This window comes from Xenopus laevis, chromosome 8L (assembly GCF_017654675.1).
Source record: "Xenopus laevis strain J_2021 chromosome 8L, Xenopus_laevis_v10.1, whole genome shotgun sequence".
NCBI classification, from domain to species: Eukaryota; Metazoa; Chordata; class Amphibia; order Anura; family Pipidae; genus Xenopus; species Xenopus laevis.
The window spans coordinates 69,523,293-69,665,377 of NC_054385.1; the positions used below are offsets into that span (position 1 = coordinate 69,523,293).

The following is a 142,085-nucleotide window of genomic DNA, read 5'->3' on the forward strand; positions in this document are numbered from 1 at the left end:
TTCTGAAATGTCACCTTTTTGCACAACGCTTCTGCTTTAACATATTTGCTAATTACACTTGTGGTATGTTTATACTAGTGCTTGCTATTATAGTATATGCTACGCTATTGGTGTATATACATTTTAAAACAATTACAACACTTTTGCGTGTACCATACTATGGTGCGCATGGGGCTATTTTACAAGTTGTATTATGTTCCCTTTTGGTCATAATTGACCTAAAGAAATGGCCTGTACCTTTGCACCCATTACAATATATGTATATGTTTCTAATATAGAGTATGAAAAAGTAATTTTTGGAATAAAAGTGCCTTCCTTAATGTACTTGTCATGCACATTATGATCACCAATTTTGCAAACTGTGTGCTGGGAAAAACTACTCTGTAAATGCATTTGTATTTTCTGTTATAATAATACAAATGTATGGCCCAGAGCCATGGTTTTCTCGTAGCCGTTAGTGCAGATAGCAAGCACGGTCACTACCAAATAAGGTCTTGTCGACGATCAGGGTTCTTTTGTTTCTTACAGGGAAATGAGTGCAGGGCCAGCAACATCTAAATAATGTTATATTGGAGTTTGAAATCAAATGCATTCCTACAGCTCCCTCTGCTGCTCAAAAGAATTATGTCTGGTGCAATAGACAAATATGTCCATGTATATTTTACCTGGAAACAGCAGTGGAAGAGCCGGAGTCTGTCCTTTTACACAGACAGTGAACAAAAGCTGGTTCTGAAAGATCCATGTTAAATCCGTAGCCTTCTTCGAAATGAATGGAAAGGTAGTTTGAAAACAAATCTAACATTTTACATTATGAAAGCAAATTTCTTTCCAGTATATATTTATTACAAATTCAAAGTGATTTTAAATTTATTTGTAAGTGTAATTGCTGCAGAGAGCAATATTTGCCAGTAGTCTTCTATTTTTTATATTAGTGTTTCATTAAAAGGGCTGAAAATAAAGAGTCTTAGGGGAGTTTGGAAGGATTTATGGCAAATGGAGCAACTTGACTACTACTGAAAACAGAGTCAGCTTTCATTCAATCACATCTGCAATTAAAGGAGAAAAACAGGTGAAATGACTGCTTCTACGTTCTTCAGTGGCCCCCAGCTGACACATGCAATTATGTATGGGACCGGTTATCCAGAATGCTCAGGACCTGGGGTTTTCCAGATAACAGATATTTCAGTGTTTTTTATCTTCATACCTTTATTATTTAAACATAAACCCAATACATTTGTTTTGCCTCCAAAAAGGATTAATTATGTTAGTTTGGATCAAGTACGAGGTACTGTTTTATTATTACAGAGAAAAAGGAAAAGGCTTCTAAACATTCAGATTATTTGATTATAATGGAGTCTATGGGATCCAGCCTACCTGTAATCTGGAGCTTTTTTGATAACGTATCAGGGAAAACAGATCCCACACCTGTACTGCTCATGCGAGCTCTGCGGGGCAATATATGCCCCATGAGTATTTACTGAACTTTCATATCATCACTACTTTTCTGGTAGCACAGAAGCAATTTGTTGTAATTTGCTTGTGATCAGGATCATTCACTCCTGGAGATGGATGCATACACGGCTTTTAGGAAGTGGAGAAGTGGAGTCTGTTTGGACTTATTCTCCGCGCCTCATTTAAACAAGAAACCGCGTAGCAGTAATATAGCGAAATGATCTGCCACTTGGTCTATACTGCTGCCTGCTGAAGGTGTTAGCGTACACGTATACGTCTTTAGTTTACGGTACTGGCACGTCAGTGTGTCTATTGCATCTTCAGCCCTAGTATGCAAGAGTGGCGCGTCACTCTGTGCCATTACGTGTGGATTGCTAACACCTTCAGCACACAGGCAGCAGTAAAGACCAAGTGGCAGATCATTTCACTAATGTGCCCAAATATTACTGCTATGGGATTCCTGGGGGGCCTCATTATTATTAATTTCATGATGGAGGCTGAGGGCCGGTGTCAATTTGAAAAGGGCCTGACTTTGGTCATGCTTGGGTTAAAACCTCTCAAATTGTTTAGGGCTTTTTGTGTTTCAGTGTAGTGTATATCAGGACAAAATATGACTCCCACTTGGCCAATGGACAACAGCAGGAGGAAAAAGGCTTTTATATTTCTATTGAGATGAGAGCTTAAACTTCCCCTTGGACAAAGGAAAGCGATGATCTAGAAAAAGGTTGGTCATACTCTCTAACATCGCATCACATGAAAGCATGTATGTCGTGCATGTTTCAGCTGTATCCCAGGGAGGTCATTATAGCCCATTGTGCCAGTGCCTGCAATCCACAGACAATCTCTTGCTAATAACTGTACATAGAAGCCATAGTTTGTTAAATTTATTAGTCTTTATTAAAGTTTATAGAAAATTTCAAAATCAACCAATAACTGGTTAAAAGGTGGAGCTTATCTCAGTTGCAGGAGGATGGAACTGCTTAAAATCAAGTGTAAGAAGGGATTACAGGCAGGTTAGTATAACGGATAGGGTAGCCAGAACACCATCTTACATGTATTGTACTAAGTTGTAGAGCTGAGCTAAGAGAAGTTAAGACTCAGAATAATAATATCTGTAGTAGTATACAAGAGTGAGCCTCTGGGTATACTTTGGGTGCATGTGACTACCCTAAACAAAAGTGTTATACTCCACAGTATCCACATTTTAGATTAAACTCCAGTTTGTTAAGCATTGACTGGCTTGGTGATTCCTCGTGTCGATAGCGAACCATATGGTGAAGAACACGTCACTTCTCTTTTCCTATTAGCCAAATAAAACGGAGTGGCCCTTATAAAGGCTGCATTGAGTCCATACATACATGTAAAGTGCAGTGCAGTATAAGTCTGAACATTTTGTACATTTGAGCTATTGTTTGGCTGTGCCAAATTATTTCTGGCCTTCAGCTTTGATCAACATTTTACCCCACTGAAAAGGCCCTTTACCAATTTTCTGTATTGAAAAGGACTATAACCCTGTTGTCCCCCCTCAGGTAGTATTTTCAAATCCTTTACCACACATTCCCTCCCACCAGAAAATTGCAGAGGTTACCCCTGCTTTCTAGCATCACAAGATACACTTTTTACCGCAGACCTAAAAGATACACTTTTCCTTCCATGAACTTAAAGTGTTAAATGTCAGGCTGTAATTTGAATTCCAGTCTCTTTCAAACACAGTTTGTAGTTGCATTTGGATAGTGTCTGAAGTGCCAGCAGACTGTGTCTGGTTCACTATCAATGCTGAGCCGGCTGTATTTATGAAATAGTCCCCAGACCAGTTAGATGTACCTAAAACACAAAAAACAAAACAAAATACAATTTACTGAGATAGTGGCAATCTCCCACAATTGGCAACACTAGCCAGAGCAGAGCATGGCAAGGCAAACAGTTTGCTTGTGGAACATTCCGTCACTAAATTTCTCCTCACATACACTAGCTTCTGTGTATCTGAGTGGAGACAAGATCACCAGCAGCACGTTCCATCAATGGAAGGCTTGACATGATCTGCTATGGCAAATATTAGAAGGCAATTTTAGGCATTTTGACCCAAGCACAGTTAACTCATATTCCATTGGACTAAGAGCAGTTAGCAGGTTTTACATAATTTCTCTCTTTTTTTTATAATTTACCAATATAAGCCACTCTGTCTGTCACCATGTACTTATTGTGATTCACTCTGGCATATGGGATCTTCTTTTGTGCCTCAGTTGCTGGGACCACAAATATTTTCTGGAGAAAAAAAGGTGAATGTTTAATCAAACAACTGTCCATAAGCTATACACAAGTATTGTAAACACACTAGATTTGTAAAGCTTATCTGGACCTCTCAACAATACTTATATCTTACCACTTCAATGTTGTAATGGCTTGTGTTACTATGCAAAGCAGCCAGGGATCTAAGGAAGGTGAACATGGAAGGTCGAGAGTTTTTCCAGCAGCTGATCAACAAGCGGACATTAACATTCCTTTCATAGACGGCTTTCCTCAAATGGTTGTCAATTTCAGGCCAGTATCTATACAAAAAGAAAAAAAGGGTTTCTGGTGATACAGAATAACCACGGGACAAAAAAAAAAGAAAAAAAAAAAACCTCCTGTATAATGTCATTTGTACATGAATACTTCTCCATTTCAGTACCACAATCCAATACCACTAACTTCATTTTCAATAAGGAACATAGATCTGCTGATCTGCACATGACAGGAAATTATTTTAGTTCCCATCCAGCTAATGCTCAGATTTTACAATTTCTTTATCTGCCACTGACATGGCATCCTCTTGAAGCTGGTAAACTTTCTGGTAACTGACAGCAAGCTAACATAGTAGCATACAATCTAAATGTTTTAATTCAAATTCTTTAATCATATATTGCCATGTTACATAGAAATTTACATACTGATTAACATCAGTCACTTTCCCAGAGGGAGCTTACAATCTAAAGTCCCTACCGGCCACACTAGCACTATGGTGAATTCTTATCAGCTGTCAGTTATCAAGTCGGTATCATTTTGGGGGTGTGGGAGGGTAACAGAGACCCTGTAGAAAAGCCACACAGACAAGGGTAGAACATACAAACTCCTGCAGATATCAACTGAGTGAGAATCTCAGGACCCAGTCCCCACATAACAGAAAATATCTTTAAAAACTGTAAACAAGATTTTTCAGTGTTTGAAGATACACAGTCATTTGAAAACAAAGGTTTAATATGTTAAAAAAAACAAAAGGTTTAAAGGAAATAGATTTTACTTGGCCCTTGACTTTATCCTAAGCTTGGGGTTGAAAAGAAATGGAAAAAATGGGTGGAATTGCATGAAATGCTAAATCTAATAGTTGGCAAAGATAAGAAATATGCTAGCATTATCTAAACATGAATTCCCCGAGCAATGAACACAGAAACCTCAATTTATATTCTGAACGTGGCACAATATTAGTATGCAACCCTTCCTCATATGCAGACCACATTACCTCCTGGGATGGGAGAATTCCTCTGTGGGTGAGTAATCCATGACAGAAATATATACAAATTTCTTGGCATCGTCTATAATGTTCATAATGGACTGGAGATCATCAGTTCTCCCAGTTGCTGAAAGAGGGGGTGGTGAGCTCTGGAAAGACAAACATTATGTTTGTTTGTGTTACATTATGTTATACTTTTACTGCACAACTGATGTGCATGGTCAGGCTTGCCACTTACTGAAAGATAAACCTGAGATGCTGTGCTGTTCAGCATTACTTGCATTGGTGTATCTTTATTGTATGGTGTTGAATAATTAGCCGGCCATGGGGATGGCAAAGTTGCATTGGGTAACCCAAGGATCCAATACGCTTCAAAGATTTTCTTCAAATCTTGGGCTAGGCAGCTGCAGTTATATATGGTGGCACCAAGTTCTTTCACCTGTTATTGATATCTGTAGTTAGTGTGAATGCATTATAGGCCACAGAAATGTTATCATAATTAGGTCAGCTTTTGAAACGTATCCGCATCAAGTAAGTTATGACCATTTTTCAAACTTTGATTTTTAGTAGCCCAAATAAGCTCAAAATGCCCTCCACACAGGCCACTATGTTAGTTATTTAAAAGTGCTTACTGGAGCACTCCTCAGGCAACAATCACCTGAAAATGTGCTTAAATTGAGCTTTCAAAGATTTTTGTGTATTTTGGCCCTGCAATTTTGGGCTGCAAAAACAAAGTGGACAAAATTAACCCTTGTGCTTAAGGGAATAATATGTTAATATGTTTGTTAAAGCAATGTTGGACATCATTTACAAAAAAAAAAAAAAACGTAGATGCAATTACAATTTGAACAGGCGTGCATTATGTGCTTCTCAGATAATGGTCTCATATTAGAGTATTTGCCTATTCTCCTGCCTTAGTTACAATAATCAGATACAAGTCAGCACACATGTTCATTATGGGGCTGTATATGGGCTGATTGGCTACACCATTTGGACAAAAAAGGCTGAATTAGCCCCTGAAGGCTCCCTTCGTAACCCTCATTCTTACTGCAGAATACATACAATGACCTCGTTTTAAAGGATTTCTCATGTACAGTGGTTCTCTTCTATGAAGACTTCTATTACAGACCTGATGACCAAAGATGTCATATCAGGACTGATTTAACACTACGACGCATTTCCTTCATGCTTTTTCTTATGGGAACACAAAAAGGGCAAAAGCAGATGATAAGAAAGGAGCTGTAGAATTGTATTTGGATATCTGTAAGCTTGTTATGAGCAGTGGGGAGCCCGACTAGATTCCAAATTATAAAGGGGATGAACCCCATTAGCTCAAACCTGGAAATGATTCAAAGTAAAAGGTGTCCAAAGTAGCAGTCTGTGACCATTATTGTCACACAAGTCACAGTGACAAAATATCTATAAGTGGTCTACTAGCAAAATTTGTGAAAAACTAGTTGACAAAACAGATAAATATATTGCAGTCAGTTGTAATCTGCTTTGAAGGGGTATGAGGAATTTCCAGCAACTATGAAAAAACATGGCCCCTGAATTAATTTCTCCCCTGTTGACTCCTCATGTAAAGGTTAAATTAGGTTTCTATGACTAAAGACACTTTTACCAGCTTTACCTCATTGATGCTAAACAATCCGTTCCTCTTCCTTCCATTTCCTATTGCATTACTGCATAGACAAACCTACCTGTGTTAGAGATCTCCAGTCCATATTAGCACTACCAATGTAGAAATGTTCATTGTCAACAACCCAAAATTTAGTATGCAGAATGCCATCTGTCAGCTTTGGCATGTCTACCACACGTACATCTGCTCCTAAAAGAAAACAGAAACACAGAAAATTTTTTAAAACAGATGAGACTATAGAACAGTATTGACCGTTCCGTTTTCAAAAAACCAAAAAGACATTAAAAAGGCAGTCATAGGTCAGAGACAAACATCAAATGCAGCTTACAGGAAGGTAATTGTTTTTTCTCTGTAAAAGCATTGTAGAGTATTTCAGCATGATATAAAGAAGGGTAATATTAATAACAACAACAATGTAAGGAACTTCAGGCTTGTCATGGAAATATTATATAGTTCATTAAGCAACTCTGGGGTAGCCCCATGCCAACTTAGATTTTTTCAGAGGTATAAGCTGGAAACCTAGCAACATATGGAAGTTGTATAACTAGGAGCAAGGAGTCTGACCAACATATACAGTTTGCAACTGCAACAGTGTAAAAATAGGAATTATTGCTACACTTGAACGGTTTTATTGCCTATGCCTAATATGCTTTTATTACCACTTTACGCAATTTGAGTGTTTTAGCGTCAATCACTTAAAAATGCAAATTGCGTAATGCCTTCATGTGCATTTTCGAGTGATTACTGAAAATTGTCTCTGCTAAAACAATCAAATTGTGTATTTGTGTATGGCAGGGTATTTTCTGAAGTTCAGTTGCTGAGTGATGACATGTATCACTATATACCACTGCCCTTACTTATCTTCTTGCTGGGCTTTCAGGTGTATCTAGAAGAGCAAGTGTTCATACTTCCCAATTCTAAACCTAACTGGCCTTCACACTGAGCCCTCCTTCCTCCTTGCTACACGTGTGTGTGGGGGGGCACTTTGGTGTGGAATAATAATCCACAAGTAAACAAAGGATTTGAGTGGCGAGGTCAGAGACAGTGGATGCAGAGTAGATAACCTACCATTGCACCCAATGAGTATATTAAATTGCAAAAACAATAATACCGACGGCATTAAGAATTGAAAAAGAAAGTTAAAAACTGCTTAGAATAGGTCCATTAACAACACAGAGGTTAATGTAAAGTTCAAATTTACTTTAAATATGAAGTTTACTTTTAGTATGTTACAGAATCGAGGTAATTTTGCAACTGCCCTTTTTTATGGTTTGGAAATGATTTGCCTTTTGACTCTTTCCAGCTTTTTAAATGGGAGTCGCTAACCCCTTCTAAAAACAAATGCTCTGTAAGCCGACACATTTATTGCTATTGCTACTTTTTATTAATCATATTTCTATTCAAGTCCCCTACTATTCCAGTCTTTTATTCAAATCAATGTATAGTAAATAGGGTGATTTGGAACCTAGCAACCAGATTGCTGAACTTGCAAACCAGAGAGCTGCTGAATAAAAAGTTAAATAACTCAAATGATAAAAATTAAAATTGAAGTGCAGATTGTCTCAGAATATCAGTCTTTACATCATACTAAAAGTTAATTTAAAGGTGAACAACCCCTTTAATAAAAGTCACAAATAAAATAACCGTTACTAGTTCAAGAATCATGTCTTATTTTCTGCAGCTTGTAGAAACAGACCAATATGAAAGGTTAGATGTGTTGTTTTTTTCTTACCCCTGTCTTTTAGAGCAGAAATGTCTTTGGACCTTATGGGGGAGTCTGGAGGGTTGACAGCAACTCTTAATGACACTCCCCTCTGCTTTAGATTCAGAAGCTCTTGAAGGATCAATTCTCCCTAATTGGAATATTACAGTTAATTCATATTTTATTCATTAAGGCAAAAAAACTATCCATACAGTACCAATCTTGCAGGAAAAAAAATAAAGCAACAAATCACAGGCAGTGCAAACAGCTTTTTGACAGCAGCCCATTTTTAGGCTGACATTGCCGACTTTGGAAGAAAAAAAAAAAACAAAAAAAAACCCATCTTTTTTAAGGGACAATGCTTACTATGGAATACACATTTAGGACTACATTGTGGACATTGAATTAACCATTTGCAGGAGGCAATATTAGTTTTGAACAATGAAATACACTGTTTGGTTTGTCTATGTTGTAACTTTCTAAAAAGTATACTATGGCTGGCTATAATAAAAAGGAGACACTAGTGAACAGAAATTACATAGCACCTATAAAAACTCCACATTTCTTGCCCTGCTCTGTTAAAGAAATAAAGTTATAATCACTGCAGGGTGCCAAATGTTAGGCAACCTCCAGTGATCATGATACCCTGCTGGGCAGGTAATCCTATTAACATAAAACTGCACCAACCATGGGGATGCGAGCACCACAGAGAGATCATCTTCTCTTCTTAGAGCCATGTGCACATGCACAGTAGAATGAAAATCTGAACTTTAAGCAAAAACCCAAGGGCCTTGATGAATGAACAAGCAGAGGAAAAGGATCGTTCTGTGCTGCTCATACAGAAGTACTCCAGGCAAGTGCAGGTTTCTGCTAATGGGAGCACTGGCCTGGGGTATCAAATAAATATTATAATCACTGAGATCAGTGACATTCAAGCAATACCAAAGCAGAATTTGGTATTTGTTCAATAACATTATGATAAATGAGAGAAACCCAACGCCTCCTAGGCTTCTCATTACCTGATGTGCTGAGGGCTCCTTAGTTTGTGTGTCCTCGTTGGTCAGAGACCAGTAAAAGGACGCAATGTCAATGCTGCTTTTAGCATTAGTAATAATGTTCATCCAGGACTGGAAAATTGACGGATTTATCGTAGAGTTGGCGTCATACACCAATCCCTCAGGGATGCTCTCTACCAGAACAAACCTATATGCAGATAGATGAGGAGATGAAAAGAACGCTAAACTCTAAAATATAATATTGCTTTCTACATAAGAGCAAGTTCATGAGTAAAGTTTCAATGACTTTCAATATCAAAAAATGAGTTTATTAGTGAACAGGGTATTTTCTGGCTCAAGTCATATCAGCTTGACCACCATGTGTGAGGTACATAACACTTCATGTTGTGGGCCTGATGCTATAAATATTTGTTTAGGAACCAGGAGTGTTGCAGCGTGTTTGGGCATTCTCAAATATTTCAGTCAATCAATATAAATGTATATGATATATAATGTAATATATTAAAAGGGTTGTTCACCTCCCAAACACTTTTTACAGTTCAGTTGTTTTCAGATTGGTCGCCTTAAACAAAGACTTTTTTCAAATACTTTCCATCTTTTATTTTTAACATGTTCGTGTCTCTGGTGTTTCAGTCTGGCAGCTCAGTGATCCAGGAGGATCTGAATTGTTGCAATTTGCTACATTTAGTTAATACAATTAGTTGATACATTTCTCAGCAGTATCTTTGGAATATGAGCAACTATTGTATCAATCCTAACAGCTGCCTTTAATGAAACTCAGAGTTTCTACTCAGTAGGGACAAAAATAAGAAATGCATCATCTAAATGTATCAATTTAGAACAGTTAAAGAGTACAGACCCCCTCTCCAAGAGCAGCTGTAGAAGGTGAAAAATTAGACTTACACTTCACTATTAGAAAAACGTTCACAAATAGATAATAGAAAGTAATTGGAAAAATACATTTTTTCTGGTGAACCAACTGAACTGAAAAAAAGTGTTTGAAGGTAAACAACCCCTTTAAAAAGTGGCTCCACCAACACAGACCCTAATTACAATGAATAAATAAGTATATAAATAGTTTAAGTATAAAAAAAAAAAAAAGATGTATATAGTCTATTTATAAAGTTGCATGGTATCATTAGAACAGCCCAATACGGGTATAAGATTAAACAGAAGATAATTCTGGAGGTACTATTCATGGGATGTCCCTCTATGCCATACAATAAGCACCCCTTACTAATAAATATTGCCCTCCACAAGGAACTGGTATGATTTATCTTGTAGACTCTCACAAACTTACTCCAATTTACTTAATAGAAAATTACCTGCATTGATCATCACATCGGATGTCCTTGTTCAGCACTGTCTCAGTTGTTTGAGAAGTAATGGACAAAAAGGGAAAGAGAAGGAGCTGAGAAGCCAAGATACAGAACACGAGGGTGATAATAATTGCGACGACAAGTGCGCATCGGTAGTACTGTAATGAGAGAAACAACAGATAACATTTAAAAATAGTCATTTTATTTTCCTGAATAATTTTGTAGTTTGGGATGTATGGCACTATGGGGCTGATCTATAAAGTTGGACAATATGGTCAAAATCAACCAAATTGTCCAAAAAATCTGGATATATATGGACATTGTATCTAAAATTGAGAATTGTGCATTCTGCTATATTGTGTCAGCAGAGTTGCCCTACAATGCTTAAAACAAATGTATTCTTCAGGTAAATAGAGGATATATAGTGAATAAAGTACCCCCTCTTGTAAAATATAAGGATATTATTAGTTACCGAGGAGTTTCATGACCATATAAAAACACGAGGCCGAAGGCCGAGTGTTTTTATACAGGTCATGGAACTCCGAGGTAACTTCTAATATCCTCATATTTTACAACTGGGGGTACTTTATTTATTATAATACACAAATTTTATTGAGTCATGTGACAGAAATGACATCACTACTCACCGTTTATAACTGATGACATCACTACTCACCGTTTATAAGGATATAATTTACAGGATATTCATGGCTTTTGTGTATTATATACTAATATGTGTGGAACATTAAAGATTAAGAAGATGTATTTTCTGTAGAGAAAAGTGAAAAATAAACTTGTAGGAGCAGTTTTATGTCAATTAAGCTTTAGAAGGACACGCACCTTGCGAGCTTTTACTTTGTGAAGTTCATGCTGGAGAAAATGATTTTCTGCTTCTTCATGAGGCTGTATCTGCAGGAACCAAACAAATGAGAACTAGAAAGAGCATTCATCATTTCTCACAACATTTCATTATGTGCATTCACTTCTCCAGACTGACCCAAAGGCAAAGGATTTCGCTTGGATAAGGGATCCCATACCAGGATATGTTTGTCTAGATCAGGGGTCCCCAACCTTTTTTACCCGTGAGCCACATTCAAATGTAAAAGAGTTGGAGAGCAACACAAGCATGAAAAAGTCACTTGGGGTGCCAAATAATGGCTGTGATTGGCCGTTTGGTAACCCCTATGTCGACTGGCAGCCTACAAGAGGCTCTACTTAACACTATACTTAATTTTTATGCAATTAAAACTTGCTTCCAAGCCTGTAATTCAGAAATAAGCACCTGCTTTGAGGACACAGAGAGCAACATCCAAGGGGTTGGAGAGCAACATGTTGCTCACGAGCTACTGGTTGGGGATCACTGGTCTAGATAAAAATGAAAACATCCCTAAAAAGGGTTGTTCACCTTTACATTAACTTTTAGTATGATGTAGAGAGTGATATTCTGAGACAATTTGCAACTGGTTTTCGTTATTTGTAGCTCTCTGGTTTTCAGGTTAAGCAATCTGGTTGCTAGGGTCCAAATTATCCAAGTAATTATGCATTGATTTGAATAGAGACTGTAATATGAATAGGAGAGGCGTGAATAGAAAGAGGAGTAATAAAAAGTAGCAATAACAATAAATTATTAGCCTTTTAGAGAATTTGTTTTTACATGGGGTCAGTGGCCTGCTTTTGAAAACTGGAAAGAGTCAGAAGAAGGAGGCAAATCATTTCAAAACTCTAAAAAATCAGCTGAAAAGTTCCTTAGAATTAGCTGTTCTATAACATACTAAAAATTTATGTAAAGGTGAACCAGCCCTTTAGGGCTATTCCACACGGGGAGATAGCGACGCGTTTGCGGTCGCGGCGACAAAGCGCCGCGACAGTCGCCGCGACCGGCGCAGGCGACAGTTTTGTATGGGCGCCTATGTAAAAACGCCTGTGCTAACCACACGAGGCGATGCGCTTTTCAACAGTCGCCTGAAAATGCCTCGCCAGGCTTTTTCAGGCGACTGTTGAAAAGCGCATCGCCTCGTGTGGTTAGCACAGGCGTTTTTACATAGGCGCCCATACAAAACTGTCGCCTGCGCCGGTCGCGGCGACTGTCGCGGCGCTTTGACGCCGCGACCGCAAACGCGTCGCTATCTCCCCGTGTGGACTAGCCCTTAAACAAGCCTGAAACACTTTAAAATGCATATTTTTCCAGTTAATTGACTATTATGGGATGACTGTATGGGATCTTCTGCATATATTCAATATTAATATCTGCATATTCATATTACTTTGTGGCTTTAGTGCTTCTATAACCAAATATTCTGCCAGAGTTCAAAGAAACATTTCCACAGCATTAAATATAAAGTTGTTTCTCTCTTGCATTACTTAAATAGGCACTATATCAGGAATATTACTACTTGCTCTGCTTTTACCAGATACTGGCATATGTTTCTGTACATGTAAAAGTGACACTAGATAATGTATAGCATCTTAATTGTTCTACTAGCAGATGAAGCGCTATCTGGTATAGTATGGATATATAAGAGACAGAAAGTGACATGTGAAGCAATTGGTGCAGTCTCTTTTTCTGCCTGTCTTGCAGCAGCTGTATCACTGCCTAGAGCGATTATCCATATACTTCTTTGCAAACTGGCAACTATTGGTGTTTTGCAACCCATCCACAGCACACAACAAAGAGAAATCCTCCCTAATTTACCTCCTCAAATTTGCCTATGTATGGGGCCACAACAGTGCCTGCTTCAACTGAAAACTGACTGGGTATCTGATAGGAATTAAAGGAATAGTTCAGCGTGAAAATAAAAACTGTGTAAATAGATAGGCTGTGCAAAATAAAATTATTGGTTATTTATAATTGTATTATTTGGTTAGTTAACCAAAAATGTGATGTATAAATGCTCGAGTGACTGGATGCCTAACATAATAACCAGAACACTACTTCCTGCTTTTCAGCTCTATAACTGAGCTAGTCAGCAACTTGAAGGGGGGCCAAATGGTACATATCTGTTCAGTGTGTTTGCAATTGATCCTCAGCATTCAGCTCATATTCAAAAGCAACAGTTATGACCCATGTGCCCCCCCCCCTTCAAGTCAGTGGAAACCAAGACAGTTGAAAAGCAGGAAGTTGGGCTATGTTCTGTTAAAGAAAGGATTAGAAGTCAGCACTCACCCTTAGGGTATAATGGACGGTGTGCAAGTCTTTGGTGGCCACTTCCACCTGTTCCGTATTCTTTGGACAGAAATACAATAGCGACATTTCAGGCTCACAATCGCCGCTATTGTATTTCTGTCCAAAGAATAAGCCCTTTTGCAATAAAGGCCTTTTAAGATACTACTAACGTGTGGTGCGGTATGCTTGCTGATTATATCTATGTTCTGTTATCTTAGACATCCAGTCACTCCAGCCTTTATACATTACATTTTTGGCTAACTAACTATATTAGAAACATTTTTTATTTTGCACAGCCTATCTATTTACCCAGTTTTTATTTTTACACAGAACAATTCCTTTAACCTAGAAGGCTGGAAAATACAGTAAAACGCGGACTGATTTGGTAAGTGGTTGTGGCCCTGTCCTGACATGTCTCCATAGGGCCTACTGTGATACAATTATTTCTACTGTTTACCCAGGAGCCAAAGCATTGGATCAGCTGGAGTTGGACCACATTTTTTCAGCTAACCACCTAAAGATTTTTTACATTTTTTTTTTTAGAACCAAATATCTGCAAATAACTAGAGATCCATCAACTTATGTTTTGTACTCCAGCACCAAAAAGCCGACACAGACCTTTACCAGTAACATATGTGCCTCTGATGGTGCCCCAGTTGCTGCCCACCTTTCTCCAGATTCACAATATACAGTTGATATACAATATAACATTTATAATACAATGCTAACAAAATTCATATTACATGCCAGAACAGAGAACTATGAATTCTGCATAGAACTAAATTGCGCATCTGTAACTTTTATGACAAAAGTAACATCACATTCTGCTAGGTTAATGATTTCCCACAAGTGCAGCAACAGCAGCCCAGAGCATGGACAGTGTCAGTGACATGCAGAAGATGGCATAACAAGTAGGGACAAACCAAATGGATTAATGTTGGATTCGTACACATACAGAATCCTTTACAAAAAATTTGGAGGAACGTTAAACTGCAAATTTTAATTTTTTTTAAAAAAAATCACTTCTGTGAACAAAAAGGGTCATGTTCTGTCCTGAGCTATTCAGTAACATGACTTTAAGGCTAAGGATTCACTTCTGGATCCTGGATTCAGTGCACCCATACACAAAAAGATCAAAAGACTGAACAAAACACTGTTTGGGCAAACGACTGGGGTACAAATGCAATCAAAGCTAAAATTTGGGATTAAAAAAAAAAAAAAAGCAGTACTTTAACAATCCAGATTTATCATGATAAAAACATAAAATACTTACTGGTTTGTACTCCACTTTGGAACTCATTGCAACTCCAGATATCTTGATTCGCACCTCAGCTTAACTCTGCAAATGGAAAGATTAAAGCTAAAAAAACAGTGTGTGTGCAGTGGTATGTCCTCTTGCCAGAAAGACTGTGTAATCAGTTTCAGTGTACAAATTAAGCTTGCATGACCAAACTAGAGGCTATCAGGTGACTAGTCAAGGATCAGCTGATTCATTTTGGTTATATGCTAGAAACAAAAAAAAGTGAACCAAGAAACTTGCTAAATCTAGTTGCTAAAGACCGGTTTAGCAACAGAAGCAGCAAAACACATTTTTTATTTTTTGCAAGACCAGACACACCATTATTGGAAATTTTTATCAAAGGATATAATACTGAAAATTAAATTGCTGGCTAATCCATATTCTAGTGCAGCAATTCCCATAGGAATGAATGAATGAATGAAGGGTGACACCAAGCATTTGATGGAACCATTTACCATTGTTCTTAGAAGTCATGAAGTTGGTAGCCAATTTCTTAAATAAGAACTTAAAGGGATACTGTCATGGGAAAACATGGAAAACGCATCAGTTAATAGTGCTGTTCCAGCAGACTTCTTCACTGAATCCATTTTTCAATAGAGCAAACAGATTTCTTTAGATTTAATTTTGAAATCTGACATGGGGTAGACATATTGTCTGTTTCCAAGGAGCCCCCAGTCATGTGACTTGTGCTCTTATAAACTTCAGTTACTCTTTCTGGGAGGGAGGTGATATCACCCCCCCCCCCCCACAGCAGCCTAAGAACAGAACAATGGGAAGGCAACAGATAACAGCTCCCTGGTAGATCTAGGAACAGCACCTAGTAGTAAAAATACAGGTCCCACTGCAACACCTTTAGTTACATTGAGTAGGAGAAACAATAGCCTGCCAGAACGCAGTTCCATGGTGCAGCACTGGCTCTTTCTGAAAGCACATGACCAGGCAAAATGACCTGAGATGGCTGCCTACACACCAATATCACAACTAAAAAAAAAAATATACTTGCTGTTCAGGAGTTACATTTTATATGGTAGATTGAATTATTTGCAATGTAAACAGTGTAATTTAAAAATAAAAACTACACCATACATTTAAAAAAAACACTGAACCTTCTTCTTTGATTCCAGTTAGGAGGGTGGAATACCACTAAATGGAATATATTTTGTTGTGTTTAAACCACTGGCCACCAGTTTTTTATTTTTAACTTTTATGGGGGATCCTGATCATCAATTTTTTTTGAATCTTATAGTGGGGCTGGCCTTTTATCCCCCATAAAAGGTAAACATTTAACTTGTGGGGGACCCCTAACCACCAATTTTCTTTTTTAACGTATGGGGGCACTGGTCACCAATGTTTTTTCTTTCTTTTTTTAACTTTTAGTGGGAACCCAATTTTTTTTAACTTTGTTTTTATTTTTGTTTTCCAGTTACACAATAGAATATAATATAGATATCAAATTATGCAGTCTGTTTTAACACCAGTAATGTGCTACAGTGCATACAAAAGTTTCATAGTGCATAAAACAGACAATAGCCCCCAAACCCCATGAATAAATTAGCATATCTAGGTGCCACTTTACTTCCCATGGCAGTGCCCTTCTGTTGGAGAAAGTAGGAATCCTCACAATTATTTAATAATATAAATGCCATGCTTTCCTTTATAAAGTGATTCTGGGCTTCTGGTATTCCTATATCTTTAAGAAAGTGGGAAACTGCCTCCAAACCTCTATTATGTTGTATAATAGTGTAAAGTCAACAACATCCACTGTCACTAAGTAATAGTGTGACTGCCAAGTCACCATTTCCAAAAACACATAGTATTCACTGTATCCTTTAAAAAAGAAGGTAGATCGTTATTCAGGGGCGGCAGTATGAGCTCTACATAATTTGCAATGTTGCTACCAATAGAGCCTACCCCTGATATGATCAGACTCCCTGGGGGATTATCTAGGCTCTTGTGAATTTGTGGGAGACTATTTAGCACAGGAATCTCAGGATATTTTATATTAATAAAATCCCTTTCTAATAATACATCAATCTACTTTAAAAAGTTTGTCGCTGTGGAGCGAGATCCACCACACAAAAGAGCATCAGATTTACATCAGTAACTACACACAATTTAAAGCTGTGACTGTAACTACTACATTGAGCATTTTTCCTTTTATTCCGGCAGACCCAGAGCACTTGTATACATTTCTCTGCAGCTTCCTTTACACATGCCCTGTCTATGGCAACCATTTTAAACTCCCAAGATACTATTGCTCTAAAGACTCTGTCTTGAGCCACTTCCCGGATAGCAAACCGTGCCATACCAGTAGAAATGTCAGTAGTCACTTCTATGAACTCAAAGATCTCTTTTTCCCTATTAAAGGAACAGCAACAGCAAAAAAGAAAATATAATGTACTGTTGCGCTGCACTGGTAAAACTGTTTGCTTCACAAACTCCACTGTAGTTTATAGAATAAAACTGCTGTGTAGCCAGGGAAACAGTCATTCAGGCTGAAAAAAGGAGAAAATGTACAGGGTACATAGCAGATAACAGATAAGCTCTGTAGTATACAAAGGAATTCTTCAGAACTTATCTTTTATCTACCGTGTATCCTGTGCTTTGAATGGCTGTCCCCATGGCAGTTTGTTTATATAAACTATAGTTGTGAAAAGAGACTAGGAGAATAGAGGTTGAGTGAGAAGAGGAAAAAATAGTATTGAGGATGGGCCCCTGGTCTAAGGTTTTTTGGTGGGCCCCTGGTGTCCCAGTCCAACACTGGGCACAGGAAAGGGAAGCCCAAGGTGCCAGTGCTAGGTGTTGGTTGGAGAGGAGGAGGTGGTCCACACCAGAACACAAGTTACAATTTAAAAAACAGTAAAATAAAATATCTACAATACTCATTTGAATTCACATATTTAAATCTTGCACAAGAACGAGAAGTTCTCGTTTGTTAGCAGCTCAAATGTGTGGAGTCGCCTTGTATATGTTATCAAAACAATGTCCCACCCCATTTATTCAGTTCTATAGAGCGTTAGCTAATACATATTCATGACTTTACCAAAAGCACTAAAAACACTAGATTTTTGTATTGTAGTGTATTATTTACATAGCACCAACAATGTACATAGTGTTGACGTTTTTCCCACCTGCTGACAAAAGCTCACTGCGTGTGATAACAGCCTAAAGGGATTTCTCTTGTCTGGGCATTATAAGTGTGATCTAAGGCGGAAACATCCTGAATTCATTATTAGGGTGTCTCACTGTCCTATAAATAATAGTTTGTAACATACCGCCGCCTTTTCCTACCACAACCCGCAGTCCTGGATCGCTGTTTAAATGTCCCGCAGCACCATAAACGTCTAGCTTCTTTATTAAAGCCGGACAGCGAATCTAGACCTCTTAAATCTCCTCTCGCGGGAATATGACGTCACGCTGTACGTACCCGCCCCTACGGAGTTGACTGACAGCCGTTCCGAACAGCTTATTGGCCAAGAAACCTGCTTCTTTGATCCACAGCTCCCAACACACTGTGCTGAGAATATGGTAGCATTACACTTTGTCTCACAAGGGGAAGGTGCTGCGGTTCATGGTAGTTGCAAGGTGCCGGCTGGGTGTAGGGGGAGGACAGATTGATCATGGAAGTCAGCTGTTCCTGTTTTTTTGTGAAATGCACCAATTACTGTTCATAGGGGGCTTCTGCCTGGTTGCAGTTTGGTTGGATATGATCCTGTCTGATCCAGCCTGATCTCCTTTGCTTGTACTACAATAACCAAAATGGGGGGCCAACCTGTACCCGTTTTGCCAGGAAAAAAACACCCATAGGCTCTTAATTTGTAGTAAAATAAGTTGCGAAATTTGAAAAATGTCACGCGAAAAAACGTTTATTTTTGACAGAGTGAAATAGGTCAGATTCACAGCCCATCACTACTGCAGGGCAGGGCAGGATGCAACACTGGATCCCCTTATATTTATTTACAGAGTGCACTGCAACTGTGCCATTGCTTGTACAGTACTGATCACCTACATGTTGCTCACCAACCCTTGGATGTTACTCTCAGTAGTCAGAAAGCAGGTTCTGACTTGAAGGCAAGCAGAAACGTAACTAGAGGGGGGCAGGCCCTGGCACAGGACACGCAGCCGGGCCCCCCGCCCCCCTCCGTACACCTGGAACTGGCCAGGAATTAGCGGCGCGTGAACTGTCGGGCGGGCCCTGAGGTGGTGCGGACCCTGGTCCGCTCGCACCCCCTGCTCCCCCGGTAGTTCCGCCACTGAAGGAAAGTATTAATTGCATAAAAACCAGGTGTATTGCCAAACAGAACCTTCTGTAGACTGCCAGTCCACATAGGTGCTACCAAATAGCCAATCCTAGCCATTATTTGGCACCCCAGGGACTTTTTGTCATGCTTGTGTTGCTCCCCAACTCTTTTAACATTTGAAAATGGCTCATGGGTAAAAATGGTTGGGTATCCCTGGTGGTGTATAGCAAGGTAAGATGGTGTCAGGAATGAGACTGTAGCTATGGAGTAGTAAGATTAGGCAAATAATGTCAGGTCTGTGTGAATTGTGATATCCTGCTGTTTTGGATCTGAAATTCCCAATTTCTGCCAAAATCAAACTGTTATTACAGGCCACTGGGGATAGTAGGAGCTGGAGAGCTGCAGGCGGTATTATAGATTCTATAACCCCTGGGGTCATGTCTCGGCTTAATGTTATATAGTACCCTGATTTTACACCCTGGATTTTAAGTTTTCCTGGAATTTTGTGTGGTTTCATGCAGGCTCGCTGTTTTAGTTCTTGGTTTTTACATCTTTCTGGAATTTATGTCCTTTCTACACTGTCTTTTGGGATACGTAAAATTAGGGTTCTACTGTATTCTGAATCCATTTCTGCTGCAATATACCTCCCTATTGCCCCGCTTTCTATGGGAAAGCCCTGATTCTTGTCACCCAGCCCACGATTCCTATTTAATGTCAATTTGAAGTCTTGCAAGATGACATTGTGATGTCATTCCTCCCATGTTATATAAAGCACTGCCACCTAGAAACTGAGAGAACAGGGTGTGCGTTTGGGGACTGGAAGTGGGGCTGCAACTTTGTCTGCACTCCACTAACCTTGAGAAAGTCTGAAAACCAAAGAAACACGTTGGGAATGCTTTGAATGGACTTCTCTCTCTCTGAATCCATTTTCTTGCATATGCGGATGTTTGATTATGTTACTGTAAGCTTGAGTCGGCAGCATCTGTAGAAGTAAACTTGCAGTAACCTACATGCATGGGCACAGAGGGCAGGCAACATCAGTCATCCTATCCAAAAGGAATTCCAGCAGAGATTACTGCAAACAAACTTTTTTGTCACTGCACATATTTTATGGGGGGGGGGGGACTACTTTTAAAAATGGCATTTTGTTGGGTTTGGACTTGTTTTGTGACTGACTTTGGCTGGATTTGAAAATTAGGCTTGGCAACCTTGGTGTCATGCAAAGTTATTATTTAGTTGTTTGGGCTGGGCACGGTGAGCTGTGCCCATCTGCTCACAATTATTTTTTGCTCTGCTTTCAGCTCCTACTTTTGCTAGGGGCAAAAAAAGGCACTAGTATTTTTGTGGTTGTTGCCAGCTGTGCTAATTCATTGTTTTCTCTGCTCACTAGAACTCTTACTTGTGCCAGGGAACCAAAAAACCCACTTTGTATTCTTACTGGAAGGTGCGGGCAAAAGCAACTCATGGATTTCCTCTATTTTTTTTCTTTTTAAAGTCTTCTACTTGTGCAAGGTAAAAAGAGAAAAAAACACTTTATTTCCCTGGTGGTTACCTGCAACATCCTCCCCCATAACAGATTCTGCTCCCAGTTATCTAACCAAAATGCATTAATTTGGTCTCTTGTCAGAGTTTCTGCCAGGAAATAAAATACACCATTTTTTTTCTGGTTCCCAAAAATACAGTACCTGCTGCCAATCAAGCACCAGAATTTTTACAATTTGAAAATAAAACAATGGCTAATTTACGAGAAGACAATGAGTGAAACTGACCAAAAGTAAACTTTAAGACTTTTTTACGGTGTGTCAAAGGGTCCTAATGTTTATCATCCAAACAAGGGTCAGATTTTTCACATTTAATAGGCTAGGTAAATATATATGGTTGCACCGAATCCAGGATTTGATTCAGGATTCAGACTTTTTCAGTGCCTGGCTGAACTGAATCTGAATCCAAAAAATCACATGACTTTTCAGCACTCAAGAAAGTCAAAACATTTTTAGGCACACTATGCAAACGCGGTTCTCTTTCCCCCTTGTTTCCCTAATTTACATATGCACATTAGGGTTCGGATTCGGTATTCGGTTGAACCTCTCACAAAGGATTTGGGATTGGGCTGAATCCTAACATAGTGGATTCAGGGCATCCCCACTAATTTAGAAGACTGAGTAAAATTAACCAAAAGTAGTTAAATTTAATCTGGTCCTAATAGTGCATGTTCCTTGTCAGTTACGCAGCAGAAATTTCCTGGGGTCCCAAAAGGTCATCTGTGAAGACTCATGCTGGCAGGGGTTTCCCATGTTTCTCAGATGAGTTAGACCACATCAGCTGTTACCCACGGTTAAACAGACTTACAATTATTTTGAGTTCTGGTCCAGTGTTTTTTGTGAAGACTCGGCCATGTTTTGCACTCATTTTCGGGCAGACTTCTACTCCACCACAGTAGATTACTTAGGGCAGGGCTGTCCAATTGGCGGCCCTGCTATCTTATCTAAAACTGTTACAAAAGTATCTTGAGTATATATTCTGGGCACTCTGCCAAAAGCCAATTAAAATAGAAACTTTGTATCTTTTTCTGGCTGTTCAGTGCAGCAGATCAAAGAGAAACTCTGGACATTTCAGTATAAATCTGGGACTGCAGGTTGAGCTGTCAAAAGCGGGACTGTCCCGCTCAAAACAGGAAAGTTGGGAGGTATGTAAATAATTTTTGTTCCTCACAACGCAACAACTTACCTCTTTGTCTACCATTAGAGTTGATTTTCTGCAGTTCCTAATCATTATTTCCTTCTCTTTAGTTATATCAATTTTCACATCCAAGTAGCACTGTCTGCGTTTCTATACATATACCCATACAGATCTTTCTGCTCTCATGCACTTCCAATTGCATAACTCTAGCCTTCACTGTGCAACGGATTGTATAGTGTATGGCTACCTTAAGGCTGAAATGTTTGACCGGTTGTAGCTTTTTTTTTTTCTTTTTTTTTTTTAAGCTGTAGGCAAACAATTCATAGGTCAGCAGCTCTCTGCCTAGTAGTGCTTTCTACATACTGGTTTTAGTAGACAAACATGTATGCATATTTAAAAGGGTGGTTCACCTTTAAGTTAACTTTTAGTATGTTATAAAGCAGCCAATTCTAAGCAACTTTTCAAATGGTCTTTATTATTTTTTATAGTTTTAGAATTATTTACCTTTTTCTTCTGACTTTTTATAGCTTTCAGAAGGGAGTCACTGACCCCATCTAAAAAACAAATGCTCTTGTAACAAAATTATTGTTATTGCTACTTTTTATTACTCATCTTTCTATTCAGACCCTCCCCTATTTATGTATTGTTTTTGTATTTCTGGGCTTTAATAACAATGTATAGATAAACCACCACCATTTTCTCGAAGCTATATTCAGTAATTGCAGAGGAAGTTCAACAAATACAACGGCCCAAAGCCCCTTCACCTTATTGAATACAGGGGGCATTGCAAATTGAAATCATGTTCATTTATAGCAGAAATGTATTTAATGATAAATTCACAATATTTTGTTATTAATGCCACCCTATGCCAAATTATTTTTTAATGTCAAAACATTGGATTACAGCTATATCACTATTTTAACTTAAATTTAACGCTATTACCGCCAGCAAACTGTAAATAATGATGCAAAAAAAAATCAGCTGTTCTTTAGTGAATTCTCCCCTACATTTCGGGTGAGTCAAACCTGAAATCCTAGTTCATTCTGTCTTGTCATGGTTGTTCTTAACTGGAGGTTTCATCAATGTTTATTTGTTAAATTTACTAAGTACTGTAACTGGGAAGGGTATGAGTATGTACTGGAGTGATAACAAATGTGCAAGTGATAAGCAACATAAATTGCAGGGTGTGTTCCCTAAACAGCAAATGCAAATTGGAAGTGAGCATTAACCCTTTGCTATATGATGTATCAGAAGCTGCCTGAATTATAAAACACACATGAATGCAAACTGCTACAGTAGAAAGTGGAGATTAAAATAATATTATCAGGTTGCCACCTCAAAGCAGAATAATACCAATACAGGGTTGAAAAATATGCATAGCATATAGATACTTTATTGTGCACAGTATATATGTGGAAGTAAAGCTACATGGCCATGAACAGTATTTACACACCAAAAGCTAAAAATTGTTATTAAGGTCATAAACCTTACTCTCTCAGTAAAAGACCAGAGGACAATTTTAAAGTCATCCTTCAGAATACTGGGCCAACAGAATTGTACAGATGCCTCAGCTCTGTGTCATTGCCCTTGTCAAGGGCACTCTAAGTAATCTACATTTTTAAGTAGCCCAAAAATTGCCAGTCAGGTGACTGCAATGTATGTCTATGAGGGGCTGTTTTCAGATACTTAAAGTGTCCCCAAAACAGCACTGTGTGCGATTACACTCACAGAAGGGGTGGCAATTTATAGTTGCTCTGCATACTATTCTAGTAAGCAGTGTGTGGCCATCTTGCTTTCTGTTCTGGTGTTCCAGTGACTGCCCTAGGTTGTGTGCATGTGCACTAAAATGTTCAGTTTCCAGTTTCACTGCACATGAACACAGGCCAGGGTATCCACAAAAGGATCACTGGAACAGGATGGCAGTGCCACTGTTTTTTTTCAGCAAAGAGAAGCTTTAGGTTAGTGCATAACAAATTGGCATCCACACAATTAACCATTTTATCCTTTTGTAAAGTCTATAGAGCTAAAGTGAATGATGTATAATCTCTGTAGCAATGTGGGGCTTTGGCTGTGCTATATAAATACTAGGAAAATCAAAAATGAGCTGACAAGGAGCAACGGAAAGGTGCAAGCAGTCCTATTGCTTCAGTCTCTTAACCCTCACGCAAACAGCCAGCACTGCTCTTGAAAATATTAGCAATGTAAAACTGTGGCATGGAACTAAAGGTGGCCATAAACAGGGCGATAAAAGCTGCCGACAGAGCGAGTCGGCAGCTTATCCGCCCGTGTGTGGGGCCCTCCAACAGGCTTCCCCAAACGATATCTGTCCGAAAGTCGGGCAGATGTCATTCAGGCAGGGTTAAAAATCCAGTGGGATCGCGGCCACATCTGTTCATTGATGCAGTCCCGAGATCTGACCTCCCGTTTTGCCTACATTATGATCCAAACGTTGGGCCCTAGGGCCCACGATCAGATTAGCCCGATATCTCCCACCTCAATGTGGGTATATCGGGGAGAGATCCGATCGTGTTATGGCAAAATCACCAAACAAGCAGATCTCTACATGTATGGCCACCTTGAGGAGAAGGAAAATAATAGTTACTTGCAGAAGTGTTTCATTTTTTAATACACATCAATATAATGTGGACAGAAATGTATCACACAGAGAGCTTTAGTATATGCGCAGGGATGTTTAGCAAACATACCATTGAAATAAAGAGAATATTGCACAATCAGTCGACAGTGCAAATATGTGGGTGTGAGAGAGTTAAACTGATGAGCTCAGTTAGAACTGCCTTCCTATTGAGGAGGAGCCTGATGAGGGTTTCGTATGTCACAGAGCCTGGGTGCATGTAGTGACAAGCATTTCAGGTTTAACAGACACAATGGCACCTAAAAATATTGCCATTTTCGGGGCTACCGGAATGACTGGTTCTGTGACATTGGCACAAGCTTTGAATACAGGTAATGGCAAACTGATTCTGGGTATATTTATGATGTGAGTTCCTGCTTTGCTGCTACCCCAATTGAAGCAGATGTGCGTAAATAGGAGACCTCTAGAGAAAACGCAACTGTGCATTTTCCATGTGCCACACAAAAAAGAGGCATAGTTAGAATGAAAGACACCAGCATAAACCGTGTAGAGCTGATTGAAGCTGAAACATGTTAACATAAGGAACTGTGTGCAGACTGGCAGCATAGTGCTGATAATATACTCTGTAACTAACATTGTGCATAACTTGAAGCACTGGAAGCCTAGAGTCGTCACCCTTTCCTTGCAGAGCTTATAGTTGATAGTATATTAGGGCCAGAGTAATAAGACGATACTGAGACCCACAGGAAAATCATTTAGTACACATCCGAATCTTTGGGAATAAGATTTATTTAACTGTGTAATAATAATATCTATGTGGCAGCTCTCAAGCACATGTATATAGAGAAAGGAAGATCAATGCAAATGGCTAGAACTTTACAAGACTCTTTTGCGTGCATGTAATAGTTTGATGAAAATTATTTCTACTGAATTGTTGCTGCTCCTATCCCCTGCATGGAAGAAACTGCATTAACCAATAATAGGCAAAGCTATCTCCTTTGAATTCAAAAACACAGATAGGGTGGCAGACAGGTCAGTATTTATTATAAAGAACATTTTATTTTTTGTTAATATAAATAGGAGTATGGAAGAGTTTGTGCCACAGGTAAGATCTCTTACTGGGCTCAAAATGATTTTATTTACAGAATACAGTAATAAAACATGTTTTTTACGGTTACAGGATACAATGTAAGTGTCCTGGTGAGGGACCCAGCCCGCCTCCCATCTGGACAAAAACCAACCAACGTCATAGTTGGAGATGTACTAAATAAAAATGATGTTCTGAAGACACTTGAGGGGAAGGAAGCTGTAGTGATTGTTTTGGGAACAAGGAACGACCTAGGTAATATTTATATTACTACTACAGTACTATATTCAGTCCTCATATAAGTCAGTGTACTTACATAGGAAAGGAGGTTGATACTGGTTACAGAATTTTGTAGCACTAAGCATTTTTTATTAAAAGGGCAGAATACTGTATGTGCACAACATTTCAGAGCGTAGCCTTCCTTCGTTATAAAACATGCTGACTTGTGTTTTTTTTTGTAGTTATAGAGGTTGAACACAAGGATAAAATAGAAAAAGTGTATTTTGTGGTGATCAGCTAGAGTCAGTAGACAAAAGACTACAAAGTACATAAATATACAAAATATTATTTGAATAATGTGGTAGCAGATAATAACACTCATTTTGCAGCATTTGTTTCAAGAAGTCACCACATGGTGCCATGCTCAGTCCTTGTATAATGCATATACAGTTACAGTTAATAATTACTCTATATGTATATCCTGCTATATTGTATTTGTATTTACACACTGCATCACAGGGAGGTATAATTTATCAGGCCCCCATTTCTAAAATATGCTGATTTAAATATGTTATTTCCTTTCCACTAAGGGCCTACCACCATGATGTCAGAGGGGACTCGGAATATTGTGGAGACAATGAAGTTGCATGGAATTCGCAAAGTGGTGGCTTGCATGTCATGTGAGTACTTAGTTGCACTTGTATGTTCTTCAGTACAAAACTGAATTTAATATTTTATGAACAAACACGCTAAAACACAGTTCACACACCTCTCATGTACCTGTTATGGCCAGTTTTATCTCCCTTTTATCTAATCTCCCAGAAGGAATCTACAAACTGGTACCTAACATCACCTCAACACATCCTGCATAATTTGTTAAAGCTACCTTATACCACTAAGGGCAATTTAAAGTGGGGGGTTTAGGGCAGAGATGCCACTGGTGTGGCCAATAGCAAAACTTTTACCCTATTAATACACCTACACTAATACAGCTGTATACATTGGGCATGTCTGCTAGAAAATCCATGTGTGGATGAGCTGACTAAATGGAACTAGTTACTTTCAGAATCAGCACTATATTTTATATCTTCATAATCATTAATTATTGTAATTTAGTCCCTCCCAACCATCATGCTTGTGGTGCAGATAAGATTAAAACAAATATTTTATTTTTTCTCCACCCAAATATTGTGTGCTTTTTTCATTGTTTTCTATAAGCTGTACTTCAAGGGGCATATTTATCAAAGAGTGACGTTAGACATCGCAACAGTCCTCTAGAGTGAAATTCCGCCACTGTCCATTCATTTCTATGGGATTTATCAAAGGATGAACTTTCACTTTCAACCATTGATAAATACTCTTTTAAAAAATACCATAGAAATGAATAAAGAGTGGCAGAATGAATTTCACTCTAGAGGACTGTGGTAATGTCTAAATTCACTCTATGACAAATATAACCCCAAGGGTCTTTATTTCTTCTGTTTTCAGTATCTCCATTCTATCAGAGTGCCAGCAGAGGGAGAGAGAGCGCCTCTGTCTCCAATGTGTCACCTTACTGTGCTAATGGCAGTCTCCATGCTCCACAGTTCTGTACAAGGGTGGGGCAGATAATGAATGCATGTTTCATAGCTCCAGTCTCTCTGTTACCCAGCTATAGTAGATACAGATGTTTCATACTTGTTCCTTTTTCTTTTAACCCATTACACCTAATGACCTTGATGAAGAAATGCATAGATACTACAGGCCTTATACAGAAACCCATTATACAGAAAGTTCAGATTATGGCAAGCCCATCTCTCATAGAGCAAATAATTTTAATTTTGTAAAAACTATTTCTTTTTTCTCTGTAAAAGTAAAACAATACCCTGTAATGGAGACTAACTAAGCTGCATACGTCCACCTTAGTAGCAAAGCAATCCTATTGAGTTTATGTGTAAATGTTTTTTGTAGTTTTAATGAAATTCAAATTTTCTTCAGGTTCAAAAATGCAAAAATCTTGAATGTGCTTTTATGATAAACAAATGAAAACCATGATTGCTTAAAACCTTGAAAAATACTCAAAATAAATTCTACCCTTTATTTTCAAGCTAAATTTCAAATTAATCTTGAAAATCTGAATTGAAAAATAGCTTGAATTTTGAAAATACAACTCTTGCTAATTTTTCAAGGTGTTTTGCACTTAATAAATCTCAATTAGAAGTGCGGAAACTGTAATGCATGATTACCGTCTGCAAACTTTCTCTTTCCCTTCAGTGGCAGACCTAGCTTTTATTTCTTTGTTTTATCACCAGCTTTTCTGCTGTGGGACATAGCCAAAGTTCCACCTACTTTGTTGCCAGTAACAGAGGATCACATACGAATGCACCAAGTTCTAAAGGACTCCGGCCTGGATTATGTGGCTGTGCTGCCTCCACACATTGCAGGTGACTACAAGCAAAGTGTTCCTGTTTGTTGATATAAATATGAAAGTAATGCTTATAGATAGTAAATCCAAGAAAACATATTGGCTGTATAGTAGGAGAAATGGACTTTAAAGGAGAAGGAAAGGCTTGCAGCAAGTGATTGTAGTTACTTACCTGAAACCCTGGGGTTATACCAGTGAGAACCACGGAGCAATCCACTTCCATCTTCTTTTGTCTTCAAATTTCCTGAGGCAAATGCATGCACAGTTGAACGAAATAGCCCGACTTTTCTTTCTACTGCGCATGCGCTGCCTTGCTAAGAAGGAGGAAGACGGAAGAAGATCGCTCCGTGGTGTAATCCTGGGCCGTGCAATTTTCTGCTGATAGGTGCACCGGCCCAGGGTTTCAGGTAAGTAATACTAACTACAAAGGGTGCCTAACATTTGGCACCCCCAAGTGCTGCAAGCCTTTTCTTATTCTTTAAGCCATGGATCAATCTCTGACTGTGCAAGGCAACTCTTAGGGCAGAAACACACACAAAGATTCTGGGACTAAATTTCCCGGAAAAGCCTTCTGCCGGCTAAATTCTAAATCGCCTGTTGGATGGCACTCGGATCAATTTGTTTTCAGAAGTCGCCCGAAGTTTCCTGGTAAGGCAAAATCTCCCAGAATCTTAGCGTGTGCCCTTACCCTTAAGAGACTGTATTAGTAAAAAAAGGTAGGAAACCTTAAAGGGACAGTAACACCAAAAAATAAAGTGTTTTTAAGTAATTAAAATATATGTACCTTCACTGGTTAAACTGGTGTGTTTGCTTCAGAAACACTGCTATAGTTTATATAAACAAACGTTTGGCTTTTACATGGCCATTCCACAACCCTCCATTTCTTTTTTTAGCCATTTCAAGGTGAACTTACTGTTTAGAGTCACTTTTTGTTGATCTTGAATCCCCTGACAGATGGTCTTAAATTATTCCTAAAGGACCAGTAACAGTTTTTTTTAAGTATAAAAAAAAAATCATTGTATCCCCCTTCAGTAATACCTCCATCCTGCACAATGTCAACTCTGTAATTGTTTATTAAAAAATACCATAATAAATATCTGCTTCCAGTTGTGCAGTGTCTTCTGAAATAGGGTGATAGTGAAGGCAGCAACCAGGTCAGTTATAAATCTTGGAAGAATCATAGAACACCCCTATCATTGTGCACATGCTTTTACTGCTCTCAGCACAATATATCACAAAGGCAAGGAGATAAGTGCCTACACACCCCCTCTTTTTGAACTTATATGCAACAAACTTAAACATATAGGGAGAACAATTTCAAAGCAGGCTAAACTCCCTTCTAGCGGTGTAGCAAGTGATTGTAGGAGAAGTTGGGTTAAGAGATTTGGAGCAGGCACCTAGTATGTAGCTGAGGGCATGTCGCCATATCTCCCTATTTCAGAAGACACTGCACAACCGGAAGCAGATATTTATCATGGTATTTTGAAAAATGTATTTAAAACAGTTAACTTTGGGCAGTATAGATGTATTATTGAAGTGGGCTACAAGGGATTTTTTATGTAAATTTTTTGTGTTACTGGTCCTTTAAGTAAATTAGAAAATAGTAAAGGGCTGGCACATACCAGACCACACTCCATGAATTGATGTAGTAAAAAAGATTTTTATTGTGGCAAAAGCCTTACGCATTTCATGCCTTGGGGGCACATAGTCATAGGCTAAACAAACACTGAAACATACAGTCATATTTAAATGAAAAAGGACCAATCAAATGCATAAATTACATTGCTGCTGTTTAACTGCTTTAATTATAACTTTTTGGCACAAATATTTCTATATATTTTTCAATTTTTGTACTTGAAAGTTTATGGGTAAACTACTTGATGGATATATCTAATCTGTAACCATGTTGTGGATTGGCCTTTCTAATAATGTTCTTGATTGGTCATTTTCCTACTACTGCCCTCATTCTTTATTGGCAGTTAAACGCATGCGTTTGATTGGTCCTTTTTCATTTAATTATGACTGTATGTTTATTTAGCCTATGACTAAGTGCCCCCAAGGTATGAAATGCTTAAGGCTTTTGCTGTGATGTTTTTGCCACAATAAAAATCTTTTTTACTGCATCAATTAGTGGAGTATGGTCTGGTATGTGCCAGCCCTTTACTATTTTCTAATTTGCAATAAATTGCCTCCCCGAGCTGAAGGTCTGGGGCTTGAGCACCTGGAACCCCCTTTTTTCTGGGTAAGTTAACCCTAATTATTACTGTATTCAACACTGAACTTTTTTCAAGTTTATTGGTCCTTTAAGTACTCTCTGGTACAATTTAGAATTTAGAATATATGTGTGTGTTGAAATTGCTCATTACTAAGGGCCTCCATACCTCCTAGCCCCCCCCCCCCCGCAGCCGCAGGGTCTGCTTCCTCTGTAGGTACGCCTCAGTTTGTATGATATAATACATAATGTGAAAATTCGAAAATTGCCTTATCCCTTGACTTCTGAACACTTTCCCTATCTATGCAGCTGACAAGCCATTCACTGGAGACTACACGGTGACAGTGGGAGCCCGTGGCGGTAACGTGATATCCACACATGACCTCAGTCACTTCTTCCTTCGTTGTCTGACAACAAATGAATATGATGGAAAAAGTGTCACTTTATCCCGGGACTATTCTAACCTATAATACATTTTCTGCATGTGAAGTGATAACATGCCAATTTTATACTAGCTAATAATTAAATACATTTCAAGTGCATTTATGTAATTTCTTTTGCAGAAAGACAACAAAAGCAAAACCGGTAAAGCTGAAACAGTTCTATTTCCTTGTGAATTAAATTGTAATATCATGATCATAACCTTTTCATCCATAGTTTTATGAATAATCTGTTGCCTGTTAACATATTAATTGGTTTCTCTTAATATATTAAGAGAAAATGCATATTTTTCATTTAAATAAACATGGCTAAAAAGATGATTTGGAGAATAGTCTGTTGTCACGTACCACATATCTGTGAAAGTACCATGCTACTTGCATTACAAAGATCCCATAGCAGATTAGTTAATCTCCTACTCTCTGTTACCCCTACCAGGCTTAATCCAAGAGAATACTGCATTAAGTTATTCACAGGAATTGGGTGCACAAGCACATAAAATCTACTCTATATTTTTCTCTTTTAAGGCTTATGGCACACAGTATATTCTTGAGAAGGAGAAGCATTTTCTGCGTAAGAAACCAAAACACCAGAGCTGTCAAACATTCCTATTTAAGTGAATGGGAGACGGCATTGATGGTTTTGGATGCTGACTTGCTGGCTGAAGTAACCAACAGAGAATATGACCTGTGTGCCAAAGTTGTAACTGTCAATCACCTCATTACTATGTACTGGTTTGTCGAGGAAGGCAGTGCATAATATTTTGTGTCCACTATCAACATTTTCATGCATTTGTCATGTATTGCCCACAGTGGTGTTACTCATATATCAATATATCGTTTGGATTTAAAATAAAGGTTCATCTCGTATCAACAATTTTTGATCAATGGCAAGTGCACAAGCAGTCATCTTCCTTAGGGGCCTGGCATTACAAACAAGCATCCAAGTCTAACCATCCAACTTTTTTCCTTAATTCAGGAGAAAAATAGCCCTTACATAATATTTTGAAAAACATTTAGTGAAATTGATTTAAATTGCATTAATACGTGAGCATGCACAAGTACCTTTGTGAATTGTGTCCATCTGCGCTCTGAACTATTTGCTCTGAGCTCTGTTTTGGACCAATGTTTGCCGTCTGAATGCAGCAGTCTATTCAAGAGGGTCAAACAGATATTTTTTTGCCTTTACATCCCCTTTAAGAATGGCCAGGGGGTGTTATCTGCCTATGGGCCCTGTACATACTGGAAACAGGGCTGCCTTGCCTGCCAATACTGGGCTCTGCACCTTGTGCCAGATTTTATATCCAGTGCAAGGTCCAACTTAAGGTACACGATGCAGCATCATGGAATGCAGGGATGCCTGGCACCTCCCAACCCTTATGGATACTTTGCTCACGAACAGAGCACAGACCTGCGGAAATTCCGGAACAGAGGAAGGCAGTGTGCAAAGTGCAAAAAGTTGTCCGATTGCAGGTATATTTTGTACTTAGCACACTGCCTTTCCAAAAGTAAATTACCCCTTTAATGTCTATTGATAGCATTCTCACTTCACTAGCAACACAATCCTAGCCTGTGATAGTATTGTCTCACTCAAGTTTTGGAATCCGGCATTTTATTTTGTAGAATGGAAAAAAACTTCACCAAAGTAAGGAAAGTCACCCAAATTCATAGTGGATTATTGCTAAGGTACAGAGCATAGGGATTTTGATATTCACATACTTCCCAACATTTGAAAAGTGCCAAGACAAAATGACCTAACATATAATGCAGCAGCAAAATTTTGGACCATACCCACCACGTCATCCTCATTTAAAGGAAAACTATACCCCCCAAACAATGTAGGTCTCTATTAAAAGATACTGAGTAAAACAGCTCATGTGTAAAACCCTGCTTCATGTAAATGAACCATTATCATAATAATATACTTTTTTAGTAGTAGGTGCCATTGGGTAATCATGAATAGAAAATTGCCATTTTAAAAAATAAGGGCCGCCCCCTGAGATCGTAAGATTCACTGTGCACACATACGAACCACATGTAAGGTCACATGAGCCAATTAACAGACAGAGTTCTGCCTTTTGCTTCCTCACTTCTTCCTGATACAGTTAATGTTGTAGTATTTCTGGTCAGGTGATCTCTGAGGCAGCACAGATAGAGTCACGAAATGGTGGTTCAAGGCAAGAGATGTAAAAGGGCAATATTTATGTAAATATATATTCCATTTTGGTAAGATTCTTTAATATGTCATTCAATTTGATATAAACTATCTGTTGCTTAAGTATTCATTTTGGGGGTATAGTTTTCCTTTAACAAACATCTGTTTCTACATAGTTACAGTGCCTGCTTCCCCTAATGTTACACACATTGTTTTCCCCCTTCACCTCTTGATTTTCTCACTCCATTTTATTCTACCTCCTTTAATGTTTGCTTTCTTGATATTCTGCAATGTATTCTCATTTAGTTCACTTTTTCCTTCCTTACCCAACTCATCACCCATGGTGAAGTTATCATTGGCAGGCAGATTAGGAAAACCCCAGTGACAATGGCAAGGCTGGAACATATGGATATAAGTGCGCCAGTGTACTCCAATGTAAGTCGTCATGGAACTGAGGAGCCAGCTCCGGATAACTTTTTCTGCAAAAGAAAAGGACCCTCTGAAGCCATAGGAGGAAAAAAAGTCTAAAAACTCATGATTACTTTTGGTCAATTCATCCACTGACCTCCTAAATCGGCCAGTATGTTGTTGCTAGATTGTGATACACATGACCCCAGTCTTCACTAAACATAACTGAAACATTCTGTTTATGGGTAACTGTGGGTGATACCAAAGTGATGTAACCCCTAACCGAAACCCCTGCCAGCACCTTCACAGACACCCTTTTGGGGCCCAGAACTTTCTGCTGTAGAACTGACAAGGAACCTGCAGTAAACTGTTACTTTTGGTCATTTTTACCCAGTCTTCTAAAATGGCCCTTGTTCTGTTCCTTAATTGTGAGTAATCTGGCTCCTTTGCACACAAAAACACTGGCAGCCTTTGAAAAGCCTAACAACACAAAATTACTTTTGGTCAGTTACCCCCATTGTCTTCTCCTTCATTTGCATTATGAAAAATCTTGCCCATTTGTGCACAAAAAAACACTGACACTCTCCTATGGGGAAAGTGGGAATTTAAAAATGGGCACGATCTTACATTTGGTAAATTATACCCATTGCCTTCTTTAAATTATCTCACATTCGTCCCCAAATTGTGAAACAATCTGGTCATAACATAAAATAGTAGGATCTACCTGTGCTACAGTAGGAAAAAAAATGGTATTCTCACTCCAGCGTCACCGCACTTATATGTGTTTGTGTGACGTCACAGTCTCGCGACATTAGACTTGTGATGCGTGGTTTCGGTGTCCGGCAGGAGTCAAGCAGCTGGGTATTATCGGCGCTGCGGAACTTTACACAGCGATCCGACACTGCGGGGAGTGTTAAGAAAATCGGAAGTGTCCCGGAAAAAGCCGGACTCCTGGGCGGTATGTTTTGAAAGGGTACAGGGGGGCTCATTTCTGAAATGAACATGTTCGGTGTTGTTGAGCCTTCACTTATTGTATTGTACAGCGTGTTGCTGCTGTATGAATGAAACTATCTTTTTAACTATCCCATCTGAGTGGCAGTACTACACACCGCAGCATGGTATAATCGCGCTTATGGTTATAGAGGCCCGAGGGAATCATATCGGTAGTGCGAGCACTGCTTCCGGTTCCACAGGGCACTACATCTCCCTTCCATTATGCGAATAGATCCTATTCTATCCCATCACTGTCAATTCAGAAATCAGATCCTTCTCCCATTCTCTCATTAACCCTTAATCTCTGTCAGACTCCTTCCCTTTGGCCGTTTTGTCTGTGGTTTGTATTTTGTTAGAATTATTACCTTCTTACACATCAGGTGCCCACTCTTAGTACTATTTTCTGTTTTATCCTCCTAGTCTCCTTTCTTTACATACTATAAACTATTTTTTCCCCTATTTAGCCTCTTTGCCCTATTTCATGGTCATTTCCTATTTCTATGAGAACAAATATTTAGCAGCAGGAGGGTCCACTGACACCTGGTTCCCCCCGGGAGTTTTCCTGGTATCCCGGTGGGCCAGTCCAACACTGTTCTTATATCACTCACGAATGACATGCAGCACTTTACAGATATTATACATCGTTTGCATCAGTGCCTGTCCCAGTGGAGCTTACAATCTAAAGTCCATGTCACATTCTAGTGGTTTAATTTAATTCAGCCGGGCAATGACCAGTATTCCTCCTAAACAGATGCTTCCCTAGGCAAATGATGTAAGCCTGTTATTGCCACCTTCTTTGGAGAAAAATACTTAGGTTTTTTGTTTTCTGCCCAGTTAGAACATTGGAATCAATCATCATTTCTGCTTGCTGGATATTAATCCTAGCACAGATGTTTGTTACAGGGAAGTTGATTGCTAAGTGTATGGGTTGCATGTGGGGCTCTGTACAGTAGCGAATTACTAAGCAGTTTTACAACATAGAGCTCATTTTCTAGCATTGGTCCTTAACTACTACAGTTACCAGTAGCAACCAATCAGCAGTTCGTTTTCTACAAATTTGAAAATTAAACCAAAGATTTGTTTGGTTGTTACCGGAAACTGTACTGGTGCAAATTAGCATTTTTATCAGTAAATTAGCACATAAGCTAATTACTTAACCCTTAACTAAAGTCCTTTTGCATAACAACACAAAATAACTGTTAAACCATTAGGGAAATGCCATAAGGTATCAAACGTTTATGTGTTGTAAATCTCTGCTCATCATATTTTCCGTATTTTCAACTATCTGTTACACTTCCCAGAGAAGTTATCTATAACTTTGTTATGAGTTAATGGGGGCCTCGAAAAAAAGTTAGATCCCAAACCAAAAATGTCTAAAATCTTTGATATATATATATAGTTCCCCAGATCCACTTTGCTTTGCACATTGTGGGAATTATTGTTTGTACTTTAAAAAGTCATAAGATACTGCCTCAAATGAAAGTAAATGCTAAAGGATGTTTTGATCTCGCTCATGAAACCTCTCTATAGCGCCTCTGATCACAAAACCAGATTAATTTCTACATTGATTGCTACTGCACCCAGGTGAATTACTGCAGATGTTAAGTGATTATATATTTATCCTTTCAAAATGGTGGCACACACCTCCAGGGTTACAGTGTTTCACTTGGGTGCATGATAAAATCTTGGAAAGATATAGAGTGCTGGTCCTTATTGCAAATATAAAGATATTTATTTACCTATACGGTATGGTTATTTAGATAAACACACAAGCAAAAAACATCCCTTGCCCATAAAGCTAACACATAAATCCCAATCTAATTGCAATTTTAAGTATAAATGTAACTGAACTGTTCAGTTGTGTTGTTCAGTCTATTAATGTATTATTTTATTGCACAGCACTGCATATAAAGATATAAAGACAACACAACAAGAAATATATACACATGCATGCAGGGAGTGAGGGATGCCAAACTTTTTAAAAAATGGCAGTAAATGGAGTGTGAATAGGATAAATACTTCTCCAAAAAATGTATTTTAGAAGTAAAGGCAAGTTATCTAGCAATGGGTAATTTAGGGAGTGTCCATTTGTAAGGGGTTATGCCCTATCACAAGCTCATTTGTAGTTTGCTGCTGTATATCCCACATAGGAATGTGCACTTGTGCCCATAAATAGACTCCTGCACTGGGGCTCAGTTCAGTCATGGTCTATTTATGATCTCCAGCTGCCACCCTTTTCAGACTACATTCGTTGACAGATATATTTCATTTTCCTACTATCAGCCTGATGTAAACGTAGGTTTTTTCCACCCTAAATAAACATTGGAAATCTTAATCTTTCCAGAAAATGATGTGTGATTTTATTTCAGCTTTCTGTCCTGTGGAAACAACATGACATCTGTGACTTTAGGTAAGTAGTGCAAAGAGGCATGTGTCCCTTTCTTTCTTTCTTTCTTTCTTTCTTTCTTTCTTTCTTTCTTTCTTTCTTTCTTTCTTTCTTTCTTTCTTTTTCTTTATACACATATTAACTGGTAAAGTTTAGAGAACATTTGCATTTTTTGAAGACAAATATTCTTAAGTTTGTTTAAAGAACTGGTTGTTTTACATCCTTGTTATTTTCTTGCTCAGTTGTATTCTTTTTATTTTTAACATGCTATGCTCTTAAGTGTTTTATGTGTTTTTGTCCACCAGCCACATCTGAGTGGATCAGTTTCTTTAAGGAGGCTGGAATCCCTGCCGGGCCAGCTGTTAACTATGCTGTTACATTTGTGGATAACAGGTGAGAACACTTTTGTTAGTGAGAAACTCTGAGGGAACAGGATGTTTTGCTTTTTCCCCAGGGGATTGATTGTACAGCTGTTTATCGTTCTTAATTAAGTTATTGATTTTGATATATACGCTCTTTGAACATTAGTGTAGTTTTACAGCTGCTTCTTTATTTAAGATTACCAATTATAAAGTCCTGTGTGTCCAAGTTAATTGTTTGCTGTTTTCTTGCTTAATTTAGTAACACAACACTTACATTGTGCTATTTCATGATCTACTTCATTGAGAAGTGGAGTTAGCAAATAATATGTAACTTTTGTGTGCTCTGCTACATCAAAATGCTGTACACAGTGCTGATTCTCAGAGCATGTGTGTCATTGTGAAATATATGTCTTGCTACCATAAAACTTCAGTTTACTGCAGTATAGTTAATCTTTATCAAATATTTATTTTTTACTTTTAAAATTGTATCTGAAGCACCTATAAATAACTTATTTCTTGGCAATGCATTTGCTATTTTACAAGGGACATTTTCATTCTGTAGAGACACATGAATAACATTTGACCCCTTCATGTGTAAGCGCTAAACTCATATTCTGCACGTCGCAGGGGGTCTACTTCCTCTACAGCCAACAAGAACTCTTCCTCGAACTCTTCAGCCGCTGTCTTACCTGCGGCGGGGAAGCAGACGTTGGCGCAGGGAATGGGTGGAGTCAGGGGGAAGTGGGTGGGTGGATGATGATCGGAGTAAGCTGGGCCCCTCTGAAGATTTATTTGCACTCTAGTTACACCACTTTCTGCATGGCTTATCTGCTGTGTACAAATGCACCTTTTTGTCTTACTTAGCCTTGATTGGCTACCCCACTTTCTATTATAATCATTCTCATATTTTAGTAACAGTCACATTAAAGGCTGAGCCAATTGTAAAAATAAATGACTTTAAAGGTAGTCACATGTAGTGTTTTAGGGACGTTAGATTGATGAAATATGGTGGTAAATCTGTGGCAGTCACGAATACCTGTTGTGTGAAATGTGATGCATTCCTAATCTTTGCAGGATTCAAAAAAGCATGCTGATGGATCTGAACAAGGAGATTATGCATGAATTGGGTATATCGGCTGTGGGAGATGTTATTGCAATCTTGAAACATGCAAAGGTAGTCCATAGACAGGTATGTATAGTCAGATTATTATTGTAGATTAACAGCATATACCATTCCTTATAGTTGGTATTCCATATGCTATCTTGTCCTTCACTGATCTTTTAATGACTAACCTGAAATTCTCCAACTTCTCATGAATTACATTTGCCAGCATAGTATGTTCCTTTTTACTTTGCCAAACTACCCCAGCATCTGTAGATGGTACAGGATGCAACTGCTCACACTCTTTGCTGAAGAACTTGTTTAGGTTGCTTGTTCACTGACTTGGCAAAGAAAGCTGGACTGTTGAAACCTTTCTAGTGACTGGTGCTGGAAATTTCCATGAAGCTAGGTTCACAAATTAATTTGCAAATATTGATTCACATGTATAATCTATAGGGGACTACTGGGTTGTTTTCGTATGGAAACAAGAATCCCATAAAGCAAGGCAGGGCTGCTGTAAGTTTTTTGTCAGGGAGCCAAAAACAGTTTACTACAAAAAAAACTTTGCATCATGAATTAAACATTACATAATAACAGTAAATAGTAACTGACACTACTCTACATAATATCACACCTTGTTTTTAGGCATAAATGAATATTTTTTTAATTTGAGAACAGTTTCAGAAAACTGTTCTAAATATAACCATGTTGGTTTTGGTAGCGTGGTAAACAGAGGTTTATCTGTATATGATGTTTGTGTCTCATCCAGGACTTGTGTAAATCTCTGACAGAACAGCCAAGCCGAAATAGTACCCAGACAGAGCTGCGAAAGACTGCAAACAGTCGTAAGTTTTTTTTTTTTTTTTAATCTAAACTTTATATAGATTATACAGATTTTCTGTGAACAAGTTAATCTCCCGAATGGAATAGGAAATCTGGCACTGCATGATTCTACTGATACTTTCTGTGACATGTTATTTAGCCATATGTGTAGAGGACCAAATTGTGTTGATCATATTGGCTGGCTTTTCAAGACTAATGTGGTAAATATTGTTCTAACAATTCCCAATAACATTTTGTATTTTGTCAGCTACTGGATACTTGCAAACACACTATGGTTTTGGTCTGAATTTTTTTTTATGAGCACAAATACAGTTGCTATCTGCTCCTTTACAACAGCTAATTTATGTTATTGCTGTACCTCCATCTTCTGGATGGTTGAGAGAAAGGATTCTTTTAGTTTACAAGACATATCAACCTGCAGTGCTGCATCTGGTGCTGCAGCTGTTGTTAAACAAACAATTCCCAGCATCACACGTAGAGCATACGTCTGTAATAGTTGCTGCAATTTGTAGGGCAACATCTGGGGTACTTCACAGCTCGAGGTTCACACTGTGCCCTTTTCTGTACGGCCTCTTTCTTTCAGCGGCTACAAGGATGATTGCCAACAGTCTGAGCAGAGACTCTCCGCCAGCCACTCCTGTACACAGGCCTGACACAAGTACCTCCAAAATTTCTGTTACTGTCTCTAACAAAGTAGCACTAAAGAATTCACAAGCAGGTAAACCATATGTATTTATGGTATATAATTTACATAGATGCATATTAGTTTAAAATAGGTTAAAAAGAGACACCATTCATTTCCATAAATACGTGCACAATTGAGATTTTTCAGCTGACACAAGGTCACCCATTCCGATTAGAAGAAAAGAGGTTCCGCCTAAATATTCGGAAGGGGTTTTTTACAGTGAGAGCTGTGAAGATGTGGAATTCTCTCCCTGAATCAGTTGTACAGGCTGATACATTAGATAGCTTTAAGAAGGGGTTGGATAGCTTTTTAGCAAGTAAGGGAATACAGGGTTATGGGAAATAGCTCATAGTCCAAGTTGATCCAGGGACTAGTCCGATTGCCATTTTGGAGTCAGGAAGGAATTTTTCCCCCTCTGAGGCAAATTGGAGAGGCTTCAGATGGTTTTTTTGCCTTCCTCTGGATCAACTGGCAGATAGGTAGTTAATAAAAAAAAAAAAAAAAAGGTTGAACTCGATGGACATGTCTTTTTTCAACCTTACTTACTATGTTACTATTTTCAAATTCAGAAAAACGAAGAAATTACATTTTAGATCTGCCTCTGAGTTTTAATACTAATGGCCTTACTTCCTAAGAAACACATGCTTTCCTTTTTTTTTTTCTTTCTTTTTTAGTACAACAGGGAGAGTCATATGCTACTGTAGTTCGTTGTGTGATCACTGAATGGGTGAAAGGGGGTGTGCGTGAATTGTATCCAGTTGTTTGTAGCTGCCCTTGTTTCTTCCAAGGCCCACTTTTCCCCCTTCTGCCTGCACTCAGATGATAGTTTTATGATATCACCTCTGGGGTTTATAGTTTTTATTTTTATAAATCTCTTACTTCTGACATTTTTTGATTAAAGCTTTGTCCACTCCCCCTGAAGACAGCGCTGATGTGCCAGTTAAACGGCGCAGAGTAACTGCAGAGATGGAAGGAAAATACATAATTAACATGCCTAAAGGGACTACTCCAAGAACTAAGAAAATCTTGGAGGAGCAGGCAGCAAAAGGTTTGTTTGCATCTTTAACCCTTAGTTTTTCTTATGACCGTAACCTGGTTTTTCCTCCTCCTGCCAAAATGAAAAAAGTTTCATGTACTGGTCAATCTCTCTTAGGGGAGAATTTTACTAGTAATGACTTATTTATGCTTTATCCATTGTTAATGCCAAACATTTGTAACACCACTAAATGTTTAAAGATGAGAAGTATCGAGTAGTAATTAGTTTAAAGCAGCTGTACTTGATAAGTAGTCTTGAAAAAGTTTCAGCACTCCTCTAAGCAGCGTCTTCAATCTATTAATTTTAAACTGTAGAGGTTGTTCACTTTTGGATTAACCTTTAGTATGACAAAGAGAGTGGTAGTCTGATACAGTTTGCAATGGGTCTTAAATTTTTTTATAATGTGCTTTTTAAATTATTGAGCTTTTTGTTCAGCAGCTCTCCACTTTTTTTTTCATCAGCTATCTGGTTGCTAGGGTCCAGTTACGCCAGAAACCAAGTAGTGGTGAGAGTGAGCGCTTAGAATATGAATAAGAGGCCTAAATAGAAGGATGAGTACAAAAAAAAAAATAGTAACACATTTTAGCCTCACAGAGTCGTAGTTTTTTGATTTCCAGGGTCAGTGACCTCCATTTAAAAGCTGGAAGAAGTCAGAAGGAAAAGGCAAATATTTCAAAAACAATTTAAAAAAAAAAATGGACCAACTGAAAAGTTGCAAAGAACTGCTCATTCTATAACATACTAAAATTGAACTACATAGGGTAATACAATCACCAACATCCACTTGCAACTGTTCCTTCGAATTTATTCAGGTATAAATGATCTAGTATAATCCAGTCATATTGGGTACCATGAATCCTGAAAACTTTTCACCACTCATCTGAGCAGCTTACTTATAACCATTTTCTGTATTTAAGATTATTTTGTAATTGAAACATATAAACTATAATGTAATGAAGGCCAAAGTGTTGCTTTAAATCATCAAGTGTTTTGCTTTACAGTGTCAAAGTATATGCTTCCATTGCTGTTAATTTATCAAGGCAATTAATTTTATTATGGTAATGCATATGATTTTCTTGTTGGTAAAACATTGTAGGTGTGGCAAGAACGTCTGTCTTTGACAGACTGGGAGCAGAAAGCAAAGTAGACACTACAACAGGAAGTAAGGTGAGTGCTACGCAAAGTTAATTAGGAGACTTTTCTTGATAAATCAGAAATCATTTAGGGAAGAGTTTTTGGTATGCTGCAGATCCATGACCAAGTATTTTGTATTATATTTTTTTCATAGCCCACTGGAGTTTTCAGTCGGTTAGGAAATTCATGTGCTGAAGACAGGGTACCTGAGAGTGATGACGAGGGCTCTGTATTACAGTATGCAGGTGTCTTAAAGAAGAAAAGGATTCCTGTGGTCAGGGAGAGGCTAGGAGCTGGAGTAACCATTAAAGCTAAAGCTACCAGCTCAGAGCAGAAACCTGCCATCACCACACTCCGAAGACTTGCTGGCAAACCACCTGCTAGTGCTCCGCCGAAACTCTCCACCTCCAAGATCAGTATGGCACAGAGGTTGGGTAAAATTCAGCAAAGTGACCCAGAGGAAATTGTCAAAAGGAAAACACCTTCAGCAAAGTTAATACAGCGATTGGGTAAGCCTAGGGCAGCTCCTCAGGACAGCAAGGTTAGTAGCTCAAAACCACCACCATTCAGAGTCACCATCAAGAGGACTTTGGGGAACACCAAAGTGAGCAGCACAAGTGATAACGGCAATGCCCAGATGGATAATACAAGGATCGTCAGTGTCTTCAATAGGCTTGGCAGGAAATCTGTGTGAAGCTCAATAAAATTGTGCATTTGAATTTAGCTTCCTTCTCCAATGGGCAAAATAAAAATTACTAAAGTTTGGATGGAACGTCTACTTCCTATGAAGCTTTGCCATATCTCATGTTTGGCTTTCTGTGCCTTGATACAGCATATCCATGCACAGAGGGAAGTCTTTTATATGCTTGATAGTGAGACTCCAAAACCCTGCATTGTCAGCCTTCAGTTGAATTATGCAGCAGGTACAATCTGAACTCATAAATTAAGTGGATTTGCTCTGTTGATTATTTATTCCATTTAGGAAATAGAATGTTGACAGATTTGAACATTTTTTAATTAAATATTTTGCTAATGCACAGTTTGTGTGTGTGTTTGTAGCAGTTACAAAATAAGTGCAGTAGGATCTTCCAGTGAACACTGTGCTGCAGAAAAGCTGTACTTCTTGCCTATGGTCTCTATAGCATTTTGTAGCAGGTACCATGCTAAATAATTAATTTTTATCACATTTATTGCTGTGTAACCAATATTGAATACTGATTTGACCTTTTTAATTGTTACTTGAGTGGGACTTAGTGGGATGGAATAACTTTAAGTTTTGGCAAGGATGTTCCATTGTGTCAGGTTTGCATGAACCCCTTATGTAATTCAGTTTGTGAGCGCATGTGGTTGGTGGCTGTGGGTCTTCCTGTAGCCTCTACTAATACGGCTGAGAAGTCTGATACAGAAATGCAAGTAAGAGAACAAGATAGTAAGAGACTAGTGTCCAGGGAAGGGTATATTACAAAAAAATTTTGCCCTGTCTACCTTTTCTGCCCCTTTAAGGTGTAGCTGACTGAAATAAGAGTTTCTAAGCAATGAATCATTAAAGTTATTTCATTGCAAACAGAACTTGTTTTATCAGTAGTACAAACTGGAATGGAAAAATTAGATGAGGCAAAATAATTCACTTGGAAATTTGGCTGACTGGCATTCTTGATTTCTTTAGTTAAACAAAAACCCTTAATAAAAAAAAAACGCTACTGTACTTAGACTCTACATAGCCTTGTTCATATACAAATTGTCACTCCAGGTAGACAGATTTATGTGAAACTGTGACCCTAATCTTTAGATTATAAGATCTTGCAAGCCAACTTTGTCTTTCAGTCTGCAACCCGTGTTATATTAAAGCAAGCCTGCAGTTTTCTGATAATAGTATTATATAGCATTGCATAACTGACTGTAACTAAATACTTGGTTATAAATAGTTAGGTTTGTCTTAACTGGAGAATAGGGGCTTGCAAAGGGACATAAGACACTATAGACAGATAGCGGGGGATCTTTTTTTCACATAGACCAGGGCAATCAGGAAACTCTTTAGACTTAAGGAACAAAGTTTCACCTGAATTAATGCAATTGTTTTTTCGCCATGAGGGAAGTGCAGCTCTGGAATGCCTGCCTAGGCAATGTAGTGATGGCATAGGCAAACCATATGGATTGTGTAATCCTGCAAAATTGCAATTTACTTGCGGTGATTGTCATAGTTCTCATGGTGTTTATTGGACAGGCCTTCCTTCTCAAAAGCAGTCCTGTCTTTGTCTGAAGTGCACCAACAACATGTTTGTGGATCAGTGCCTACTTCAGCTAAAGCATTCTAATGTTAGTGAAGTGTTTGTTGGTCAGTCTCACCTGGAGCTAAAGCTAATGGCAATGAGATGTTTATGGGTCAATCCCTCAAAGGAATTATGTGCACTAATGATAGTGGTCAGTTGTTAATAGAAGCATTGTACATTAAAGGGAGAGACCTGCTGCAGTAAGACTTGGTGAGGAAGGCAGCCTGTATCCTTCTAACCTAATGTAAACCTGCATGATCCGTTACATCCTGTTAAACTTATCCAGCAATAATCTGCACTGATCCACCTCTGCCCCCTCTGTGCTCTGCATCTTTTGACATACTTAAAATACATAGAAATAACTTGTTTAGGATGGGAGTTTTTCATTACTGACTGACAGCATCTTTCTCAAATCAATATTTTGCATTGGTTTACAGTATGTGTGGGCATCAGATTCTAAAAGGATAATCTGCGCTCGAAATAGAGTTTGGTATAGTAACAAAGCATTGTCACGCTGTTTTTATAAATTACTATAGCCATATATTACATTATAAAATACGCCACATATTCAGGAACAGATATGCCTGAAAAAATAATTGTAAAAATAAATGCTCACACACCAGCATATGCTACCTTGTGCTACATGCATATTTATAGGATCCTTGATGCCACTGTTTAATGCTCTTTATTTATGTGCACATTACATTAATAGTGTTATTGCATACAGTGTACCTTTCCTTTGCACTTTCTTATTCTTTTTTTCATCCCTTAGCTTAGTATTTTTAAATGCCAAAGGAATTCAATGCCATAGATCTGCAACTGAAGGCTATCCAATTGTTGCTGAACTACATCTTGCAGCACCGCAGGACAGCCATGGCTAAAAACCACAGGCGATGTCGCTAAATGAGTGGATCTCTCTTCAATATGCCCACCTTGAGGTGGGCGATATTGGGCTGGTCCGATCGTGTGCCCTAGGGCCCAACGATCAGATCATAATGAAGGGTATACAGACAGTTGGATTGCTGGACTGCATCAATGAACAGATTCGATCTGTGATCCAACTGGATTTTTAGCCCTGTCCGTTCATCATCTGGATGACTTTTGGCCAGATATCGATCGGGGGAAGCCCATCGGAGGGCCCCATACATGGGCCAATAAGCTGCCAACTCGGTCGGCAGCTTTTATGGGCATGTATGGCTGTCTTTAGAGCAAGACTAGCCTAATTTGGGGCATGGCTACTCCCTGAAACAACAGTTTAGGAGGGAGCAGTAGATGGGCAGCCTTAGCTGCTTCAGGTGGCATTAAATCATGTCTGAACATTTGGGATTTTTTTGGAAGCAGAGAATATTTTAACACAATAATAATCACAAACTTAGAACATTAATATTAGCAGTATTTGGGTAGTTATGATTGGTCAGCAGCAACAGCCTAAGTATAATATATTAAGAGTTAAAGGGGATGTAAAGGCAAAAGAAAATAATCCATCTACTGCTTTTTCACCTAAAAAGAAGCATCTTTTCAATATTCTTTAGTTAGCAAATCTGCACCCTTTAGGTAAAATACTCTATATTCTGCAGCTCATTTACAGTTCCTCTCCCTCTTGAAGCTGCACTATGATCCTTTCATGGCTGGCTGGCCCGAGTAGTGAGAAGTAATCAACCATGCTCTGCATTCCGAAGGTAAGGAAGCAGCATAGGGCCTGTTTCTCATCAAGATTAGCCTCAGTCATAAATAAACACATAAATAAATAAACAGCCCCTGTACTTTGAATGAAGTGCAACTCTGGCCGGCTGCCGACTGTCAAAGTTTCTCATGAGCAGCAGAAGATTGATTATTTCACAGAAAAGATACTAATTTGTTAACTGGACTAAATTGATAATATGCTTCTTTTTAGGTGAAAAGGCAGTTTATTGAATATTTCTTTTGCCTTTACATCCCCTTTAAAGCTTAAATGTATAAAGCTTTTCTTTCCACATGCTTACAAATATAGGCCAGTAGGCCAGGCATGCCCCTTTTATCCATGGGAGGGAGTAAATGGCACTGCACCACATGACCATCACACAGGTACATCCTTTAACAAGATTGAGCAGGTTTTGAATATGCCAGATGTCCCTGTGCAAACAAGATGGTAATCTACCTGCTGGAGCCCCGCCAGTGCACAGGGAATATGGGGTGATTCTTTTCTGCAACCAAACGAACCTTCTATACTCTGCCTAATGGTCTGATAAAACTTTCCCATAATATCTATTCGTTTTGCTTTCAGTGAATGCGGCATACTGGCTGGCTCATAGGAGCTGCAATATACGATATGATATTTTTGGAGTTTTTTCTCCATGCAAAGCTGTATAATTGAGTGCCCAGAAGCCCATATTGTCCAAATCTCCTAAACCCTGGGAAACAGATACTTGCACTTATTATCCTGAGCATATTAAACTTGTTTCATCTTTCAGTATGTCATGGAATAGATACAGGTATGGTATCTGTTACCCGGGAACCCATTATCCAGAAAGCTCTGTATAATGGAAATCAAATGATTTCCTTTATAATTAAATAAAGCAGTACCTTGTACTTGATCCCAATTAAAGTGGTGATTCACCTTTACGTTAACCTTTAGTATGTCTGATGGCTAATTCTAAGCAACTTTTCAATTGGCTTTCATTTTTTTTCTTTTTTGATAGATTTTTAATTATTTGCCACCTTTTGTCTTTTTCCAGCTTTCAAACGTGGGGGTCACTGACCCCATCTAAAAAACAAATGCTCTGTAAGGCTACACATTTATTGGTATTATTATTGGTACTTTTTTTATTACTCATCTTTCTATTGAGGCCCTCTCCTATACGTCTCTTAAGGTGGCCATACACAGGCCGATAAGTCGGCAGCTTATTGGCCCATCGATCAGGGCTTCCCCCAATCGATATCTGGCAGGGTTAAAAATCCTGATGAATCGCGGCCACATCTGTTCATTGATGCAGTCCCACGATCCGATCCGACCACCCGTATTGCCTGAATTATGAATATCGGGCACCACAATGTGGGATATCGGGGAGAGATCTGCTCGTTTGTCGACATCAGAACAATGCATAGTAATTTGGACCCTAGCAACCAAATTGCTGTAAGTGCAACATTTAGAACTGCTGAATAAAAAGCTAAATAACAAAAACATAAATTAATAAAAAAACAAAAAGCTATTGCAAATTATCTCAGAATCTCACTCTACATCATACAGGTATAGGATCCCTTATCCGGAAACCCGATATCCAGAAAGCTCCAAAATACAGAATGGCTGTCTCCCATAGACTCCATTTTATCCAAATTTTTAAAAATTATTTCCCTTTTCTCTGTAATAATAAAACAGTAGCTTGTACTTGATCCCAACTAAGATATAATTAATCCTTATTGGAAGAAACCCCAGCTTATTGGGTTTATTTAATGTTTAAATGAATTTCTAGTAGACATAAGGTATGAAGACCCAAATTACGGAAAGATCTATTATCTGGAAAACCCCAGGTCCTGAGCATTCTGGATAACAGGTCCCATACCTGTACTAAAAAAGTTAATAGTAAAAGGTAAACAACCCCTTTAATATCTGAATCATCCTTATTGGGTTTAATTAATGCTTAAATATTTTTTTAGTACATTTAGTATTTTTAGAACATTTAAGGTATGTGATCCAAATTATGGAAAGTCCTCTTATTTGCAAAACCCCCGGTCCTGGGTATTCTGGATAGCAGGTCCCATACCTGTATGGACTCTGTGCATGTATTATGTCTTCTTGTGTACAGGTATAATTTTTTGCTGTGTTTTCCAACACAGCAAATTTTTATTTGCTGCAAAATTTTCACTTAAAGGGATCCTGTCATCAGAAAACATGTTTTTTTTCAAAACGCATCAGTTAATAGTGCTACTCAAGCAGACTTCTGCACTGAAATCCATTTCTCAAAAGAGCAAACAGATTTTTTTATATTCAATTTTGAAATCTGACATGGGGCTAGACATTTTGTCAATTTCCCAGCTGTCCCAGTCATGTGACTTGTGCCTGCACTTTAGGAGAGAAATGCTTTCTGGCAGGCTGCTGTTTTTCCTTCTCAATGTAACTGAATGTGTCTCAGTGGGACATGGGTTTTTACTATTGAGTGTTGTTCTTAGATCTACCAGGCAGCTGTTATCTTGTGTTAGGGAGCCGTTATCTGGTTAACTTCCCATTGTTCTTTTGTTTGGCTGCTGGGGGGGATAGGGAGGGGGGTGATATCACACCAACTTGCAGTACAGCAGTAGAGAGTGATTGAAGTTTATCAGAGCACAAGTCACATGACTTGGGGCAGCTGGGAAATTGACAATATGTCTAGCCCCATGTCAGATTTCAAAATTGAATATAAAAAAAATCTGTTTGCTCTTTTGAGAAATGGGTTTCAGTGCAGAATTCTGCTGCAGCAGCAATATTAACTGATTCATTTTGAACAAAATGTTTTTCCCATGACAGTATCCCTTTAATGATCATTCTACTTTTAGGTTTGTTTTTACTTACTAATATCAAGACTGTTCTTTTCATAAATGTATCTGTTGTTGCAGTATCACATGCAATGCAAAATGGCACATCACAGTAAGACTTCTGAAACCTTAGATTCTATCAGCTGGGAATGCTCCTCCACTGTGGCCATGGCTGCTAAGCCTGACGTAGTTACTTGACTGGAAGCCCCAGAGGGGTTGGGCACAGTTCAGCTGGCTCAGCAGAAATCCCAAGCGGCCTGTTTTTTTTTCCCAAAGGTATACTAATCCCAAAGGTATACTAATCCAATAGGATTATCTCTTCTCAAATTAATACCTCACCCCACTGACCTGCTCCAGAGATATACAGCAGAAACTTTCACTAAGAGCTGACACAAATCCACTGATCGACCAAAAAGTAAATGGGCCGATTATTCACACAAACAGATTAAGGGCTGTTACATATGGATATTTTCTTCATGTGCTCTCCTGCGGGGGCTCTTATATATGAATTCCACCTACATTATGTGCCTCCATGTGGCCCTTTGACTACAGTCACTATTGGAAACATTAAGTCATACATTCCCTTCCAGTGGAAAATTTATAAAAGTCAAGGGAATGCATGAAAAAATGCTGAGACCTAAATAAATCCCTATAATACACAAAAGCCATGAATATCCTGTAAATTATATCCTTATAAACGGTGAGTTCTGATGTCATCAGTTATAAACGGTGAGTTCTGATGTCATTTCTGTCACATGACTCACCGAAACTTGTGTATTATAATAAATAAAGTACCCCCTGTTGCAAAATATGAGGATATTAGAAGTTACCTCGGAGTTTCCTGACCTTTATAAAAACACTCGGCCTTCGGCCTCGTGTTTTTATATGGTCATGAAACTCCTCGGTAACTTATAATATCCTTATATTTTACAAAAGGGGGTACTTTATTCACTATATAATACACATTTGTTTCCAGAGCACTGCAGAATATAAATGTAACACTTGAAGTGCCCTTCATTGCATGGGGTTTTTTTAACAGCCTTTCATTATTCCCATTGTTAAAGGGCTATATAAAAACATAGAAGATGGCAAGTTGAAAAAACAAAATGTTATTCTAAGGATCTTGCCAATATACATTCATTATTATAGGTTTAAGGTATAAATGACTGATTTATTTGTATGCTACTTTCTGCACACCTGGTTTTGAAACTTTTGATAGATAGCTGTCGTCCATCCAAAATCCCCCCCCCCCGACCACAATGGCTTCTTCACAGGTCTGGTAATCAGCTGCTGCATTGTTCAGTCAAAACCACCAGTGCATGGAACAGAAAGGAACAGGTAGACACTGACATTTATTTTAAAATATTATAAATACATATAAATATGTTGATTAGAATTACATTTTCTTTTATTAGGATAAATGTTACATTTTGACCCTATACATATATTTTATGTTTTTCCCGTGTGTGTCACTCTGCTGTTGTAGGTACACCAGTTGTGTGTGGCTACTTATAATGATGTTGCTTCAACTTCCGCTTCAACTGGTAGTGAAAAACTTGTTGAATCAGAGCAAAAGAATGTTCACAGCACAAATCCTCATGGGGAAAAGCACTTCCTATCTGTGGCTTGCTGCCACCACTATACTTTGTGGTAAATATGGGTCAACCTTATCTTTCTTTTAAAATTCTTTTTATTAAATTTTCAATAAAATACAATGACTTAACAAGATAAAATACATGTTTCCAAAAGAGGGTCAACCTTATCAAAAGTTCTTCATAACATTGCCCTGTAAAGCAAAGTGGCACAAGAGAAGCCATACCAAAACAAATCACGTCAAAGCATGGCTGTAGTTTTTTAATAAAAGTCTAATGCAATCTGTGTGGCATAAATCTACCATTGCCAACACCTCAAAAACCACATTCCTACGGTGAAATATGGTGGTGGTAGCATGATGGCATTGGGCTGCTTTTTATCATCACAGGTGGGCTATCTTGTTTTGGTGCAAAATACAGGGAAATATTGGAAGAGAATGTGTCATGTTTTAAATAAAAAAAGTTATATCAGCAGGATAATAATGGCCAACACAAGGCAAAGTAATATTTGAGTTGCTCAAGAACAAAAAGGTGAATGCTGCAGTCATATAATCTGAGTACAATGGACTATACTATACAAGATGTAGAACTGTCACCTGCTATAATAACCTGAATAATTTAGAGCTAATCGCATCCAAACCTTGTGCATCGTTGGTTTGTACTTAATTGCTGGCACCCCCCCACCCCAGTGATTCTAAGGGCAATGGCACATGGAGTGTTGGCTCTGCTGCTCTCAGCCTGCATTTTTTTTGCAGATGGAGAGCAGTGGATCCACTCTCTTTCACATCTCTGTTTATCCTCGGCTTTTGCCTGAATGCAGGTACATAGAGCAGAGGTCAGCTCTAAAATGCCTTCTTAAGGTGCGGAACAGAGCTGAGAGAAAAAACGAATGCTGAGAGCAGCGGAGCTCTGTGTGCCCTTGTCCTAACTGCTAACCAAGATCATGGGCTGTCCTCTCGTCTCCAGTCGCAGGGATCCCTTGTGGCTGCCCTGGGCCTTGCACATGTGTAGTAGAGTTAAATTGGAACATAGATACTAAAAGCCAGAAGGGATCCCTGGTCTACGGTGCATGCGCACCTCCCAGGGAAACAGCAAGGATCCTGGGGTTAGGAAACATGTTGGCAGTGCAGCACTGTAGGCCAGTGTGATTATTAGCGAAGAGGAGCACCAGCCCAGTCTGAGGTTAGAAATCATAATTATCGGAAGGTGTGATTGTCTTTCCTTCTCCTTTAAAGCAGTTTTATTGCTATAAAAGACAGCTTGAAAAATATAAAAATGGGGACTGAAATCTGTGTTTTTGTGTTTTAAAATAAAAATATCACAGAGATTTGAGCCCTGCTTTATAATACATTGATGATGAATTGATACATTTAAATAGAAGGGGATGTTACATTGTGCATATACACAGAGTGCAGAGCACCTGAATTATAACTGCTGTTAATGCCTAATTGGATTATCTCTGTCCTGCTGCCCATCTTGTCAACCTGGAAAGTGCTGTGGGTGTTTGTGTGGAGGAGTAACATGAGCAAACACTCTGCATCTGCGGGCTTGGCCACAACACTGTGAACATGTAAGTGCATATCATATCTACTCATCCATATTTTAACATTTATAGCATGAATATTTTCTTGGCAAGAGCAATGATTTACAGAAGACCAGGAATATGTCCTGAGTGGAGAAGTGAGTGCTTGCTGTGGATATTGTATTCTTTATACTATGACTTAATTACACCATGCTGCAAAAGGCTTGATTCTCCGGGCCTGATGTTTCTGCTGTAGTCCTAACCAGTATTATCTGTTTGATTCTTAAACCTATCCTACAAAAGTATTGCTAGTAACTAGATAACAGTAGACTGAATCAATTTTAATGCATGTTTTATTTTAAAAGTATAAAAATTGGCTTAGTTATTTTACTTAATTACTCATTTCTATTCATATACAATGGAAAAGAATGCAAGAAAAATGTGAGGTTAGAACTCTGCTTTTGTGCTTATCTTGCAGTTTTGTTAGTAGTTACGCATTCTGCATCAACAAGTGTCCCTAATCTTTAGAGGGTTCTTGCTTGAAGCAGTTTGTTAGTTGTTGGGAACCAGATACTTTGCATTTTAGAATATATAGAGACACAAAAAAAAAAAGAATGAACTTGAAACGTTGCTGGTAATAGGCTAAATATGCTTATTTACAAGTGCATGCCTTGTGCTGGTTCAGCCTACTCTGATTCATTGCGAGCAAGGAACAGTGTACTTGGAAACAAAGTAGCACTGAAATGAATAAATACCTCGAGGAGCTATTACTTCAAGGGTTCTCTTAGTATGTGGTGCCAACATTGGCTTGTGTTTATTGAATCACACACTATTTACATCATTGATGATGCCACATGCAGTAAAGCATTCCATTCCCACTAGTAAAAACTTGTATCATAATTTGAGGAAAAACATGTTAATAATTTATTGAAGTTCGTGGTGATTTATCTTTGCATTTTCAGGTTTAACCCTCTGTGCCAAAGCCTTGGGCAGCTGCCTCTACTCCTACTGAACTCCAGCATATTCCACTATGCTTTTTTAATCTATTCACTACTTTTCTTTGCTCTGTAGCACGATTTTTCTGACTTTGCACATTTCTTGCAATGCATTAAAAAGGGAAACTACCCCCCGACAATGCAGAGGTCTATAAGGACATATTCCATAATATAAGCAATACCAAATACATTGATAGAAAAATAGCTTTTTCATAAAAAGGTTTTATTTATAATAGTCTGTGCCATTGTATAATACTATATTGAAACACTGCCATCTTGTGCAGCTTTAGCTCCGCTTCACTGCACTCTCCCTTTCAAAACATGCATTTGAAGACTCAATGGTGGAGGCGTGGAGCTAGGACTCTGAGGACCAGGGCCTGTTTTGAATCCCACTCTGGGTCCTACAGACCCAATACATGTAACAAATAACCAAAGGCACACATACATGCTAGATTTTACCAGCCAATATAACTGCTACAGTTAGAGACTTTGGGGTTTTCTTTGCTGTCAAGTGATCAGTGAACATGACAATGGAGGCTCAGTATCTAGAATATGTAACATGACAATATCTACAGATATGTATATGTTAAAGCTATGTACAGTTCTTGATAATGTTCAGAATTCATAGTTACATCACAACCGGGGAGAGAATTCTACAACTCTCATAGAGAAAGTCCAAAGAAGTGCAACGATTCTCTGTATCCATTATGGCCCTATAGAGCAGTGCCGAATCCTGAACAGAACCCTAATTTGCATATGTAACTAGGGGAAAGAGGGAGAAATAGAAGCAATCACAAGGTTAAAAAAAATTTTGACTTCCTTATTTGTGTGGATTCAGTTCGATCAGGCACTTGGATGTGGCTGAATCCTCGATTCGATGCATCTCTAATTTGTTTATCCAGCACCTACAAATAAAGCAATTGATTGTAATAAATGATCCTATTATACATTACAAAAGTTTGCCTTTTTCAAAAGGCATTTGACTTCTATTTAACCTGTGTAAATACTAGGAATGCACCAAATCTACTATTTTGGTTTGGGAATTGTGCACAGAAATATATATAAACTATAGTAGTGCAAATACACCATTTTTTTTACCAGTGCAAGTATAACATTATATGCATATTACACCTTTTTATTTTCTGGTGTTACTTGCCCTTTAATTGACCTCCCTAGAGATTAATATCAAGACTCTGGTGTTTCAACCATTCACCGATAGTTACAGAAATATTTTGGTCAACATTTGTTGCCATAGCAAACTGTTATGCTGGGCTTGCTAAGAATCTTGCTAAGCAACGAGCCATTCCTACCAGTCTCACCCTAAATGGCCTACAAACTGGGCCCCCTAAGAGATGCAACCCTGTGATTTTGGAATGACTGCTATAGAGCACTGGAGACCAAAGCAGCACATGTTCAGGATGGGGCTTTACCAGTGTTTTGTAAAGACATAGAATTACCCCTTCCTCCCTACTCCTTTTAATACTACCCCATCCTCCCTACTCCTATTGATACAGGACAATATCTTGATTGCAATTACTTGCTAAAGCTAAGTTATCCACCCCTACCATTATGTCCTCCTCCTTTAATGATTTGCCCAATTTACAGGCAAGGGTGTAAAATGGAGTATCGGCTGCAGTTTGCTAGTTGACCTCAAGATGGAACCATAGTTTCAATGTAATGTATTGTTAGCTGCATCTGCATGATACGCTTTTATCTAATATATATCCAGAAGTGCTTTCTAGCAAATAAGGGGAACCTTTTTTTCACACAATCCACCTCAAGTTATCCTTCTATCTGCACCTTACATTTTTTTCTGGAGGCTTTTTCAGCTAAAACATTCGCCAGTTTTAATCTTATTATATCCAATGTCTAGTTTTCCATGATTTTTTTTTTACAATTCTTCTTCTATTGAAAGACAGGTTTGAAAAATGTTTACAGAAGAACTGTATGCCTTCTACAAATGATTAGCTTTTAATGGACCTCAATTGGTTGAGTTACATTCAGGAGTGAAAAAAAATATTTGTGTAGTCTAATGAAATGAAACTGGGGCAGTGGTTATAAGTGGTTACATAAGTCCTGAGTTCCCTGTATCCAGGAAGGCCATCTCCCATAGACTTCATTTTAATCAAATAATTTAAACTTTTTAAAATGATTTCCTTTTACTTTGTAATAATAAAACAGTACCTTGTACTTGATCCAAACTAATCCTTATTGGGGCAAAACAATACTATTTAGTTTATTTAATGTTTTATTGTTTAGCATACTTAAAGAATAGAGTTCCAATAGATAGGGTTTTCTTTTACAAAGGCATTTATTCCGACTAGGCTTCTGGACCTTTTATTTGTTGGAACTGGAGTATGTAATATACCATATTATGTGTTTTTTATAGGGCTAGTTGAAGATTCTTGGGCCCTTGTGAAAAATATTTGTGCAGCATCCCTTCTTTACAAAACCCATACAACCATGAAATCATATCCCAACTATACCCCACTGTACCAACTATATACCTCTGCCAGGGTTGCCATATGACCAGTATCGGCCTGGTCAGTAGAAATTATGCTTGAGGCCAACATTATTAATAGGCTAGAAACAAAAAAATATAGGATGCTGGTATTTTTATTCCAGGAAAGGTAGCAAACCTAACTCTACCACCACAGATAACATTATGAACATCCATTTCTTATTACAGTAAGTTTTATGGTGAAAGGTCTTCATTTCGAGCCAAGGCGTGCCCTGGTGGGCAACCAGCAAGATACAGCTCATGATGGTGACAGGTCTATGAGTTCTATTTTACCTTCCATTACAGCTGAGTTCATATTTATTATTTTATTAAATTAGATTTTTTTTTAATAGAAAAAAAACCAATAATTTTTATTATATATTTCCCAAGTGGATTTAATAGGAGGCCAGACAGGGAATTAAACAAGACAAAAAAGCCCTTTGGGGCAATTACCCAAGAGCATTTCCTTGTGTTGTTGCTATGAGCTGCTTTTCAATACATTCCACCTCACAGCACTGCATGTGTTAATTTGGCTAACTCATTGCTGTGGGTCTGTACCCACAGGGAAGAGACCAATGCTCAGTGCATAAAAATAAGTCTTGATCTATTTATTTCTGCATTTAGGGTTGCTCTCCACCCCTGTGAGTAGGGAAGTATTGAACTAATTAACGCATGCATGGACGTATGTCCTAAATGCTCAAATGCACTACAGTGAATGGGTAACAGGGTCACCAGCAACCTATGGGGCTTATATGAATTGTACCAAATGCAGGAGCAACATACATGTCTCTATATCAGTGTGGGAAGCACAGGTTTACTTCACAGCACTTTCCACTTAACCATAATAATGTGAAGTCAGTCTTACAGATTTTACAAGTAGTGCTGTGCTCCTCTATTTACTTCAGATGTACAAGTCAGGGAGCACCAGCAGCTGGTAAGAACAGGTCTTCCAGTGCCAAACACTACACTTAGTGCAGTGAAGCCATATTCTGAATCCAAGTGCCTTTAGAAAGAGCAGCATTTGAGATTTTAGTAAAGGACCCCTTCTGTGTTCTACATAAGTTAGATACCTTAGTTAACCAATTGTTGCAGCACTACAACTCCCAGCCCCCTTAGAAACAGTGATTGGCTTCCACTTGTGTTAAAGGGGTTTGACAATTGATGTTCATGATTTGTAGGAGCACAAATGCAATATCAGAGTATTTTGAAGTCCAGTTTCAAACATATTCTTAATTTTTAGCTGTGATAATATAAACCTTTTAGCATCAGAGGGTGAATGGACTGTAGAGGCAGCTGGGTACTGTAGTTCATATGGCAGTCTTTATATTAGGCCTGTATAGTATCCAAAGAATAACATGAGCAAAGGGGACATACACAGTATAATATAGAATCATTTAGCACTTCCCAGACCCCCAAAGCACAATGCTCTTAAATGTGACTGGTGAAGAGAAAAGCAGATCCTTTTTTTTTCTTTTTAAATAAAGTACAGTTAAAAAGACATTTTATTTGATCAATCTATCTGTTTTTCTGCAGGAGTATTTTTTAGAATTAAGGTCTATCGCTAAAGCTTTTCTCTACTGGTATCTCTAATGATGTTAAAGGAATTTCACAACCCCTTTGTAGTTAAAAAGAGGGACAGGACAATCGTGCTGAAGGGAGTGGGTCCATTCTGACATGTTCTTAAATGGGCACTAAATTCTGTAACTCCTTTAATGAGTAGATTTTTTTTTTAAAAAAAGGAGTCAAACAGATCTACTTATTTATATAAACAATAGTAGTGTTTCTGAAGCAAACACACCAGTTTTACCAGTGCAGGGCAGCACTGCATTATATATTTATTACATTAAAACAATTAATTTTTTGAGGTTACTGGTCCTTTAGGGCAGAGGCACACGCATAGATTCAGGAAGATTTAGTCGCCCGGCGACAAATCGCCTCTTCTTCAGGTGGCTTATCTCCCAGAATCTAGGGGCTAGAATCTAAATCGCCAACGGGATGGCACTCGGAGTTCTTTGTTTTCCGAAGTTTCCTCTTGAGGCGACTTCGGGAAAATGAAGCGCTCCAAGTGCCATCCTGTCTGATGTTTAGATTCTAGCGAGCGGGAAGACTTTTCTGGGAGATTAGCCACCCGAAGAAGAGGCGATTTGTCGCCGGGCGACGAAATTTCCCTGAATCTTTGTGTGTGTCTCTGCCCTTAAAACTGTCCCTGTGTTGGTAAATGAGCAAACAGATTCCCACCACCCAGCTCTGTGTAAAAACACTAAAATAACATCTTCTCTACTAAAGCTGGCATCTTGTATATAAAACATTCATTTAGAATATTTTAAGTAAAAAGGATAAAAGTGCAATAAAAAGGATAAAAGTACAATAAGGCTATGCTGAAGAGCTCTTCTAGCTCAATAAATAAGGGACCACAATCTGCCCTTTCTGGAGGGAAGTTATTGCAGATGAGGGTAGGTACTTTGTAAATTTCCCTTTTACCCACCTAAGGACCACCTTTATTGTCCCATGTAACAATTGCACTGCTGTTGGCATGCTGAATTCAGGTTGTGAGGAAGCTCTCCTGCCATTTGCTGCTAGCAGTTTATTTGTGTAACTTGGAATTTATCCATTTCTGAAGTATATAAGAAACCCATGCAACTCCTATTAGTTGTTAGGTAGCTTGTGAGGTAAATTTAGGTAGAGAACAAAACTGTGGTTAAACTACTGTCTAACTACACTACACTAAAACATCAATACCCTGTGTGAAGATAACTGCAGATTTGGGTTCTGCTTTCCCACAGAGCTATGCCTGCAAATAGCTAGCAGCCTGCTGTGTCCCCTCTATCCCCCAGCACATCCTATGCAAATCCATGAGGGAGGGGTGGAGGGAAGGATGGAGGAAGAGCGGTGCAGTGACACCAGGCACAGTGTGTTGGACATTGGATGAGCAGAGCATTTCCCTGTCTGGAGTCTCACAAGTCAGTCAGGGTTAGAGCACCTGCCCCATCTATGGACTACCTAGAACTTTCTTGGCTAGATATTCCTATGAACCAGCAGGACAAGGACTGTCCAACAACGTAAGTAGCTTATATAGTAACTTATTTACAGAAACTTATAGTGGCTGAACGTAACCATACAGGCTTTATAATTTCCCATTTAAAATCAGACAACTTTGTCCATTTCAAGCACTGTATTCTGAGACAGAATTAAGTTTGCTTGGCATTAGTTGCCTACATTCTGTTCTGGTGGAAAATGTCATCTGAGTGATGAAAAAGTTTATTATTTCATAAACAGGAGTATCAATGTATGTTTTTTTTACAGTCAATTTAACACTAAAATAACTAAATAATTAGTAGCATCTGCACTGCCACAACTGATAAACTGCCTTCTGTATAAATGATTTGTATAAATATTAGTTCTAGTATTGTTTATTCATAAGAGTCAACTTTTTACACAGAGTTCAAGCTTTTGTGTTTAAACATTGCTTTTGATGCCATTAGGTCAGTCACACTGTTGGCTTTGTAAATGAGAATTGTAGATATTTTCACTGATTTGTTAATTACTGGATTGCCTCTGTAACAAGCTGAACCCAATCAGACATGTGTAGGAAATGCCAGTTTGTTCCCTCTATCCGTAGCCAGATCTGGAGCTATAGTGGTTTCACAGACACCATCTGTCAGAGTTTGAGGAATATGAAATCTGCAATTTTCCACAAATTGTATTATTATCCGATAATCCTAAATCTCGTTGATTACTCCTGATGTTTAGATAATTAAGATTTGGACGTATCAGAAGTATTTTGGAGGTAACTGGGTAACTTCATCAAATGTAGTTAAAAGCGCAAGAGACAGAGAATTCTAGTGCTCTGAAGGGGTTGGCTGGGGATCAAGTGAAAATGTCTCTGTACTGTTATAAACCCAAAATGTTTGCATGGTATTCTGAAAAGAAATGATTAATTATTATTATTTTATAATTATCATAATAATTATTATCCTTATTAAATTCTGACAGATACCACAGGGCTTTACATAAATTGGACATCATTCACATCAGTCCCTGCTCCAGTGGAGCTTACACTCTAACGTCCCAATCATATTCACACACAGGCCAGTTTTCTGAGGAGACAGGTAGTCTTCTTGTATGTTTTTGTATGCTCAGAAACTGCTGAGGAAACCAGAGGAAACAGACGCAGGGAGAACATACAAATTCTGGGCAGATTGTACCCTGGCTTGAATTAAACCCAAGACTCAACAATTGACCAAAATGAAATGTATTCAGTTTTCAATCAAATGCTTGTAAAAAATAGTTCCTATGCAGTTTAAGTAGAATTTATTTGTAGTTTGTGCACTTTATTAACTGCAGATACTTTGTACTATTTGACACACAGACCCATATTTTCCAAGTGCATTTGGGTGGTCATGCCGTAGCGCACACCCAGTATGCTTGTACCAGCCACTGCAGGGGATTAACACCTTGAAGATAAAACCTGAATATTGGTGTCTGGCATATACAGATATATTTTAGTTTTCATCTGAAGAAGGTACCTGGGATCCTACTACGGCTACATTGGGCTCATCATTAACTTTAACCAACAATGTCCATGCTCTATAACTCGCCTGAATGTACCTTCACTTAAGCTCAGGGAACACTGCCTGTCTATACATGCCTTTAGTCTCACAGCCATTGTTTGATGTAAAAATACATCTAAGACTTGCCCTACAGTGACATTAAAGATATATAATAATAAAATGATTGTCCCCAGAGTATCAAATAATCATTCACTCCAATCTGTATCCTCAATATGCCACATTCTCCCACTTTCTTAACACATACTGATATAAATGCTTACACACTTACACAGTCAGAGGTCTATACAATCCATGTAACCTGTTAATCATAGCAAAACACTTGATCAGAGTTTGCCACTCGTTTTTATTTTCATCCCTAGTCAAATGATGGAGCGGTAATGGCCATGTGCGCTAGAACTCCTAAAAACGGGGAAGCAGCTGCATTACCACACAGAAAAGCCTATGTCTAGGAATTGTATAGTCATGTAAAGTTATATTTATTTAAATATTAGTTCTGAAAATATTACATTCATGAAACCCTAGTCGCCCTAGGTAAATGCTCGGATGCAACATTTTATGTATTTTTTTATTTATGTTTTTATTTTTGCGGCTATTGGATCCATCTAAATCCAAGTATCTAACTGAACAAAATCGATCTCTTAATATGAGGTGACTTTTGTTCATTGGACATGTAAATTTGGCAATATTTTCACATGCAGCAATTTTTAAAATTTTTCGTGTTTTTGTTTGAATTTTAGTTTGAATGAATCTTTTGTGGTGGATTCAGTATTCATCATAACCTAAAACTGTACATTCAATACATCCCTAGTGAAATTTGAATTGCGAAAAGCCAGTGCAATGTCATGCTGTAGGTAGAAATCAGGAAAGCAGAAAGGTATGGTTCTGCAATTGGCCCTAATAGCTACAACACCAAACATAACCAAACCAATGGCAACTGGGAGCAGAGTACTAAGGATACGGACACAAGTCCTGTGCTTGATTCTAACAATGGGAGGCAATGGCATTAAGTGATAGGAAAGCAGCACTTTGTATATGCTAAAAATCTCTGCTAAATAGCTAATAATATATAATAATGAATTCCAATACATTCTTCACATGAAAGGGAATAGGCAAATATTACATACATTCTTCATTATTTTCTGTCTGGTTTGTTTTTACTGTGTTCGTTTATAATTAAATTAGACATAATGGGCTTATCAGGGATCATATCCTATACATTTTATCTGTATTTTAATTTACAGACGTTGAATTCAAACCAAACAAACCAAGTTGGTAACAGCTTCAGTGATTGGATAAACAATATCAGGAGGGTGCTGACATCCAAATGGATGGAATCTATGTTAAGCATCTCTTTCAAAGGCCATTGAACTGTATTGATCAGGACGTCAATGGAGGAAAGGGAAAGACAGACAATCCTTTCATGTCAAGCTTCCATAATAGGGTTTCTTACTGTCTGTCCTCTCTTCTATCTCTGTTTATCTCTCTCCCTCCTCATCCATACAGACAGTTGCTGGATATTTTCTTTTTCTGTGACTCTGACAATTTCCCACTGGAGATCACATACTTGTTAGAGAGTGCACTGGCAAGTACCAGACTGAGTAGATGCTGAATGGTAGTTTTCTAGTTTGCAAATATTTCCTGCAATGCCAGTGGGAGTGCTATGACCATATGTAATGCTCTAATTTGTGGTGAATGCTTCAGGGTAGTTGGTGAAGGGCATTTCATTTCTGGCATAGAACGTGTTAGAGTAGCAATCTTTATCAGGAAATAAAATGAAGACCAGAAATTACATTACCCCTAAGACATTTTGATAAGCCAGATGCTGCTGTTTTAAGCCTTCAATTAAAAGTCTGCTATTTTATTTTAGGCCTCTTGATGTTCTGGCATTGAAATAGTTTAAGATCGCTATGCCATTTCATATTCGCATAATTGAAACAGGTATAAAATAACTGGCGGATTAACATATTGGTCACACAAGAAAACCTGAGAATTAGGTAATGTCTTAGGGCGCAGACACACGCTCAGATTAGGAGAGATTCGTCTCCCAGCGACAAATCTCCTCTTTTTCAGGGCAACTTATCTCCCCCGAACTGCCTCTCGCCGGTTAGACTGTAAATCGCAGACGGGATGGCAATCGTTCACTTTGTTTTTCGAAGTCGCCCAAAGTTGCCTCACGAGGAAACTTCGGGCAACTTCGGAAAAAAATCGCTCAGAGTGCCATCCCGCGGGTGATTTACATTCTAGCCAGCAGGAGGCAGTTTGGGGATATTATTCGCCCTCAAAGAAGAGGAGATTTGTCACTGGGCAAGAGAAGCACAGCCATTCTCTTAATCGACAAGTCGAAAGATGTAACTTTCCCACAATTCCACACTCTCCACTTAGACCAAGATTGGAGCCTGCTCACTAAAACCCGATCCAAGAATTGTGCATGCACATCAAAAAGAAGTCACAATCCCTTCACTTCTCTATCAGCTGTGCGTAAAGTTTGTGCATTAGCTGAAGAATATTGGGTATATTTATCAAAGAGTGAATTTAGAGATTGCCACAGTCGTCTAGAGTGAAATTCCGCCACTTTCCATTCATTTTTGAAAGGTGTATTTATCAAAAGATGAACTTTCACTTTCAAATACGCTTTTAAAAATCCCATAGAAAAGAATGAAGAGTGGAGGAATTTCATTCTAGAGGACTGTGGTGATCTCTTACTTCACTCTTTGATAAATATACCCCTATGTGTGTCATCATCGCTTAAGATAAGCCGGGCGCGATTGAGGAAGCGCCCGCAAGTATTCTTATTTCACTTTTCAATAAAGTAAGATCTTAATGCAAAAAAAACCCCTAGCATTTCAAATGGGCAAAAGGGGAACAGCAAACTGGTAATGGTCATGTTTGGTCTTGTCTTGTCCTGTAAGATTGCCCATATCTAGTAAACCTTGTTTTTAAACAGCTGACCAGCAAATGCTGCCTTCTGAATCTTGATATGGGTTACTAGCTATGGACTACTAGATAAGTGACAAACCTTTCTCTGTCCAGTGCAAGCATTGATCCCCTGACTGAATTTTATAAAATATTATTGATTCGCAAATACTTTAAAGCAAATAAGTATCCCTGTGTAGTGTCTTGTCAATGGCTTGTCTACGTTTCTAATGAGCAACACGCATTCCATATGCAAATAACTTTCATTAAATTATAGGTACCTGTGTGGAGTATCCCAGAGCCTGGGCCTTCAGGTGAAAGCTGAACCCTACAGCCCCACCTTTCAGATGGACACAGGAGGTTATTTCAGCCCAGGAGGACTGTCTGACACCAGCAGCAGTTATGGTGTATCTGTTGGGGGTCAGTCTCAAGGCATTGACTCTCCTACTGCCCTTCTGGGGTTTTCTGACTCTGGGGATAAGATGCTTGCAGACAGCCCACCATCCCTTGGAGAAGACCCAACAATGCAATGTACACTACGGTCTGTTCCAAAGCGTCTCTGCCTGGTCTGTGGGGACACTGCTTCTGGATATCACTATGGGGTAGCATCTTGTGAGGCATGTAAGGCCTTCTTCAAACGCACCATACAAGGTATGGATGAGGCCTACAATTATCATCATCAATATTTCAAATTTGCTTCCTACAGGTTTTCTCTTAATGAATACTTTTTAGGTGAGAACCATATTGGCTCATTGATGCAGTCCTCACTCAACAGTCCTGTTTAAGCCCCTTTTTTCTAGCTTAGCTTCAAAATCTGTGAGAGTGAATTAATATCTAAAATCATGAATATTAATAGACCATTGAGTAACATGGCAGCCTGTCTATAGATATATGTCTCCCATGAACCCAGAACCACCCTGTTCAACCTCCTGCCCTTACTTTCTGCACTAAGACAATGTAGTGTGACAGCTCTACGATGGAGGAGACCAGAGGTTAGAGCAACATAATTAAATCTTTATTGATTGCTTGTTAACTAAATAAATACAGTATGAGGAAAAAAATACCTATATTTTCACAGTTTAACAAAGTAGGTAGGTAACATACATAGACAACAGTTGCAGACCATAATGAGACCTTATCAGCCAAAATATCTAGAAAGGTTAAAATACTCCACTATGTGAATTAGTCCCTTTATATTCATAAAATAAAAAGCACTAGTGATTTTACTCTTTTTTTGGAAGAAGACTAGAGGAAAAACTTCCATGAGGTTTATTAAATGGCTTAAAGTACAGTAGCAGTAGAAGGTAAGCATTAAATCCAGTACCAAATATATACACTGCTACAATGATAATTTCTGGAGGTTTCTACTCCAATGAATAATGTCAAATATAATGATTCGAGTGCCCTTTTTAGTTGATTTGTACCCTACAGAATTCTATCCTAGCAATACCACATATCACTGTGCAGGGCAGTGTCCAATTACATTTCTCGTTCACCAACTGTTCATTCTCTTTGTCCACTAAGCAGTGAGCACCTGTCTGTTAGTACCAATATAAAAAAATAGGGATTTGAATGTTTTGGTTGAGATTGAAGCTTTAAATTGGTTGAATAATCCTATTGATCTGTGTGTGAAGGGAAAATGTGGCCAGTGTAAGGGAAATGCATCTTTGATGTTCCCAATCAGGCTTACGCCCTGAGTTATTCTGTTTATTGATCACTAATGGGATCATCGTGTTTGGCAGGGGGATAACAGCTTCCCTCATCCGAGGATTACAGGAACAATTTAGTTATAGGTGTGTAGGCAGGGACTTCACTACCAGGGGAATATGATGATACTGTTCAGAGTCACTAGTGAGACTAAATCAAGAGTCTTTAATTTATGGCTCTCCAGATCTTCTCAAACTATATATCCCTGCAAACCTCAACAACAGCTAGAGGAATAAAGGCTTATCTTCTTGAATATAAGGGCTAGCTCAGACGTACACTCTATAAGGCTATGTTTATAGCCTGCATCACACAGATTCCATATATGCACTAAAATAAGTAGCCTCTCATCAAACTGAACATAGAGAATAATACCTAATATAATATCGTCATTATAGAATAACTTGGGGCTCATTTACATCTGAAGAGAGCAGTTGTGCAAAGTTTGCTGCAGTTGTGCAAATATATGCAATTCTTTAACAGTACTTGCATCTAAACATGACACATACTTCCACATAGTTGTGTACTTCCATCCCAACTCTTCTTGCCAATCATCCACACTGAACCTTTGACTCAAGGAAACCATGGAAATACCACCATCCTTGAAGGGTTTGCACAGCATCCTGCGCCAAACAAGCAACAATTTTTTTGCGTAAGGAATCACATGCAAATTTTAATTTTACACTAAGTGCCAGAAATTTGTTATCTAAACAGTGTGTCTGATACACATGCTGTAATGTACAAGTTAGACACGAACCAAGGAAAACGGCTACTGGCACAAATCAGACTCTTCCTAAAAGCAGGAGAGCCCAACTAGTCTTTACACATGTACAACTGGACAAGTTTTAATGTGTAATCCTATTGCCTTGGGCACATCACCACCTCACATCTGCAATGATACTTGAATTATAAGAAACACTGCATTGTGGGTAAAAAAAAACATGCCAACTTGTGACAGAAATCATACTTGCAAACTGTGCCTCAATGAGCAATTGATTCTTTTTCACCTTCTGTTCTTAGGATCACTGGTGAGCAGAGGTCTTGTCTTGAGACCTACCAATTAACCTACTTTCATAAAACAATACCTTGTACTTGATGGTAACTAAGCTGCATAAATCCATATTGGTGGTCGTATTGGATTTATCTCATGTTTATATGTCTTTAAGCTGACTTAGGCCACACAGAGTTACACATGGAGATTTTCCACCCACAGTAAAAATGCGCTAATGTTGCTGTGGGAAAATATATGCATTGTTTTGTTTCCTTTGTTTTCCAAGAGTTTGAGGAAAAACCAACAGTGGTTAAAATGGCCCTGTAACATATTCTGCTAATATGAACTGGGCTGTGGATGATGCACAAGCAGAGGTGACAGGTGGAGATCCCCCTTACCCTTCCAAAAAGAATGTTACCTGAAAGTTGGAAAAAGTTTCAGCATTGTATAAATTAAAATTTTTCTAATCGTTGGCACTGATAAAAAAAAATCTCCCATGTTTCACTTAGTGGTTGATATGAGAATAGCACCCAAACATAATAAACTAAGATGGCTGCTTACACACCATAAACCATTATTAAAACAAAAAAATAATACATTTCTTTGTTCAAGAATAATATTTTCAATGAAAAGAATTATCTGCAATGCACAGAGTTTAAATTAAGACAGAATCAATTAAAGCAATTAATAAGGAAGTCAATGTGTTCTCTAAAAGGTATGGGGTTATAAAATAAATTTTTATTATTGCTCTATAAGTGGCTCCACTAGAAATTGAAATAACCACTATATGGCTACTGCATGCATAAACTATAAACTGGGCATCAGAGTCCTAATTGGAGAAACCATGCCAAGTTTCCACTGGATCTGATTGCCTCTGTACTGCTCTCAACCATTCAGGGGCCCGGGGAGGAATCCATCAGGCAGAAGAAAACAGTCAATAGTCATTAGTGTGTGTGAGTTTTGAGTGGCAGTGCAGCCCAACACATCCTAACACAGAAACCCCCAGGGGAGGCTCTGCCTTATACGCTAGGCTCTGCCTTCTCATCCCCCTCACTTGTAATTAAACAAGCAGCAGATACCCCAAAGGAATGAGAAGGAAAGGGATGGAACTAGAGAGGAGACAGAACCATCATTTTCACCAACCTCCTGTAGCATCCCACTCTTTCCCCTCCACAGGACTGTATATCTTGTCATTTAGACAGGACACTGCTTTCCTCCATAGCTGTTGCATTGAAAGTGTTACATTCCAAAACATACCCTCCAACTTCTCTAATGATCAAGCATGCTACAGATTATTTTATTGCTTTCAATATCTCTTTAGTAATTCAAATAAGCCACAATAACTCCAAATAAAACCCAGCCCTATAATGTCCCATGTTGCTTCATATAACACTGCCTACACTCTCTATAGGCTCTATATCACCCTATTTTATTGTGTAAAATACATCTAAAATACTAATAAAAAATACCTCCTAGTTCTCTTTTTTTTCTTGACTTTTTCTCTAACCCACCTCAAATTGCTTTATAACCTCTCTCTATAATTACTCCTACCAAGGGTCATAATTATAGGGGGGCACAGAGTCTGGGACTGCTGGAGGACCAGGAATGTGGGGACCAGCTGAGGTTGTAAAAGATTTTCAATAAATTTGCAATAAAGTAAATTTTCCAGGAGAACCTGATTTTGCTATGGGACCCATTCTAGTTATACATCTGTACCTGTAATGTTACCTGTTGTTCATATAACACTTTAACTTCTCAATTGCTCTATATAATTCCTTCTACTGCTCATATAACCTCTAACCAACTTCATATAACAGCAGTCTATGACTATCACCACTGCTATCAATATACTTCTCTTCATTGCTGTATATAACCCGAGCTATATCAGTGCAGTACTACTGAGCTTACTTGTATATACCTGGTTTTCATGCCTTCGTGTTCTGCTTTTTCAGGTAATATCGAGTACAGTTGCCCAGTAGTAAATGATTGTGAAATCACAAAGAGAAGAAGGAAGTCTTGTCAAGCCTGCCGCTTCCGAAAATGCCTGAATGTAGGCATGATGAAAGAAGGTATGTGGTAGTACTGTATCACTCTAAATACCACCACTTAATTATCATGATTATTACTAGCTCCCAGCAATAGTGGCCAACACTATGAGATATATGATATAATATATGACATATAATACAACAAAATGCATATTTTAGGTTAATTGACTTTGTGTGAATTCATCACCTGTATCTGATTAGTTCAATATAACGCTCACAGCATCAAAAGGACAACACATAGTCAATCACTGCTTTAAAATGCTCACAACATTAAAGTTAACACTTAACTTTTTCTTAACATCAAGAATAATGGTCAAATTTTGTGAAAAAAAATTATAAATATTTTTGTTTTTTTAAATGTAAATGACGCCACTGAAATCCTGTCGAGAAGCCATAGCAGTCAATGGAAAGTGTATCTACATTTAGGGAGATTTTCGTTACCAGTTGCAATTTTTTAAACTGCAGGGAAAGTGGTAATAAGCGAATTTTTCTGCAAATTTGCATGATCATCATTATCCCATTCATGATTTTTCATAAATATGCTGAAATCACAGTGAAAAACAAAACAAAGTTTTGAACAAAATTCTGCATGACTTTTTGATCAATGTTTGTGAGTGCTATAGAAACAAGAATATATAAGCATATAATAAAAGCACCTTACCGTACCCCTAATGCTTGTTTTGTGTAGTTCTATACCTGAGAAGACATATTGCAATATCTTGCGCAAATGAGTGCCAACAAGGTTGAAACAATCTAGACGTTTGGTTATATGGTTCTGAATTTATGGTTTGTATTGGTGCTATTAAACCAGCAGATCTTAAGAGGCATATAAGGGCACATTTGCTTGTCTATAACTCCAGTCCCTTACAAAATTGTTAGTCTGTCATTTTGTAAAGTGTTGTTTAACAAGCGGCAAGTGAATACCTTCTAAGAACTACTGCACTGGAGGGTATTGGTAACATATGCAAACATTTTGTGGACACAATAATATGTATTTTATCTATTTAATGTAAATCTCTTGGTGAGCAGCACACTGATGATTTTTATATGATTTCTATTGAGGGAGTAGGTGTGAATATTATACACTGTCATTTAGCCCCCTATTATATTTTTATTATTTACTACCCTCAGTAGGGTCACCGTGACTTATGAAAATATTTTATTTGCCTGAGTGTATTAAATATGCAGATATTTCATGCTGTGAAAGTGAGACCTAGATGTCAGGTTCACTGGTGATCCCTAGGAGCCCCAGTTTGACATTGACATCTTAATTAATAATTAGATGTTAAAATGGTAGGGAAATAATTTTTTCCATGTGTGTGTGTGGGGGGGGTGTTGTGTGTTTTCATGATAATGTGGTTGTTAGGAGCACTGATTCGTTTTCATATCTGGAAAATATTTTGCTTTACCACAGCATTAAAAAGAGTTGCAAATAGATATGGTACTGTATGAGGAATATCTTAAGTTCAGAGGTTTCAAAAAATATAGGAAAATTACGTTTCAAAATAATATATACTTTTGTGGAGTAATAATCCTTTCAGTATAAGCAAACGTGAAAGTTCCTGTGCCTAAAGTTTTCTTTTGTATCAGAAGTATGTGTAACTAATACAGCTACTGATTATTGGTCACCTTACAAGTTTAGCCACCTGCTTCAGAAACGTGTCAGTGTCTTGGACCAAATGGAAAACTTTGCCACTAGCCTCTAAATGCAGAGCTTGGTACATATTTAAGCTCAGCTGCTGATACCAACACAAGCAAGGAAATTAATAAAATATATTGTACCCAGGTGTGAGACTGGACCGTGTTCGGGGGGGTCGACAGAAGTACAGACGCCCTGTGGAAGTGGATACAGCAGATCCCTGTTCCTATATTACGTCTCATCACTCAGTCTTAGGGAAGAAGACAAGTAAGTATAAGGATAGTATATGTAGTGGAGGTGGTAGCTAATGAAAATAATATACTCCTACTAAGTTTTACAGTATACAAGATGCGTATAAGAATTAAAACGTCATATTTGTACAGAATGCACATACTACACATACTCTGATACCATGTTACCTTATGTGCACTACTTCATACTTCATCCTGTTTTTATGAACTAGAAGGGTGATGTACTGTAATACCCACTACCTGCATCCCTGATACTTATGCCTGTGAAATATATTGGGGTCTAATAACCCATAGAAACTAGGTAGATGTTTACTTTAATACTGTAGACTAACTACCGGTATTGCTTGCTTGCAGGGAATAACTAAAATGGAGCAAATTTTGTGTCTATTACATACATATTAGCCCTATAAGTTTCTTTATGTCACTGTAGTAATTTCCTTTTTACCACTTTCAGTGAACAAGGTGGTGTCACACTTAATCCTTGTGGAGCCGGGAGACATTTTTGCTACTCCAGACCCCAGTGTTCTAGACAATGACCTCTGCACACTAACCACTTTATGTGAACTCATCAACCGTAAACTCCTGATGACCATTGGCTGGGCCAAACATGTTCCAGGTTTGTATTACTTAAGTACCCATAACCACCATGTCACCCATGTATACATGAAGACATATAGGATTAATTATCCAAGGAACAGATTTGATCTTGCAAAAAGAGATAGAGTGTTGCCATACTAGTTTTGAATACGTGTGAGAACTGGGGTCATGGGTAGGAAATCAGATACTGGTCTTCAACCAAGGCTGCAACCTATGCAAAAGTCATAAACTAATGTGTGCTTGAGGATGCAAATAGACTGACACTGTTTCTCCCAAAATGATTTGGCAGTAACAGATGACTACTTACATTGAGAGAAATTATTGCTTTTAATGCAATGGGGACTTCGTTGAAGTTACTAGTAGCATTGCAAAGCCTTACCTGCAGGGATATTCACCTACAGGCTGCACAAAATATAAAATTGGAAAGGATGATAAAATGAGTAGCAGAAAAATTGTTGAATCAATGAAGAAGAAGCTAGAAAAAAAAGCATTGAGAAAGAGGGGAAAGAAACAAAGAAATTAGAAAAATGGAGAGGATAAGGGATAGACTGAAAACGATAAAATGGAGAGAGAAGGAGGTGAAGTGGACAGCAGACTGAGCGAGAAGAAAGATAATGAAAGAATTTATATAACGAAGAGAAACAGAAGGGGAGAAACTTAATATGGGAAGTGAGTGCACATTACTATAAGGTTAAAAGGAAAGACAGGAAAGAGGAGAGGTAAAGAGGAAAGACAAAATGAAGAAATAGAATGGAGGAAGCTTGGGGAGAAATGGGTAGAGAAAAGGTACAGTATAAGCATTGAGGAAGAGAAATATGAAAGAGACAAGGACAGAGAGAAGTTGCATTTAGGAGAAATCCTATATTACAAGAAAAGACTGCCTGCACTACTGTGAAGAGGGCACTGAATGCAAAACCCTGGTGTGCTGAATTTGATCACATTGATTTATTTGGGTGTCTTATACTTTGGAAAGAGACAGTGGCCTGTTCTACCTTACCACATAAATGCTGGTTTAACAAAATACTTTGTTCAAGGCTGGATGTTTTCTCCAGTAATTCTCCTCCAGGCAGGTTCTGTGCTATCAGCGTTGGCATCTATTGAGTGGTTCAGAAAAGGAGACAGATTACCATCTCCCAATTAATAGTATTCAGGGTCTCTTCAGCATTTGTGTCCTGAGAATGACACTGTAGACCCCGTTAACAAGAATGGCTGCCCCTTCCCTCCTGCTGTGATAACAATCTCCAATATTTCCCAATTAAGTTAACCACTCAATAAAAAGAAACAATTGTATTCAGATGTTTGAAAAAAACAGTCTAGGTAATGGCTAGATGACAGCACAAAGAGGAGGTAATTGAAAAAATAAAAACAGTGCGTGAGAGGGCATTCGGTGCCCCTGTGATATTCTGCAGATGAAAAGCAGTTAAAGGGCAAATTCCATGCAGAGAGAATAGAAGGTTATATTGTTGCCCGTGGAAGGTGAATTTTGTTACAGATGAGAAATGCCTGCAGCATAACATACAGAATTATTTGTTCCTTAAAAAGGACTCCGACATTGTATAACTCATTGCACTTGCATTAACTACTATTTCACCTATTATTCCTCTTTAAAAACTATTATTACTTTTTCTCTCTGTTACTTTATTGTTATTACTTTATTTCTTTTCCAGTTGCTATTTAACCTACCATATAAATTAGCTAACCATGTCAATTCCAATGTTTTTCATGCATCCTCTCTATGCAACTCCTAGTGCTTCACGTACCTCCATTACTCTCAATGCCCTCTTTGTAACTCATGTAATTTAATCTGCATATCCCCCATACTTCAATAATGTTGTTACTGCTGCAGTAGTTTCTAAATTATATAATGTATGTGCATACCATTGTATAATCATGTCCACAACTGATATAAACCCTTCCTATGTATCCTTGCATCACACCAGACAACTCAGCCAATTACTCCTACCCATAGTTTTTCCTATATGATGCTCCAAGTAACTCCTAACATTGCTCAATATATAAATCCTTATAACTAGACCCAATTGTTCCTCTTACTATGTCTCTTTCAGTTGCTTTATAGTAAAACCGTTCTGTGTTTCTCGCAATAGGTTTCTCTATACTATCACTTGCAGACCAGATGGCTCTGCTGCAGAGTGCGTGGATGGAAATTCTGGTGTTGGGGATAGTCTTCCGATCTTTGACATTGAGTGAGGAATTGGCTGTGGCAGAAAACTTTCTGCTTGGCCGGGAACAGTGCAGGAACACCGGGCTGCTCCACCTTTACACCGTGTTGCTTCAGTTAGTGAAGAAATACAAAAAGACCAGGCTGGACAAGGAAGAGTTTGTCACACTTAAAGCAATGGCTTTGGCCAACTCAGGTAACTTCCACAATTCAGTATCATACACTATGTTGATTGTAAAATATATCTTGTTGTTTCTCTTACATAGAAAACATCTCCACCCTACAAATAATAGAGGCCAATGTGTATTTTTGTCAGAATACATTTCATGCCTTAAGCAGTGTCCCAGTGCTTTCAAGAGCTGATCTATTGGACAGAACATTTCCATGAGTTAATAATACAAAATTAGAGAATCGTCAATAGAGTCCCATGAATGAATATATATTAGCTGAAAGCACTGCATGATATTTTTGCCAGTTGTTTGGTTAATGGTTATCTCTCTTTTTTTTTTTTGGCTGTTCTGACTGACCTTGCCAATACACAGCCTAGGGGTGTCTGTCTGCCTTAATCGTTCAAGTCCTGAATATGAATTCACTGGATATCAATAATAGAATAAGCAGTTGAAATTGGTTTGGAGATTGCTGCTTAAAAATAAAACAAGTGAACATAAGCTCTCATTTTTATTGTCTGATCAAATTCTCATAGGGATGAGTGGCAGCATATTGCAGTTGTTTAATTTGTATAGTGTTTTTGCTGCTAGGCAAGTAAACCATAATAAATTAATCAAACACAACGCACAACCAGTGACAAAATAAAAAGATTTGGTAAATCAGGCCAAAAAATTACATTTTGGCTCTTTCAACTTTCTTTATCGTGTGAGAGTGGAGCCATGAGAGGTTCTTTATTGACAGCTGTCAGTGACTCTTACAAATAGGCAGCTCTGCTTTATCGATGGTCGTCTCTTAGAGTCTGGCACTGCCAATCAATAATGTCCCAGGGTGTTTTGTGTGCTGGATGGATTGGACAAAAACAGGAAGGGGGGCAGAGAGAGTTCTCTACTCGCAGAGTAAGCAAATGCTTTGAAGCCTCAAGCAATCTATGCATCAAATGGATTAGCTTAATTTAGATTTGCGCTTTATTTGGCTCTGTGTTCTTTATCAGACTTAAACATTACATTGAATTGTTCAAGAGAGAGAAAACTCAGCAGGGAAAGCAACTTCTTCATGTGTTGCCTTTATAGAGGGACCCCAAAAAAGCAGCAGGTGCAAACTAATGGTAAAACACCATGAAAGATTTTATAAAAATGAGTCTCTAGAAGAAATGTTTGATGATGTAAATAGCCTTGTATTAGAATTTGTGGTTAATTCTACTTCACTTCAGAAATAGTTGCTATAATGCATCTTTTGGGTTATATCATTTGAGGTTACTGATGAAATGGTGATGAAAAGTGTGCTTGGTTTTAGAACCTCAAAGATAAGCATGATCAGCATGGACTGTACCCTACTGAAGCAGTGATTAGTGCATATACAACTCCAAGATTGATCCCCTTATAATTAAATAATCCATTAACCCTATTGATTAGTGATTCATTCGTACTCTTCTTTAAATCCCCAGAATATGCATACATACATACATACATACATTCATGCATGCAGGCAGGTGTGTGTGCATAACATTCCTCTCCACGAATAATCTTAGTGATGCTATAATAATCTTTTCAAGCAGATTTGTACACAGTGATTGACCAAGGCTTTTTACCCTGGTGTGTTGCACTTCCATGTATTCTGCACCCACAGGGACAGAGACAAATAGGAGACGCAGGAAACTAATTTACACATTTTTTTTCTGCATTTATCATTTGTCTTCATCCATCCTGGTACAATTCAGTTAGACTAATTGTTAAATACGGCACTGTCTAGGAAAGAAGTGATAATGACATGAATGCAGATGATAAAACAGATTAAAAAAAACATGGGGAGATGAACAGAGCAAAACAGCAAAAAGAGTGAAATATTGTTTAAAGGCAACATATAGGAATTTTTTTTTAAAAAAAACTGATTTTGTAGGCAAGAATGTATACTATGGTGCTGCTTGTACTTTTGGCTGTAAATTAATATTGTCATCAAAATTAGCCCCTTTATTTGAGCTCCTCATAGATGTTCTATGGTCCCTGTTTCAAGTGAAGGGCGGGCATGTCCTAATGTTCCCTGCCAGAAGCACAGCGGGGAGGGCGGATAGCAAATCACAGCCCTGCAGTCAGTCATGCAAAGACAGGCTTCAGTTCTCCATCAGGTCAGCCTAGTTGCTGATTGGTTCCTATCTTACAGTGCCTTGTGCTGAGTGCTGCTGGCTCCTCTGCACAGCCTGGGAAAGGAGGCATCAGGAAGTGGAACAGATGGACGGGGCTAATATTTTGCAGAAATTTTTAATAAAGTAACCAGAAACACAACTTTTTAAACCACATTTCTTCTATACCTAAAAGAGTTTATTGCACTGGCATTTTTTACATAATATGTCTCCTTTAATGTTGCTAACAAAACACTTCTTTTTTTATCTGATAGACTCAACTAACATTGAGAATATGGAGGCTGTTTTGAGCTTACAAGACCACCTACACGAGGCCCTGCAGGATTACGAAAGGGAAAACCATGGAGAGGACAATCACCGCTCTGGAAAACTTCTCATGACTTTACCTCTGCTGCGTCAGACGGCCAATGAGGCTGTACGCACCTTTTGCCAGATCCGACTGGAGGGGAGAATCCCCATGCACAAACTCTTTCTTGAAATGCTGGAGGCAAAAATGTGACTGTCTGATCGTCTCATCTTACTCTCTGAAGACTGAGCCAAATTGCAACAAACCAAAATGCAGGGCAAAGTTGACTGATGTGGTGTCCAAAGTTTTGTGACCACATGGACTGTTTATTGAAAAAAATAACCCAAGCATCCCATACCATGCTCCTGGAATTGTGGGTTAACAGTGAGATGTAACTGCAGAGTCAAAAATGTAAATAGATATTTTGCCAAGAAAAACTAGTTCATGTTTGCTGTTTAGCTGGCATAATGTTTTGCAAATTATATCACAGATGTATTTCAATGTATTGGCATTTTGGTAGCCCTCTTATTGTTGATGTATATGTGGTAGATATGATTTACATTGAGGCATTGCACTTGCCAGGAAGTGTCTGCATAAAAGCAAGGTCTGTGGAAGGAAGTAAAGTTTAATGGCTGATTCCAATACCATATACTGTTTAAAATTAAGAACTGCATGCCAATATTCACCTGTTTTCTATGATCTATTCCTCAGCAAAGAAAAACCTAAAAATCTATAAAATGGGCATATCTTAAATAAGACTGGATCCAAAAGCAATCAATCACAGTTTTTTTCACAGAAAGTAATAGCATAAATAATAATATAATATAAAGAGTACAAGAGTCAATATCAGTTGCCTAAATGAAATATCTTACAACTTACTGGGCTGGTGCCTAGTGAAAATTATTTTGTTCAGAATTTAGTGAATCACAATGATTCCTTCCACGTTGAAAAGATTTCCAATCAAAGGAATTTCACATACAAGTTTAAGTTACATAGTAAATTGGGTTGAAAAAAGAAACACGTCCATCAAGTTCAACCTTTTAAAAAAAAAATTACCTGCCTAACTGCTAGTTATGAAGACTAGTCACTTTATATACCAGATATTTGCAGCTAAAGCTGGCCACAGACGCAAAGATCCGATCGTATGAATCAATGTACAATCAGACTTCCCCATCTCCGGACCTGCCACTAACCATTCTGATCAAATAAAGTAGTAAAAGAACAGATGAGCCGATGTTCTGCCCCTGCCAGCAATTGTACGAAAGTTATGTCCGACAAAAGCTAGTGACAGTCTCCCACTGAAAGTCGTATGATCGGCAATACATACAGAGATATTATCAGCAGCCGACAGAAATCTTTTAACCTGTCCGATCGACCAAACGACCGATCTCTGCCGGACGAAAAATGTCGGGACTCTCCACACATGGTCCGAAAATCTTACGAATCCTCGATTCATATGATCATATCTTTGCGTCTATGGCCAGTTTAAGATTGCACTCAAATCATGATACCATACAATGTAATCTATAGAGCCTTGGGCAAGCTAACAGTCAAAAAGAATCTCTTGATGGCCATACCTCTAGAGTGACAGCCTTACTGATTTATTTGGGTATATATAAAACAGACTCCTCTCCACAGAATTTGCAAAAAGAACTCAGCAGTTCTATTCCTTGTTACAAATCTACCCCAGTATATTCACAGCCCTTTTAGTGTTACAGTTACACCTTTTTCATTTTCACTAGTGGGTTGAACAGAAAGCTGATTCTAGCATGGTGTGTGAACTGTTTGACTATATATAATATAGTAAAATATATCTGCATGAGATGGAGTATGCAGGATTGCCATCAGGAATCATGGAACCCCATACGACAAAGGAAGCTGTGTTTTCCCACCCAGGGGTCCCAATGATTTGTCAACAAGTAGAATGGGGTAAACTTGAAAAAAACAAATGCATGCAGGGTCACACACCCAGACACAAACTATTATACCGATAAACCTGCCCACGATCCACCCAAACTTGCCCATTACACCATTAGCCTCACAGCTTTGCCATCCATGAATCACACTTTTGGATCTTTTGTGGCCCCTCTGCCACAGGGCCCCTGAGCATCCCATTTGTTCCTCTTGAGTGCAGCCCAGGGAATATGAATGTATCACTGCTTATGTGATAAGAATCTGGAAATGGTTTTGGATTGTTAGAGGCAAGGAATAGAATATATCCCCCATACTGCAATGTAATATACCTGAATATCTGATTAAGACAAGTGATATTGGTCAGTAATGTGTAACATCTTTGTATATTGCATTTACGATAATCAACCTTTCAATTGTCCCTAAAATCTGCAGGCTTCCTACAACCACAGTTCTAAGGAATTTCCTTCTGTTTAATTAATTGTTGATTTTTATACCAAAATATTCTGCTTTTCTTATACATTAGCCGCTGTCAGATGTAGCGGCACTAACATAATTAAAATGAAATGAAAGCATATTCTGCCTCTTATTACTGCGTGGCAGGACTCTTAAATTAGAAAGGAACTATACTAAAAAATCTATTTAAAAAAAAGAACATTGTTTATGGAAGAATAAAAGGAGCAGAGGTAGACTTGTACTTGGGGCCTAGTATTCCGAAAGAAAACACGCTTACAAACTTGATGAATTGTCCAAAAAAGATAATAAATGAGCAGTATCCAAACAGAAGAATTTCACTTTTTACCATCAGCCATATATGTGCATTGGTTCTGCAGTTAAACATATTGCAAAGCGCTATTAAGGTTGCGGTTACCAGATTACTGGAAAAATCTGAGAAATGCAATAGTGCCCCTAATATTATCTTAAAGGGATACTGTCAGCAGAATTCTGCACCAAAATCCATTTCTCAAAAGAGCAAACAGATTTTTTTATATTTAATTTTGAAATTTGACATGGGGCTAGATATTTTGTCAATTTCCCAGCTGCCCCAAGTCATGTGACTTGTGCTCTGATAAACTTCAATCACTCTCTACTGCTGTACTGCAAGGTGGAGTGATATCACTTTTTCCCCCACATTAGCCAAACAAAAGAACAATGGGAAGGTAACCAGATAACAGCTCCCTAACACAAGATAACAGCTGCCTGGTAGATCTAAGAACAACACTCAATAGTAAAAACCCATGTCCCACTGAGACACATTCAGTTACATTGAGAAGGAAAAACAGCAGCCTGCCACAAAGCATTTCTCTCCTAAAGTGCAGGCACAAGTCACATGACAATAGCCCCTTTCCAACTACCTTCCATCTGTTATTATGCTCCCTAATTTATACAGCTCTTGCAGAAATGATTCAACATCAGACCAGTTCCTGAACTAGTTAACTATAATTCAAGTTCCTTGGTTTCAGAATCAACGGGTATCATGTAAACAGCCTGTATATTTTTGGCATACGGGAGGAAACGGATGCACCCAGAGTAAACCCATGGGGAGTATATACAAGCATGCATGCATTAGTTTGCCAAATACCAGACTGGATTGTTTGAAACAAACTAGTTTACATGCAGCACTTGCAAACAAGAAATAAAAGCTACCTTTGCATGGAAGATGATATACTCGGCTTAAGGGTAAACTGAATAAAATGTAGCTAGTACTCCTAACACTAAGGGGTATCTTCAAAGTGTTAACAATCAGCGTGAGACCTGATAGAAAATCAAAGTCCCCAAATTAAGATGATGTGTTTGTTAATTAGAGAAGATCGTTAGGTGCTGGCGCTGGTCATTACTTTCGCTGGCATGCATCAAATACTCCTGTGTAAGTGGTGGAGATGCATAATGAAAGGGTTATTTTGCATTCTGCGTGGGTTTTAATGAATATATTTGAATGCTAATCAAAGCTCCTTTGGACACAGAGCTAAGGCTTGACAAGATATACATTTGATTAGTGAGGTAGGTACTTCATAAATCTGAGGGTGATCTTTAAACTCTTTGGGCTAAATCCTGGAAAATGTTGACAAAAACTTCTTTTGTACCTGCTTTTTTTATTTTTAAGCAGGAATTTAAAAAAAAAGGTGAATGGAGCCAGACATTGAGGAAAACCATTAGCACAATAATAAATAGTCAAGATGTATAAACTTGATTTTTGCTCCTCTTATTAAAAAGTTGGGGTATGAAAGAGCACAACTATATTGGGCCCTGTAAGGAATAGATTCAGTGGTGAAACTACAAGAGACTCTCAGGGCCCATCGGAGCTATATGCATGCCCAAATTCTTAGCAAAGATTAATGGCACTGGCTTAACTATAGAGGAATTCGACTCCATGGCTCCAGGAGGGTCCGTGGAACAGGGAGGTCTGAACCACAGGGTCAGCTTCCTCTATAGCCATGTACTGACAAATGTTTGCGGGCCCATTGCAATATATTCACTCTACAGTCTTAGCCTATATTTGCCCTTGCTGATGTCCAGGCAGCAGGGCCAGAACTAGGGGTAGGCAGAATAGACATGTGCCTAGGTTGCAATGGTGGGGGGGGGGGGCACAGGCTTGGATTTGTGGTGAGGCCACAAAGGCCCTGGCCTAGAGCAGCAAATTATTAGGGGTGGCATGTCGCCCAGCCGCTTTATTGGGAGCACTGGGGACACGCAGCTCCTCAGTGCTTGCTTGCATGTGGGCAAGGGGAGCCTGCCCGGGGAATCCAATGATGGGGGGGTTTCCTGACACATACTTCAAATGTAGCCTACCCCAAGTCTGAATTCTTCTCCCTGCACCACCCTCGTGTGTTTGTTAGCACCTATGCACTTGCTAATTCATTCACACATGCTGCCTGTTTGTTCCATATTACTACTATTATACTTTATATTGATAATATTGTCTTGGGCTACTTTACACTAATCTGGTGCCTTTTCATAGTGGGGTTCTATGGACTCGGCCACAAGACACTGGCTTTGATTTGAAGCCCAGTTTTTCTCTATAGCTGAACCCTAAGAGCTAACTGAGTCAGCCAGCAGGGTGAAGACTACAATATTTTACTGTCTACAGGAATGGGGAAAAGTTTGGATAACCGCTGATAATCCTATGCACAGATATTTTCTATTGTGGTCAGCATTAGTGTAAATGGAATTTGTCCATGTGTTCTGCATGTCTTTATGTAATTTGCCAATATGGGATCGTCCTTCAGTAGGAATATCATACCAAGGAGTAGCAATTAAACATTTATTTAGTTATTACCTGAGCCAAAAGGATCAAGTAACCGAGTTATATTCACTGCATATCTAACAATCTCTTTTGTGTCAGAAATCCAAAGCCAATGTCTGTTTTATATCTGGGCATTGTACAAGCACCAAAGTTGAATAATATTGATCCTTCTACAGACCTAACATGCATGCAGAACTAGATTCATATTTAGTCAAGCTAAATAGGTCTCTGCTCTATATAGATTGCAGTCTAATTTTGGTGCATGAGTCACAGGGATATAAAGTGATTTGCCCAAAGGCACAGTGGACTAGTACAGTTATTGATTCTGAAACCAACTGTGGCGCCTAACACACAATCATCTAGATTCCCCATGAGCTACATATGACCTGATCATATAAATATTTTTTTTAAACATAGTAGAATTATTTTAGCCTTGAGTTAGTTTTGGGTTTATTGTTTATCATTGCTTAATTAAATTACCAATAGAGCGACCAACAAGTATGCAGTAAGCTGACAGGATTGCCATGTGTGCATGGCCATTAGCAAAACTATTCTATTCTTTTAATCCTGCTTCTAATAATTAAGTGAAATCTCATTTGAAATAATTAAAGGGGGGTTGACCATGTTTGTTAAAGCTGAGTTAAAGCTCTGTCCTGTATTTGTACAACTTCTGTATGGGTCAGTCCTTTCTTACGCTGTATAACACTTCACTAGAGATTATTGGGTTCCTCTCTCCCATCAGAGGTGCTGCCAAATAATATTTTTTATAAAGTTATTGATGTTGCAGGACAAAACCATAAGCAGTAAGTGCTCCTAGAGGCATAACACATTTTATGACACAGGTAATGGGTCTGTACTGCAGTAAAAAGATTTACAGAACAGTTTTCTTGTACGGGTATTAAATTTGTTAACTTAGAAATCTTATATCGAGAAAGCACTGGAGTACAGACCATCTCCCATAGAGTCTATTTAAGAAATACTTCAAATGTGTATTAATAAATCAGTAGCTTTTACATGATGATGGTAAAAAATCCATTGGCTTTATTTAATATTAAATGTTTTTTTTTGTTAGACTTGAGGTATTGTCATCCAAATTATGGCAACACTCCTTATCATGAAAAGCCTGGGTCCCAAGCATTCTGGATAATAGATCCTATACCTGTATTTGCCTCTCTGACTAACAGATCTTTCCGTAATTTGGATCTTTATACCTTAAGTCTACTAAAAAATCGTGTTAACATTAAATAAACCCAATTGGCTGGTTTTGCTTCCAATAAGGATTAATTATATCTTAGTTGGGCTCAAGTACAAGCTACTCTTTTATTATCACAGAAAAAAAGGGAATCTTTTTCAAAAAAAATTTATGCGAGACAGCCTTCCTTTAATTTGGAGCTTCTGGATAGTGGGGTTTCAGATACTTACTGATCCCGTACCTGTAATTATTTAATGGTTTCATTTACAGCCTGCCTTCACCATGTTAGTGGTGTAAACTTGCTAAACCATTCTTACAGTCTTCTTCGCCAATTCTAAGCAAATATAACACCGTAACACCGTATAAAGAGTACTGAATCTAAACAGGGAACAAGGTTAGAAATGTTGCACCTTGTGTTTTGGGCTTGTGTACCAGTGTACCAGCCCAAAGCCACCAGAACCCAAAGCTGGTGTTCTGCCCCTGACAGCAATCGTACGAAAGTTATGTCCGACCAAAGCTAGTGACAGTCTCTCACTGAAAATTGTACGATCGGCAATACATGCAGAGATATTATTGGGAGCCGACAGAAATCTTTTAACCTGTCCGATCAACCAAGCGACCGATCTCCGCCGTCGGGACTCCGCACACACGGTCCGAAAATCGCACGGATCCTCGATTCGTACGATCAGATATTTGCGTCTATGGCCGACTTAAAGCAATTAATATGTCATGTTTTGTGTGCCTTTAAAGAGGCTCCCAGCTTCTTTACAGCTTATTCACAGGGCTACTGTCAGTTGCCTGAGCTTAGGGACACTACTCATACAATACAAATTTGTCATACAAGGCTGATTATTAACAAATTCAGAATCACATGGCAGTATTACAATTAGTACATTCTCTCTCAGACCTGGATAATAATCAGCGCTGTAGCTCAGCTTCTCAACAGAGTACACTGAGCATGTGCAGAGTCACTGACACACATGGATCATAGCTGCTATAGGGCTGCTAAACCTCTCTGTTGGTACACAGGGAAACTTTTGAATAGAAAAAGTGTTGGGGGGCAATAAAGGCTGGTGAAGTGGGGCTGAGTATTGGAGACAGTTCAATTCTACTTTACTATTTTTTCTATGGGCAACAGGATCAGGTCTACTTTGAGGTACCAATGGGCCCTGAGCACCGATATAATAAGTGTGCCCCTGAAGCCACCCCAAGAAATGTGTAATTGTTCTATCCTCAAGAATGTGAACTTAAATTTTATAAGGCATGTGATATAGAAATAGTCTGTGGTAACGGAAGATGTGCAAGCCAACAATCATGGGAGCAAATAAATCTTAATAATAAAATTAGGATCCAACTTCTCCACTAAAGTTCAGGATTTTTTTTAAAAGAAAGATCCCTTGCAAACATTTGCTCCGACAGACATTTAAAGGGAAAATCAACCCAAAACATTTTTGCCTAATATTTGTAAGCAACTTTGCAATATGCATTCATTTATTTGTATATGTAATGCTATTGAAAGCATTATTTGTTTGTCCCTGTCTGTTCTCTGTCCTGATGGCTCAGACTGTTGATACAATGTAAGACAAGGCAGCTGATTAACAGACCTGTCTTTATGGGGAACTAAGACTTTTGAAACATTGTTTAAAAAATAACAGCAAGGCTTAAAGCAAATGCTGCTTTCAATAGCAATTGTTTTTACACATTTTTAAATTAATGTATATTTGAAAGATGCTTAGAATCATGTTCTCTTTCATAAGGCAAATTTTTATTTTGGGTTGACTTGCCCTTTAAAAAGCAAAGTAATTGAACTGGGGTTGTAATAGAGCTCTTCTAGCTGCGATTTTGAGGCATCCTTCAGTCAAAAGTTATTAATGCTGTAGCAGATGAATGGTCTGATACTAGGAGCTAAGCAAATGCTCTTTTGCCCATTTATAAAACTGGTCCTGAATAGGAGCAATTGACCAAACTGATCTACCAATTTAACTGTAATCTGTTCAATTCTGAGTAGATTCCAGCTTGTTTCAGAAACACAAAAAGCCAGATCTGTGCAGCATTATCTTCCAGTGAGAGGCCAACTTTATTGTTGCCTGTTCGGCTGTAAATAACAGGGCCACCACTTTCATCTTACTATGAGTTGGAGATGGCTGAGAATATATATTTTAGTCCAGGGAGCAGTGTGGTCATCAGTTACAGCTTCCATCATCTTTGATGGTTGAAGTTGTAACTGGTATTAACATTTCTAAATGTTACTGGTCTGTGGCTTCACATTTCTGGTTTTATACCATTTTTATTGCTTGCAAATGACATCCTGTGGGCCCCTCTCAGAAACTGTTTACTATTAATGTAGCCATACATAGGACAGACACATACACCAAACTGATGAATAATGTGCACGGCCATCTTTGTATTATTCTATGTGAAACTACATGAAAGTACAGAATAGCAGGAGAGGAGGCGGAGCTGCAGAAATGCTCATTGCTACATTTCAGACAAATAGTGCAAATTTTTCCCTGAGGGTCGATATTCCTAAATCCACCAGGATTACATTATGTTGAAACAGCCCTTTGACTAACCAGATATGCCCTTGTACTTGGGGACTGTGGTCTAAATATGGCATTTGTCCAGCACACATAGTGGAATGTTACACACGGAGAAAGGTGGGAAATCATATACTTTTTCCCCTGTGCTCTCAAAATATATAAATTGTGTTTTTATGTTTTAGAAGTTGTTGAACCATATTCATTTTGTTAATATCTAGGGGCAGATATACATAGGGTCGAATATCAAGGGTTAATTAACCCTTGATATTCGACTGCCGAAGTTAAGTCCTTCGACTTCAAATATCGAAGTTGAAGGATTTACCGCAATTCGTTCGATCAAATGATTTGATGGATTTTAATCCATCGGTCGAACGATTTTTCTTCGACCAAAAAAAACTTACAAAGCCTATGGGGACCTTCCCCATAGGCTAACATTGAGTTTTGGTAGGTTTTAGATGGCAAGTAGGGGGTTGAAGTTTTTTTTAAAGAGACAGTACTTTGACTATCGAATGGTCGAATAGTCGAACGATTTTTAGTTCGAAGTCGAAGGTTGAAGTAGCCAATTCGATGGTTGAAGTAGCCAAAAAAAACATTCGAAATTCGAAGTTTTTTTTATTCTATTCCTTCACTCGAACTAAGTAAATGTGCCCCCTAGAGTCCAGACATATTTCTGTAATATCCAAATATGTAACCAACTCCTTTTTCTTGGTAATCCGGGTCTGCCACCTAGTGGATAATTATAGTACCACACATCAACCTTAAAATGCAATATAAAGTTGCCTAAGATAGCCAATATAATGCAGTACACTGGACTCACAACACACTCTGTTATGCCCACCAGATTAGGCCACAATTGTCCCTGTTCCCACAGACATTCTGAGCAGTAAAGCTCATGACTACCAGAGGTGCACCTAGACTTGCCGGAGCTGCGATATCGCAGACAGCAGGGCAAGGGAAAATTTCCAGTTGTGGCTAGTACCAGGCCTGGACTGGCAATCTGTGAGTTCTGGCAAATGCCAGAGGAGCTGCTGCAGGATTCCATAGACAGTCACTATCTAGTGGGTTGGTGGGGGACTGATGGAGCCTCTGTGTATCTGAAATGCCAGGGCCTATTTTGGATTCCAGTCCAGACCTGGCTAGGCTTGTACCACTGCCACTGAACCTCAGGGCATAATTTGACCATAAAGGCCCACAAGTATATAATATTAGTGGGCCCCCAACACATGCATGACCCATACCTCCTAACTGTCCCGTTTTCAGAGGGACAGTCCCTCTTTTGACAGCTCAACCCGTAGTCCCTCATTTGTATTCCCTCATTTGTATTGGAAAGTCCAGATTTTCTCTGCACTGAACAGCCAGAAAAAGAAATAATGTTTCTAACTTACTTGGCTTTTGGCAGAGAGCCCAGAACAGCCACAGCTGCAGATAAGATACTTTTGAACAATTTTGAGATAATTGTAACAATATAAGGTCCCTCACAGTTACAACAATAATTGTAACAATATAAGGTCCCTCACAGTTTAAAGGGCAATTCACCTTCATTAGCAAAACTGTAATAACTGGGGGAAAAAAAATCACAGAAATATGTTCAAACTTTCATAGCCTGCCAAATTTTCTCAAATGAACATGGTAATTAGGGGATGTGGCCACAGAAATGGGAATGGTGAATAAATTGCAGAGCGGCAACTTTTTTGTCGTTCTTTTTATTTCCAAAATGTTGGGAGGTATGATGACCTGCACAGGTATAATTCATAAGACTACAAGGAGACTCTTGCCATACAGGCCTGAAATGGGATTTAAAATAGGACCTGCCATTCCAAGTACACAGAAGACCAAACAGCCCCCACCAGCCTAATAAATAGTGACTTTCTATGGCATCTTACAGCAGCCCCTGTGTGACTTGCCAGAAAGCAACGATTGCCAGTCTGGGCCTATCATGAGTAGCCAAAGTATACAACTATTGATCTCTTCAGAGAATAATTGCAGAAGGTGCAAAGGAAGCCAAAATCCACTAGAGATGTTGCAATCCAGGATTCGGTTCGGTATTTGCCCATAATTCCGCCATTTTCAGCAGGATTCAGATTCGTCCAAATACTTGTGCCTGACGAATCGAATCCAGAATCCTTAAAACCATCTGACTTTTCATCACAAAACAAGGAAGTAAAAAATTTTCTTTTTCCCTCCCCCTCACTGATTTGCATATATTCGGCCGAATCTTTCACAAAGGATTTGGGAGTTTGGCCTTATCCAGAATAGTGGATTCATGCATTCCTAGTTGCAAGTAGTAAGAAAACAAGAGACAACAGCTACAGGCATAAAGCAAATGAAAGACAAATGTCCCAAATAATAAATACAAGACACAGACTACTGGCAATAAAGGATATCATATGCACATTTATGCAGTTAAAAATAGTATGTGGAACCAAAAATAAGTTTAGCAGTTCATCTAAAAAATCAGGGAACACTGCTGTGAAATTCATGCACCATGTCACTTGTGTCCTCCTGGTTGTAAACAGACTGGCTTTAAATCTGCAATCAGTGTGGTTCTGCTAATGTTTCAGTTAAGCTTGGGCCTGTGCTAATGTGATTTCTAGTGAGCCAGACTGTGGGTGTAACAAGGTTCAGTTCAGAAGTCATATAAAGTCCTCATTCTATTTTGTTTCTTATAGCAAAGGCAATGCTGGCTCATCTGCCCATTTGACTGGCACAATAATTGAAGGGTATACTTGTCCTCTGATATGTGTCCTTTAAATCCTGCTCATAGTGCCAGCAGAAAGGGTTTCACCGGGGCAGGCAGATACTTTCTAATCCTATTTACATGCAAAATTCTATCAATCCCCTAACATCTGGAGAGATTTAGTGAATTAAACCTCCTCTTGCCAGCTGCCCAGGGTTAAATCCAGAGCCTCCATCTGAGGCAAGAGCTTTCCTCCTCAGAGAAGTATAACGGCAATAACACCACCTATTTTGTTTTTCTCAAGTCTGCGTCTCTTTGAATGAAGCTCTCTGCCTTTGGAAGGTCAAGCACTGCCATCAGAAGATTCCAGACTTCTCACTGGTGATTAGGTACAAACGTGTATTGTTTGTTTTATAATTGTTCTAAGTGAGTACGGCTGCATTTATACTGGATACTTATTCACTAGGGAATGACTGATACATTTAGGGGTTAGACTTTAAAATGAAGGCAAGAAAGATTCGCTCACATAAGAGAAGGGCAGTCACACTGGGAGCCCTCCAGCTACTGTAAATGAGAGCTTAGCAGCAGAAAGCTATTGTGCTATGCTGAGATATAGTTCTCAACATGTATCTGACAACCCAAGTGAATGTGTGTGTGCATCACACTGAGCCCTGTGAGTCTCACAATACTTCATAGAAATGTAACAAGTCCGCTATTCTAACCAATCCCACTTCTTTTTGCAAGGATTGGAGTCGTGTTTCTAATGAACCTTTGATGCCATGAGACTTTAATGCCCTCTGGGCAGCTGGAGGTGACAATTATTTTTCAGAATTTACCTGAATGTTTGGAGAAAGATTTTGTTGTATCCAGTTACATACAAAAGTATAAAGTTAGTGTATCCCTTATAATAACATATTGGGTTAATTAAAATTTGGGTTAATTAAAATTTCCATTTTGGAAAAAACTGCCATGGCCTGGACTAACGTAGCACTACACTAATCTTACATTATTCCCTGGCATCTTCATTTTGGGCTTGTGCATATGCAGTAAAACGTTTACAATTCTACTGTACTGCGTGTGCACAAGTGCAATTCCTCACTAGGGTTGCCTGGGAACAGTAAGTAAAATGGCGCATGGTGATGCATTTTTTCCTGGTGATGGGGCAGTTTTTTCCTTAAAGGATCCAGCCAGGGCGAAAAAAAATTGGACTGGATTCACTGAGGGTTCCTAACATTTTGGCTCTCCTTAGTATATCCACTATTCCTGATCCCCTAATTTGTTTAGCATTGAAAAAATTTCATTAAGCAAAAAAGGTTGAGTGGAGTTCCCCTTTAAATTATGAAATGACAGTAAAAGAATGACATTTGTTTAAATGAAGGTACATCACCAGTTGTTAATCTTTCCCATATGGATTAAAGGAGACATATCATGTGAAAAACAAGAACGTTTCACAGCAATGGACTGGAACCCACCAGGGCTGCCACCTCAGGGGCCCCAATACCAGCCGCCTCCCCAAGTCATGGGGTCAGGTCAAAGAATACCTCCACCATGTGTACCTTGTTATCTCCTTTGTGGCGTGATTGGTGGTCAGTCAGAGGAGAGCAGTTTGGGTCAGTGGCAGCCACCAGGTTTTTTCCTGGTGTCCCACTGGCCCAGTCCGACACTAATATGCCAGTACATTATACTCTTTTAAAAAGAAACGTAATGAGCTAGAAAAGTAGTGTTTTGGTTTGGGTTGATTTATTGAAAATTTCTGCAAAAACCCTAACTGCCCCACCCATCACTTCCACTTCCTGTTGCCTCCTTTCCCAGGCTGTGCAGGGGATTTGGTGGCACTCAACACATCAGGACAGGAACCAATCAGCAGCTAGGCTGACCTGATAGGAGACTGAAGCCTGTCTTTGCTTGATTGACTGCAGGGTTGCTTTTGGCTATTCCCCTCCTACTGTGCTTCTGGCATGGAGCAATAGGACACCCCCACCCATTTTTAAACACAGACAGGGGACATAGCAGATCTGTAGGGAGCTCCTATAAAGGGACAGTTTATAGAGTAAATATTTATCTTTAGCCAAAAGTGAAACCAGCAGCATATATTATTCATTATTACCTATAAGTTTGGGGTTGTTTTAGTAATGCTATTTGTTTAATTTAACATCAAGGTTATATGCATGGCTTTATAAATAACCAATCAAAAAGAAGAAACAAAACATATGCATGCTTATTTGAGCATTTCACATGCTAAGTGGAATATATGATGCAATAAACATTACTTTCCCGCTCAGGCAATGAGTACCATTTTTGCAGAGTCCTCCTACAACAACAGCAGCAACCTGTCTCGCCAGACTTCATTCACTACACTCAGCTCGGGAGGTGTTGAGAGGACACAGCTGGGTGACGGGGGCCGGAATTCCTGTGAGACCGTCTGGATGTGGGTTGCAATAGTAGCCACACTAAGCAATCTGGTTGTGGTAGGAATAGTGTGTGCATGTACCTTCTGAAGAGACCTCAAGAATGAGCAGGTATGGGATACATCTGCTGATTATATAATATTATTTGGTTTATCACAGGGAAATTACCTATTAGATTCATTTCTAGGTGTGATTTCACTAACACATGCAGCATAGGTTTTGTGATAAATAGTTCCAGTGTGTGGTTCCATGGAGAGAACTCTCTAGATCAAGCTCACATACGGCTAGAATATCTATTGTTACTAATTTCTCTGACCTTCATCAGTTCCAGTATTGGCCCAAAGGGCAGCTTGATAACTCCTTTGCTACGTCATATACTACATCATTACAGTATAACAAAAATTCCTAACAATTTGTACCATTAAATACATATGGTGGTAAAAGGGCTCATCAACAGGCACCTCTATTTGCTCCTCTGAATTTTATATTGTTAATATTGGGGAGAGTAACTTTTCACAAAGACAATTTCAATTCAGAAAAGAGAGACAGAAATATGTCTGGATCATGTAGATTATTAGCGGAGTTACTTTGCTAGATCCTACCAGCAGTGTTAATAGAACCCCTTGCTCTTCAGATTGCCAGTATTGGAGCAGTGAAGATCTGCTATTTGCCAGTGTATAAAATGCAGTGTGCTATCTAATATGAGCAGGAAATTAAAGCATCGGTATGTGTTATTTTAACCAATTATCTATTATGTTTTGCAGGGTTTTTCCCCCAGGTCAGAGGAGGATGAGGGAGTACCCACATGTAGAGAAGAGCAGAGATATGCACATCTCTGAAAGTGACAAGTTGAGAATGTCTTTATCTAGCGCATCAAACTAGAGAGGAATTTCTGGTTTAAGCTGGTGGGGAAAAACTATTAAAGTAGAAAATATGGACAGACACCAGCAACCTCCCTCCCCAACACTACTGACTTGCTTTATATTTTATTTGCGGTCATGTTCCTGTAACCTTGCCTAGAAATGTGTGAATGTTCCCACTTGCTACCTTTTAATCCAAAGGATTTTGGTCTGAAACACTCCTAAAAACACACTGTAATTGTTTTCCACCTTTTACATTCCCTGTATAAGGTTGCACTGGGCCAAATACCAGGGCAGCTTTGTGTTTAGGCACATGCCAGGACAGACAGAAAATAGTTTGGCATTACCTAGACACCTGCACAGCAGTACAGCTCCCACGCAGTAGGAGGCTATTAGGGATTCCTTGTTCACATGAATGTACCAAAAAGTTTTGATTTGCTGTGAATATTAAATTGATACAAAAAACGTATACATTGTTTTAAAAAAAACAAACAAAAAAAAAAGTTTATTGCTGTTAAGTGAATATATAGTGGAAAAACAATTTACATATATTTGTTACACTTAAAGGAGTCTTCCCCAGAGCACATTTCTAGCACTGCTTAATATGCTGTGAACACGGTGCTGTTTTTATGGACATTGGGCCTACTGAGCACTGTGGAGGAACTGTACACATTCCATGTGTATACAGCACAGGGTGGATTTCAGCACAAAATGTGCATTTTCAGCTTGCCTTCACACCCCTTTCCAACCCTAATTTGCATATGCAAATTAGGATTCGGTATTTGGCCGAATCTTTTGAAAGGATTCAGGGGTTGGGCCGAATCCAAAATAGTGGATCCCTACAAAGAACAGTTACAAAGAACAGATATGTTCTGAACCAGCCTGGATATTCAGTGGTTTTACTCCAGTGATTCACTAGTTGCAGCTTTGTAAAACAATGAAACAAACACAGAGAGGCATTGGAACATGTGAATTGTTAAACTGGTAACACATATGAACAGTATTTAAATGCTGGGGACCTGACAGATGCCTGGGTTGGGACAAAAGCCACTGCCCCCAATGTTGTGAATAAAGTTGGTCACCAAGAAGTTACACAAAGTTCAGTGCGCCACTATCCACAGTTTAAGTAGGGGTTACATAGTATCTGCCATATTGCATGAAATTCAGTGAGCCATACAACACAAACAACACTCAGCACCAATTATATCTAACATTATTAAATAAGCAGTGCATGTGTTTGTATATACTAAATAAATACACACACAGTTTAAAGGGCCTATATACCTTTATGTTTTTCCAATGGATTTGCCTAATGGAAATATTTAAAGCTGGAAGTATAACTCGACTTTAATATCGGTACAAATCTAGTAAGGCACTGTAAATAAAACAATAATAAGGTGATAGTTACATTCTAAGGGTTCTGGATAAATATTAATTGTACGTGAGTTTAAAAAACCTGTTGGCTTAGAAGCAGCCTGGTAATGTCATGGATTTTGTAACAATGTTTTTTGGAGTTTAAATAAATCAGTTCTACCACATATATGACATTTTGTCTCTAAAACTATTGTGAAGCAGAAATGACAAACCACCAAGGTTTATCCAGAGTGTAGAAGTCTGAATAAGCTCGTACAGCTGTACTAAAGGCAGAAACAAAATTCCCAGTGGAGATAGAAGATGCCGCAGATAAGAGCTCATATTATGGATGTTAACACAATGGGTTGTGACCTGTTTAGGGTGAACTATCACTGGATATACATTGAAACCAATGTATATCCACAGTTCTTAACCAAGTTTTGGATCACGAATCAGAGCTTAGCAAAGTGCTGGCTGGTGCAAGGCAGCCCTATACATAATTCCCACCATAAGTAAATGTTAATAACAGGGCTATCCAGCTCCTTATGCCCCCTGGCAGTCTGCCTGTGATGTGTTAAATTAAAGGGGACATGTCACACATCTACTGCCCTTTCTGTATGCAGCACACCAAATGCAGGCAGTACTCCATACAGTGTAAGGCACAACTTATTGTACTCTATTCTAGAAGTGCAAAGTGCTGAACCTCAGACTAGGGCAAGATACAAATAAACAGTGTGCTTTGTACTCTCTCTTTTGCATTTTGCCCCCTTACTTTTTCTGTTTTAGAGCGTCTTTCGTGTCACCTTGCACCTCCGAGTTTCTACCTTAAAGTCTAAAGGAATAATACCATTCAGACCACTTTTAGGGGCATTTAAGTACAATCTATAACATCTGTATAGACATTACAAAAGGTGAAAATAGTGATTTTTTTTATACAGATCATAACATCTGTATGAATCTGGAATTAAGGAATACAAATAATAGTGTATATTTAGAGCAGTTGTACTGTTTTTTTATAACCTGTAATACTAAACAACTGCACCTTTTACAATTATAAATACTAATGGTGTGAGGGAGTTCTATCAAAATAGCTGCCATTACTTTATCTATGTAACTCGTACAAGACTATTTCAAAAGGAGGTCTCATTTAACCGAGGTTTGAGAGTAAGCTTAGTAGCAGTGGGAGAAGAGGCAGATGTCTCTCCCACAGCAGAGGAACAAGTAGGAGGTACATTTTGAGCTGAAGAAGGGGCAATACCGAGTGGAGGAGGTTGTGGAGGTGTAGGAGAGGCTGGTCGCCTCGCTGGAGTAGTAACTCGTGAGGTTTTTATTCTGGTTGCTACAGTCTCATAACTTGACCTGTGTGAAACCAGATGTTGTGACTCTGTGTAACGTGCAAGCTCTTGGCAGCGCTCCACAAAGCTGCCACTGACACGGGCTGAAGTAGTATCTATGGCAACAGCCATGCCATTAGCCTCAACCTGTGGTTGGTTACTCGGAGCTCTGTATGGCCTGGAGCCGGAGCGGGGCAAAGTGTCAGACTTCTGCAGAGAGCCAAAGCTACCAGAAAGGTTAGGTTGAAGGTTACACAAAGAAGCCCATCCTTCTGAGGGTCGGACATTCAGAATTGGAGGTCGCTGAGAGGATGAAAAAACAGTCCTGGAAAATCTGTCACTCGGTTGAGACTGAAGGCTGCAGAAAGAATGTATTGGGGAGTCAGTGGATATTTAATAATAGCTTATTAAACCAAAGTACAAAAAGTAAATATACAAAGTATGTACCAAACCCCATTAAATTCACTTTCGACTCACTTTGAAAAAAAACAACAGTTAGAAAGATTTAATTTCTTTGGCAAATGATTTCAGCATCCTTTTACTTTTGAATAGCCCAGCTTGTGTGCAACAGCCTTTGCCAAAACAGATATAGTTAATGCTTTACTGGATATATGAAGAATAATGTTTTTTGGCAGTATACGTTGTGATAAAGATCCTGCAGAGGATGTGGAACAGATCATTTCCACAACACAGTACATGGCCAAAATAAGGCAGAAACTGTGAACCTGCCCATATATGTAGTTTGGAGATGCAGTCAATTTAAATGGAGTTTGGGTAAGTATGTGTAAGTTAAAAAAAAAAAAAAAAGCCACAGAAAAAGAAAAGTTGATAGATCATAAGAAGAGAAGTCAAAAAGGAAGGGAGGAAGGAAAGAATGACAAGGAAAGAGACACAGAGAGAAAGTCCTGTCATATGATCAATAATTCAGTTCCCAGGTATTATTGTTATTAGGTAATATGCTGGATTGAGATGTATTCCCCAAAGAAAATAAGTACACATACAGCATCTATAGGAACCTGAAGTTAGATCAGAAGTGTATTTCTATTATTATTCTGCCTCCGCACTAGGCACTCTGCATTCTCTACTTCTCCATATAAGTGTACAAGGATTGGGACAATACTACAAAACAAACAAAAAGCTAACACATTAACTGTTTACAAACTCTGTCTGTTCCAATAACAAATAGTCCCCTGGGCTGTCGCTCCTAAAGCATCCGCCCCTCTCAAAGCAACATGATTAATCAAATGCAGCAACAGGATGCATGATCTCACCAACTGCACTACTCTCCATGTCTATTAGGGACAGTGTGTAGACAGTGGAAATACCTGGTTATAGAGGCACGAGGGTTGGCTGAATGTGAGAAAGAAACAGCAGGGCTCATATCAGGCGTGCGGGTCAAAGCCAAGTCACACTGTTCCAACTGCTCCAGCAGCTCTTTCTCTGTAAGGCCACCAAGTTCTGTTGGGCAGGTAAAAGCAAGATTAAAAAAAATAAATAAAAAATAAAAAAATAGGCTACTATGCCAGACTGCAACAAAGAGCTGAAATAATTGCCTACCCCGCCCTATGCAAAAGAATTTAAAGAAGATTAATTTTAACTCTCACCTCCACTTTCCCCTTTGCTTGCTACCTCCATTGCAGTGGTAAGATCCCACATCTGGATACATCCGCTGGCATGACCAGTAAAGAGGTAACGCCGAGGACGGGAGCCAATACGGCTTGAGCCTTCACATTCATGGACAGTAAAAGATGTGATTGGGGTGCAGTCCACTGAACGGATCTCACAGATTCTAAACAAACAACACAAGACAAAATGAGAAGAGAAATAATATTGTACTTTAAAATGGATCTATAGCAAAAATGAAAATTTAATATGAGCTTCATCTCTAAGAATTATAATCTGTTAAAAATTCTTACCATTTGAGCAACACCCATTTTCAAAATGGGTAATGTCATCACCATCATATTAAATAATGAGTGTAGTGGAATCAGCAGCCCAAGCAAATTAAAAAGAGAAAGGCAGTTGGTACTGCTGTGTGATACCTTGGACTGTCCCTCACTCTGCCATGACTATTGAAACCCCTGTGTGCTGAACCCTGGACAACATCTTGCCTACCAGTAATCCTGAAAACTGGTCTATTAACCCTGCATGTGTCAATATTTATTAGCCTTGTTATGTTATCTGACTAGGTTCAGCACAAGTGCCTACCTTCTTTTAACTCCACCTTTACCTTAATAAAGCATAAGCATGAGTGCCTTACATCTGCCTGTCTGTTTCCCAGCTCAGTATTTTTCTTGATGCAATACTTGATGGTCCTTGAGTCCTGGACAAAACCAACCAGCCATTGGTCATGACAGGTATTTGGTATCTGCAACTGAAGTGCTGTCTAACTGGTAGGATGGGAAGCCATGCTTTCACCACATTGATCTGCCAGTTAGGCAGTAACAGAAGATGAAAATGGGAAAGTTCTACCAGTGCCCTACTACTGCACCACCTATGTCTAAATATCCAGCTTTACCAGCAATTAAAGGCATTTCCAGTTGTAGCCACACAATTGTGTGTCTCCCATTTTCTTTCTGTTCCACAATGCAGGCAAGGATGATAGAAAAAAAACAAAAAAACATGGGGGAAATGGCAGTACTTCAATGATCCACTTGTCTACTACCCTGCCTGCTCTCAGTTATGAATGACTTTTAATGTTGTAAAACTGAGCAAGTATTTTGCTGGTTTGGTTTAGGTTTCCAGCTTCTGTGCTGCACATTAATAACTACAACTAATAACACTAACTACAAGCCTCACTACAGAGTATTTGAAAAAACAGCTGAACTGCCAAAGAAGAGCTTATTAATGGGAATCAGGGAAAACGTGCCCTTGGTAGCCCTGGTGTCCACGATTAGCAGTACCAAAAACAACAGTGTGTATGTAAAACAGCATTTTAAAAGTTTCAGAATAAAAGTGTTTTGCAGTAAAAGATTATCGGGCCATGCCCGCCTAGTTCCAATGCCTGTGTCCCACTACATAGAAACATATGAAATGGAACATAGACCAGTGATGTATTAGAGCTACATATCCATTAAAATAAATAAATTGTCCAGAAAAAAAAAAAAAATGAACAGCTACAACGAAATGCCAAACAAGAAATGGACTGACAACAAAGAAAACCCTGAACACACAGAACGCTATGCGCCCTGTTGCTTCTCTGTATTTTTAGTAAAAAATGATTATAGTTTTATATTACCTTGGAATAAAAATTAAATTACCTTTTCCCAGTGGATGACAAGCGAACATAGACAATATTAGAATCGGGAACCACACGCTGGATAAAAACTTGCTGGTCATCCCGTTCTCCAAAGGGTCCTGATGATTTAAAAACTAAAATAACTAATCTTGCCTCAACCAGAAAGAGCAAGACAAAAGGACTGTGATATAATCTCTCAAAACATTAAAAAAAATGTGGAGATAATAAGCCTTACAAGCACTCTATGGCCTATACCACATGGGGTATTTTGAGGACTTCTGACATCCAGCAAAAGACAGCAGCAGTTAAAACACTTCTGTAAGCAGAAAGAATGTTTCAGTACCCCTTTCTTCAAACACTGAAACTTACCAATGTCATTCCCTGCACTGCATCCAGCATGCCCATCAATGTCCTCCAGGGAGAGGATTTTAAATGAAGCTAGAGGTGTTGAACCAGGCTGGGTGGAGATCATACCACGAAATCGAGTCACAGTCCATGTCCGTACATGGTTATTATCTGCACATACTAAATTAAAACATATGTTATGCATTGAAACAATTGTAATTTGCTGCCCAAATTCAATGCAAAGGAACAGTAAATTGGCTTGACACTAGTTAAAACATAGAGCTAGACCTCTGAATCTGTGGTTTGCCAGTAACAAACCCAAATAGTAGTTTGATGGAGGAGTGCCAGGCAATGCTATCTGACAGAAATAACACATCATTTGTTGTATACACATTACACATAACTCTTATCATAGCTTTTCCCAGTGAGATACTGCAAATATTCAGATAATTGCCCAAAACAGGACCTATTATCTCACTATAACTGCACAGCTTAACATGTTGGCAAGTGTCAACTTAAAATCAGAATAGTGAAGCCTCAACACTAAAAGGTCGAAGTAACACTATGGGGCATATTTATTAATGTTGGAGACAAACATCACTAGTGATGTTGCCCATAACAACCAATCAGCAACTAGAGTTCAACAGTCACCTACAAGTTAAAAAACACAGATTTGATTGGTTGCTATTGGCAACATCACCCATGATGTTTGTCTCCAATGTTAATAAATACGCCCCTACGTGTACAACAAGCACAGGCACCATGTTGTCTAGGCGCCATGAGGAAACAGTCATAAAAGTAGCACCTCCTCGAGGCAAGTGCTAATTCCAGGGCTCCATGTTACCTTATAGCACAAACATAGCAGCAAAATGATTTGTTTACACAAGAAAAATATAAAAAAAAGGTGAGGGAGTATTTAAAATAGTTTTAGGTCTCTACACATAAAACCTTAAAATAGTTACAATGCTAGAGAATAGTAGAATATAACAGCTACGTTGAAGTTTCTCTCTACTTTTACCTGAGATGAGGTGTCTCTCAGACAGCATTATTTTGGTGACAGAGCTGCGATGGACAGTAAATGTCTGGAAGAGCTGGGGACCAGACCCGACTGTTTCAGGGTGCTGTACAATGACTCGCACCACTCCAGAACTTGTGCCATATGCAATCTCTATCCAGTTTCCACTGTCACCTACAGTTGGGAAGAAATCTGATCAGTCTCACACACAGGTGCAGACAAGCGTGTGAAGAAAAAGAGCAGGCACTTCCAAAGACCAATCTTCCAGTTAGACTTGTCAAATCATAAGTAGTTTTATTCCAGAACACAAGGATACAGCCTTATATCAGACTGACCAACCTGAAGCTAAACCAGGCATGTCCAAAGTGCGGCCCGTTTTCAAATTTACACCAGCCCTCAGCCTCCATCATGAAATTAATAAAAATGAGGCCCTCCAGCACAGTGCGATCAGGAATCCCATAGCAGTAATATTAAGGCACATTAGTGAAATGATCGGCCACTTGATCTATACTGCTGCCTGTGTGCTGAAGGTGACGTGCTGCTCTCGCATACTTCTTTAGGGCTGAAGGTGTCAATAGACATACTGACATGCCAGTCCAGTAAACAATACGGAAGTATGGCTTCACTACGTTCCAGTACATGTCTATTGCCAACACCTTCAGCACAAAGGCAGCAGTATAGACCAAGTGGCAGATCATTTCACTAATGTGCCCAAATATTACTGCTTTGATTGCTCGATTCCTGTAATTTAATGTTAATGGCTCAAAGAATGTCAGGCTGAATGGTCTGCCCCCACACATTTTCACCTCACCAAATCTGGCCCTCGTTGCAAAAAGTTTGGGCACCCCTGAGCTAAATGGTGCTGCTCTGATCCAATCAACTGGCCTCACTTACAACAATGCATAATCATAGATAGCAAATATATAAGTTTTGTGAGGATATAGTCATAAAGGAACAATGCACAAACTTGTTTTGGGAGTGAGGTAGACACTCAAAGCAGTGATTGCATCTTCGGATGGGTCACGGTAAAGCTCTGTAACAAGAAGGTCGTTGTCCTTCATGCGCAGTGGGAATTTCTGGACATCTAAAGCAAAAAGAGAGAGTGCTTAGGTTGTATAGTGACAGATTTAGAGGACTGAATAATAATAATAATAATAATAATAATAATAATACTAATCACACTAATAAACACCAAACATTAACCTTTTAAGTGCCAGCAGAATTTCACATTTTGGTTACGCGAAATGCCAGCCGTTTTTGAAACATTTTGTGCTCTCTCACTTTAGGGGCATTTTCTGAGGGGAAACCTATAGTTTACCTAGGAAAACTATACATTGTTTTTTTCGGTAGAAACTGAGCTTTCTAAATCTGCCTGAGTTTTCATGTATTTACACCTGTGCAAAAAAATTTATAGTGCTAAATACCAAAAAAAATGAAAAATTACCATTTTTCATCGTATATCAATTTATACCAGAAAAATATTTCATTTTACGGATGAAAATCCAACTGATTTGGAAAGCCTTATGTCTCTCGAACGTGCCAATACCAGATATGTATAGTTTTAGGGAGATTTAGGATTTCTGTACAGCAAAAACTCCCGGCAGTCTATTACCAAATTTTGAAAGCACTAAGGCAGAAAACGGCATGCTTTAGATTCCAAGGCAAAAAATCCTGAAACCGTAGGTTTACCCCAGAAAACCATACATTTTTGAAAAGTACACATTCTGCCGATTACAAAATGGGTAACTATGTCTCTCTACTCCCAACTACCAAACATAAAAGCTTGTCTGAACATAGCGGTTTTTCAACAAAAAATTCAAAATTCTGAAAAATCATTTCAAAGGTTTTATTTTGCTGCTCCGCATATCCCAAACTATATTAGGTACCAAGAAAAAGCACCTGAAATATGATTGCCAGGGGTCCACTGAACAATTTGATACCCATTATGCATAGGTTTACCAAAGTATCTGGCATTTAGAGACACCAATATGTAGTTAGCACATCCAAATTGTTCAGGACTTTACTTCAGCTACTGAGAAATCAACACATTGACTGCATTTTTTGTGGGGTAAAAACACAGAATTATATGTTTACCCCCCAAACCCATATATTTTTGGAAAGTACACATTCTACTGAATCTAAAATGGGTACCCATGCCTTTCTGCTCCAAACTACTGAGTCGTAAGGCTTTCCCAAAATTGTCGGTTTTGGTGAAATATCTGAAAATTTCCTCAAACCTTCAACTTCCCAGCACCATATCACCCATGTATCATTACGTACTAAGAAAAAGCACCCTAAATATGATTGCCAGGGTTCCTCTGAACATTTTGGTGGTCATTGTTCATAAGTTTACCAAAGTATCTGGCATTTAGAGGCCCCAAAATGAAGTTAGCGCATACAAACAGTCCCGTGGGTAACTTCAGCTAATGAAAGATCAACACATTGACTGCATTTTTGTGGGGTAAAAACACAGAAATATATGTTTACCCCCCAAAACCCATATATTTTTGGAAAGTACACATTCTACCGAATCTAAAATGGGTACCCATGCCTTTCTGCTCCAAACTACTGAGTCGTAAGGCTTTCCCACAATTGTCGGTTTTGGTGAAATATCTGAAAATTGCCTCAAAGCTTCAACTTCCCAGCACCATATCACCCATGTATCGTTACGCACCAAGAAAAAGCACCCTAAATATGATTGCCAGGGTTCCTCCAAACAGTTTTGGTGGCCATTGTTCATAGGTTTATCAAAGTATCTGGCATTTAGAGGCCTCAAAATGAAGTTAGTGCATACAAATAGTCCTGTGGGTAACTTCATCTAATGAAAAATCAACACATTGACTGCATTTTTGTGGGGTAAAAACACAGAAATATATGTTTACCCCCCAAACCCATACATTTTTGGAAAGTACACATTCTACTGAATCTAAAATGGGTACCCATGCCTTTCTGCTCCAAACTACTGAGTCGCAAGGCTTTCCCAAAGTTGTCGGTTTTGGTGAAATATCTGAAAATTGCCTCAAAGCTTCAACTTCCCAGCACCATATCACCCATGTGTCATTACGTACTAAGAAAAAGCACCCTAAATATGATTGCCAGGGTTCCTCTGAACATTTTGGTGGCCATTGTTCATAAGTTTACCAAAGTATCTGGCATTTAGAGTCCCCAAAATGAAGTTAGCGCATACAAACAGTCCCGTGGGTAACTTCAGCTAATGAAAAATCAACACATTGACTGCATTTTTGTGGGGTAAAAACACAGAAATATATGTTTACCCCCCAAACCCATACATTTTTGGAAAGTACACATTCTACCGAATCTAAAATGGGTACCCATGCCTTATTGCTCCAAACTACTGAGTCGCAAGGCTTTCCCAAAGTTGTCGGTTTTGGTGAAATATCTGAAAATTGCCTCAAAGCTTCAACTTCCCAGCACCATATCACCCATGTGTCATTACGTACTAAGAAAAAGCACCCTAAATATGATTGCCAGGGTTACTCCGAACAGTTTGGTGGCCATTGTTCATAGGTTTACCAAAGTATCTGGCATTTAGAGGCCCCAAAATGAAGTTAGCGCATACAAACAGTCCCGTGGGTAACTTCAGCTAATGAAAAATCAACACATTGACTGCATTTTTGTGGGGTAAAAACACAGAAATATATGTTTACCCCCCAAACCCATATATTTTTGGAAAGTACACATTCTACTGAATCTAAAATGGGTACCCATGCCTTTCTGCTCCAAACTACTGAGTCGCAAGGCTTTCCCAAAGTTGTCGGTTTTGGTGAAATATCTGAAAATTGCCTCAAAGCTTCAACTTCCCAGCACCATATCACCCATGTGTCATTACGTACTAAGAAAAAGCACCCTAAATATGATTGCCAGGGTTCCTCCGAACAGTTTGGTGGCCATTGTTCATAGGTTTACCAAAGTATCTGGCATTTAGAGGCCCCAAAATGAAGTTAGCGCATACAAACAGTCCCGTGGGTAACTTCAGCTAATGAAAAATCAACACATTGACTGCATTTTTGTGGGGTAAAAACACAGAAATATATGTTTACCCCCCAAACCCATACATTTTTGGAAAGTACACATTCTACCGAATCTAAAATGGGTACCCATGCCTTATTGCTCCAAACTACTGAGTCGCAAGGCTTTCCCAAAGTTGTCGGTTTTGGTGAAATATCTGAAAATTGCCTCAAAGCTTCAACTTCCCAGCACCATATCACCCATGTGTCATTACGTACTAAGAAAAAGCACCCTAAATATGATTGCCAGGGTTACTCCGAACAGTTTGGTGGCCATTGTTCATAGGTTTACCAAAGTATCTGGCATTTAGAGGCCCCAAAATGAAGTTAGCGCATACAAACAGTCCCGTGGGTAACTTCAGCTAATGAAAAATCAACACATTGACTGCATTTTTGTGGGGTAAAAACACAGAAATATATGTTTACCCCCAAACCCATACATTTTTGGAAAGTACACATTCTACCGAATCTAAAATGGGTACCCATGCCTTATTGCTCCAAACTACTGAGTCGCAAGGCTTTCCCAAAGTTGTCGGTTTTGGTGAAATATCTGAAAATTGCCTCAAAGCTTCAACTTCCCAGCACCATATCACCCATGTGTCATTACGTACTAAGAAAAAGCACCCTAAATATGATTGCCAGGGTTCCTCAGAACATTTTGGTGGCCATCGTTCATAAGTTTACCAAAGTATATGGCATTTAGAGGCCCCAAAATGAAGTTAGCACATACAAATTGTCCGGTGGGTAACTTCAGCTAATGAAAAATTAACACATTCACTGCATTTTTGTGGGGTAAAAACACAGAAATAGATGTTTACCCCCCAACCCCATATATTTTGGAAAGTACACATTCTACAGAATCTAAAATGGGTACCCATGCCTTTCTGCTCCAAACTACTGAGTCGCAAGGCTTTGCCAAATTTGGCGGTTTTGGTGAAATATCTGGAAATTGCCTCAAAGCTTCAACTTTCCAGCATCGTATTGTCCATGTATCATTACCAGCATAAAGCATCCTAAATATAAACATATGGGTCTACTAAACAGTTTGATGCCCAATGTGCATAGATATACCAAACTATGTGGCGCACAGAGACCCCAAATGACAATATGTATAGACATTTTCACGGCTGACGCTCTGGCTGCTGCAATATGAGCACCTGGTGTGCGTATTATGCGACATTAGACCCCCCTAACAGTACAGAGACCCCAGAAAACCATATATTTTCAGAAAGTACACATTCTGACGAATCCAATATGGGTAAATAAGTGTTTCTACTGCAAACTGGCAAACAGCAAAGCAATGCTGAACATAACGGTTTTTATCAAATTTCTGAAAATCGTCACAAAGCTTGAATTTTACCCCATTATATGCCCCACATTTCATAACTTATCAGCATAAAACATCCTAAATATGAACGCCAGGGGTCTACTGAACACTTTGATGCCCAATATGCATAGATATACCAAACTATGTGGCGCACAGAGACCCCCAAATGACAATAGTGTATATACATTTTCACGGCTGACGCTCTGGCTGCTGCAATATGAGCACCTGGAGTGTGTATTATGCGACATTAGACCCCCCTAACAGTACAGAGACCCCAGAAAACCATATATTTTCAGAAAGTACACATTCTGACGAATCCAATATGGGTAAATAAGTGTTTCTACTGCAAACTGCCAAACTGCAAAGCAATGCTGAACATAACGGTTTTTATCAAATTTCTGAAAATCGTCACAAAGCTTGAATTCTACCCCATTATATGCCACACATTTCGTAACGTATCAGCATAAAACATCCTAAATATGAACGCCAGGGGTCTACTGAACACTTTGATGCCCAGTATGCATAGATATACCAAACTATGTGGTGTACAGAGACCCCCAAATGACAATAGTGTATATACATTTTCACGGCTGACGCTGGCTGCTGCAATATGAGCACCTGGTGTGTGTATTATGCGACATTAGACCCCCCTAACAGTACAGAGACCCCAGAAAACCATATATTTTCAGAAAGTACACATTCTGACGAATCCAATATGGGTAAATAAGTGTTTCTACTGCAAACTGCCAAACTGCAAAGCAATGCTGAACATAACGGTTTTTTATCAAATTTCTGAAAATCGTCACAAAGCTTGAATTTTACCCCATTATATGCCCCACATTTCGTAACGTATCAGCATAAAACATCCTAAATATGAACGCCAGGGGTCTACTGAACACTTTGATGCCCAATATGCATAGATATACCAAACTATGTGGCGCACAGAGACCCCCAAATGACAATAGTGTATATACATTTTCACGGCTGACGCTGGCTGCTGCAATATGAGCACCTGGTGTGTGTATTATGCGACATTAGACCCCCCTAACAGTACAGAGACCCCAGAAAACCATATATTTTCAGAAAGTACACATTCTGAAGAATCCAATATGGGTAAATAAGTGTTTCTACTGCAAACTGCCAAACTGCAAAGCAATGCTGAACATAACGGTTTTTATCAAATTTCTGAAAATCGTCACAAAGCTTGAATTTTACCCCATTATATGCCCCACATTTCGTAACGTATCAGCATAAAACATCCTAAATATGAACGCCAGGGGTCTACTGAACACTTTGATGCCCAGTATGCATAGATATACCAAACTATGTGGTGTACAGAGACCCCCAAATGACAATAGTGTATATACATTTTCACGGCTGACGCGCTGGCTGCTGCAATATGAGCACCTGGTGTGTGTATTATGCGACATTAGACCCCCCTAACAGTACAGAGACCCCAGAAAACCATATATTTTCAGAAAGTACACATTCTGACGAATCCAATATGGGTAAATAAGTGTTTCTACTGCAAACTGCCAAACTGCAAAGCAATGCTGAAAATAACGGTTTTTATCAAATTTCTGAAAATCGTCACAAAGCTTGAATTTTACCCCATTATATGCCCCACATTTCTTAACGTATCAGCATAAAACATCCTAAATATGAACGCCAGGGGTCTACTGAACACTTTGATGCCCAGTATGCATAGATATACCAAACTATGTGGTGTACAGAGACCCCCAAATGACAATAGTGTATATACATTTTCACGGCTGACGCGCTGGCTGCTGCAATATGAGCACCTGGTGTGTGTATTATGCGACATTAGACCCCCCTAACAGTACAGAGACCCCAGAAAACCATATATTTTCAGAAAGTACACATTCTGACGAATCCAATATGGGTAAATAAGTGTTTCTACTGCAAACTGCCAAACTGCAAAGCAATGCTGAAAATAACGGTTTTTATCAAATTTCTGAAAATCGTCACAAAGCTTGAATTTTACCCCATTATATGCCCCACATTTCTTAACGTATCAGCATAAAACATCCTAAATATGAACGCCAGGGGTCTACTGAACACTTTGATGCCCAGTATGCATAGATATACCAAACTATGTGGTGTACAGAGACCCCCAAATGACAATAGTGTATATACATTTTCACGGCTGACGCGCTGGCTGCTGCAATATGAGCACCTGGTGTGTGTATTATGCGACATTAGACCCCCCTAACAGTACAGAGACCCCAGAAAACCATATATTTTCAGAAAGTACACATTCTGACGAATCCAATATGGGTAAATAAGTGTTTCTACTGCAAACTGCCAAACTGCAAAGCAATGCTGAACATAACGGTTTTTATCAAATTTCTGAAAATCGTCACAAAGCTTGAATTTTACCCCATTATATGCCCCACATTTCGTAACGTATCAGCATAAAACATCCTAAATATGAACGCCAGGGGTCTACTGAACACTTTGATGCCCAATATGCATAGATATACCAAACTATGTGGCGCACAGAGACCCCCAAATGGATATAAAGTAGATAAAATTTACAAGGCAAAACAAAATAAGGCAGTAAAGAGTGAAATGCAAAAAAATCCAATAAAACCACAAAAATCAATGTTTTTTTTCCAGACTAGTGTTATCGGCCGTCAGAATCACAGTTTGAATATTTTAGCTGGGCCAAACAGGTTATACGGCTAGAAACAAGTGAACACAACATACGCAGAGCTGAAAATGCAATAAAATGGCTAAAAATTCAATAAAATGGCTAAAAATGCACCAAAATACCCAAAATTGCAATATAATCACCGAAATAACATAAAAAAGATATTGCACAGTACGGTTAGCGAATACGCTATTCGTAATGGCAATAAAACATTTTTTTCAGCCAAAAAAAGAGACGATGCGATAAGAAAAAAAAAAAAAAGCCACAATGCCATGTATGTGCGTGTGCGTGTGTACAAATGGTAAATTACATGTTATGTGTGCGTGTGTGCGTGTGCACATGTGTGTAAGTGCAGTGAGTGTAAGTGACCCCCCCAATCCCCAAAAATGTATGTGTAAGTGTGTGTAAGTGTGAATCTAAGTGTGTATTACTGTAATAAGTGTGTGTTGGTGTGTTTGTGTGTGTAATTGTTGCACTAACCTGAAAAAATCGCTGGAGACTGTTGCAGGCGATCAGGAAGACTCCCTGGAAGACATCTGCCTCGTGGTTCCTGTCTGTGTGCTGTGGGGGCGGAGATCGTCGATCCGGTGCAGGCTGCAGCAGCAGGACACGTAAGTAACACGTGCCTGCTGCTGTTTTTGGGCCCCTGGGCGATCGCGCCCCAGGGGCCACTCGATCCCCTGCTCTGCTCGTTGCCTAGGGGCAGGGGATCGAGCAGGAACGGAGCGAGCGGCTCTAACAGCCGCTCCTCCGCTTCTGAACCCGGAAGTGCTGCAGAACGTAGAATCTACGTTCTGTGGCATTTCAAGTACCTTTGCCACAGAACGTAGATTCTACGATCTGTGGCATTTAAAGGGTTAATAAATAGTATCAGGAAGGAGTACAAATGCGACGTTAAGTTACAGATGTTAAACATACTGCAGGTTACCCCAGTGCATGACATTAAGAGAACATATAGCTACCAGTCCAGATAAAATGCCCACTGGTTTCCTGTCTATAGAAGAAATTTGTAGCTAGATAACAACACATTGATCCTGCAATTGACCTAGTGAATAATTCCACATTAAGATTAGCAAACATACTTCAACAATCCAGTATCTAAAGGAACAGTAACAGCAAAACTGACAGGCCTGTTCTGCCTGCGAAACATAAGCCTGGTATTTGTTTTGGGAGTTTGTTTGCATTTGAAAATAATTGTTAGGGGTCCCTAAGATGTTTAATCATGTGCTGGGGGGGTGCTGTGTTATCCACAGGAGGAGGAGGAGGCATATGGATTTAAGGATAGGTCTTAAAAGAACAGTTCAATGTAAAAATAAAAATAGAGAAAATAGGCTGTACAAAATAAAAAATGTTTCTAATATAGTTAATATGTTGAGTGACATAACAGAATACTACTTCCTGCTTTTCAGCTCTCTAACTCTGAGTTAGTCAGTAACTATAAGGGGGGCCACATGGGAAATAACTGTTCAATGAGTTTGAAATTGATCCTTATCATTCAGCTCAGATTCAAAAGTAACAGTTATGACCCATGTGGCCCCATCAAGTCACTGATTGGTTACTGCCTAGTAAACAATCAGTGGAAACCAAGTGAGCTGAAAAGCAGGAAGTAGTGTTCTGGTTATTATGTTACTCCAGCCTTTATACATTACATTTTTGGCTTATTAACTTAATTAGAAACATTTATTTTGTACAGCCTAGTTACCCAGTTTTTATTTTTACACTGAGCAATTCCTTTAATATGACTACTTTTTTCACATGAGTGATAAATGATATCCCTGCAGTGAGCACCAATCATTTGGTTTTTTGGTGTGCTACCACCATTAATGTTAACATGGTGTTGTGGTAACATAGGTGTGGGTTAAAGTGGGTGTGGTTTAAAAACAGGAATTGGTCTTCACTGGTTTCCATTATCGCCCCTCCACTATGTAGGGCAGAAAAATTCCAGCCCTCGGTACCACAGAAGTTGGACAGCCCTGATTTAGAGTATATAAACATTAGACGGTCCCAACATGCAGTCTGCTAGGTACAATTCCAAAGCTGTCTGGGGGTTGCATATGCCTTATTTATGATGTCATGTTATGATGTTTCCACTTAGGTTGGGGCCCCAGAATTATTGCATTGTCAGGACAGCCTCAACTACAATCCTGGCCCTACTCAACGTCTATTTCACAGCTGTTATCCAGCACTCTATATGCTTAAATAGTCCTTTGTCTTACTTGGGTGCACGCAACAAAGTATGTTCACCGTCACATACCTCCATTCAATGTATACACGAATTGCAGCACTCCAATTTGGTATTAAAACCACTTTTATCCCAACAATAGCATAGCGACGTTTCGGATACAACAGATCCTTTTTCAAGCAACTCAAAGTCTATTTACAAGTGTCTATTGAAATGAAAGAATATTTGAAAACGAAAACAGAAAGACCAATCTTAGTGTGGGGGGACGGGAGACTAATTAAGGGCACTAGGAGCAAAGGCCTAAATCAGTGGTTTAAAGACATTTTAAATTCAAGCTTCATCTCTTAACAAGGGTAATGATACATTTAACATTGCTGTATTACCTATCCAGGCACTTCTGAGAATATCTAGGACAGCACATAAGTGTTCAACCTAAAGTTCATCCTCATAGATGTTTAAAGTGGTATCCAGCAGTATATTGAATGGAAACTTGCCACTTTCTCAATCCTGCCTAAAAGGCATTCAGGCTGGGCCCCCATAGCCAATGCACTGACCCCTCTATGATGGCTTTTTGATGAACTGCTTTAGAGGTTTCACCTACTTTTTGTCAGATGGGATTTATTTTAATATTTTATTTTTATATTTGTTTTCGAGGGTGCTCCAAAGGTAACACTATATCAACAAGCCTGTGTAGGCCACATTAAAGGTTAGGCAAAACATGGCATTTTCTGTACTGTCAGAGAAAACACCAATACCACGAGTAAGCACTGACAGCTACGACATCTACCTGTCATCAATATCACTGCTTACAGACCTGGGTGGTTCAGAGTAGTACCTGCAGCTGAAAAAGCACCATGTGAGACATAGCTCACAGTAATCTGTAGCAAAGAGTGTCCCGCATAGATGGAGAGTGGAAGTAAAAGTTAAGTAAACAAGAAAAACTTTTTAGTGTGGGAAACCCTGGAACCAGTACATATTTCTTAGTACTTTCATATGAACAGGAAGGTCAAACAGGTTATAACAATACTAAAATAGTAATAAAAGTTTTAGTCAAATCTTTGTGTTCCAGTATTGCTCAAAGAGGTTGGTGGGGTGCTCCTTACCTACATAATAAATGGACCCGTTATTACATCCCAACAGAAGAAAGGAACCAGCAGTGTCATAGCTGTTAATTGGTACAACGTCCTGAATCTGCCACAGAATATAATGTAGGTCATATTAAAAATGGAGGAAAGTGTTGAGTGCATGGGGGAAAAAAGTAGTAGCTGAAAAGCACAAGAATTAATAGAAAAGTGCTGAAATAGAGTCCAGTCCCAGACAGAAATTAGACTGGCTAAAAGAAAAAGTATACAAATAAGACACGGACATTTAGTAAAATAAATGAAACAATTTTCTCAGTTTTGGAAAGAACTACATATAGGAAAGTGAACAACGGAAGAACAAAAAGGTACAAAACATACAAAAAGGAAACAGATAATGTTACAAATGGAAAAGGGAATAGTTTACAGAGTCATCACCTGCCAGTGTTTAGTCACAGCATTCCATACACCAATTTTCCCTGTGTGGCTTGTGGCTATTAGTTGGTTGCCCACAAAAAACAAGGCCTCAACAGGTACCCCCAGACTAAAAACACCTAGAAAAAAAATAATAAGGAGCTTGAGCACAGTGGTAAATCAACAAGCTCTGTAGAAAGACACAGTTGTAATTAAATTTTATTGGCTACAATAAAAGGAGCACAATGATGAAAGCTGCAAACTTTACACATTTTAAAGGACCAGTAACAACAGAAAATTAAAATGTCTTAAAACTATTTGCATATAGTTTCTCCAGTTAATGGGATGATCTGCACACCTTTAAATAAGCCAAGTATCTACAAATGTTTTAATGCACAACACATGCCAAGGTGCAGTTGCAGTACCGGGAACATGCATTGAAGGCAGGTCCTTTAACCATTTGCCTCCATTGCACCTATGTTTCTGGGTTTGTTATGCTATGGGAAAAGCTCATTGCCGAACTAGGAAAGGACTAGGATGGAAAACTGATCATGGTGGGAATACATACATATGCAGCTCAAGTGTTTCTAATGTCATTTTTCATTCTACTTACAGGGCTAGCCTTCAGCTATGAGTCAGTGGTTATAGCACAGTTAGAGTTCTCTAATTGTTTTCATATTATAAAATAAGCCATTGCAACTTACCTATCTCACTCCCACTGCTGTCCCCACTAATGGCCCAAAGGATGATCTCACTACAGGAGGAGACTGCCAGCATCTTATCATTATCTCCCAGTGTTCCAACCATTGCCTTGGCATTCAGAGCAACCCTTTCTATTACCCAGTCCAGACAGGGGCTAGTGAAGACCAGCTGCCAACCTGATGTTTCCTTCATCCTAAAAAAATAACAAGATGGAATAACAGAATAACAGGAATAATGGAAAAAAAACAAAAACAGCCTTTGAGCACAGGATATAAAGTAAGAAAATAATTCCTACTAATTATGGTGTATTCATTATCATTATGAGTAAACCAGGTTAAAGGATTTAAACGTGTTAATTTAAAGGTGAACTACCTCTTTAATTTTAAGCATGTTATAGAATGTCCTATTCGTAGCGACATTTCAATTGCTCTTCATTTTTTTTTTTAAATATATAGCCTTCTTATTTTGCCGGCCTTCCATGTAATATGCTATATATTTTTTTTGGGGGGGGGGGGGGTCCGACTGGTCAAAACTGTCAAATTCGACTAGGGAGTTATTCAAATTAGATTTGAGTTTTCAAAAAATTGGAACTATATTTTCAAGATTTATCATCCTCTGGCCCTTCAGACTATTTACCACCTAAAACCTGCCGGATTGCTGTTTAAGTCAATTGGAGAGGTGCAGAGATCAATTTAAAGTTGTTTGCAGCATTTCTGACATTCAAGTGTTTTTTGGAGAAAGTTTTTGGGTCCATTTAATTCATCCAAGTTTAAAAAATTTGATTTTATTAATACATTTTGATATTTTTATTACTCATCTTTCTATTCAGGCCTTTTCCTATACATATTCCAGTTTCTTACTCAAATCAATGCATGGTTGGGAGGATAATTTGCACCCTAGCAACCAGACTGCTGAAACTGCTACAAACAGGAAAGCTACTGAGTAAAAAGCAAAATAATTCAAAAACCACAAATAAAAAATGAAACCCAATTGGCTTAGAATATCACTCTCTACATCATACTAAAAGTTAACTCAAAGGTGCACAACCCCTTTAAAATATGAACACTCAAAACAAAGAGAAGGATATGATTGCCTAACTCCTCAGCTTTGTAAACAAAAAAATGTCATAAAAAAAGGATCTTCTGAGGAAACCATTGAGATTTATCATGTGATTAACTGTGCAATCTCGATGCTGAAATCTACGCATGCCAGCACAAGCCAAAGTTTTTATTCTGTGGGAAATGGGGCTATTGTGCAAACATCCACTGCACATCAAAAGTATTTTCTTTTCATAAAATGCAAACGGTTTAATAATAGAATTTAGTTCCTATGCATACATAAATAAATGACCAAAATATCTTATTATTTTTTTTACATACTTCTATCAATGCAAATTCCTGTCCTTAAAGTGAATGGTCCTCTTAAGCATATGCACCAGTATGCTTCTATGGTGGCAATGAAACCATTGCTTACTACTGCAAATCAATTTTCATTCTTAAGATAAGGTATAAGAAGATGAGGCTCTTTAATTGTGTCTATTGATAGTATCCTCATTATATGATTTAGCAAGCTGGTGGCTTTCCAGCTTACTGGAAAATGTCTAGTTGCAGACCACACATACATGCTCGTGATAGATGTTTTTGATGCTTACCCAGTGAAACTAGGCAGACATCAAAGTATTTGTATGTAATCTGTACGATTGGCTTGCACATCACTGCAAATGCGTGTTACGAATAACTTCATTAGTCTGTGCTAATATAAATTATTATTTATAAATAGTCCACCCTACATGCATTTCTAAAAAGTTTATACATTTTGCTTATCTCCCTTTCTCACCTGTAACAGACTATGAACTGAGCATAGGCCACAGCAATCCAGTTATGATGCCCACATATGATCCGCACCATGCCAGGATCAGAGGGAAACACTGCACCAAAGGAAGTTTAGAATAAATAGATGGGAACACAGGACTTACAGAAACTTAGAAGGAAAGTAGAGTAAAAAATGTGTATACTGACATTCATGTTATAAACAACAGAAAAGAGCATTAGGACATAATTTATTTAATTATAAGATGCCTTTTTGGACCTTTATTGGTTCTGTCCTGTCTTTGCGTTTGATCATAACAAAATTAGAGATGTATAAAGGCACTGCTGCAACTGCTAAGCAAAAGAATTTCAAAAGAATATTGGTCAACAAATAAGAATTCACTCCAAATGTTGCATAAATAACAGTAAAGTTGGGCTTCCAAGAGTATCTAAGAGCAAGTAAGTATTTTCTGGAAATCTCGCCCTAACTAGCCTTTAGGCTGCCACCACCTCCAACAACTCTTTCTAGGCCCCTTGGGGGGGGGCAGCGCCACAGTTTAGGAGTAACTACTTTAAGGAATGCTGTCACCCCATAAAAAATAAAATATTATCATTGTTCCTCAGTGCTACAACACAGCAGTCTTGTTGCCTTCCCAAACACCCATTGAGCTACAGCCTCAGATTCCTTAATTAAGATAACAGAGGAGGGTTGTGTTGAGACAGGCAGTGAGTGCTTGCTGGTAGTTGCTGGGATTTTGTGTGGCATGGCAGAAGCTTCTTTATAAAAGATGACACAAATTATTTAATAGAGGTGGCAGTTTTCCCAGTACAAAGAAATGCTACATGCACTTTCAAAGTAGAAGTAGAACATCTTCCTAAAGTTCATTTGTACTGTATGATTATATTAAAACTATTCTGCTGCAAAAGGCATCAGCTCAGTCACAGTTATTACAAATTTCTTTTAATTATGAATTCTATTTAATCTCTGCATTTTTTATATTTGTTTACAAGAAACTACAGTTCTTGTCTTGAAACTTTTCCTTTGCAAAATACAACTATTGGAGGCAGAGCCTATAGGGTGTTAAATATAAATTTCCATTATAATTCAATAGATTTTGAAAATATTTTCTCAACTCTGATACCCGAGTTTACCGTTAAATGTAATTATTTATCATAGATCCATAGATCATCCATCTTATGCAAATCTACAGTCTGTACACAGTGTTGCACGTGTTATTTAGACACAGTGAAGTCCTGGCCATGGTTCTTCGAAAAAAATATGATCCCAATGTAGGGGGATTCGTTTAGCAGCCTGAGGCCACAAAAGGTTTACACAGGAGTGATCACCATTAATTAGGTTTGTGTCTCCCTGAATTCTGTCCAAACACAGGTGGATCAGCTCAGTAGGCCAATGGGCTGATAAACACATATTTATGGCCAATCAAATTGATATTTGAACAAGCAATCTTACTGTAAATTCATAAACGACTGAAACAAACACAGACACCTGTCTGCAGCCAGATCTCTCGCCTTTGTCGAAAGGCAAACAGGTAACAAATATAATAAATTATTTGCAAACAGCAATAAATATTATTGAGCATAAAAGTAATAAAGTCAGACACAGACAACCTCCATTTCCAAAGCATCGGTCTTCTAGCAAACGCCCCAGGAAACCAGCTCCCCCCAGGTTAGGAGGCATTGTGTTACTTCTTCTGACAGGAACCCGCTCATTAAAACCACTTCTGGAGTTGACCTGCAGACCAGAAACACTGTGCCGATTCCTTCTTTTTGCGGGAAAAACTGAATAAAGGGAAACAGGTTTCAATGAATAATGTGTAGATATATAGGACACCCTTTCATAACACTGTAGGGTGATAATGGCAGGTACAAGTTTTCAAGTCACAATTAATGTTTATAGGGAAAATAGTATTATTAGTTCTAATGTACTAAAAACAGTACAATCTGACTTTATCAATTAAAAATAGCTTACTTGGTGCAAGCAAGTATCCATTGAACAAGACACTCCCACAAGAGGAGCGGTCCAACTCCTCACACAGCTGCAAACGCCTGACTGAGAATGGAAAATATAGTTAATACGCTGTACAACAGAATAACAAATTCAAGTGAAATTATACCTTAGAATTACCTAGCGGGGTGATGCCATAAAATTCTGCTTCATGTAGCAGGACAGAACTCTTAATACCTCTACAAAGAGAAGACGAAAAGAAAACAATTGAGAAAAGAGAGGCTGTAAGTCCACTAACACACTAATAACAGCCTGTAGTTTACCCACCTGGTATCAAGTTCTTTGGTGCGGAGAAAGTTTAATATTGGAGAAAACACTGTAGGATCGCGATCTATAAAAATCTGAAATGGCAAATGTATAAAGGGGATGAAAGAAAATACCATGTACCTTCAACCTTGTTTTCTGACAATGAAAACCATACATTTTAAAAAAATGAGTAGCTACGGTAGCAAAATACCTGGCTGTGTTCATTGTAAAGGGAGGGCAGTGCAGCCTTGATATCCCAGTAATGGCACCAAGTATGCCCCTGGAAAGCTTACAGGGATTGGCTACACAATGGATCTTCCTTTGTGTATTTAACACAGCAAGTGCCACGAATCAAAGCACAAAGGCAGTTTTTTAACCATATAAAAATCAAGCATTTCTGGAAATAATGCCTGCAGCATTCAGGTGGCACATGCTTGCTTGCAATACTTTTGCCAAAGGACTCAAAAATTAGTTGAAATGTAATTTCTACAGATGTAGCTGGATTATTAAAAACAAATACTGGAGCATCAGTCTCATTGCTCAGATCAAAAGGCCAGTAAAGCTGCTTAGTTTAGAATTCATGGAAAACAATTGGCAAGTATAAATACTCTGCAATTAATAAAACAATAATTATTAGTACTAATGCACCTTCTAACCCATTAAAACACATTAATGTAAAACAAACTACTTTAAGCAAATATTACAACAGTTCTTCCACTTATACAGTGGTTTTTTAAAGTGCAGTTGGAAAGCAAATACATAAAACTCACAGCTCCAGTTTCATCTTTCAGTGTAGGAATGCGACCACTCAGGAGGCTGGAGGAATAAAAGGAAAACGATATTTTACTTATATTTCATTTGTATTTTGTCTGGCATTTATTAAGCATAAAAGATACCCTTAAAAGGTGAACAAAAGCCCCCATGCTACTATTTTAAGCTTTAGCAGATCTGCATAGTTTCTGTTTGCCAACTGCATCAGTGGCACACATTTACAAAAAACAATGAGGTCCCCAGTATTTATTCTCTACAAGCAGAGGTAAACAGCAGGGTTGGTAGCTGCCAAATTTAGTTTCGTCACATTTACTTCCCTGGCTGTCATCGCTGAACAGGAGCATGTGCATTGGCAGCAGATCTAGTCTTGGCTTACAAAGCATGTCTCTTTATTTAGTCCCCCATTTATTTTTTGTCTGAGATTTTTTTTCCCCACAAAAAAAAAACACACATAACCATGTATATTCTGTTCATTTTATTTTCTTAAACAAGTTAGTTCTTGCGAAAAAAAAATTAAATTGAGGAAAAAGGTTGCGCATATTTTGTTGCCGTGTTTTTTTTATACATGCAATTATTTATTTTTTCTCTACCTAAAAAATTAGTAAATAGGCCTCCCCGAATAATAAAAATTACCAAAATTTTCTATAGGTGTATAAAGGTAGCTACTAAGTGTTAGCGGCAGTATGATGCAGGGCTATGATGGACACCCACAAGACTGACTAACATATTCTTGAGTTAAATGCTTCACAGCTGCCACCACCTCGACTTTACATATTTTACATTTTTATTCATAAATTGTGTGAATGTTGAACTGTACTGTCATCAAAGCGATACAGACACGTTGCTATAAAAAAACAATAGGAACGTGTCTGTATCAATGAAGAGATGCTGCACGCCAAATATTTGCAGCCAAAAGCCCCCCGAAGCTGCTCCAGTCTGGTGAACCTTAATGAAGCTGACCCTCCGAAACAGCTAAGGGATCTTCCACGGAATCTTTCAGTCACGATTTGGGGGGCTTTTGGCTGCAAATATTTGGCGTGCAGCATCTCTCCACTGATACGGACACATTCCTATGATTTTTATGTCAGTATCGCTTTAATAAACTGCTTAACATCTTCTAAAATAGGTCTTCATCTTTCAAGGCAATAACTGTATACTGACCTGGAAAAGAAAGATTCTGATGCCCATGTCAGGGTCTGTCTGGAGGTACTGAACCTACAATTAAATTGTATGTTTGCCGTAAGACAGAAGTCAGTGACAAATAATTAAACATCCATAGTATGTTTGGCATATAGTTATTCCATTTACATTATTTATTTGTTATACTCACTCATACTACAGGCAAGTTTCAATTACACAGTAAATTTGGGTTAAAAAAGAAACAACAGTCCATCAAATTGATATCACACAAATAGCAGAGCAGGTCCCACCTAACACAGCAGGGAATTCCACGCTCTAGTCTCTGGCACTTACACTTTAAATGTGACATTTTCTTAGACAAAGCATCAGGCACACTTATGTCAGCATGGAAACAAGATGCCACCCAGATAAAAACAACACACACACATTCTCTCACACCGCACTGCACACAATCCTCTTTACACGTAGCGTGACGAAGCGTATTGGCCAATAACTAACCTCTTTCCTCCAACATTGAGGTGTATCACATCCCCACTACAGCCCCCAAACCCTTCCATGCCGGGCGCTCCCTTCCTCTCTAAGCAGCCATGCTTCCGGCAACACCGGACACTTCGCCCGAGTGACGATCCCTCCGCTGATTGGTTAACAAGTTCAACCAATGAATCCTGCCCCCTTTCAACGCTCACATTCTTTCTTTCTGTCTGCCCCACCCCTTATGTCTTTACCTAGTACAGTGATTGGTTTTTGTTTGTGCCAATCATCCGTCGGTGTGGCGCAACCTCGCGTGATACAGAGCTCATCTTTATTTAAACAAGCTCTCGTCATTACTAAAATTGATGGATCTTTATTAAACCAACTAGCAAGTTTATTGTTGTCGTCTATAGTGGGTTCATGTAGGTGTATATCTCGACAGGCCCTGACTGGCAATCTGTAGGTTCTGTTTGGCTGCTATAAGATACCATAGAAAGTCACTATTGGGGGCTGGCTGATTGTGCCTCTGTATACCTGAAATGCCAGGGCCTATTTCAATTCTCAGTCCAGACCTGTATCTCGACCACTGAACACAATTCAGTAAGACTAGCTCCATCAATATATAGTGAATAAAGTATCCCCTCTTGTATAAGGATTGTTATACGTTACAGAGGAGTTCCATGACCAGGACCGCCATGAGAAATCGCAGGGCCCCATACGACAAAACTTCCTGGGCCCCCTGGGCTGCGCCCACTGCAAGCCCCAGCTACAGGTCCGCCCTCCCCTCCACACTGTAAAAAAACTAAAAAAAAATATTGGTGGCTAGGGTTCCCACATGTTAATAAAAAGTAAAAAGATATTGGTGGTCAGGGCCCCCATAAAAAAACATTTGTGGCCAGGGCCCCCCCATTAAAAAATATTGGTGGCTAGGACCCCACATGAGAAAAAAAAATTGGTGGCTAAAATTGGTAGCCAGGGCCCCCCTCCCCCACATTATAAGAAAATTGGTGGCCAGGGCCCCTTAAACATCCATGCCTTCCCGAAGTCAGCAGCTCTCAGAAAGATGGGGGGCCCGACTAATCAAGTAAGTGTGGCGTGGCCGGGCCCCCCTTACCCTCGGGGCCCCCTTCAACTCTCCCCCCTGTCACCCCCTGATGGCTGCCCTGTCCATGACCATATAAAAGCATGGGGCTGAAAGGCTGAATGTTATGGAACTCCCAGGTGACTTCTAATATCACGAAAAATAATAAAACTTGGAATAAACAGCTTTCAGGCAGTGATTTTCAAACTGCAATAAAACTTGGAATAAACAGCTTTCATGCAGTGATTTTCAAACTGCAAATTTCCATTTATTTTAGCTGTGTAAAACACTACGGGGCAAATTCACTAAGCGCCGAACGCTAGCGCTACTTCGCTAGCGTTTGGCATTTTCGTTACTGCGCAAATTCACTAACGAACGCTGGCGTAGATTCGCTAGTGTTACTTCGCACCCTTACGCCTGGCGAATTTTCGCTACGGACGTAACTACGCAAATTCACTAACGCGCGCAGTGTACTGAACGCTACCTTTTACGCTAGACTTCCTTTGCCACCTCAGACCAGGCGAAGCGCAATAGAGTAGATAGGGATTGCTTCAAAAAAGTCAAAATTTTTTCTAAGTCCCAAAAAACGCTGGCGTGTTTTCTACATTATGGGTGATAGTGTCAGACTTACCGAACCAGGCGGAACCACGGATGAGGAGGAGCTGGAAACTGGCGTGGTAAGAAGGCAACCCTTACGGCTCCCCCACTAATACACCCTTGGCTGAGAACTAGGGAGACCAATGGGGGTGTAGTATGGGAGCCTGTGGCTAGTGAAGTGTAAGTCTTGTGCCTGGATGTACTGTGAGCGAAGATGCAGGATACAACAGTACGTTGATAGAGATGCAGGATACAACAGTACGTTGATAGAGATGCAGGATACAACAGTACGTTGATAGAGATGCAGGATACAACAGTACGTTGATAGAGATGCAGGATACAACAATACGTTGATAGAGATGCAGGATACAACAGTACGTTGATAATGGCACAGCGGTTTAGGTGTTAATGCCACAGGAGTTGGTATTTCCCAGCTAGCGAAGTGAAGACAGTAGTAGAATTGCCAGCGAGTAAGCAGGTTAGATTTGGTCAATTAAACACGACTTTAGTTATAGGCAGGCAGAGGTTTCAAAAGCTACATTCAATCAAGGGTTAAACACAGACCGTAATCAGAGACAGGCAAGGGTTTGGCAACAGGAATCCAGTTCAGCGAGGCACCAAGGTTCAAGCAAAGGCGTAGTCAAACGAGAAGCAGAAGTCGGCAACAGGGAGTCGAAAGCAGTAGCAGGGTCAAAAACCAGTATTTCAAGTAGAATAATTCAAAGGCTTCTTAACAACAGCTTAGAGCGATGTCCGAGCACTGAGAGGAATTCGGAGCGGAAAGAAATACCAGCGCCAGCGTCAGACGCTGCGCACGTTTGGCGCGCTTGCGTCGGCGTCATTACGTCGCGACGGACGCGCACCCGCGTCGACGCGCGTCCTCCATGATGACGCTGGAAAGCACGCTGGAACGCACGGACTTAAGCAAACGGTAAGGGCCTGACATTGCCCCCCCTTAGGAGCGGCCTCTGGACGTGAACTTGAGAGGGCTTGGCTGGAAATCTTCGATGGAAATCCTTTACAAGGTCAGCAGCATGAAGATGTGAAGCGGGTTCCCACGAATTTTCTTCTAGCCCATACCCTTTCCATTTAATTAGGTATTGAAGCTTCTTGCCTCTAACCCTGGAGTCCAGAATGGATTCAACTTCATATTCCTCGTGATCTGAAATGACAACAGGATCAGGAGCAAAAGATCTTCTCCCCACAAACTGGTTCGGAACCACAGGTTTTAGTAATGCTGTATGAAACACAGGGTGAACCTTCAAGGATTCTGGAAGAGCAAGTTTGAAAGCAACAGCATTAATTTTCTGAATGATCTTAAAAGGACCAATGAAACGTTGGGCCAGTTTCCTAGAGGGACAACTAATCTTGAGGTTATTAGTTGAAAGCCAAACCTTGTCCCCCACCTTAAATCCTGGATCCGGAGCTCTCTTCTTGTCAGCGAAGAACTTATAGTTTGACTGAGCCTTTTGCAGATTTTGGCGAATGGTCTCAATGTTAGATGAAAAAAAACTGAAGTCTCTCTTGAGCCGCCGGAACTGAAACCGTCTGACAAATCCCGGGAATCATCGTTGGGTGAAACCCAAAATTGGCAAAAAAAGGAGACTGTTTGGTGGAGGAGTGTATGGAATTGTTGTAGGCAAATTCTGCTAGAGGAAGGAGTGAGAACCAATCATCCTGAAGAAAAGACGAAAAACATCACAGGTATTGTTCCAGCGTCTGATTCGTCCTCTCTGTCTGTCCATTCGTTTGGGGATGATAACCAGAAGAAAAGGACAGGTCAATACGTAAACCTTCACATAGTGCTCGCCAAAATCTTGATGTAAATTGCACCCCTCTATCTGAGACGATGTTCTTCGGAATTCCATGCAAGCGGACGATCTCTTGAATAAACGTCTTGGCCAATGCAGAAGCTGAGGGAATGCTAGAGAGAGGAACAAAATGAGCCATTTTGGACAGTCTATCAACGACTACAAATATAACAGAACAACCTTCAGAATGTGGAAGATCTGTGATAAAATCCATTGAAATTGAGCTCCAAAGACGATCTGGCACAGGTAGAGGATGAAGGAGACCTGAAGGTTTGGAGGAGATTCCTTTGCATCTAGCACAGATCTCACAGGAGCGTACAAATCTTGCACAATCGCTTCCCAACGTGGGCCACCAGAAATGACGTTGTGCCAAATCAAGAGTTTTACGAAACCCAGAATGTCCTGCAAGTGGAAGATCATGAACCAAACTTAAAGCTTCTACCCTGAGAGTCGATGGCACAAAAAGTCTGTTCTTGAAATAAAACAACCCATCTTGGGCTATTAATATCGGGTTACTGGGAATAGAATTCGGAGTACAACATTCTCTCACCCTTTGAAGAAAAGAATTCTGCAGTAAAAGAAAAAATTTTGGCTGAAGAACCGGGTCGGCTTCCAAAGACTGGGAGGACTCTTGCGAAAACATCCGAGACAGTGCATCAGCTTTAATGTTCTTTGATCCCGGACGATAAGTTATGTGGAGCTGAAAACGTGAAAAGAAAAGTGCCCAACGAGCTTGTCTAGGTCTGAGTCTTTTGGCGGAGCGTAAGTACTCTAAATTCTTATGGTCGGTAAGAACCAAAACTGGATGCGCCGCACCTTCCAGAAAGTGCCTCCATTCTTCTAAGGCCCACTTGATCGATAATAATTCTCTGTCAGCCACATCATAGTTTTGTTCCGTTCCTGACAATTTCCTTGAAATGAAGGCTACTGGATGTAACGACCCTTGTGGAATAGATCGTTGAGATAGGACAGCTCCAACTGCTACTTCTGACGCATCCACTTCCACAATGAAAGGAAGAGATGGTTCCGGATGAACAAGAATTGGAGCTGAGGTGAACGCTTCCTTCAGGCGATCAAAGGCCGATTGTGCCGCCACCGACCACTGAAACTTAATCTTTTGTTTGGTAAGGTCAGTAAGAGGTTTGATGATACCAGAAAAATTTCGTATAAACTTACGATAAAAGTTGGAAAACCCAATGAATCTCTGAACTGCTTTGCGATCCTTTGGAATTGGCCAATCCAGGATAGCTGAAACCTTCTTTGCATCCATGACCACACCGCCAGTAGAGATGACAAAGCCCAGGAATTCAATTTGTTCTTTCTCAAACACACATTTTTCTGCTTTAACCACCAGAGAGTGTGCACGAAGACGAAGAAAAACCTCCCGCATATGTCTGCGGTGTTCTTCTAAAGAGGAAGAATAGATCAAAATGTCATCTAAATATGCCACAACATAAGCGTCCAAGATGTCCCGAAAAATGTCGTTAATGAAGTGTTGGAACGTTGCGGGCGCGTTACACAACCCAAACGGCATAACCAGATACTCGTAGTGTCCATATCGAGTTCGGAAAGCCGTCTTCCATTCAACCCCTTCTCTTACACGAATCAAGTTGTAGGACCCTTTCAAATCTAGTTTTGAAAAAATAGTTGCAGAACGTAATCTCTGAAAAAGTTCATGAATAAGGGGAAGCGGGTACCTGTTCTTGATGGTGACCTTATTCAGTTCCCGATAATCAATGCAGGGGCGCAACGACTTGTCTTTCTTCTCCACAAAAAAAATTCCTGCCCCAGCTGGAGAAGTAGAGGGTCTGATAAACCCTTTTTCGAGGTTTGCATCAATGTATTCCTGTAATACCTTAAGCTCAGGTTCAGAAAGGGGAAAAATGCGACCAAATGGAATGGGTGAACCAGGTAGCAAGTCAATAGGGCAATCGTAAGGCCGGTGAGGAAGAAGAATGTCAGCTTGTTCTTCATTAAAAACGTCTAAGAATTCATGATACGCAGCTGGAATCAAAGTTAATATGTCTCGATTATCTTTGGTCACACAAACTAAGGCTTGCTGAGGAGAGGATGACTTCACTTGGACACAATTCTTAACACAAAAGAAAGAAGACAAAGATAACTTTCCAGAGCCCCAGTCAATAAATGGGTTATGAACCCTTAACCACGGTAGCCCAATAATAACTGGAAACAGAGGCGAAGGAACCACGTCAAAACTAAGGATTTCATGATGTGACCCGTTTATTGACACATTTAGAGGTTCAGTCTCTAGAGAAACAGGTCCAGAACTGAGGGGTGAGCCGTCCGCCATCCGAACCATCACTAATCTGGATTTAGGGCGCAAGGGAATGTCATGCTTGCGGGCAAAGGTAGAATCGATAAAGCAACCACTAGCCCCGGAATCAATGATCGCCGAGACTTGCACTCGTCTTCTTGTCCACTGCAGAGAGAGCAAAAGAGAAATGTGTGTATCTTTAGACTGAACAGAAACTTTAGTACCACAGTCTGTAGAAAAAATGTTACCATCAGGACGAAGGGGACAAGTCCGCAGCAAATGTCCAGCAGCACCACAATAAAGACACAAATTCAGGCGTCTTCTCTTTAACCTTTCCTCAGGAGTCAAGCTGGGACGAGTCAAACCAAGTTGCATTGGCTCGGCTGCTGAAACAGAGGGAGGAGCAACCGAGGTACCCAGAAGGGGTGCCCTAGGGACCATCCAGGATACAGGAGATACAGATGAAGGAGACTTCTCAGCACTTCTTTCTCTTAGGCGTCTATCGAGTTGAATGGTGAGTAGAATTAATTCATCTAAAGCCACCGGAACACCTACTCGAGCTAGCTCATCCTTTAACTGAGTTGAGAGCCCCACTCGGTAATGGTGTCTGAGGGCAGACTCATTCCAAGTCGTGTCGACCGCCCATCTTCGGAATTCAGCCGCATAGTCTTCCACTGGACGTTTCCCCTGTGTAAGGGCATGTAAGGCAGCTTCTGCGGTCTCTGGACGCTGCGGATCATCATATAAGGATGCCATTGTGACAAAGAAAGTCTCTACATCTTTCAGGAGGGGACTATTCAACTCCAGAAGGCGATGAGCCCAAGTTTGGAGTTCGCCTTGTAGAAAAGAAATGACTGCTCCCACCTTGACTTTTTCATCGGGATAGGTTCTAGGCTTCATAGCGAACAACAATTTGCAGCTATTTAAAAAGGACCGAAATTGCTTGCGATCCCCACCAAATCTCTCAGGTAAACAAATCTTCGGCTCCAGACGCCCGGGAGAGGATGCCCCAGCCTCATCAGCAGGAAGATCGGTTAAGCGGGCACGGAGGTCCTGGTAACCACCTTGCAAATCTTGTACAGCTCTGGTCAAAACCGACATCTGCTGGGACAAAGTCTCTAGAATGCCAGCTTCCTCCAGTGGTTCATGTTGATAGGGCTCGGACATACTGTCAGACTTACCGAACCAGGCGGAACCACGGATGAGGAGGAGCTGGAAACTGGCGTGGTAAGAAGGCAACCCTTACGGCTCCCCCACTAATACACCCTTGGCTGAGAACTAGGGAGACCAATGGGGGTGTAGTATGGGAGCCTGTGGCTAGTGAAGTGTAAGTCTTGTGCCTGGATGTACTGTGAGCGAAGATGCAGGATACAACAGTACGTTGATAGAGATGCAGGATACAACAGTACGTTGATAGAGATGCAGGATACAACAGTACGTTGATAGAGATGCAGGATACAACAGTACGTTGATAGAGATGCAGGATACAACAGTACGTTGATAATGGCACAGCGGTTTAGGTGTTAATGCCACAGGAGTTGGTATTTCCCAGCTAGTGAAGTGAAGACAGTAGTAGAATTGCCAGCGAGTAAGCAGGTTAGATTTGGTCAATTAAACACGACTTTAGTTATAGGCAGGCAGAGGTTTCAAAAGCAACAGTCAATCAAGGGTTAAACACAGACCGTAATCAGAGACAGGCAAAGGTTTGGCAACAGGAATCCAGTTCAGCGAGGCACCAAGGTTCAAGCAAAGGCGTAGTCAAACGAGAAGCAGAAGTCGGCAACAGGGAGTCAGAAGATCCAGCGAAGTTCCAAGGGTTGTCACAAAAGAGGAGTCGAAAGCAGTAGCAGGGTCAAAAACCAGTATTTCAAGTAGAATAATTCAAAGGCTTCTTAACAACAGCTTAGAGCGATGTCCGAGCACTGAGAGGAATTCGGAGCGAAAAGAAATGCCAGCGTCAGACGCTGCGCACGTTTGGCGCGCTTGCGTCGGCGTCATTACGTCGCGACGGACGCGCACCCGCGTCGACGCGCGTCCTCCATGATGACGCTGGAACGCACGGACTTGCGCAAACGGTAAGGGCCTGACAGATAGGCTGAAAAAGATCGAAAAAAATTTTGGGGCTCCCCTCCTTCCCCCCTACATTTCCTGACTCATGGCAACTTACCTATACAGTGGGCACATGTGTAGGGCAACTTACCTATACAGTGGGCACATGTGTAGGGCAACGGATATTATAAGTTACCGAGGAGTTTCATGACCATATAAAAACACAAGGCCGAAGGCCGATAGTTTTTATACAGGTCATGGAACTCCAAGGTAACTTATAATATCCTTATATTTTACAACTGGGGGTATGTTTAAGTGAGTCATGTGACAGAGATTACATCAGAACTCACCGTTTATAACTGATGACATCAGAACTCACCGTTTATAAGGATATAATTTACAAGATATTCATGGCTTTTGTGTATTATAAGGATATAGTTTACAGAATATTCAAGGTTCTTGTATATTATACTGTATGTTTATATATGATAAAATAAATGTCTTGCTTTTTAAACTTGCTTCGCGATATCCCTAATAAAATGCAGCAGCCAGCATTGTTTTTCTGATAACAAAATGCTTCCCAATGCCCAATGGTGTCACATCTCCTTCTCTTCCTGTGTTCTGTGTACAATCCTCTACATTGCATATCCAAATTGCATGTTTCAAAGAGAGTCTTCCTGACTCCCATCTCTCTCTCAATCAATCTTAAACTCTGCTACCAGGATCCTTCTGCTCTCTCCTAAAAGGGAATCTGCTCAACCCCAACTAAATCCCTAGCATGGCTGCCAAAGCAAAGGATAGCGTATAAAACCCTTCTACTAACATTCAAAGCCCTTCACTCCTCTGCTCCTCACTAGATTTATTCTCTTGTCTCACTGTACATTCCTGGTCGTCTTCTCCGCTCCTTTCAGAGCCACCTTCTCTTCACACCATCCACATCCACTGCCACCTCTGGTCTCAAACCCTTCGATCTTGCTGCTCCTTACCTCTGGAATTCCATCCCTGAATTCCTCCGTAAGGAACCCTCTCTCGATCTCTTCAAGAAAAAACTAAGAGTCTACCTTTTGGAGCACTAGAACATTAGCCTAGTCCTGTGCCTATTGACTATGCCTTACCTTGTGGACTTTTTTATCTCCAATTTGTACCTGTATGTTAGTCTCCCATCCACTTAGACTGTAAGCTCTACGGTGCATGGACCTCCTCCCTACTGTGTCTCTAACCACACAGCACTTAAGCTCTTTCAGGGGCACTGCGCCAATGAGGCGAGTTGAGAAACTCGCCTCAGGCAGCAGCGCCCCCACTAGGTACCAGGGGCGACAAAACGTCTACTCCTAGTACTTTAAGAGCTGAATTTCCAGTTTTCAAACCAAAAATTCGGCTCGTCTAACCAAGAGAGCACAATTATGCTCTCTGCGCTAGCATCCTGGCCCTCTCCCTCGTGGACCCCCCGACACCCTCCAGCGCAAAAAGATGAGCAGGGGGTGCAGTATCAGCAAGCTGCCTCAGGCAGCCCTGGAGCCAGGATCGCCCCTGAGCTCTTTGTTCTGATATGAGCTCTGTGTATATTCATTGTGTGATTTGTCTTCCCCATGTATACTTTTATATATATTGTACTTTTATGCACTGTACAGAGCTGTGGCTCCTTAACAGCACTTTACAAACTAAATTATACATATATACAAATGGCAGAGGGTTAATGGCGAGTGCTATAAGGATTAACCTTTCTCTGTTCTCAAGTCATGCAGTGTAGGGAAACTCCTTGCAGATTCCATGTGCCATTATCACAGCTCTCTAGTACCAACAGCCAATATACTTCAAATATTGCCCTATTAAAGCCAGAACTGTTTTAACACCCCATAGTAGAGGTAAATCCATATTGCTGAAAAGAAAATGTAAGTTTAATCTATTTCATCCAGGGGTGAGAGGCGAGAGCTTACAGATCTGGGACTTTCTTTGTAAGTGCTATATATAGAATGGCTATGGATAGCTGTATAATTGTACCTGGATTTTATGAAACTGGTGAAAATAGGAATTGTGCACCAGGTGGCTAAAAGGCATTCAATACAAAATTCCAATGACTTGTAGTAAACATAATCTCTATTGATAGCAGTGTCTACCCTCTATGTGGCTGTTTATATTTTCTCCACCATTGTGACTGCTGAAACAATATATCAAAAGCTGATTAATACACCTGAATTCCGCTATGTGTCTTCAAGAGTCAAAACTAGAAAACAGAAAAGGATAAACAAAGTCTGCTTTCATCTCAAGGTACATTTATACAAGTAACGCAAAAAAAAAAAAAAAATAACAAATGTTTATTTATAAAGGAATGATGCTTATAATTAATTTCAATAAGTAAAAGCATCACCTTTAATAAGGAAATATATTTCTCTTTATGGGGGTCCTTCTTGTGCTGGAGCTGAGGGCAGATGCTGGACTGCTTTAACATTGCCCATAAACTTAGGAGAACAGTCCAGGATTGTGAAATCATCCCTTTAAACATGAATATATGTTCAATACACATATCTCATAGCTAATTTGCTCTTAATTTAAAGACTATGTTGATTTCTGGTTGGCTATTCAGAATGCATCTAAAATGCTAAATGGCCATAAAATTGTGAATTCAAGGGCTAAAGTGGCAACCTAATGTACTATAGGCAGCATGTTTATAATTCTTCTTAATGGAAAATTGCATCCAGTGGAAAAAGGGCATGTTTTTTTCTCCCAGTATGACTGGGCCACCAAAACTCCACACTGTTCTATTGTCCTAAAGGACTGACCATAACTGGGTATTGAGCAAGCATATTTAAATTGCAAGGGTGTATTAGTGATGCAAAATGGGACAAAGGTTAAATCAATTATTTCTATGTCATACAGTGTTACACACTCCCTACTTCTCTTGGTGCTCATAAAATAAAATGAAGTCCTCTTATCAGTGACCACTTACTCCCTAATTGCTACTAGAGTGAGGGGTCAGAGTTGTGACATTTTAAAAATATTTTTTTTGGGGGGGGGGTTTGACTACATATTAAGCTGAAGCATTGGATCCTAGTAAATTAAATTAAAATAAAAACTTCAGTCATACACAGACTGATCTGATGTCTGATGGAGCATGTACAAGGGACCAGACACAATATGGCTGCCTTTCTGCTATTTTGATTGCTCGTACAATGGAAAGATCATAAACAATTGGATTGGCAGAAAGGTAAGAGGAACTGCTCATGCTTTCCTTAGATCCTGATTTCTCTCTTGTCCCTGGTAAAATTCTGGGGCTTATTTATGAAGCATCAGCAGCATTTAAAGCAAGCATAAGTATCAAAAGGGCATTGCTGTCAGTGAGGTATTTCAATATAATACACAAAAGCGTGAAATCTTGTAAATTATATCCTTATAAATGGTGAGTAGTGATGTCATCAGTTATAAACGGTGAGTAGTGATGTAATTTCTGTCACATGACTCACTAAAATTTGTGTATTATAATTAATAAAGTACCCCCAGTTGTAAAATATGAGGATATTATAAGTTACCTCGGAGTTCCATGACCTGTATAAAAACACTCGGCCTTCAGCCTCGTGTTTTTATATGGTCATGAAACTCCTCGGTAACTTATAATATCCTTATATTTTACAAGAGGGGGTACTTTATTCACTATATATATCGGACATGGGAATGTAAGCTTAAGAGTGTAGGGGTACAGTGAACCTAAATTTACTATCAGGTGAGGATTGTGTGCTGTGAATACAGTATTATATACAGAAATAGTATGAATACAACTAGGTTACATTGCAGTTGCTTTGCCATACAAAGGAAAAATATAAATGTTATGCACCCCAGTGATTACTTGATACCCTGGCTCTTGCTCGCTGAAAACTGCACAGGCCCGGGGTACTTCTATGAGAGCAGCGTGCGTAACATTTGCGTAACATTTGGAACCTCCACACCCCCCCCCCCCAGTGATTTCATTTTTCCTTCTCCTTTAGGGCGCAGGCACACAAGGAGATTTGTCACTGCGCTACTTTGTAGTGATCCAGCATAATCCTGCATTTTCCTGCAATTAAGCCAAATTGCCACAAGTAATGTGTTTTATTTGCAGCCTTTGAAGTATGACACTGTAAGGCATTTTCAGGAGATTTGTCACCTCTATAACTGTATACACTCCCAAGAATATATATATGTATCCACTGCAAAAGAAATGAGGCATAAGCTGGGAACAGTTGCCCAGTGCATACTTAGTTATGGATTTATATCTTGGGCAGGTATTTCTTCACTGTAAGAGTGCCCTAACTTAATTGTCAAAATTACTGGGAGAGACGTGAAAGACTAATTAAAGGTTAGGTAATGAATAAATGTTATTTAATGTACTTCAGTTTTTTCAAAGGGCATTTAAAGCCCATTGTTTATTTAAATGGCGTTACAAAAACTTTGCAAAAGGACACACGTCATTGCAAAAGGCATAATTAAAGGAACTATAACACCAACAAATGAAAGTGTTTTACAGTCAATAAACTATAAAGTAGTGTTGCCCTGCACTGGTACAACCGTCGTATTTGCTTAACAAAGACTACTATAGTTTATATAAACAAGCTGCTGTGTAGCCTTGGGGTCAGCCATTCAAGGCACAGGTTACATAGCAGACAACAGATGCACTTTGCAGAATATTATTGTATTCCATTACAGAATTATCTCCTATGTAATCGGTGCCTTTTCTCCTTTTTCATAGTAAATGGCTGCCCCCATGACTACACAGCAGCTTGTTTATATAAACTATAGTTGTCTTACTAAAGCAAACATATAACTTTTACAAGTGCAGGGCAACAGTACATTTTATTTGAATTACTTTTAAACACTTTTCTTTTTTGCTGTTACTGTCCGTTTAATTATTAACTGTTCAGAATGACGCACTAATTGCACCCACTGTCTGCGATGGCAATTTTGGTTGCTTTAGCACTGCCTGTTGAACTACTAAAAATATTACTATTAGGAATTAGACCACAGCTATCACTGATCTGTGTGCCTTACTTGTGAGCAGCATTAACAATAGTGGCAGGAGGACAGGACCACCTACAAAATCTCAAGCACTTTACACTAAAGGGACACACCAGAAGGCAGCACTGTAATAGCCAGCAAACTTTAATGTACAGTGCTGCTTTTTTTTAGCATTTGCCACTTCCTTATGGTTTCTGTATGTTTCCAATACTCCATTTAGCTCCAAGTGGATGGGCATCTTGCCATGACCATGACTCTCCCACTTTTATTGTGCTGCCATTTGCACAGCAATACATACAGTGTTGGTGCTACTTATAGATGTATTCATCCCTTTAACAACACAAACAAAAGAGGTGTAGCAGTTGTTGTTGGGGGAGGAGAGGACAATTGGAAAGGAATGGGTGTGGGGAATATTTTACAAGGTTTCCATCCAATCTGAAAGAATGTGGTGTCTAGTTTCAGTGAAGACAGTCAGCTAGTTCTTCTGAGAGATTACAGCATGCCTGAAATAAAGCAGAAATAACGAGAAAGGGTTTCTGGTGTTCTCTCCAGGTAAGCACATTTCCTTGTACCTACAAATTCCTGCTTTAGCTGGCACCAGGAAGGGGAGTTAAAGTACTGGGCTAAATTTAAAACTGATAGAAAGCAACTTGGTGCGTGTAACTCCAGGAAGCAAATAACACGTATGAAGCCAGTAGGAACATCTCCTTATATGTCAACAGAGGCAAGGGTTTGGTATAAATTGCTCACACTGTATTACAGTTTGGTGCTTATTACAGAGCAATATCCAATAGCATCTATTATCTTGTACTAATGATGCCTATCCTGTGGCATGCTAATTGCTGATGCTGAACTATCCTAGTGTTCATTTACAGCTGCTTATTGTCTTTGTTTAATCCTTATAAACTGTTTTTACAAAGCAGCTTCCTGTCCGCCAACTATTTTTGAACCATCACACCCACAATATTAAAACAGGATGTGGATTTCAAATACCGAACAGCTTAAAAGTTGCCGACCTTCTCAGTCCTTGGGGCGGGGATTTCCAGTACAAAACTAGATTGCAAGTTCTATGGTCTAGCTTTTATTGTATATCAAAAATGTAAGCTGTAATTGGCATTCTAACTAGACTGTACATTTTAAAGGGAATGACTCAAGCAGGGATGCTAACTTGTTAAACTACAACTCTCAGCACCATTTAACAGCCTGACTCTCTCAGGAGAGTCTGTGAGTTGCCATTTGCCCATGGCACAAAGGGCAGTAAGTTCGATGTTACTGACCTAATATACCACTCTGCTGTGTACTCATACTCTCTGTATGCTACTGTTTCAGAATCCTGAGGAGTGCGATTTAATTGTGTTGCAAAACTGATAGGAAACTTAATGCACTCAACACGTTGTACTACTACAGCATCCAAGATTCCTTCAGCTGTTAATGTATGGAAGCTGAGTATTGCAGTTCTGTCTCATTGGTAGTTTCAAAGGTAGCATGTCACTGGAACAAGGACCTGGTTTCCATTATCTATACAGTGAGAGTGAGCCCCACTTTATAAGTTTAAAAACGGATAAATGCAATTTGCTGGCTCGCACTTTAAATTAAAGAACACAGAAAGTTACAAATACTGGGTGGTTAGAACAACTGACCACTGCACTCCCCAGAAGAGTAATGTTAGACACTTAATTCTTTCTCTATAGCAGATGTACAGCAGCACAGGAGAAGAGGTTAGCAGTTTTAGTCACGGCAGTTGTGCCCCCCCACACACACACACAAACATTTTTTACTTTATTTACCTTCCAGCTGTGCAGTTTCTGGTGTTTTTTTTTTAATGTATTTTGGGTGCTGTATTAACAGCTGGCTAAAAAGCTAAGATATTAAATGAATCCATATATATATATATATATATATACTGGGGATAATCTCCCTGCAATTGTTTTCCTATAGGGTCTACATAAAGCCAATGCTTAATAAAAATATAGAGAGTGACGTAGTGGTTTCCCGTGATCACACAGAGCGTCAGCCCCTTGTCTGGAAGGCGATCCATAGCCCCATTGCTAGGCAGAACAAGCTGCAGCGTGCAGCCCATTCCATATGCTAACATTAGGTCACAGGCATTTCCTTATTAGTAAATACCAGGGATTGAGGCATGTTACAAATACTTAGGTTCACTGGGCTGGACTAAAAAAAGACTCTTAAGACTTTACAAGGCTTAAAATATTATAGACATACAATCCTTCTTCAAGCAGAAAATACATTATTAGACTGAAATACCCTATTTACTAGAAGGGTTTACCCTCCATTTTATACATTAAGGGGCACATTTACTAAGGATCGAATTTCGAAAATAAAAAACTTCGAAATTCGACCATCGAATTTCATACTTCGATAGTCAAAATATTTTGTCGATCGGAGTAAAAATCTTTCGATCGATCGATTAAATCGCTCAATTCGAACCATTTTACAAAAAAAAAAACTTCGACTTGGCCAGATACTGCCTATAGGTTCTAGGAAGTCCCCATGGGCTAACATAGCAATTCGGCAGGTTTAAGGTGGGGGAAGTCTAAGTTTTTTTTAAAGAGACAGTACTTCAAGCTTTTTCAATTCAAATCGAATTTTTGCCTATTCGATGGTCGAACTACCCAAAAATTACTTTGAAATTTGAAGTATTTCAATTTGAAAATTCACTTCTAATTCACTTAGACCCTTAGTAAATGGGCCCCTTATGGACCAAAAATGCCCACATAGAAATATTCAGCAGAATCAAGAGTTTATTGTATAAACTGATCTATGCTCCATGCAAACTGTATTTTGTGTCCAAAGTTAAAGGAAAACTATACCCCCCAAACAATGTAGGTCTCTATAAAAAGATATTGCATAAAACAGCTCATATGTAAAATCCTGCTTCATGTAAATAAACCATTTTCATAACAATATACTTTTCTAGTAGTATGTGCCATTGGGTAATCATAAATAGAAAATTGCCATTTTAAAAAATAAGGGCCGCCCCCTGGGATAGTAGGATTCACTGTACTCACAAACATACCAACAAACCATACATTTTAGGTCACATGAGCCAATTAACAGACAGAGTTGTGTCTTTTGCTTCAACACTGCTTCCTGTTACAGTTAGAGTTGAAGTATTTCTGGTCAGGTGATCTCTGAGACAGCACAGACACCATCATGAAATGGTGGCTCAAGGCAAGAGATGTAAAAGGGCAATATTTACTTAAATATATATTTCAGTTTGGTAAGATTCTTTAATATGCCACTTAATATAATATGAACTGTTGCTTAAGTGTTCATTTTGGGGGTATAGTTTTCCTTTAAAGGGATACTGTCATGGGAAAAAAAATTTTTTTTCAAAATGAATCAGTTAATAGTGCTTCTCCAGTAGAATTCTGCACTGAAATCCATTTCTCAAAAGAGCAAACAGATTTTTTTATATTTAATTTTGAAATCTGACATGGGGCTAGACATTTTGTTAATTTCCCAGCTGCCCCATGTCATGTGACTTGTGCCTGCACTTCAGGAGAGAAATGCTTTCTGGCAGGCTGCTGTTTTTCTTTCTCAATGTAACTGAATGTGTCTCAGTGGGACATGGGTTTTTACTTTTGAGTGTTGTTCTTAGATCTATCAGGCAGCTGTTATCTTGTGTTAGGGAGCTGTTATCTGGTTACCTTCCCATTGTTCTTTTATTTGGCTGCTTGGGGGGAAAAGGGAGGGGGTGATAATCACTCCAACTTGCAGTACAGCAGTAAAGAGTGATTGAAGTTTATCACAGCACAAGTCACATGACATGGGGCAGTTGGGAAATTGACAAAATGTCTAGCCCCATGTCAGATTTCAAAATTGAATATAAAACAATCTGTTTGCTCTTTTGAGAAATGAATTTCAGTGCAGAATTCTGCTGGAGCAGCACTATTAACTGATTCATTTTGAAAAAAAATTTTCCCCCATGACAGTATCCCTTTAAGTGTTGCTGCTTCGGGCATCTGGCTACACCTCCCTTGCCACAGACACATGTATGGTATGCTGCAGACCAGTGAGCATGTGCACACAAATGAATGTCTTTCCTGTGTTATGCTTGTGAAGTCAACCAACAGTGTGGGATGCAAGCTTATTGTTTGAATTTACACAGAGTTGATTTTCATTTTGCTTTATCATGGGACTTCACTTGCCTTTTTACAAAGACAATAAGAATAAGGGCTTGATGGACTCTGCATGCAAAACATAATTTTTTCACACTTTTGTATTTATTAAAATGAAACAGAGTGAAGAAGGTATTTCCTAAATACAAAAACAACTCTGAAAAGGACAACTGGTGAAGCATTTAACAGACACAGCAAGTTAAAACAAGTCATATGGCTACTCCCACATGAAAATATAACATATTTATACTGTATAAATATTTAGCAAACCATATGGCCATAGTATATTATGCAGAAGTAGAGTTATTTGTTTACATATTTGTTGTTATTAGTGTGACAGCGAGCTTAAATGAAATATCCTCCAAAACTCCATTGAAAGGGCACATGTAGAGCCAGTTATCACAGAACTATAGAAGAATACAAGCTTTATAAGGCAATATGTTTTCAATGAAGTGTTTTTCAGACATGTTTTCAACAATGTCAGTTTTTTTTAATTGACTGATCTTTTAGTTTCATGAGCATTGGAGAGGATTGATACATTTTTTGGAAAAAATACGAGCCTTGCTATATTCTTTTTCCTATTCCATAAAGAATAATTTTATTGGGTCAACCCTAGAATTGGCACACTGTGTGAATTCAATTGATTTGCTGCCTTGCCATTTCCTTGCCAGTATGCAGGAAAATGCTAAATCTGCCTCTTTATATGGGAAACCGCTCTGCCCATGCCCATTCACTAGAGCAGGGATCCCCAAGCCACATTCAGAAATAAAAAGAGTTGGAGTGCAACACAGGCATGCAAAAAGTTTCTGGGGTGCCAAATAAGGGCTGTGATTGGCTATTTGGTGGCCCTATGTGGACTGGCAGAATACAGGAGACTCTATATAGCAGTACACCTGTTTTTTATAAAACCAAAATTTGCCTCCAAGCCTGGAATTCAAAAATAAGGGCCTGCTTTGAGGCCACTGGGAGAAACATCCAAGGCATTGGAGAGCAACATGTTGCTCGCGAGCTACTGGTTGGGGATCACTGCACTAGAGGCACAGTTGACTACTGATTTGAAATTTGTTAGTAAACGTTTCACCAGTGGGGTCAGAACAATTCCCTAGTTAGTCTATGTAGAGGAGCATTTGTGTATTTTGCTGCCCACCCGCTAAATTGAAAACTGCAGGGCAGCAAAATGATTTTTGTGTCCCCTTTCAAATCCCTACTCCAGCACTCTGTTTTAGTATCAAAGTGATGACTGCATTCCCACAGACATCTGGTAAGGTATCTCAGTAGGCCTGTACAGATAAAAGAGGTAGCATCACAACACGCATTATAGAGTTAGCACTTAAGCTAATGCCCACATGGGTCTGAATCTTGTCCTGCAGAAAAATGCTGGCTGAGAATCAGCCCCTGCACTGGCATCAGCCTTTTTTCTTTCCTATACATGAAACCACAGCGCCAGCCCAGGTGCAGGCGCATGCAGCAGATTTCATGGATTTTGGCACCAATGTTGTGTTGTGTCTGCTCATATTTCTCCTGCTTGGGTGCTATTCTCATATCTACCACTAGGCAGAGCATGGGAGAAACTTTAGCAATGCAAGAAAATATATACATACAGTAGAACCCCACTTTTACAGTTTCCTGAGGGCCGTGAAAAAACAACACATTCCGGGAAAACATGAAATGCAGGAAAAATCAAACGGTGCTTACCTGTCCTGGATTGTTAATATTCAGTCTTTCCGGATACATAAAAATGGGGTTCTGTTGAATACAGTATATAATGTATTTGAGGCTAAAGATCCCACTACCACTGTATTTAATGTATTTGGAGTGTCACTATCCTCTACCTTTTACTGTATTTAATATATTTAGGAGAATGGCGTAGTTATGAGACAGTGTATTTTTACTGGCAGAGAAATGCCTGAAACCACCCATGCCACTTCCTATGTATGTAAATTAAACAGCCTGACACATCAAGCACAGTCAGTTCTTTCCCCAGTTCTGTGCCAACGTAGTGCTTTTTTTTTGCATTTGGGGGTAAGTACTTTTCTGCTACCAGCCCATGCTGAACTGTAATCTTAGAACTAGCATCGGGGTCAGTTACCAATTAGGGGCCTGGGCAAAGAGATCTGCGCCAATTCAACTAGAGTGGAAATCTGAGAGTAAAGTGCAAAAAATTATGGATAGTTTTTTTTGGATTTCGTAAGATTATAGTAGTACATGAAGTTGAAAGATTATGTGACCCAATGCAAGTCACATCATTCCATAAACCAGTAAGGAAGGAGGAGATCCCCACCCAGCAGTGTCCATGTAAGGATTGTGGACATCTTCCCAACTGGAAAGAACACATTTATTGTTTATTATGGTGGAAGAGGAATTTCCAGGGGGCATTTTGCTATTACTGGCAGTATTAATTTAAAATGACATGTGCTTCTACAGAGTAATTGTTACATAAAGCTTTTAGACCAGATGATTCGACTGAAAGAAAGAGGAAAGAAGCACAGCAACAGTTTGGGCAGACCATGTTGCAGTATTATAGGATCTCTGTTGGGGTCTCTAGAAAGAAGTTCTGATCTTCTGATGGTATTTGCTTAGAGCACTTATTATGATTTGCTAGGAGTGACAGGCTGCAGCCTCCACTTTCTGTACAGATACCGTTGTTAGTGAATGAAAGCTGTTTGGGCATTCATTTTAATGGCCAGACAATAGTCTTAGAGCCAAGACTGGTCTTTGGATAACTGTCTTCATTCACTTAAATGCAAACACTGACTCCCTTTAAGGGTTTAGGCAACAGTTTTACTAATTATGACTCATATGGTACAGGTTCTGAACCAGTAATTTGTTTACCAATATGGTTAAAGTCCAGTCAAATACTCTTTAGCCCATTTAAGTTAGATCTGAATAATAGTTAAAATGTGGCATTTCAGACTTTGATGGGGAAATATTTGAGTACATTGATTGTGAAAGCTTTCAAAGCTTCTGCTTCAACCAGTATTAAAGGCACACTAATCCTAAAATACACATTTCTGTAGAATGGAAACACATTGTAGCAATCATAAAGATACATTTGTATAACCAAGGAGTAACACTCACAGTGATAGAAATGTGCATTGTGAAACAGGGAGGAAAGTGTTTGTGTTCCAGGAAGGATGATCATTTTCTATCAAGCCTTAGACTCACTCGGAGGTTGAATTATCAAAAATGTAAAAAGTGCAGTCACAGAAAACACCAAAACTCTTTTTTTCACCGTAATTTTTTTGCTAGCATATTTAAATGGGTTGTTCACCTTTTGAGTTAACTTAGTATGATGCAGTGATAGTCTGAGACAGTTTGTAGTTGGTTTTCATTCTTCATTATTTGTGGAGTTTACGTTATTTAGATTTTTATTCAGAAGCTCTCTAATTTGCAAGATCTGGTTGCTAGGGTCCAAGTTACTCAAGCAACCATGCATAGCAATAAATGTTTAGTTAAGTAATTGATTCTCTAGAACGAAAGGTGTTTCCCGAATCAGGTAATCAGCAGGTCTGTCCTCCACCCTCAAAAAAAGACAATTTGCACGAGAGATTGCTGTATTCTTCAAAAACCACAAGGTTTTGAGGGGGAATAAAACAGATAAAATATATATGGTGCAGTATTTCAAAATAAATTATGATATTTTTAGTGAACTCAGTCCGCTTTCATTCTTCTTAAAACTTTAGTGGGTAAAAAGGAAGTAACGTGTGGAAGCGTTATAAAAATTTTAATAAATAATTAAAAATTGCACTCACAAGCATTCCTCCAATAAAATTGCTTTAAAACCAATGTGGCATTCGTTTCTATTGTTCCGAGTCCTTTGCGTAACTGAACCGTCCGTCAGCTTAGTCCAGTGTAGTTTTCTTCAGACTGCCGCTTCCACACTCTCGTCCTATGCTGCCGCATTTTGCCGAATGGCTTCATCCAAATGAGCGATTTTTACCCACTAAAGTTTTAAGAAGAATGAAAGCGGACCAAGACGCTCAAATTACATATGCCTGTATCAACTTACTTCTTGTAAGAATAAACACCTGCCAGACCGACTAGGATCATAGTGTGGGCTTCTGTTAAACTATAACTCTAAACATCACGGGTGTCAAAACTTGGATATATAAATAAGGACTATAGCCAAAATACCTCTAGCACCACTTAAGTTACGAACTTTTACACTGGTTAAATATTAACTCCTGATGGTGGTGCATGATTTTTTTTATTCACATGCGGTTATATTCGAACATATCAAGTTCACTAAAAATATCATAATTTATTTTGAAATACTGCACTATAAATATTTTATCTGTTTTATTCCCCCTCAAAAACTTGTGGTTTTTGAGGAATACAGCAATCTCTTGTGGAAATAGCAATAAATGTGCTGCCTTACAGACAAAAAACATTTGTTTTTTTGATGGTGTCAGTGACCCCATTTGAAAGCTGGAAAGAAGGCAGAGAATTAAAAACTCTTAAAAGTAAATAATAAAGAGAAAATGAAAAGTTGCTTAGAAATGCTCATACTAAAAGTTTACTTAAAGGTGGACCACCAATATAAACATAAACTTAAATGGGTTAATCATGTTTCATCATTGTAAAGAAAAAACTAAATTACATTGTTCCATTCATTTCAATGAGTTTGTAAAATGTAGGCCTCAGACTTGCTTGAATTGTTCCGATACACCCCCTGCTGACTTCTATTGTATCTCAACAGGCTTTAGGTGGCAAAAGTATTGAAACCATTGCCCCGTAGCCTAATGTTACGCATGGTGACACTCCACTGACATCCACCACACATTTGTGATTTTCCAGGCCTGGATTATTCCCTGTGAATGCTGTGCCTGTCAGGACAGATGTTTTTACGTGTGACATTAGTCTTACTAGGTAACTTTGTTTTGCCATGGCAGACGTGAATAACATTTTTGATATATGCCGTAAGAAACCTGTGTCAATTAAATAATGCCTAGAAGTTAAATTTTGCATTGGTAGTGCCAGAAATAGTAGGAGTACAAACATTGCTGCTCCCCTGAGGCAAACTCCAGAGCAGCCTGACAGCTGTAGTCTTTACAAAATGTTCCCTGTGCTGCTCCACATGAAAGACACTACAATGTATCTGTTGTTATGCAAAAAGCATATTGTGTGATAAATATCTTGGTCACCAGCTAGGCTTTCATCAAGAACTTGATGTTAACTGTACAATGCATTTTTTGTTTTGTTTTAATCTGCATATATACATATCCAAATATCCCCACATCAGTACATATTCATATTCATGCTGAGAATAAAAGCCTATTGTGTCACTCAGGTAGGAATTCCTTGCTGAAAGCATCTTAATGGAATCATGTTTATCCCAGTATTTGCTAACATCTGCTTTGCTAAGCATTCTATCTCTGCTCTGGTGGAAAAGAACAGGCACAGCATCAGTCTGTGTGGAGGTACACTAAGGGCCACATTTACTTTGCTCGATTGAAGGAATAGAATAAAAAAAACTTCGAATTTCACATGTTTTTTTGGCTACTTCGACCATCGATTTGGCTACTTCGACTTCGAATCGAACGATTCAAACTAAAAATCGTTCGAATATTCGACCATTCGATCGTCGAAGTACTGTCTCTTTAAAAAAAATTCGACCCCCTACTTCGCCACATAAAACCTACCGAGGTGCAATGTTAGCCTATGGGGAAGGTCCCCATAGGCTTTCTAACAATTTTTTGGTTGAAGAAAAATCGTTCGATCGATGGATTAAAATCCTTCGAATCGAACGATTTTTCGTTCGATCAAACTATTTGCGGTAAATCCTTCGACTTCAATATTCGAAGTCGAAGGATTTACATTCGGCAGTAGAATATCGAGGGTTAATTATCCCTCGATATTCGACCATATGTAAATCTGCCCCTAAACTTTTGGAAAAGAGAAAGTTTGAATTTCTCATGCCGATATCCATTCAATGTAGCTCCACACAAACTGATGCAGTGCCTGCTAACGGAGCTGCAGGGAGGAGTGCATGACAACAGATCCACTTTACTCAGCCTTCATACAAAATGCAGCCAGACAAAAGTGGGTGATCCCCTGCTTGTGCCTTTGCTGTGTTCTGTTCATCTGAAATCAGTAAGTCCTAATGGGAAGAATCAGAAAAGATCACCCCACCTAAAAGTGTTGCCCTGTGGGACACCAATACATGCCGGTATTTGGACCCCTTAAATACTCTAGATCAGGGGTCCCCAACCATTTTTTACTGGTGAGCTACAGTCAAATGTAAAAAAATGTTGGAGAGCAACATAATCATGCAAAAAGTCCCTGGGGATGCCAAATATGGGTTGTGATTGGCTACTGATAGATTAGCTCTGTTTGGAAGTACACCTGGATTTTATGCAATTAAAACTTGCCTCAAAGCCAGGAATTCAAAAATAAGCACCTGCTTTGAGGCCACATCCAAGGGGTCGGAGAGCAACATGTTGCTCATCAGCTACCAGTTGGGGGATCATTACCTTAGATTAAGCAGAAATAAGGGGAAGGAGCAATAAGAATACAAACCATCTCATTATTTTTAAAGATAAAGAAATAAAGTTTCAGTATATGACATTCTTGCTATTTTTTTTTTAAGAAGAAAGCAGTGATCACTCACATTGATAACTAATTGTTACTAGGAATCACAAGTCTACGCATTTCTATTATTTTAACCGAAGGGCTGATATGTATGTAGCCTGGGGTTTTTTGTCCCATTGCTGTTAAAATACAGTAGACAGCTAAACAATAGGCTGTGGGGAGGTGTGTTAGAGCCACACACAATGCTGATGGAATCTGAGATTTATAAAGGGACAATGGCTATTTATCCTAATTATGGTTGAATTACAGCAATTACGTTTTAATACAATTAAGTCACAGTTTCAGCAGTCTCAAACTCCAATTTCAAAAAATATTTAGTCTACTCTTGTAAACAGTGGACCATTAACTAATTTGAAAACATTATAACTTGAGTTGCTTGTAAAGTTATAGTATATATTTATTTGTTGGGAAGTATGTTCTAAAGCTAGGTATGCATGTTACTGATGGCAATGTTCCAATGATAAAATGAATGTGCTGTATATAATGTGTACCTTATAGTATTCTTATTCTAGCTGCATATTATGGGCATATGAACAAAGAGACCAGCTAGTATGAAACTATATATAATCCTATGCACAGTTTTGCTCCATTTATTTTGCCAAAACACACATTTACAAATTCTGCTGATGAACAAACCAGGTCACTGTATGTCACACTTACAGCCAGTGATCAATAAGAAGCTATCATGCAATCATTTAATTAAATCTGAGGTTCAAAGCAGTTTAATATAAATTGCCTTTGTATCCTTCTAGGACCCAACACCAAGGAGGGGCTAGTTTGTAATACATTAGTGTATATGCCCCATCCCTGGTATCTTCACACAGTACTTATTCCATCTGGGTGTCTCTCTAGGTATCTATAAACTATAACTAAATTCTTTGCATTTCTCAGGTATTTGTGCAGAGTACCCAGTTACCTGTTGGATTTCAACGTGGTTTATTTGAGACCAGTATTCAGTTTGTGGATGAACTTCTTCCCAGATACATGCTAATGGTAATCCTTTATTTCTTGATATTTTAAAAAAGTTATAATTTTTTTTGAATTATTGTATCTACTTTGTGCTGTGTTTTTCTCTATATAACTATAGGTATATTACCATGTACACTAACCCAATTCGGGATGGGTTTCACCCCAGTACATGTACAGACTGACCACTCACTAGTTGGGTTTAGTCGCATGGTAGTTTGTGCTTCAATTACATTTTATATCAGAAGAGCATATCAACATGATTTGAGGAATATAGATGCCATTAACTCTTTCTGTACTAAGATCTCATTAGATCCCCATGATCTAAACATACGTTATTTTCTACCAAGAAAAAAAAGCTGCAGTGTATCAGATGGAGATCTGATGGATACAGAAAACATTAAATAATTTATGTTGATATGGGGGAATCCAGGCATATTTTCAGACAAATACTTAATCAAACATGATAATTGTTTGGAAATGTATTATTATATACACTGGTGGCACAGCTTGTCTGTGTTTGGTCTCATTTATATGTTAATAGATTTAAGGTAATTATGCCCACTGATGTACCAACCCAACATGGATGAGTTGCTGAAAATGTCTCCGATTTAGAAATGTTACCAACTGTTTATTCCATACAGCAGAGATTGCAGAAAACAGCTGATTTTGGTCATTCATCAGTTCATATTGGCCATTTTTATCTGTGTAGTTGGAGATATTCTGCAACCAAAATGTCTTAAGGTAAAATGGAGAATGGCAAACTAAAACGGTCATCCCTCATCTCTACAAAATCCTTGCTACCCTACTTGAGAGCACAACTGGAGTTGAGAATAAGATTAGTAGAAGAAATCACATGATTGATGCCTGGATCTCTGACATGAGTGAAAGCAAGGAAAACCAACACATTTTTGGATATATTGCTAAAGGACTTTCTCATCATGTATTGCTTCTCAACCTTGATACCCTACTAGAGAGCACAACTGGAGTGCAAAATGTGACTAGTGGAAGAAATCACATGACCAATGCCTGAAAATCTAGCATGTTTGAAAGTCAGGGAAACCAACACATTTCTGGAGACATTGCTGAAGGACCTTCTTGTCAGTTATTTGTTCTCGACAGTGTTTACCATTGAACAGGTCCATTGGGTTTCTTCCAGAGAATCCCCACTGCAAGGGAACATTGTTAATGAGCTAACATACAGAGACAGAGATATTGTGTGACATGCAGCCAATGGGAAGCAAGATTTCACATTTGTAAGATATGGGTGTTGGTTCCAGACTATGCAATCTTCCAGACTCCATAAAACTTCAATAAAACTTTCATAAAACTGCCAGAAAATAAAGCTCCTCCATAGCTGGACTAAATAAGTCTGGCTAGATGCATAGTGAATATTGGGTTCAAGTGTTGGCTTCTTGTTGTGTGACTGCATTGAGCCTGCTGGCTCCCCGTATATTGTGTTGCCTAGATGAATTGGTGGTCCTATAAACAGAGTAATGTTTGGTCACTTTGGCTGACTGCATGGCTAATTGTTTGTTGAATGAAAAAAACATGTTTCAAAAATGCCTTGAGAGAGTCTTTGTTTATTTCAAGAGACAGTGTAATCAAAAGTTAGATAAGGACACAAAATGTCTTCTGTCTCGGCTATAAACAGGAAATTTAATTATGCTAATGGGTAATCTTCATGGCAAGTC

General features: G+C 39.0%; 5 protein-coding genes and 1 long non-coding RNA gene across 9 annotated transcripts; 4 read left to right on the forward strand and 2 right to left on the reverse strand.

Annotated features, from left to right (window-relative positions):
* Window positions 1-2,325: 2,325 nt before the first annotated feature.
* Window positions 2,326-18,479, reverse strand: pld3.L (phospholipase D family member 3 L homeolog). Of its 2 annotated transcripts, none has more exon segments than NM_001089791.1 (12): window positions 2,326-3,276; window positions 3,618-3,717; window positions 3,836-4,001; window positions 4,952-5,091; window positions 5,181-5,381; window positions 6,643-6,770; window positions 8,314-8,434; window positions 9,303-9,486; window positions 10,625-10,776; window positions 11,459-11,527; window positions 15,055-15,120; window positions 18,357-18,443. In NM_001089791.1, coding segments are annotated over 11 exon segments (1,482 nt in total). In that variant the 5' UTR covers window positions 15,082-15,120; window positions 18,357-18,443; the 3' UTR covers window positions 2,326-3,082.
* A 6,354-nt stretch (window positions 18,480-24,833) lies between these two features.
* On the forward strand, window positions 24,834-31,274 carry blvrb.L (biliverdin reductase B L homeolog). Its single transcript, NM_001091986.1, is given in 5 exon segments — window positions 24,834-24,965; window positions 25,775-25,936; window positions 26,491-26,580; window positions 28,192-28,323; window positions 30,826-31,274. Coding segments are annotated over 5 exon segments (624 nt in total). The 5' UTR covers window positions 24,834-24,886; the 3' UTR covers window positions 30,987-31,274.
* Window positions 31,275-34,340: 3,066 nt separating this feature from the next.
* c19orf47.L (chromosome 19 open reading frame 47 L homeolog) lies at window positions 34,341-43,092 on the forward strand. Of its 2 annotated transcripts, none has more exon segments than NM_001092598.1 (9): window positions 34,341-34,474; window positions 36,879-36,919; window positions 37,201-37,288; window positions 38,332-38,446; window positions 39,129-39,204; window positions 39,786-39,920; window positions 40,789-40,935; window positions 42,020-42,090; window positions 42,212-43,092. In NM_001092598.1, coding segments are annotated over 8 exon segments (1,191 nt in total). In that variant the 5' UTR covers window positions 34,341-34,474; window positions 36,879-36,900; the 3' UTR covers window positions 42,752-43,092.
* Window positions 43,093-51,161: 8,069 nt separating this feature from the next.
* Window positions 51,162-76,091, forward strand: esrrgr.L (estrogen-related receptor gamma-related L homeolog). 2 transcript variants are annotated; one of them, XM_018230229.2, is made up of 7 exons: window positions 51,162-51,977; window positions 63,186-63,559; window positions 67,556-67,672; window positions 69,438-69,557; window positions 69,996-70,157; window positions 72,244-72,513; window positions 74,877-76,091. In XM_018230229.2, coding segments are annotated over exons 1-7 (1,290 nt in total). In that variant the 5' UTR covers window positions 51,162-51,975; the 3' UTR covers window positions 75,122-76,091. The 2 variants fall into 2 exon arrangements, with proteins under 2 accessions (XP_018085718.1, XP_018085717.1); XM_018230228.2 differs by lacking the exon at window positions 51,162-51,977 and adding an exon at window positions 57,654-58,483.
* Window positions 76,092-86,729: 10,638 nt separating this feature from the next.
* Window positions 86,730-90,209, forward strand: LOC108698611. Its single transcript, XR_001932684.2, has 3 exons — window positions 86,730-86,861; window positions 88,755-88,991; window positions 89,645-90,209. It is a non-coding gene; the product is annotated as an uncharacterized LOC108698611 (long non-coding RNA).
* Window positions 90,210-90,216: 7 nt separating this feature from the next.
* Window positions 90,217-116,087, reverse strand: shkbp1.L (SH3KBP1 binding protein 1 L homeolog). The gene is made up of 18 exons (XM_018229095.2): window positions 115,921-116,087; window positions 115,444-115,497; window positions 114,282-114,327; window positions 113,533-113,606; window positions 113,386-113,444; window positions 113,230-113,310; window positions 112,869-113,039; window positions 111,268-111,358; window positions 109,434-109,624; window positions 108,754-108,869; window positions 108,340-108,427; window positions 97,993-98,109; window positions 97,029-97,199; window positions 96,035-96,190; window positions 95,688-95,784; window positions 94,032-94,216; window positions 93,753-93,885; window positions 90,217-92,785 (listed from the first exon to the last, which is right to left on the reverse strand). The coding sequence occupies exons 1-18, from the start codon at window positions 115,977-115,979 to the stop codon at window positions 92,224-92,226; spliced, it is 2,451 nt and encodes an 816-aa protein (XP_018084584.1). The 5' UTR covers window positions 115,980-116,087; the 3' UTR covers window positions 90,217-92,223.
* Between the last annotated feature and the right edge of the window lie 25,998 nt (window positions 116,088-142,085).

Excerpts from the sequence above, each read along its gene's own strand:
- c19orf47.L (XM_018228924.2), top strand. Across the intron at positions 37,289-38,331 it reads GTTACATTTGTGGATAACAG|GATTCAAAAAAGCATGCTGA; the intron begins GTGAGAACACTT and ends TAATCTTTGCAG. Across the intron at positions 39,921-40,788 it reads ACTAAAGAATTCACAAGCAG|CTTTGTCCACTCCCCCTGAA; the intron begins GTAAACCATATG and ends TTTTGATTAAAG.
- esrrgr.L (XM_018230228.2), top strand. The coding sequence starts at position 58,350 with ATGAGCAGAGCATTTCCCTGTCTGGAGTCTCACAAGTCAGTCAGGGTT. Across the intron at positions 63,560-67,555 it reads CTTCAAACGCACCATACAAG|GTAATATCGAGTACAGTTGC; the intron begins GTATGGATGAGG and ends CTGCTTTTTCAG. Across the intron at positions 72,514-74,876 it reads AATGGCTTTGGCCAACTCAG|ACTCAACTAACATTGAGAAT; the intron begins GTAACTTCCACA and ends TTTATCTGATAG.
- shkbp1.L (XM_018229095.2), bottom strand. The coding sequence starts at position 115,979 with ATGGAAGGGTTTGGGGGCTGTAGTGGGGATGTGATACACCTCAATGTT. Across the intron at positions 113,311-113,385 it reads TTATGGCATCACCCCGCTAG|TCAGGCGTTTGCAGCTGTGT; the intron begins GTAATTCTAAGG and ends TTCCATTCTCAG. Across the intron at positions 92,786-93,752 it reads CCTCGTGCCTCTATAACCAG|CCTTCAGTCTCAACCGAGTG; the intron begins GTATTTCCACTG and ends TTCTTTCTGCAG.
- pld3.L (XM_018228752.2), bottom strand. The coding sequence starts at position 15,081 with ATGAGTTCCAAAGTGGAGTACAAACCA. Across the intron at positions 5,092-5,180 it reads CATCTCAGGTTTATCTTTCA|AGCTCACCACCCCCTCTTTC; the intron begins GTAAGTGGCAAG and ends TTGTCTTTCCAG. Across the intron at positions 3,277-3,617 it reads AGACAGAGTGGCTTATATTG|GTACATCTAACTGGTCTGGG; the intron begins GTAAATTATAAA and ends TTTGTGTTTTAG.